Source organism: Oncorhynchus tshawytscha, unplaced genomic scaffold, assembly GCF_018296145.1.
Source record: "Oncorhynchus tshawytscha isolate Ot180627B unplaced genomic scaffold, Otsh_v2.0 Un_scaffold_7322_pilon_pilon, whole genome shotgun sequence".
In the NCBI taxonomy this organism is placed as follows: domain Eukaryota; kingdom Metazoa; phylum Chordata; class Actinopteri; order Salmoniformes; family Salmonidae; genus Oncorhynchus; species Oncorhynchus tshawytscha.
The window spans coordinates 78,807-222,985 of NW_024609773.1; the positions used below are offsets into that span (position 1 = coordinate 78,807).

At 45.6% G+C, this 144,179-nt stretch overlaps 1 protein-coding gene across 1 annotated transcript; it reads left to right on the top strand.

Moving 5' to 3' along the window:
• Positions 1–5,912: 5,912 nt before the first annotated feature.
• Positions 5,913–84,712, top strand: uacab (uveal autoantigen with coiled-coil domains and ankyrin repeats b). The gene is given in 20 exon segments (XM_042317867.1): positions 5,913–6,120; positions 43,775–43,905; positions 51,817–51,905; positions 55,414–55,478; positions 58,666–58,723; positions 61,321–61,391; positions 61,534–61,640; positions 69,161–69,342; positions 71,174–71,211; positions 72,636–72,677; positions 73,749–73,856; positions 74,083–74,115; positions 74,356–74,448; positions 74,596–74,626; positions 74,736–74,785; positions 75,239–77,989; positions 78,498–78,653; positions 81,054–81,119; positions 82,571–82,601; positions 82,604–84,712. Coding segments are annotated over 20 exon segments (4,338 nt in total). The 5' UTR covers positions 5,913–6,072; the 3' UTR covers positions 82,792–84,712.
• The last annotated feature ends 59,467 nt before the right edge of the window (positions 84,713–144,179 follow it).

A 144,179-nucleotide genomic window follows, 5' to 3' on the forward strand; every position in this document is an offset into this window, starting at 1 on the left:
CACTCCAATCACTCCTATCACTCCTATCACTCCAACACTCCTATCACTCCTATCACTCCAACACTCCTATCATCCAACACTCCTATCACTCCAACACTCCTATCACTCCAACACTCCTATCACTCCTATCACTCCTATCACTCCAACACTCCTATCACTACATCACTCCTATCACTCCAACACTCCAATCACTCCAACACTCCTATCACTCCTATCACTCCAACACTCCTATCACTCCTATCACTCCCATCACTCCTATCACTCCAACACCCCAATCACTCCTATCACTCCTATCACTCCAACACTCCTATCACTCCTATCACTCCAACACTCCTATCACTCCAACACTCCTATCACTCCTATCACTCCAACACTCCTATCACTCCTATCACTCCAACACTCCTATCCTACATCACTCCTATCACTCCAACACTCCTATCACTCCAACACTCCTATCATTCCTATCACTCCAACACTCCTATCACTCCTATAACTCCAACACTCCTATCACTCCAACACTCCTATCACTCCAGCACTCCTATCACTCCAACACTCCAACACTCAACACTATCACTCCAACACTCCTATCACTCCAACACTCCTATCACTCCAACACTCCTATCACTCCATCACTCCTATCACTCCAACACTCCTATCACTCCAACACTCCTATCACTCCTATCACTCCAACACTCCTATCACTCCTATCACTCCAACACTCCTATCACTCCAGCACTCCTATCACTCCAACACTCCAACACTCCTATCACTCCAACACTCCTATCACTCCTATCACTCCAACACTCCTATCACTCCAACACTCCTATCACTCCAACACTCCAACACTCCTATCACTCCTATCACTCCAACACTCCAACACTCAGACATAATTTACAAACAAAGCATTTGTGTTTAGTGAGTCCGCCAGATCAGAGGCAGTAGGAATGACCAGGGATGTTCTCTTGATAAGTGTGTGAATTGGAGTACTTTTGGGTGTCAGGGAAAATGTATGGAGTAAAAACTACATTATTTTATTTAGGAATGTAGTGAAGTAAAAGTAAAAGTTGTCAAAAATATAAATAGTAGATACCCCAAAAAACAACTTAAGTAGTACTTTAAAATATTTTTTACTTAAGTACTTTACACCACTGCATAACTACATAGGTCACAAAAGAAATGTATGAGCATACCAGCTAACAACTAGTTTTTTAAATCATGAACCACTGATGAGGCGTTTGTTAGCAACAGTAACTGGAACTTTTTGAAGGCATCCAATCACCTCTCTCATGCTGTTGACCAATGACTCAGATTTATGGTATTGGAATACGCCCCTAAGATAAACGGGGCGTGGTTTCGGCTAACCTCATTTACATCAGACATTTACTTGTGAATAACAGCATTAGCACATGTGAGCAAGCTTAAATTGCTATAATTTGAGTAGCAGTATATGTTGGAGTCATAAAGGGCTATAATATTTAATTATGTGTAAAAAACGATGAGAGTTTAAGTTTAAAAAGCTAGACCCAGGCTGATCAGAGGATATAATGAGCTCAATTAATAAAAAATAAAAAATTACATGATGGTTATCTTTACTCTTCAGACTAGGAGGCAGAATTTCTGGAAGAATATTAAAGCGTTAGACTAAATCACCCCCCAAAATGAAATATGTTAAAGACACTAAATGACTAGCACAAAATATTTGCCTGGCTACCCACACTCCTTTCTCTGGCCAAATCTCCACCACGCCCAAGGACATTAGTTTCTTCTCTGCACCCTTCCCAGAACGTGAACACATTCAGGGCCGTCTGAGACAGAATTAGAACACACCTGGGTAAAGCAGCTGTTTAAAAATGTGTCCTTGGCTTTGATATTCTGACTGGTTAGAGACGATCCAATCGCGGATTACTTCCTTTTGTATAACGCCCTTCCTGCCCTCGTCACCGCAAACTACTTCAGTGATAGCAGTCTCAGATCAAATATAAACGCAACATGCAACAATTTCAAAGTTCATATAAGAAAATCAGTCAATTGAAATACATTCATTAGGCCCTAATCTATGGTTTTCACATGACTGGGAATACAAAAAGTAGGGGCGTGAATCAGAAAACAAGACAGTATCATGTGTGACCATCATTCACCTCATGCAGCGCGATACATCTCCTTCACATAGAGTTGATCAGGCTGTTGATTGTGGAATGTTGTCCCGCTCCTTTTCAATGGCTGTGCGATGTTTTGGATATTGGCGAGAACTGGAACACGCTGGTGTACACATCTCTCCAGAGCATCCCAAACATGCTCAATGCGTGACATGTCATGTGAGTATGCAGGCCATGGAAGAACTGGGACACTTTCAGCTTCAGTGAATTGTGTACAGATCCTTGTGACATGGGGCTAAGCATTTTCATGCTGAAACATGAGGTGATGGAAGCGGATGAATGGCACGACAATGGGCCTCAGGACCTCGTCACAGTATCTCTGTGCATTCAAATGGTCATCGATAAAATGCAATTGTGTTTTTTCCTATAGCTTATGCCTGCCCCATACCATAAACCCACCTCCACCATGAAGCACTCTGTTCACAACGTTGACATCAGATAACCGCTCGCCCACACGATGCCTGTTATCTGCCCGGCACAGTTGAAATCGGGATTAATCCGTGAAGAGTACACTTTTCCCGAGTGCCAGTGGCCATCGAAGGTGAGCATTTGTCCACTGAAGTCTGGTACGACGCAAAACTGCAGTCAGGTCAAGACCCTGGTGAGGATGACAAGCATGCAGATTAGATTTCCTGAGACGGTTTCTGACAGTTTGTGTAGAACTTCTTTGGTTGTGCAAACCCACAGTTTCAACTGTCTGGATGGCTGATCTCAGACCATCCTGCACGTGAAGAAGCCATATGTGAAGGTCCTGGGCTGGCATGGTTACACATGGTCTGTGGTTGTGAGGCTGGTTCGGCGTACTGTCAAATTCTCTAAAACGACTTTGGAGGTGGTTTATGGTAGAGAAATGAATGTTCAGTTGTCTGGCAACAGCTCTGGTGGACATTCCTGCAGTCAGCATTCCAATTGCTTGCTCCCTAATAACTTGAGACATCTGTGGCATTGTGTTGTGTGACAAAACTTCACATTTTAGATGGACCTTTTTATTGTCCCCAGCACAAGGTGCACCTGTGTAATTATCATGCTGTTTAATCAGCTTCTTGATATGTCACACCTGTCAGGTGGATGGATTATCTTGGCAAAGGAGAAATGCCCACTAACAGGGATATAAACAAATTTGTGCACAACATTTGAGAGAAATAAGCTTTTTGTGTGTATGGAAAATTTCTGGGATCTTTTATTTCAGCTCACTGCCAGCAATGCAGTACTACGGGGAATCCATGGCAACGCTGTTGCTATGGAGACTTTGAGAGCTATAGTAAAAAAAAAAAACATCCAGTCGACATACCACAGGAGGTTGGTGGCACCTTAATTGGCAAGGACGATCTCGTGGTAATGGCTGGAGTGCAATAAGTGGAATGATATCAAATATATCAAACCCAGGTGTTTGACGTCATTCCATTCGCTCCGTTCCAGCCATTATAATGAGCCGTCCTCCCCTCAGCAGCCTCCAATGCAACATACTGTACATACACTCTGAGCCGACCTGTAGAATTTCACTTGAATGAAAGACAGCATATTGAACCTGTGTATAAGACAGAACTGTGCCCTTTATGTTCAGTGTATTGACGTCTCGGAGCTAGACATTCTTTGGGAGGTAGTTCAAGGTAGGAGGTGGGAGGTGGGAGGTAGGAGGTAGGAGGTAGGAAGTGGGAGGTAGGAGGTGGGAGGTGGGAGGTGGGAGGTAGTTCAAGGTAGGAGGTGGGAGGTGGGAGGTGGGAGGTAGGAGGTGGGAGGTGGGAGGTAGGAGGTAGGAGGTGGGAGGTGGGAGGTAGGAGGTAGGAGGTGGGAGGTGGGAGGTAGGAGGTAGGAGGTAGGAGGTGGGAGGCTAGGCCTTTAAAAGTTGTATTTATTATTCCAACAAAAAATATGAATCTCATTCTGAAAATGATTAATAAACTATGCGCTTTTTCATGTTTCCATGAAACATGTGACAATTTCCTCTTCTTGAGCAAAAAGTAAACAAGCAAGTGTTCAATTACAGCGCAGATTTGAATTATGTTATGTCTTATGTTGTTATCAATAACCAAGCAATTATTTTACATTGGGAAAATAATTGCCCAGAAGGGGGCAATCTTTCTCTTTTTCGACTTGGTTGAGTTGAGCCGTCCCACAGAAAGTAATTGTCTGCTTAATTGATTCCACATTGACAGTGTACATTACAAGGCAACGTATATTTTATTAGAACAATTTTGATGAGACTTTGTGTAGTATTTCCCCCCTCCTGCCCAACCAGTTCAGTGTTCAAATCTACAACTGTTTAGTAAATTCCTCTCCTAACATACATTAACCCTGAAAATATGCATTAGCCTATTTACACTGAGTACACCAAATGTTAGGAAGACTTTCGTAATATTGTGTAATATTGTGTTGGACATGGATTCTGCAAGGCGTCGAAAGCGTTCCACGGGGATGCTGGCCGATGTTGACTCCAATGCTTCCCACAGTTGTGTCAAGTTGGCTGGATGGCCTTTGGATGGTGAACCATTTTTGATACACGGGAAACTGTTGGGTGTGAAAAACCCAGCAGCGTTGCAGTTCTTGACACACTCAAACTGGTGGACCTGGCACCTACTACCATACCCTGTTCAAAGGCACTTAAATATTTTGTTTTGGCCATTCACCCTCTGAATGGCACACATACACAATCCATGTCTCATTGTCTCAAGGCTTTAACATGTCTCCTCCCCTTCATCTACACTGATTGAAGTGGATTTAACAAGTGACATCAATAAGGGATCATAGATTTCACCTGGTCAGTTTATGTCATGGAAAGAGTTCCTAATGTTTTGTACACTCAGTGTATATTGTGTATAATCCATGAGTACTCAAACCCCGGTCCAGTGACTGTCAAGTCAACACCGTAACAAAAACGAGAGGTTGGAACCCCTTGACGAGGTCGCTAGGTGTTGGGTTAAGGTTGCTACATCACCCCTTCCTTCGGGAGAGATAAAATGTCCCCACGCTTCTCTACACAGTCCTTCACATGTACACACCTATTCCATGGCCACATTGGTGCCATCCCACTTATGACACCAATGCATCAAACCCGGGGGGTAGACTTAAACCCTGGTCCAGCGACTGTCAAGCGAACACCTTAACCGTTACGCCCAGAGGTCCGAACCTCTTGACCAGGTTGCTAGGTGTTGGCTTAAGGTCTGTACAATATTAAGGACAAAACAATTAAAGGGGGATGCCTAGTCAGTTGCACAACTTAATGCATTATATTATTTATAGTATATTTATAAATGAGCTCATCGTTTCTCATGGTGTCTAATGCAGTTCCATGAGCACAACACTTGTTTGGTATGAATTCATTCATGTATTCAGTCTTGTATTAAGTAATGTTTAAAAACAGAGCCCCTAGTCATTATTTTGTCATTTTCATATTTGTAACATTCCAGTATTACAAAAAATAAGTAGACCTAGGAATGTTTTGGGGAATTAATATGTGTGTGTGGGATATATGAGCTCTAGTGTGGATCATAAATCTAATAATCTATTTATGAATTGCTGTAGGCAAGCCAGGTTCGGAAAAGCCCGTACTGTATGTCCCGCCATTTCCCTCTTTCAGCCAGGTAAACCTGACGTCACATCACCACAGAAACTTAGGTTGTCCGGTGGGTTTTCCCATCAACTCCAAAAGTACGGCTGCCCAAGCTAACTAGGAAGTCCCTCCTTCAGTTACGACTTATTGGTTACAACCCAAAGGGTACGGGACACATTGTATTCTCATTGGTTTATTTGGTTGTCAATTTAGCAGCTCTAGTTGGTTTGCGTCAGGTGAAAGTCGTACGGTACTCAGCCGAGAAAAAGTTGTTTCGTTTAGAAATGAAACGTTTGTCAACATCTTAAATTATAAATGTTGACTAATAAGATTTACAACTTCAACATCACCAGGTAAACAGCAGCAATGAAGAGTCTCAAGTACCGACTGAAAAAGCATGAAGTTACGCTCACAGTAAGTTGAATCAGAACTTTTTGTGAATTACACATTGATTTTTAGTAATGTACAGTGTAGTCTGATATATCGGACTCAAATGATATCAACCAAGTTTTCCTGTTACAAAGTTTCGAGCTTCCCAAACAAAAGCCTACCAACCCAAGCTAATCGGGGTTTGGCTACATCAAGCCCGTTTGTCATGATCTTGTTGTTAATCATTGTCTTATTGACAAATGCTTAAAACAAAAGTTTCACATTTGAAGCATGCTCGTTTATCCAACTGTGTTCGTGGGCAGAGGAGTGGGGTTTTTGAGAAAGGATGTTGGAACATACACCCACGACCCGAGCGTCCAATAGCGCCAAATGTTCTCCCTATGGAGGGCATCGTGTCGTGTGTAAATCTGTGCAACAAAGTTAGCATTGTTTAAAATCTCTATCAGTCGGCACTTCAGGGCCATTGAGCCTCAGCAATATCGATCAATGACCTCTCTAACAGCATTTATTGTTTTATTGCGTCATATTTTGTCGCTGGCTTGTAGGCGCCTATAAAAGACAGGCAATTTGAGACAACTGATGCAGATGTCACCGACTGTACAGACTGCGAGAACCTTTCATAGGCAACATTACAATATCTGTCAGGGGACTGTCGTGCCTTTACATGTTCCAGGGCTGCGCAATTCCACACGGATGTTATGTCATATGGATGCACTCTAAAATACACTCTAAAATATATGTGTATGTATATATACCGTGTATGATATATATATATATATATATATACACACACTTTATATGCTATATCGTAGCCTAATGTTGACTCTATACCAATAATATTTAGTTGTTGTACAGGTTAGGCCAGTAGGCCCACTATTTATTTCTGGAAGTGACCTGTATTATTATGTTAAGGGCATGAGTGAGTATCCCTTAGGCTATTCCTGCTATATCCCATACAGCCTGCAGGGTAGTAGTATTATGATTCTACTCAGTTCAGCAGGAGTTGTGTGGATGTTTGGCAGCGACAGCCCCTTCTCCCCACAGTAGGCTAATTAACATGAGAAAGGCACAAAGCCAAGAGCTGTTTATTGTCCAAGTTTGTGGCCCAGTCCCTAGAAAAGGAATTCAGGAATTCCATTCAATTTAAATCACAGTGGACCTGTCTCACACGTTTGCAGAGGCGAGAAACGCACAGGTCATGGTGATGAGCTGCAGGCCAATGTTTAGCCTAGTAAAAAAAACAAAATAATGAACATAACTTGAGAAAAGCATTAATTTCCCCTGTGGGCGATGGAGGTGCACGCTGATTTAAAAGGCAGCAGGTGGTCATGTCTAGAAAACAGGATTCCTGTTATTCTTATTTTGAAACCTCCAGACCTGTAACAGACACTATTGGATATCAAGAACCTTCAAATGGTGCAGACGGCCACCCATCGTTTCTAGAAAACACGATTGACATTTGACTGATCATTTCATATTGGCCTTGTTTCATACCGTTGTGCTTGGAGGGGCTGAAGGGACCTAGAATTGAGATGGGGGGGGTAGTAGCACGTTGCAGGATGAACCAGTGCAAATGCCTGGAGTTACAAAATGTGCCCCAAGAAATTGTCTGTGAAGAGAGAAGTATTTACACATTGCAGATCACCATTATCTGTCCCAACTCCAAGGCCCTGGGCCCTACTTCTAGACCCCTCATGTTGACCTGAGCTTCCTGATTGATTCATTTGATATCATGGTTACCCTTAATCAACCCCTTTAGACCTACACACGTTCATGGGGACAGGAGGTCGATTTGGAATTGATTGATATTTATGAGATCATACAGAAAAGATACCAAAAGATTATTCGTTGTGATCTTTCATACCAAAAGAAAATTCGTTTTGAACTCTATGATTGTAAGTAAGCATGTATTTCACTGTAAGGTTGTATTCGGCGCACGTGACAAAAAAAAACATTGATTTGTCTGTGTGACACGAGGTGATACTGCCTGTAACCTAAAAAACGTTGATTTGTCTGTGTGACACGAGGTGATACTGCCTGTAACCTAAAAAACGTTGATTTGTCTGTGTGACACGAGGTGATACTGCCTGTAACCTAAAAAACGTTGATTTGTCTGTGTGACACGAGGTGATACTGCCTGTAACCTAAAAACGTTGATTTGTCGAGGTGATACTGTGTAACCTAAAAACGTTGATTTGTCTGTGTGACACGAGGTGATACTGCCTGTAACCTAAAAAACGTTGATTTGTCTGTGTGACACGAGGTGATACTGCCTGTAACCTAAAAAACGTTGATTTGTCTGTGTGACACGAGGTGATACTGCCTGTAACCTAAAAAACGTTGATTTGTCTGTGTGACACGAGGTGATACTGCCTGTAACCTAAAAAATGTTGATTTGTCTGTGTGACACGAGGTGATACTGCCTGTAACCTAAAAAACGTTGATTTGTCTGTGTGACACGAGGTGATACTGCCTGTAACCTAAAAAACGTTGATTTGTCTGTGTGACACGAGGTGATACTGCCTGTAACCTAAAAAACAGACTAGCATGTCCCTACTGAACTGACAGCATTAGTCTTGTGAGCCAGCTTCTCCATGGGTGTAACAGGGAACTCTTCCCACACCCTCATCATATTGCACTGTTATTATGAGAACTACAGTAACTTACTACAGAACACAAAATGAAGCACACCCTACAGTCCAGCAGAGCCTACACACTTATATACAGCTGTGTTTGTAATGGCTGCTTACTCCAAAACCCATGAGGATGATTGTGCTGTTTCAAGTGGTCCAACAGCTGTGTGAGAGTGAGTCAGCATGAGGCCTTTTGGAACGGGAACAATAGCTGAATCTAATCCAGACCACGGCCACTTGTGGAAATCCTCCACTAAGTTTTGCAATGTATTTTTTTCTACACATTCCTTTGTTTTTTCTGTCTTCCGAATGAGATCCTGGGGATTAGTTTCAGGTCTGTAGGACAAAGGTAGCCAATAGTAAGCTCTTCTTTTACGCTCCGTTTGACAGAAATGATCTTGTATTTAGAGAGATTGTTCCTGAGTGCTGAGCTGTACTTTCTGTTGAGGCTGCCAGACTGATTCGACCCTTATCAAACTCAACCTACAGAAAGCTACTTACTGTCAACAATCTGCACTCAATCCCTCCCCTCCCCCTCCCCTCCCCTTTTCTACATTGCTGCTACTAGCGGTTTATTATCTATGCATAGTCTGGATGCTGGGCCTATTGTGTGCCGCCCTATGGGCCTCACAATCACGGCCGGTGATACAGCCTGAAATCGAACCAGGGTGTCTGTAGTGACGCCTCTAGCACTGAGATGCAGTGCCTTAGACCGCTGTGCCACTCGGGAGCCATCCATTTCCACATTCCACACCTTGCTGTTTTGAGTTTGAGGTAGTAAGCTGAGGTAGTAAGCTGAGGTAGTAAGCTGAGGTAGTAAGCTGAGGTAGTAAGCTGAGGTAGTAAGCTGAGGTAGTAAGCTGAGGTAGTAAGCTGAGGTAGTAAGCTGAGGTAGTAAGCTGAGGTAGTAAGCTGAGGTAGTAAGCTGAGGTAGTAAGCTGAGGTAGTAAGCTGAGGTAGTAAGCTGAGGTAGTAAGCTGAGGTAGTAAGCTGAGGTAGTAAGCTGAGGTAGTAAGCTGAGGTAGTAAGCTGAGGTAGTAAGCTGAGGTAGTAAGCTGAGGTAGGTCACACTTTCTCTTCAGGCTCAGAAAGCATTTGAAAGGACTTTTTTTTTTACCAAACATTTAGCCTCTGATAAAGTTTGACACTTTATTTTTAGATAGTTTTGACAGTCCATCCCTCCGAGGCCTTTTAGCAACATTGTTCCTCTTGAATGAGAACAAGTTGTTTGCTCGTTTCGATTCACTCATATTGATTTGGGCTTTGTGAATGCTTTGGTGCCTGAATCTTTTCCACTGCGTTTGGGTCTGTCAAGTCTCATCAACTCATGCAGATGTGGAGCCCTGGCATATTAGTTTGTTCACAGCTCTTCACAAATCACAGAGAATAACGGTGACAGGTCTGAGGTTAGGAAAGTTTTCCAGACAGCTGTTGGTGTTCTGTTTTTTCGGTTGAGTGAGGTGATAGACAGGCCCGTGTTTGTGTTGACAAATGACTAAATGAAGGAGGGTGTGTTCAATACCACACCTTAGACATGCTGGCTTTTAATCATTAGGAGCAGGTCTAAAACTATCTTTGGCACTGACCCCACAAGTAACCTTCAATGTCAAATTGCCCACAAAATCTTCCCCCTGCTGCGGTAAATTGGCAGGGGTATAGGGGTGTAACAGAAGGAAGAACAGTATTGGCTCTGGAACAGCATGAGTACACGCTAGGACAACAGGCCTGCCTGCTCTGCTCAGAGAAGATGAGGGAGGAGCAGACGGGCCAAGAACAGAGAGGAGAAAAAACACAAGAAAATCAAGATAACTCATCCAAAGGACTTTGACTTCTCAAACACAGCAGAAAGCTAACACAATATGATGCCCTGTCACCTTAAGTCAGCAACTTACTTAGATAACTAGCGAGTTATCTCCTTCTGTTGCACTTCTCCACTAGGATGAGAACTCAAACAGGCATTCTATCAACAGACAGCGCTCTGACTGATGTGTAGCTACTTTTCTCCAGTACTCTTTTCAGTGTAGCCAGCCTACTTTTCTCCAGTACTCTTTTCAGTGTAGCCAGCCCTACTTTTCTCCAGTAAAATGCAAGTGTAACTTTAAGCAAAACATTATGAAATGTAGCTATCTTAGGGCTGTCCCCGACATAAAGAAATATCTTGGTCGACTGAAAGTCGTCTGATCGAAATGTTTATTTTTACAAATAGATGTGTATACAGACCCTATGTGTTATAATAAAATCAACTATTGCACTTGTCTGATGTTTTAAGCGCTCTGTTTGATGAAATAAGACACAAATGACTCGAGGGAGCCAGAGATTCGCAAATTCTGCCATTACTCTCCTGAGGTTGCCTGTAATAAGCTACACGAGGAGTCGGTCAGCTTTTTCATGTGGAACGCCAATTTAACTTTCCATTTACCGATCAGCATGCCAGTTATGGTTTTTGAATTTCCGTGGAACAGTTTCATTTAATTTATAATAATGTTTTCGTATCGCAAAATAATTGTCATGTGGTTAATCAAAATTCTATCCAAATCTAAATTAAAATGATACTAACCTCAAAAGTAACTACTATTGCCAACTATATGAAACTAGCCTAGGTAAAAACATTGCAGCATGCAGGTAGAACATATCCTCATACTCACTCACTCACTCACTCACTCACTCACTCACTCACTCACTCACACTCACTCACTCACTCACTCACTCACTCACTCTCACTCTCTCTCTCACACTCACACTCACACTCACTCTCACTCTCACTCTCTCACTCTCACACACACACTCTCACTCTCTCTCTCTCTCTCACACTCACTCTCACTCTCTCACTCTCACTCTCACTCTCACACTCACTCTCACTCTCTCTCTCTCACTCTCACACACACACTCTCACTCTCTCTCTCACTCTCACACACACACTCTCACTCTCTCTCTCTCTCTCACTCTCTCACTCGCTCACACACACACTCTCACTCTCTCTCTCTCACTCTCACTCTCACTCTCTCTCACTCTCTCTCTCTCACTCTCACACTCACACACACTCTCACTCTCTCACTCTCTCGATCACACTCACACACACACTCTCTCTCTCTCACTCTCTCGATCACACTCACACACACTCTCTCTCTCTCTCACTCTCTCGATCACACTCACACACACACTCTCTCTCTCTCTCACTCTCTCGATCACACTCACACACTCTCTCTCTCTCTCACTCTCTCGATCACACTCACACACACACTCTCTCACTCTCTCGATCACACTCACACACACACTCTCTCTCTCTCCCTCTCTCGATCACACTCACACACACACTCTCTCTCTCTCTCTCTCTCTCGATCACACTCACACACACACACTCTCTCTCTCTCTCCCTCTCTCGATCACACTCACACTCACACACTCTCTCTCTCTCTCCCTCTCTCGATCACACTCACACACACACACTCTCTCTCTCTCTCCCTCTCTCGATCACACTCACACTCACACACACTCTCTCTCTCTCTCTCTCCCTCTCTCGATCACACTCACACACACACTCTCTCTCTCTCTCGATCTCACTCACTCACATGAGCAAACCTTTCTTTACAAAACATTTACTTTCTATTACTTTGCTTTGAGCTGTTGAGGAGAGGAGGACTAGTTGGTTGGTTTTGTAGAGTCATGTTGATATTCTGAGGTAATGTTTACCCATCTCGTTTGATTTACCATCAATGCCTATTATAAATGGACTGTTTCATATTAATTCCAGATCCATGTGAGTGGCAGCAGAAGTTGACATGTCGGCTATAGTGGAATGTTGAGGTTATTCATGTTCACAGCTTTCCAGGAGCTACATGTACGTTGCATGTACAGATCAGCTGAACAGATCCCAGATATAATAGATAGGATAGATGACTCGTCTGAAGGTCACCTCGTTCTCAGAAATACACCCTTGCATTAAAATGAACTCATGTGGATCAAGTGTTTATGAACTAAATGCCTATCTAGGACAGATGTTCCACACACAGGGACACACAGTGAATGAGTCACTGTCACATCCATAACATATCAACATTTATTTGTGATTCATCAGAAGCCTGTCCTCTGAATGACTCTGACAACCAGCACAATGACAACCCTAGTAGACAGACTGTCATCTCAACAGAGAAACAGACCATAAAGAGCACAAACTATAGAGAGAGGGTTATTTTGAAGTGTGGAAGAGAGTCTAGACATCCTTTCCCAGAACAGAACCAATTCCTGCCGTATCGATTGATGGGTTCCTGTGGATGTATGGAGCTGGGCTGGCCTCACCCCAGTGGAAAATGGGATGTTTTTCTGAAAGCCCTGTGTGTGTGTATGTAGGTCCCAGAGTGCTGCTGCTGGGCGAGAAGGAAACAATGGGGTTTGAAGTTTATCCTAGCATGAGTAAAAGCCCCAGGATTACAGGGGAAAGAGAGAATGTGCATAGCAGCATGAAAAGCTCTCTGACCTCTGGTCTCCGCTGCAGTGTGGGAGGTTAGAACAGTGTGGTCAGTCAGTCAGACAACGCTGTCGCTGGATGCCAGTAGTGCTCTGACAATACTATTGATTCATAGTGGTTTATCAATGCCTGGAAATTTTAAAGTTAACATTTGCCCTTTTTGAAAGCTGCAATGTGTACCTTTTTTGGGTGACCTGATCAAATTCACATAGAAATGTTAGTTATAGATCTGTCATTCTCATTGAAAGCAAGTCTAAGAAGCGGAAGATCTGTTCTATGTGTGCTATTTCTATGCTTCCCGTTCTTAAGTTTAGTTTTTAGTTTTTGTGTCTTTTGCTTTCGGTTTTGTACACCAGCTTCAAACAGCTGAAAATACAATATTTTTGGTTATGGAAAATATATTTCACAGCAGTTTAGATGGTACAAGGATTCTCAACACTTGCTTGTTTTGTCACATAAACTGAAGTTAGGCAAAATATTAGAATTTTAACCAGGAAATGGCGTTGCGATTTCTGCATATTGCACCTTTTTTAAAATCGATTACTGTACATTCTCCTCTCTTGAAATGTCCCTTACCCAGCCATCAGTGTCTCTTAGAGGAAGTAGCAAAGTTATTTGTAAGGTGTTCTCAGGGGAAGCATGAGGAAAGTCATGTGATGTACCACGTGGATGAGCAGCATAGTACTGGACTGATGCTAGAGAAACCCCTGTTCCAGTCGACTGGTAGATTGTTTGGTTGATAGACTGTTGGTTGAACAATATATTTTTTAGTTGAGCAGTTGCAAATAGATATATTTTTTTCATGGCACACCTGTCACCTGTCTGATTTGCACCTGTCTCAGTGGACTAATCCATTGAGGAAGGGTTCCCACAGTCCAAGAAGAAGGAGTGTGAATAAGATGCACAAGGCACGTCTCTCCAGAACGCGCGCTCTCTCTCCATTTTGTGCTCCTTCATTGTTTCATAATGTCGTTGTTTGAATTGTTTGCCCTTTGATTGTTAGTGTCTATCAATTCCCCATTACATAAATGACCAGTAGTAGTACCAGTAAATGACCAGTAGTAGTACCAGTAAATGACCAGTAGTAGTACCAGTAAATGACCGGTAGTAGTACCAGTAAATGACCGGTAGTAGTACCAGTAAATGACCGGTAGTAGTGCCAGTAAATGACCGGTAGTAGTGCCAGTAAATGACCGGTAGTAGTGCCAGTAAATGACCGGTAGTAGTGCCAGTAAATGACCGGTAGTAGTGCCAGTAAATGACCGGTAGTAGTGCCAGTAAATGACCGGTAGTAGTGCCAGTAAATGACTGGTAGTAGTGCCAGTAAATGACTGGTAGTAGTGCCAGTAAATGACTGGTAGTAGTGCCAGTAAATGACCGGTAGTAGTGCCAGTAAATGACCGGTAGTAGTGCCAGTAAATGACCGGTAGTAGGGTTAACGCACCACCAGTAAGAATCTGGTGGTCGCACCACCAGTAAGAGCTTCTCAAAGTAATGTTTTCCTCACTTCAAACAGCAAGCAAACAAAATAGTTCCTCAATGTATCAATTCCATAATCCAGGGTTTCCCAAACTTGGTCCTCAGGAACACAAGGGGTGCATGTTTTGGTTTTTACCCTAGCACTACTTGGCTGATTCAACTAATCATCAAGCTTTGATCATTTGAGTCAGCTGTGTACTGTTAGGGCGAAAAACTAAACGTGCACCCCTTGGGTTCCCGAGGACCGAATGTGGGAAACACTGCTATAACCACTCAGCATCAAAGTGAAAAATGTATTGCTCTGATCCAGTGGGAGCGTCATACCAGATTACTTCTTACAAGATGGTCTGGAACAGTTTTTCTCCTTCTGGATAGGCTATCTGAAGGTTACATTTGACTAGTTAAATAAAAATAAAATAAAAATATATTTTTAAATCTTGATCTCCGGCTCCCTCTTGAGTCATTTGTCTTAATTATTTAATCAAACAGCATGCTTAAAGCATCAGACAAGCTCAGTACATATAGTTGGTTTATTAAAACACAGGGTGTGTCTAATATATGGAAAAATACAAATTTTAAAGACGAATCTCCTCAGCCAAGATGTATTTTTCGGCGAGAGCCCTAATTGAAAGCATTGCGGTTTGTGGGTTTCCATTGGAGGATTTGTGCTGTATGATGCTCCATCAGGATTGACACTTTCAAAGGTTACTATACAGTTGATGAACAGTCGGCCCACCTTCTCCCTGAAAACCCTGCTATGACATGTTTCTGGTCTGTGAAAAGGGAATCAATCTGGAACAGGTCTAATCTTGTTGCTGTGAATATAGCACTAAGTTATTCTATGAATTTCAACGGTAGTTGGCAATGGACTAGCTTAGACTAGTACACTATGTGTGTGAATCCGTATGTATGAACCAAAACCATCAATGAACCGTTGGTGCCTGTAATGAGGAATGTTATGCTAAATTAATTTGTCAGCAATTGGATCACCATCCAACAATCAGGAGACCTAATGTTTTGACATAAACCAAAGCAGCACATTTGAGTTAAACCCGCCCATAGTCTCTCAGAAGATGCTGATTGGATACTTATTAGCCACTCCAAGTGCCTCTCCATTGGAGTAGGTCCTGATTTGAATCAGTGAAGATTCTTTATTAGTAATAATGAATTCATTTCTAGTCAGTGGGCTCTAGCATTTGAATACTACATCTTACAAATGCATGCAGTGGCAGGGCACTTAGTTCTGAAATTAGCCATGGCATATTAAAGAGATGAGCAAGAGAGCAATCAGACTCATTTCAAGCCCTTGAACGACTCTCTCCACTGTGTGGGAAAGGCAGCCCCCTGCACCTCTCTGATTCAGAGGGGAGGGGTTAATTGCGGAAGACACATTTCAGTTGAATGCATTCAGTTGTACAACTGACTATGTTTCCCCCTGGACTGAAACATGGTGTTTTGACAGCCTGTATCTTTTAAAATGATTAACCCTCTTCGGAGGACACACACTTATTTTAATTTGGATTTATTTTACAGCTTTTCTGATATATATGCATATATTTCACATACATACACATTTTACTTACATGGTACTTTTATATTATTCTACCTTTATTTCAACATGGAAAACAGACCAAGGGTCTCTCTTACAGCTGGGCCTTACGTATACATGTTTACACATACCGTTTAGGTACAATGATTAAGAAACTACACAAGACAAACAAAACGATCACAGATAACACAAACAAATATAGCAGCAGATTATTACATTTACACACAGGTTATTCCCCTAACAGGTTATTCTACCAACAGGTTATTCCACCAACAGGTTATTCCACCAACAGGTTATTCCACCAACAGGTTATTCCACCAACAGGTTATTCCACCAACAGGTCCATTAAAACATTTATTTTATTTTTTTACCTTTATTTTACTAGGCAAGTCAGTTAAGAACAAATTCTTATTTTCAATGACTGCCTAGGAACAGTGGGTTAACTGCCAGGGGCAGAACGACAGATTTGTACCTTGTCAGCTCGGGGGTTTGATCTTGCAACCTTCCGGTTACTAGTCCAACGCTCTAACCACTAGGCTACCCTGCCGCCCCACATTACCAAACATTAAAACATGACCAAACACGAACTCTTTAATCCCACCCCTCAGCCACTCTCAGCCCATCCCACCTATCACCATAGACCACCCCTCAGCCACTCTCAGCCCATCCCACCTATCACCATAGACCAACCCTCAGACACTCTCAGCCCATCCCACCTATCACCATAGACCAACCCTCAGACACTCTCAGCCCATCCCACCTATCACCATAGACCAACCCTCAGACACTGCCAGCCCATCCCACCTATCATCATAGACCAACCCTCAGCCACTCTCAGTCCATCCCACCTATCATCATAGACCAACCCTCAGCCACTCTCAGTCCATCCCACCTATCACCATAGACCAACCCTCAGCCACTCTCAGCCCATCCCACCTATCACCATAGACCAACCCTCAGCCACTGTCAGCCCATCCCACCTATCACCATAGATCATCCCTCAGCCACTCTCAGTCCATCCCACCTATCACCATAGACCAACCCTCAGACACTCTCAGCCCATCCCACCTATCACCATAGACCAACCCTCAGCCACTGTCAGCCCATCCCACCTATCACCATAGACCAACCCTCAGCCACTCTCAGCCCATCCCACCTATCACCATAGACCAACCCTCAGACACTGCCAGCCCATCCCACCTATCATCATAGACCAACCCTCAGCCACTCTCAGTCCATCCCACCTATCACCATAGACCAACCCTCAGCCACTCTCAGCCCATCCGACCTATCACCATAGACCAACCCTCAGCCACTCTCAGCCCATCCCACCTATCACCATAGACCAACCCTCAGACACCCTCTCTCAGCCCATCCCACCTATCACCATAGACCAACCCTCAGCCACTCTCAGCCCATCCGACCTATCACCATAGACCAACCCTCAGCCACTCTCAGCCCATCAAATCAAATCAAATTTATTTATATAGCCCTTCGTACATCAGCTGATATCTCAAAGTGCTGTGCAGAAACCCAGCCTAAAACCCCAAACAGCAAGCAATGCAGGTGTAGAAGCACGGTGGCTAGGAAAAACTCCCTAGAAAGGCCAAAACCAGGCTATGTGGGGTGGCCAGTCCTCTTCTGGCTGTGCCGGGTGGAGATTATAACAGAACATGGCCAAGATGTTCAAATGTTCATAAATGACCAGCATGGTCGAATAATAATAAGGCAGAACAGTTGAAACTAGAGCAGCAGCATGGCCAGGTGGACTGGGGACAGCAAGGAGTCATCATGTCAGGTAGTCCTGGAGCTCAGGTCCTAGGGCTCAGGTCCTCCGAGAGAGAAAGAAAGAGAGAAGGAGAGAATTAGAGAACGCACACTTAGATTCACACAGGACACCGAATAGGACAGGAGAAGTACTCCAGATATAACAAACTGACCCCAGCCCCCCGACACATAAACTACTGCAGCATAAATACTAGAGGCTGAGACAGGAGGGGTCAGGAGACACTGTGGCCCCATCCGAGGTCACCCCCGGACAGGGCCAAACAGGAAAGATATAACCCCACCCACTTTGCCAAAGCACAGCCCCCACACCAGCCCATCCCACCTATCACCATAGATCATCCCTCAGCCACTCTCAGCCCATCCCACCTATCACCATAGATCATCCCTCAGCCACTCTCAGCCCATCCCACCTATCACCATAGACCAACCCTCAGACACTCTCAGCCCATCCCACCTATCACCATAGACCAACCCTCACACTCTCAGCCCATCCCACCTATCACCATAGACCAACCCTCAGACACCCTCAGTCCACCCCATCTATCACCATAGACCATCCTCGTTTGGTTTCCATGTGCCATATATTTTTCAATTGTGCTGTGATGTTTTACATACATGTTGAACCTTTCTAATTGTATCCACAGATGGTGAACTAAAGATGAAAACCTTTCCTACCAGTATTATATTATTATTTGTTGACTTCCAGATCGCCCAACACTGCTATTTGTAAGGTTCATTTTAAGTGAATGTTGTGATTTTTTAAACATTTTTTAACCATTCCTGAATCTGTGACCAGAAACAAGCTACATAGGGGCAATACCAGAATAAATGATTTAGTGATTCTGTCTCTTCACAGCTAAATCTACAGAGCTGAAATTGTTGTACGCCCCATGTGTTTGTGTGTGTGTGTTGGTGGCAAGAACTTTGTATAATAATTTACATTGGAAAAACTCTGTTTTGAATCAAGTGTTTGTTGTACCAGTTCATAAACCATGTGCCATGGAATCGGTACATCACAAATCTCTTCCCATTTATTTTTGCAACATGTATGGCACAGCTGTCAACATTTTTGTCCTCAGATGAAACTGGTATGTTTTTCTATTTATGCCAGTCCTTTTCAGCCAATTAGTATCATTAATATATGGCAGAAAAAATAAGTTCCCTGCCTTCTCCCTTTTCCACTTGCCTCCTGCAGTGTTGTGGTAGTGCTGTAATCAGTTGATTATAAGTTTGGATTGAGCAGATAGCTGCATATGTGACATAACTCCTCCATTTCTATTCATAATGTCTCTAATAAATATAATACCCCATAATACCATTTTTCCCTTGAAGAATGTTATTTATTAATCAGTATATTTAACTTTAACCGTACTATTTGTTGTCTTTTCTGGAGGATAAGACTGAAATTGTAACCAGCTTTGTGTGGCTTGTTTAAGAAAGGGCGATACTTTAAACAACAATTATTTTTCAATCAGTCATAAATTACAAGTTGTAATCTGTATAAAGGCCATTTTTGAACAAAGGATGTGTCTTTCTTAATAATCTACTGGAGAATCATTTTGGGTTTAATTATAACTTATGTATGAGTGAAGCTTTTAGTGAGAGGTTTAACGCTTTAATATGTCATAATATTAGCCCCCCCCCCAAACTCATTCATTATTTAAATATGCATGTTTAATTATGTCTGGCTTAGCATTCCAAATAAAATGAAATATTTTTGTGCTAGTGAGTTTGGGCTGGTGGAGGGGTAGGATGGTGAGTTTGGGCTGGTGGAGGGGTAGGATGGTGAGTTTGGGCTGGTGGAGGGGTAGGATGGTGAGTTTGGGCTGGTGGAGGGGTAGGAGTTTGGGCTGGTGGAGGGGTAGGTGAGTTTGGGCTGGTGGAGGGGTAGGATGGTGAGTTTGGGCTGGTGGAGGGGTAGGATGGTGAGTTTGGGCTGGTGGAGGGGTAGGATGGTGAGTTTGGGCTGGTGGAGGGGTAGGATGGTGAGTTTGGGCTGGTGGAGGGGTAGGATGGTGAGTTTGGGCTGGTGGAGGGGTAGGATGGTGAGTTTGGGCTGGTGTAGGGGTAGGATGGTGAGTTTGGGCTGGTGGAGGGGTAGGATGGTGAGTTTGGGCTGGTGGAGCGGTAGGATGGTGGGTTTGGGCTGGTGGAGGGGTAGGATGGTGGGTTTGGGGTAGTGGAGGGGTAGGACGGTGAGTTTGGGCTGGTGGAGGGTAGGACGGTGAGTTTGGGCTGGTGGAGGGGTAGGACGGTGGGTTTGGGCTGGTGGAGGGGTAGGATGGTGGAGGGGTAGGATGGGGTGGTGGAGGGGTAGGAGGGTGAGTTTGTGCTGGTGGAGGGGTAAGATGGTGAGTTTGGGCTGGTGGAGGGGTAGGACGGTGAGTTTGGTCTGGTGGAGGGGTAGGATGGGGTGGTGGAGGGGTAGGATGGTGAGTTTGTGCTAGTGAGTTTGGGCTGGTGGAGGGGTAGGATGGTGAGTTTGGGCTGGTGGAGGGGTAGGATGGTGAGTTTGGGCTGGTGGAGGGGTAGGATGGTGAGTTTGGGCTGGTGGAGGGGTAGGACGGTGAGTTTGGGCTGGTGGAGGGGTAGGACGGTGAGTTTGGGCTGGTGGAGGGGTAGGATGGTGAGTTTGGGCTGGTGGAGGGGTAGGATGGGGTGGTGGAGGGGTAAGATGGTGAGTTTGGGCTGGTGAGAGGGGTAGGATGGTGGGTTTGGGCTGGTGAGAGAGGAACAGGTCTCGGTAGTGCTTTGTTTGGAAGGAGAAAGCTCTGATTTGAAGGTTGTTTGGGAACAACCGGGAGAGTCATGAGTACGGCAATACAAGTGAGAAGATACCCTGTAACATCTGGACTTAATGCTGTGTACCTTACCTCTTCATGAACCAAAACAGTCCGTCCTCAGACAGAAACTCTTACCCTAAAGGTATGATCAAATAGATTTGCAGGTTGAGGAAATTCGATTTTACAAGCGTTTGGTCAACTTCCCTATTGAGGTGATGAGCCGCTAAAGGAAACCTGCTGCTCTCCTGAACATGTTTATATGTGCAGTGGAATGTTTTGTCTAGTGGGCCAGCATTGACTCACTATAACAGCAGACATCATTCTGTAGAATTACTCTGAAGAGGTTTATCTGGTCCCCAATGACCTGTCCACCTTTTTGATTGGCCCACATGGTGTAACCTCACAAGCACAGCAGTGCCTGGCTCACTCCACTTCCCCTCTCATTCTCCTCCTCTGCCCAGATTCTCTGTCTCCACTCCCTCTGGAATCAATGAAAAGAGGCCTGGAGTGCTGTGGAAGACTTCTCTGTCTGGCTGCTCAGGGCCTGAAAGCACTGTCACTAAGGGGTTATTATGTGTGTGTGTGAAAAGGAGAGACTTTAATACACCCCACTTATGGCTGTGTGTGAGAGGGAGAACGCAAGAGAGGCTGAATACACTCCCACTCAGAGGCTCGTCCAAAGAGAGAGGAGAGCCTCTGTTCACATCAGAGGCCACCATGGCACGGCGCCCTGTGGCGCCCTCCTTTTTGGAATTGCCCTGGCTCCTCCCCTTTTTGTCTTCATGAAACGACAAGGAACCTACTGTATTAATCCAGAAACCTTCTCTTTCACTGTGCCAGTGTGGAACCAGTCCTACTCAAGACTGCAGAGTGCCTCGCAGCAGATGTTCTCATGTTTTAGAAATGCTTTTAGGAGTGAATCAATACTTTGTTGCCCAAAAATAGTGAGAGATACTTTGTCCTCTGCCTGAGGAAGGGCCTCTCTGTCCTCTGCCTGAGGAAGGGCCCCCTCTGTCCTCTGCCTGAGGAAGGGCCCCCTCTGTCCTCTGCCTGAGGAAGGGCCCCCTCTGTCCTCTGCCTGAGGAAGGGCCCCCTTTGTCCTCTGCCCGAGGAAGGGCCCCCTCTGTCCTCTGCCTGAGGAAGGGCCCCCTTTGTCCTCTGCCTGAGGAAGGGCCCCCTTTGTCCTCTGCCTGAGGAAGGGCCCCCTTTGTCCTCTGCCTGAGGAAGGGCCCCCTTTGTCCTCTGCCTGAGGAAGGGCCCCTCTGTCCTCTGCCTGAGGAAGGGCCCCCTCTGTCCTCTGCCTGAGGAAGGGCCCCCCCTCTGTGAGGAAGGGCCCCCTCTGTCCTCCTGAGGAAGGGCCCCTCTGTCCTCTGCCCGAGGAAGGGCCCCCTCTGTCCTCTGCCCGAGGAAGGGCCCCCTCTGTCCTCTGCCCGAGGAAGGGCCCCCTCTGTCCTCTGCCCGAGGAAGGGCCCCCTCTGTCCTCTGCCCGAGGAAGGGCCCCCTCTGTCCTCTGCCCGAGGAAGGGCCCCCTCTGTCCTCTGCCCGAGGAAGGGCCCCCTCTGCCCGAGGAAGGGCCCCCTCTGCCCGAGGAAGGGCCCCCTCTGCCCGAGGAAGGGCCCCCTCTGCCCGAGGAAGGGGCCCCTCTGCCCGAGGAAGGGCCCCCTCTGTCCGAGGAAGGGCCCCCTCTGTCCTCTGCCAGAGGAAGGGCCCCCTCTGTCCTCTGCCAGAGGAAGGACCGGGAGGCTAATAGAGAAAAGTCTCAGCAGAGGAATGCCAACTACAATAAATGGGGCTATGGAAGGGAAAGAAACTTGTTTGTGAAAAGTTAAACAAAAGCACTGAGCTTTGTGTGAACTTTGCGGTTCAAAGGCTGAGTCATATTTTTACTATGTACCGTTATTGGTGTTTTTAACAGTGAAGAGAATAAAGAGATTTCTTCTGAGTCAGATCACAGAGCCGATAACATGAGGAAAACATTGGAGAATTACGATGGGACTGTTTATCTGAGACTTGACTCCATTTGATCACAGAATATTTTTTTTTTACAAATCTTCCTGACTGTTTTGGTTTGAACGGAAGGCCAAGTAGCCTATTCTCAACAAATGTTATTAACGCGTCAGATGTAGAATAGATTGAGGGCTATTCAGAAATTATACCAATGTGGATATCAAACTAAAGTATCAGAACACTTGTTTGCAAAACTCTGAGTTAGTTTACGAGAGCCTCTTCAGATGTCTTTTTTGACTCTCTTCACATCCATCTTCAAACACTTGATGTGGCAATAGGTTGTGCGTTAGTTTCCCTTAGATCAGGGGTCACCAACCTTTTCTGAGTCCAGATCGCTTTCTAATTCAAAATGTAGGCCCGAGATCTACCGCTCAGATTTGTATTTTAATTACTTAAAAAGCGTAAGCATATGCAACATTAACTAATTTAGTATTGCCATTGTAACAGTATAGCTTCCGTCCCTCTCCTCGCCCCTACCTGGGCCCGAACCAGGAACACATCGACAACAGCCACCCTCGAAGCAGCGTTACCCATGCAGAGCAAGGGGAACAACCACTCCAAGTCTCAGAGCGAGTGATGTTTGAAACGTTATTAGTGCGCACCCCGCTAACTAGCTAGCCATTTCACATCGGTTACATCAGCCTAATCTCGGGAGTTACTTGAAGTCATAAACAGCGCAATGCTTGAAGCATTGCGAAGAGCTGCTGGCAATTCGCACGAAAGTGCTGTTTGAATGAATGCTTACGAGCCTGCTGGTGCCTACCACCGCTCAGTCAGACTGCTCTATCAAATATCAAATCATAGACTTAGTTATAACATAATAACAGAGAAATACGAGCCTTAGCTCATTAATATGGTCGAATCCGGAAACTATCATCTCGAAAACAAGACGTTTATTCTTTAAATGAAATACGTAACCGTTCCGTATTTTATCTAACGGGTGGCATCCATAAGTCTAAATATTCCTGTTACATTGCACAACCTTCAATGTTATGTCATAATTACGTAAAATTCTGGCAAATGAGGTCGGCCCAAACTGTTGCATATACACTGACTCTGCGTGCAATGAACGCAAGAGAAGTGGCACAATTTCACCTGGTTAATATTGCCTGCTAACCTGGATATCTTTTAGCTAAATATGCAGGTTTAAAAATATATACTTCTGTGTTTTGATTTTAAGAAAAGCATTGATGTTTATGGTTAGGTACACATTGGAGCAACGGCAGTCCTTTTTCTCGAATATGCACCACATCGATTATATGCAACGCAGGACATGCTAGATAAACTAGTAATATCAACCACCATGTGTAGTTAACTAGTGATTATGATTGATTGTTTTTTATAAGAGGAGTTTAATGCTAGCTAGCAACTTACCTTGGCTTCTACTGCATTCGCGTAGCCGGCAGGCTCCTCGTGGAGTGCAATATAATCAGGTGGTTAGAGCGTTGGACTAGTTAACTGTAAGGTTGCAAGATTGAATCTCCGAGCTGACAAGGTAAAAAAAATCTGTCGTTCTGCCACTGAACAAGGCAGTTAACCCACTGTTCCCAGGCCATCATTGAAAATAAGAATGTGTTCTTAAACTGACTTGCCTCGTTAAATAAAGATTAAATAAAGGTGTCCAAAATGTTTTTTAAAATTATTATTATTTTTTGAAATCGGCCAAATCTGTGTCCAAAAATACCAATTTCCGATTGTTATGAAAACTTGAAATCGGCCCTAATTAATCGGCCATTCCGATTAATCGTTCGATCTCTAGTGTGGAGAGTTCTTGGTACTATAGCACCTGCCTCTGATGCTGGCACTTGGCAGTGGTCCTGGTACCTCATACCAAAAATGTGCCAAATAATATATTTCCATACAAATGTATGTATTACAAATACATTTTAATATTGTTTATTTTTCACATAAAATATATTTTATGGATGCATTTTATATATATATATATATATATTGGAATGGGACAGTCCAGTCCTGTTACAGTGCTCAGCCTGTTGGTGCATTAGGCTGACAGTAAAAGCCTAAGTTAGGCCCAGTTGGAGGTTACATGTTTTGCATTCTGATAACTAAGGAATGGTATGATTTATCTTGTGATGGACACCATGACAATTAGATCATGGAATGATTTCCTGCTTTACAGAGGTTGCCACTTGTCATAAATCATATTTGTGTTTTATTACTGTAGCCCAACTGTAGCTCGGTTACATGCATTTGGGCTCATGAACACAGCTGCCTGGTAAAGAAGGACAGATGACTGGGAAGGAGAAGACCCAAAGCGGCGTATGGCATTTCTCAGAAACTGTATTAAATTAATACAGTTGGCTTTGGGGATGACCAGTGAAATATACCTGCTGGAGCGTGTGCTACGGGTGGTGACCAGTGAAATATACCTGCTGGAGCGCGTGCTACGGGTGGTGACCAGTGAAATATACCTGCTGGAGCGTGTGCTACGGGTGGTGACCAGTGAAATATACCTGCTGGAGCTGCTGGGTGGTGACCAGTGAAATATACCTGCTGGACGTGCTACGGGTGGTGACCAGTGAAATATACCTGCTGGAGCGTGTGCTATGGGTGGTGACCAGTGAAATATACCTGCTGGAGCGCGTGCTACGGGTGGTGACCAGTGAAATATACCTGCTGGAGCGCGTGCTACGGGTGGTGACCAGTGACCTGAGATAAGGCGGGGCTTTACCTAGCAAAGACTTATAGATGACCTGGAGCCAGTGGGTTTGGTGACAAATATGAAGTAAGGGCCAGCCAACAGGAGCATACAGTTCGCAGTGGTGGGTAGTATATGGGGCCTTGGTGACAAAACGGATGGCACTGTGATAGACTACATCCAATTTGCTGAGTAGAGTGTTGGAGGCTATTTTGTAAATGACATCACCGAAGTCAAGGATCGGTAGGATAGTCAGTTTTACGAGGGTATGTTTAGCAGCATACGTGGAGGCTTTGTTGCGGAATAGGAAGCCAATTTTAGATTTAATTTTGGATTGGAGATGCTTAATGTGAGTCTGGAAGGAGAGTTTACAGTCTAACCACATACCTAGCTATTTGTAGTTGTCCACATATTCTAAGTCAGAGCCGTCCAGAGTGGTGATGCTGGACGGGCGAGCAGGTGCGGGCAGTGATCAATTGAAGAGCATGCATTAGTTTTACTTGCATTTAAGAGCAGTTGGAGGCCACAGAAGGAGTGTTGTATGGCATTGAAGCTCGTCTGGAGGTTTGTTAACACAGTGTCCAAAGAAGGACCGAAAGTATAAAGAATGGTGTCGTCTGCGTTGAGGTGGCTCAGAGAATCAAGAGCGACATCATTGATGTATACAGAGAAAAGAGTCGGCCCGAGAATTGAACCCAGTGGCACCCCTTTAGAGACACCAGGCCCTCCCATTTGACACACTGAACTGTATCTGAGAAGTAGTTGGTGAACCAGGCGAGGCAGTCATTTGAGAAACCAAGGCTGTTGAGTCTGCCGATAAGAATGCGGTGATTGACAGAGTCGAAGGCCTTGGCCAGGTCGATGAAGACGGCTGCACAGCACTGCCGGCAGGTAGTTGGGGAGTGGTGGAGCTGCAGAGCTCCAGTCTGGAGGCCCTGTGCACTGCAGTGCCCCGTGGGATGCCGTGTTAGCCAGGGAAGGCTCCCTGATCACAGATCATATTCATTTCCAAATGGCTTCTTTCAGACAGCAGAGCCACTCGTGATTGGATGATGCACCCAGTATGTGACCCTGATCATCATGCGTTTGTAAAGATTCAAATTGACAAACTACTGACTGGATGAAGTTGATGGTGAGCGTATATGGAATGGTTTGAATAATGAAACCCACAAGTAACAAAATCACACATTTAAAAATGAACATGAGTTTGATTGGTACGTTCTGAGCAGGAAGACAGTGTATGGATCCAAGTTGGAAGAGTGCAGCATCTGCATTGTATAGTAAGGGGCCTGACACGCACACACACGTTCACACTCACTGTCATTAATAAATTGCTGTGGGATTTATTTTAGGGTAGTAAGAAACCCTTTGGAGAGCTGCCTTAAGCATGTGAAATATTTTGCAATACAGAAATCTATATTTAATTCGGAAAGCCATATTCGTAGTGTGTTTCATGGCGTCTATAAAGCTATGGGTTGGGACTCGGCTCAATACAGAGGAAATGAAATGTTTCCTTGTTGATTTATATATCAAGACTTCCGCCCGGCCCCCAACATTACCTTGTTATGGAACTTACAGGCAGGCTCAGCCCCCAACATGACCTTGTTATGGAAGTTACAGCCAGGCTCGGCCCCCAACATGACCTTGTTATGGAACTTACAGCCAGGCTCAGCCCCCAACATTACCTTGTTATGGAAGTTACAGCCAGGCTCAGCCCCCAACATTACCTTGTTATGGAAGTTACAGCCAGGCTCAGCCCCCAACATTACCTTGTTATGGAAGTTACAGCCAGGCTCAGCCCCAACATGACCTTGTTATGGAAGTTACAGCCAGGCTCAGCCCCCCATGACCTTCTTATGGAAGTTACACAGGCTGACATGACCTTGTTATGGAAGTTACAGCCAGGCTCAGCCCCCAACATGACCTTGTTATGGAAGTTACAGCCAGGCCAGGACCTTCAGCTCAGCCCCCAACATTACCTTGTTATGGAAGTTACAGCCAGGCTCAGCCCCCAACATGACCTTGTTATGGAAGTTACAGCCAGGCTCAGTTAGTTGGACAGCCAGGCATGACCAGCCCCCAACATGACCTTGTTATGGAAGTTACAGCCAGGCTCAGCCCCAACATGACCTTCTTATGGAAGTTACAGCCAGGCTCAGCCTCCAACATTACCTTGTTATGGAGCCAGGCTCAGCCCCCAACATTACCTTCTTATGGAAGTTACAGCCAGGCTCAGCCCCCAACATTACCTTCTTATGGAAGTTACAGCCAGGCTCAGCCCCCAACATGACCTTGTTATGGAAGTTACAGCCAGGCTCAGCCCCCAACATGACCTTCTTATGGAAGTTACAGCCAGGCTCAGCCCCCAACATGACCTTGTTATGGAAGTTACAGCCAGGCTCAGCCCCCAACATGACCTTGTTATGGAAGTTACAGCCAGAAGCAGGCCCCCAGACATGACCAGTTATGGAAGTTACAGCCAGGCTCAGCCCCCAACATGACCTTGTTATGGAAGTTACAGCCAGGCTCAGCCCCCAACATGACCTTCTTATGGACAGCCAGGCTCAGCCCCAACATGACCTTGTTATGGAAGTTACAGCCAGGCTCAGCCCCCAACATGACCTTCTTATGGAAGTTACAGCCAGGCTCAGCCCCCAACATGACCTTTATGGAAGTTTATGGAAGTTACAGCCAGGCTCAGCCCCAACAACATGACCTTACAGCCAGGCTCAGCCCCCAACATGACCTTATGGAAGTTACAGCCAGGCTCAGCCCCCAACATGACCTTGTTATGGAAGTTACAGCCAGGCTCAGCCCCCAACATTACCTTCTTATGGAAGTTACAGCCAGGCTCAGCCCCAACATTACCTTCTTATGGAAGTTACAGCCAGGCTCAGCCCCCAACATGACCTTGTTATGGAAGTTACAGCCAGGGCCCCAACATGACCTTGTTTATGGAAGTTACAGCCAGGCTCAGCTCCCCCAACATGACCTTGTTATGGAAGTTACAGCCAGGCTCAGCCCCCCCAGCCAGGCAACATGACCTTGTTATGGAAGTTACAGCCAGGCTCAGCCCCCAACATGACCTTGTTATGGAAGTTACAGCCAGGCTCAGCCCCCAACATGACCTTGTTATGGAAGTTACAGCCAGGCTCAGCCCCCAACATGACCTTGTTATGGAAGTTACAGCCAGGCTCAGCCCCCAACATTACCTTCTTATGGAAGTTACAGCCAGGCTCAGCCCCCAACATTACCTTCTTATGGAAGTTACAGCCAGGCTCAGCCTCCAACATTACCTTCTTATGGAAGTTACAGCCAGGCTCAGCCTCCAACATTACCTTCTTATGGAAGTTACAGCCAGGCTCAGCCTCCAACATTACCTTCTTTGGAAGTTACAGGGCTCAGCCCCCAACATTACCTTGTTATGGAAGTTACAGCCAGGCTCAGCCCCCAACATTACCTTGTTATGGAAGTTACAGCCAGGCTCAGCCCCCAACATGACCTTCTTATATGGAAGTTACAGCCAGGCAGCCAGCCCCCAACATGACCTTCTTATGGAAGTTACAGCCAGGCTCAGCCCCCAACATGACCTTGTTATGGAAGTTACAGCCAGGCTCAGCCCCCAACATTACCTTGTTATGGAAGTTACAGCCAGGCTCAGCCCCCAACATGACCTTGTTATGGAAGTTACAGCCAGGCTCAGCCCCCAACATGACCTTCTTATGGAGCCCCCAACATGACCTTCTTGGAAGTTACAGCCAGGCTCAGCCCCCAACATTACCTTGTTATGGAAGTTACAGCCAGGCTCAGCCCCCAACATTACCTTGTTATGGAAGTTACAGCCAGGCTCAGCCCCCAACATGACCTTGTTATGGAAGTTACAGCCAGGCTCAGCCCCCAACATGACCTTGTTATGGAAGTTACAGCCAGGCTCAGCCCCCAACATGACCTTGTTATGGAAGTTACAGCCAGGCTCAGCCCCCAACATGACCTTGTTATGGAAGTTACAGCCAGGCTCAGCCCCCAACATGACCTTGTTATGGAAGTTACAGCCAGGCTCAGCCCCCAACATGACCTTGTTATGGAAGTTACAGCCAGGCTCAGCCCCCAACATGACCTTGTTATGGAAGTTACAGCCAGGCTCAGTCAGCTGTATGGAGGTTTTATTCATTATGAAATATTGTGTCAGCTAAATGTTGCCCCTATTTATACAAGACAAATCCCGTGTAGAATTTAAATAAGCATTGAAGAATATAACATGTTTTATTTAAATGAGCTGTGATGTCGAAAGCAAACATGGCCTAGATAAAAATCAGTAGACATTTTGTTTTATCTGTTACACTTAACTTGAGTCCACAGTAGCATACAGGGCTTTTCACCTACATCAGGGTGGCTGGTACACCCCAATGGGTTTTTAGGATTAAAGTCTGGCTCCATGTGCTGACCATGAGGTCATCCTGGCAGTACTAGTCTGCTGTGTAGGGCCCTTACATCATAGTCCCTCAGTAGGAGAGTGAGGAGCAAAGATGAGGGGGGCGTGTGTGTTGGGGGGGTTTGCGCTGAGGGATTTCGCAGAGTCAGGGAGAACCATGGCTGAGGGCTTATCTCCCCTCTCCACACACACACACACACACACACACAGACTGAGCCACAGGAACACAAACCCTATTCTGCTGATGAGACAGACGCTATGGAGAGGGCCCAGACAGACGCTATGGAGAGGGCCCAGACAGACGCTATGGAGAGGGCCCAGACAGACGCTATGGAGAGGGCCCAGACAGACGCTATCTAGAGGGCCCAGACAGACGCTATGGAGAGGGGCCAGACAGACGCTATGGAGAGGGCCCAGACAGACGCTATGGAGAGGGCCCAGACAGACGCTATGGAGAGGGCCCAGACAGACGCTATGGAGAGGGCCCAGACAGACGCTATGGAGAGGGCCCAGGCAGACGCTATGGAGAGGGCCCAGGCAGACGCTATGGAGAGGGCCCAGGCAGACGCGACAGTGGAGAGGGCCCAGACTGGCGCGACAGTGGAGAGGGCCCAGACTGGCGCGACAGTGGAGAGGGCCCAGACTGGCGCGACAGTGGAGAGGGCCCAGACTGGCGCGACAGTGGAGAGGGCCCAGACTGGCGCGACAGTGGAGTCTGGTGGGGAGAAAGGGAAACGTTCACTCTCCCTGCCTAGTTAAGGCAGGTTTCACTCTCCCTGCCTAGTTAAGGCAGGTTTCACTCTACCTGCCTAGTTAAGGCAGGTTTCACTCTACCTGCCTAGTTAAGGCAGGTTTCACTCTCCCTGCCTAGTTAAGGCAGGTTTCACTCTCCCTGCCTAGTTGAGGGAGGGTTTCACTCTCCCTGCCTAGTTGAGGGAGGGTTTCACTCTCCCTGCCTAGTTGAGGGAGGGTTTCACTCTCCCTGCCTAGTTGAGGGAGGGTTTCACTCTCCCTGCCTAGTTGAGGGAGGGTTTCACTCTCCCTGCCTAGTTGAGGGACCGGGGGAGACCTAGTCAGTTGTACAACTGACTGTAATTCAACTGAAATGTGTCTTCCGCATTTAACCCAGCCGGGGGCTGCCTTAATCGACATCCACGTCTTCGGTGAGGTTTCACTCTCCCTGCCTAGTTGAGGGAGGGTTTCACTCCAGCATGGATTTAAAGTGGATTCTTGTGTTCCTGCAGTTTCATCATGTGGGAATCCATTTTGGTGGTGTTGATATGCTTGCAAATTCACCCAATGCTGCCCTCTGTTGGTCAGATATGGAGTATTGAATTGTCATTGGTTGAAACCATGTACTGGAGCTCTACGTTGCTCAAACTAGAGGAACTTCACAACTATAAAAAAAAAAAGTTTTCCCAAATTCATCTTGATGTCATTACGCCCCCATTAAATAAACAAAAGATCTCTGAAACAAACATTTGAGGGCCAGGGACAATGGGTTCACAGAGAAGAGTGTGGAGTTTTGAGGGGTTTTCCTAGTGGGGCCTATTGACTGAACTGGTCATATAACCGGTACAGAAAGAGTGGAGTGCTGATTACAGACAAGTCCACACCCGCAAGCTGAGCCTCTTCCCAGATTGGAATGTTGCTCTGCCAAAACGGGCATTTTCCTCACGTAGACGAACTGTCCACTACAGACGTTTATCTAGCTGTGACATTTACCATAATGGATGGCTTTTTATGGGACTCTTATCAACAATGGTCCCTGACAGTAATGTCTATGTGAACAGTGTTACTCCATATTTGTCATAAAGCATCCAGTGTATTGCATAAGTCATTCCAGTAAATTGCTGCTTCTGTTGGCACTGTAAGATGAGAGATCATTGTTTTATCAACTTTTAATTGCAACATATTATGTCTTATGCAACTTTGTCTTGACAGAATACAAAGGGGCTTTAAAGAAACAGTATTCTGTGTCAGCATGTTTCTTCCAGATTCTTCTATTGAGCCTCATGCCTTGCCCTCTGTATACTGTGTGTGTGTGCTGTGACTTGTAGCTACTGGTGGTGTTAGCCACCTTCACCACCGGGTTACTTTCAGGGAGTCACTGCTGTTGTTTAGTTTCAATTCACCTCTATTCATTTTGTACATTTATTTCATCACTCTGACTAACTGGACTGATCTCTCCAGTGAGTGTGGTGTCACGCTGCCCTCAGCCTCATATGGACTGATCCCTCCAGTGAGTGTGGTGTCACGCTGCCCTCAGCCTCATATGGACTGATCTCTCCAGTGAGTGTGGTGTCACGCTGCCCTCAGCCTCATATGGACTGATCCCTCCAGTGATGGTGTGGTGTCACGCTGCCCTCAGCCTCATATGGACTGATCTCTCCAGTGAGTGTGGTGTCACGCTGCCCTCAGCCACGCTCTCAGCCTCATATGGACTGATCTCTCCAGTGAGTGTGGTGTCACTCTGCCCTCAGCCTCATATGGACTGATCTCTCCAGTGAGTGTGGTGGTGCCCTCAGCCACGCTGCCCTCAGCCTCATATGGACTGATCTCTCCAGTGAGTATGGTGTCATGCTGCTCTCAGCCTCATATGGACTGATCCCTCCAGTGAGTGTGGTGTCACGCTGCCCTCAGCCACGCTGCCCTCAGCCTCATATGGACTGATCTCTCCAGTGAGTGTGGTGTCATGCTGCTCTCAGCCTCATATGGACTGATCTCTCCAGTGAGTGTGGTGTCACGCTGCTCTCAGCCTCATATGGACTGATCTCTCCAGTGAGTGTGGTGCCACGCTGCCCTCAGCCTCATATGGACTGATCCCTCCAGTGAGTGTGGTGTCACACTGCCCTCAGCCACGCTGCCCTCAGCCTCATATGGACTGATCTCTCCAGTGAGTGTGGTGCCACGCTGCCCTCAGCCTCATATGGACTGATCTCTCCAGTGAGTGTGGTGTCACACTGCCCTGCTGCCCTCAGCCTCATATGGACTGATCTCTCCAGTGAGTGTGGTGCCACGCTGCCTCAGCCTCATATGGACTGATCTCTCCAGTGAGTGTGGTGCCACGCTGCCTCTCAGCCTCATATGGACTGATCTCTCCAGTGAGTGTGGTGCCACGCTGCTCTCAGCCTCATATGGACTGATCTCTCCAGTGAGTGTGGTGTCATGCTGCTCTCAGCCTCATATGGACTGATCCCTCCAGTGAGTGTGGTGCCACGCTGCTCTCAGCCTCATATGGACTGATCTCTCCAGTGAGTGTGGTGTCATGCTGCTCTCAGCCTCATATGGACTGATCCCTCCAGTGAGTGTGGTGCCACGCTGCCCTCAGCCTCATATGGACTGATCCCTCCAGTGAGTGTGGTGTCACGCTGCCCTCAGCCACGCTGCCCTCAGCCTCATATGGACTGATCTCTCCAGTGAGTGTGGTGCCACGCTGCCCTCAGCCTCATATGGACTGATCTCTCCAGTGAGTGTGGTGTCATGCTGCCCTCAGCCTCATATGGACTGATCTCTCCAGTGAGTGTGGTGCCACGCTGCTCTCAGCCTCATATGGACTGATCCCTCCAGTGAGTGTGGTGTCACGCTGCCCTCAGCCACGCTGCCCTCAGCCTCATATGGACTGATCTCTCCAGTGAGTGTGGTGTCATGCTGCTCTCAGCCTCATATGGACTGATCCCTCCAGTGAGTGTGGTGTCACGCTGCTCTCAGCCTCATATGGACATAGGACCTAACAATACAGTACAATGTTTATGTTACTAGGACCTAACACTCCAGGACAATGTTTATGTTACTAGGACCTAACAATACAGTACAATGTTTATGTTACTAGGACCTAACACTCCAGGACAATGTTTATGTTACTAGGACCTAGCAATCCAGGACAATGTTTATGTTTCTATGGGACCTCCAACAATCCAGTACAATGTTTATGTTACTAGGACCTAACAATACAGTACAATGTTTATGTTACTAGGACCTAACACTCCAGGACAATGTTTATGTTACTAGGACCTAACAATACAGTACAATGTTTATGTTACTAGGACCTAACACTCCAGGACAATGTTTATGTTACTAGGACCTAGCAATCCAGGACAATGTTTATGTTTCTAGGACCTAACAATCCAGTACAATGTTTATGTTACTAGGACCTAACAATACAGGACAATGTTTGTTACTAGGACCTAACAATACAGTACAATGTTTATGTTACTAGGACCTAACACTCCAGTACAATGTTTATGTTACTAGGACCTAACAATCCAGGACAATGTTTATGTTACTAGGACCTAACACTACAGGACAATGTTTATGTTACTAGGACCTAACACTCCAGGACAATGTTTATGTTACTAGGACCTAACAACGCTCCAGGACAATGTTTATGTTACTAGGACCTAACAATCCAGTACAATGTTTATGTTACTAGGACCTAACACTCCAGGACAATGTTTATGTTACTAGGACCTAACAATCCAGTACAATGTTTATGTTACTAGGACCTAACACTACAGTACAATGTTTATGTTACTAGGACCTCACAATCCAGAACAATGTTTATGTTACTAATAATAATAAAAACATGTCTGCTGAGTCAGTGACCACTGTTCCACATTTATAGCAGCCAAATCAGCAACCAGGCAGCAGCAGAGCGAGTCTAAACGCCCTCTATCTCCATGTCATCAGGCCCAGCTGGGACAATACAGCCCCACGGGCCCCCGCCAGCCAATACCAATAAGCCAGACAGTTTTTTAATACCTCCGCCAGGGACCCTGTTATTGCAGCGAATAGAATTGCAATGTGCGAGTGATGTCGCTGTCAGGCGCTGCTGTTATTTTTTCCTCCCCTTTTCAGGTCCATATGAAGGAAAAAGAGAACAAGCCGAGGTCACCGCAATGCTTTCTCAAACATCCCAGGAATTTCGACAACCGGAATTGTTTTGAAATGGGAGATTTTATTTGGCACTACTTTCTGCCCCCCGTGTCTGCCGGTTTTAGATTTGGGAGTAAGGGGAGAGTTTAGCCTCTGTTGTCCAGATACTGCCATATGTCTTTAGTGTCTATCAGACAGATTGACCAGGAGGAGGACAGAGTGATAGTTCCATGTTCTTGTCTGTTATGACCCAATGTCTCAGGAGGACAGAGTGATAGTTCCATGTTCTTGTCTGTTATGACCTAATGTCTCAGGAGGACAGAGTGATAGTTCCATGTTCTTGTCTCTGTTATGACCCAATGTCTCAGGAGGACAGAGTGATAGTTCCATGTTCTTGTCTCTGTTATGACCCAATGTCTCAGGAGGACAGAGTGATAGTTCCATGTTCTTGTCTCTGTTATGACCCAATGTCTCAGGAGGACAGAGTGATAGTTCCATGTTCTTGTCTCTGTTATGACCCAATGTCTCAGGAGGACAGTGATAGTTCCATGTTCTTGTCTGTTATGACCCAAATCACTTTCTCTCTTTTTATTCTGGATTCTAATTGGAATTTGCCTTTCTGCTTACTGTTATCTTACTAAATTGCCACTAGTCATTTATCTGTTAAATTAAATAGAGTTTTTGCAGTTAGATGAAACAACAGATATTTATCCAAATTTATCTGTATAATTTTCCCCGTCTTATCAACTGTCATCGTCCATCAGTGTTTTGGTGAAAACATCCTCAGCTCCCAGAATCAGTACAATCCTTAGAGACCCAGTATCAGTACACGTCCTTAGAGACCCAGTATCAGTACACGTCCTTAGAGACCCAGTATCAGTACACGTCCTTAGAGACCCAGTATCAGTACACGTCCTTAGAGACCCAGTATCAGTACACGTCCTTAGAGACCCAGTATCAGTACACGTCCTTAGAGACCCAGTATCAGTACACGTCCTTAGAGATGTGTTCAACATTTGGATGTAGGCTAATCTCTGGTTGTTGAAGAGGTTAAGGTGCTTGGATGTAGGCTAATCTCTGGTTGTTGAAGGGGTTAAACTGCTTGGATGTAGGCTAATCTCTGGTTGTTGAAGGGGTTAAACTGCTTGGATGTAGGCTAATCTCTGGTTGTTGAAGGGGTTAAACTGCTTGGATGTAGGCTAATCTCTGGTTGTTGAAGGGGTTAAACTGCTTGGATGTAGGCTAATCTCTGGTTGTTGAAGAGGTTAAGGTGCTTGGATGTAGGCTAATCTCTGGTTGTTGAAGGGGTTAAACTGCTTGGATGTAGGCTAATCTCTGGTTGTTGAAGGGGTTAAACTGCTTGGATGTAGGCTAATCTCTGGTTGTTGAAGGGGTTAAACTGCTTGGATGTAGGCTAATCTCTGGTTGTTGAAGGGGTTAAGCTGCTTGGATGTAGGCTAATCTCTGGTTGTTGAAGGGGTTAAACTGCTTGGATGTAGGCTAATCTCTGGTTGTTGAAGGGGTTAAACTGCTTGGATGTAGGCTAATCTCTGGTTGTTGAAGAGGTTAAGCTGCTTGTGTCATCCTGCAACATCCCAACCATAACTATGACCTTTGTTTTAGTGACTTTTGTTTTAGTGATAGTGAAGAGGACACAGTGTACACCTGACCCGTCTGACCCCCCTCCCTTATGTTACGGGGTGAGAGTAGGGCAGAATGGGGAGGGTTGGGCCTCTTCAGCTGTCACTCACCACAGGGGGGTGTTTCCTGTCTGTCTGAGACGGTCACCTCTCTGCCCAGCGAGTGTCATGTCTGAGAACACAAACACTCACATCTTTCATAGCGAGCTATCGAGGGACTGAGCGGAGGGACACAATATAGGTAGGTTGGCCACCAGGCAGACAGTCAGAATAGTGCGCTAGCCCTATCTATCAGCAATCTAATGCTGTATCCCACCTAGACATGACCAGGCAGGTTGGCCACCAGGCAGACAGTCAGAATAGTGCACTAGTCCTATCTATCAGCAATCTAATGCTGTATCCCACCTAGACATGACCAGGCAGGTTGGCCACCAGGCAGGTTGGCCACCAGGCAGACAGTCAGAATAGTGCACTAGTCCTATCTATCAGCAATCTAATGCTGTATCCCACCTAGACATGACCAGGCAGGTTGGCCACCAGGCAGGTTGGCCACCAGGCAGACAGTCAGAATAGTGCACTAGTCCTATCTATCAGCAATCTAATGCTGTATCCCACCTAGACATGACCAGGCAGGTTGGCCACCAGGCAGGTTGGCCACCAGGCAGACAGTCAGAATAGTGCACTAGTCCTATCTATCAGCAATCTAATGCTGTATCCCACCTAGACATGACCAGGCAGGTTGGCCACCAGGCAGGTTGGCCTCTATCTATCAGCAATCTAATGCTGTATCCCACCTAGACATGACCAGGCAGGTTGGCCACCAGGCAGGTTGGCCACCAGGCAGACAGTCAGAATAGTGCACTAGTTCTATCTATCAGCAATCTAATGCTGTATCCCACCTAGACATGACCAGGCAGGTTGGCCACCAGGCAGACAGTCAGAATAGTGCACTAGTCCTATCTATCAGCAATCTAATGCTGTATCCCACCTAGACATGACCAGGCAGGTTGGCCACCAGGCAGACAGTCAGAATAGTGCACTAGTCCTATCTATCAGCAATCTAATGCTGTATCCCACCTATGACATGACCAGGCAGGTTGGCCACCAGGCAGACAGTCAGAATAGTGCACTAGTCCTATCTATCAGCAATCTAATGCTGTATCCCACCTAGACATGACCACATGACCAGGCAGGTTGGCTAGACATGACCAGGCAGGTTGGCCACCAGGCAGACAGTCAGAATAGTGCACTAGTTCTATCTATCAGCAATCTAATGCTGTATCCCACCTAGACATGACCAGGCAGGTTGGCCACCAGGCAGACAGTCAGAATAGTGCACTAGTTCTATCTATCAGCAATCTAATGCTGTATCCCACCTAGACATGACCAGGCAGGTTGGCCACCAGGCAGACAGTCAGAATAGTGCACTAGTTCTATCTATCAGCAATCTAATGCTGTATCCCACCTAGACATGACCAGGCAGGTTGGCCACCAGGCAGGTTGGCCACCAGGCAGACAGTCAGAATAGTGCACTAGTCCTATCTATCAGCAATCTAATGCTGTATCCCACCTAGACATGACCAGGCAGGTTGGCCACCAGGCAGACAGTCAGAATAGTGCACTAGTCCTATCTATCAGCAATCTAATGCTGTATCCCACCTAGACATGACCAGGCAGGTTGGCCACCAGGCAGACAGTCAGACTAGTGCACTAGTCCTATCTATCAGCAATCTAATGCTGTATCCCACCTAGACATGACCAGGCAGGTTGGCCACCAGGCAGACAGTCAGAATAGTGCACTAGTCCTATCTATCAGCAATCTAATGCTGTATCCCACCTAGACAAGACCAGGCAGGTTGGCCACCAGGCAGACAGTCAGAATAGTGCACTAGTTCTATCTATCAGCAATCTAATGCTGTATCCCACCTAGACATGACCAGGCAGGTTGGCCACCAGGCAGACAGTCAGAATAGTGCACTAGTTCTATCTATCAGCAATCTAATGCTGTATCTCACCAATTTCTTGGCTTGCAATGTGTCACAACTTCAGTAAAGAAAGAACTATCAATGAATAGGCTAGGATATTGAGATAAGGGAGATTTAACACTTGTCTTTCACACAGTCACACACAGTATCTTGCCATGTGTATGGGTTGGCTTCATGCTGGTCACAGTGGTAACCAGGGCACCAACAGTTGAGTCACTTCAAAGCTCCTAGTTGTTACTTTTTGCATCTACGTAAAAAATAAACCGTTTTACAGTTCAATTTCGTTAACTTTTTAACGTGCACACCCCCTACTTTTAGCTCAGTTCGTCAGTGGTACATCATCCTTGCTAATTAAAGCATCAATTTGCCGTAACGACAGACACCTAATATTCCCCTCTGACCTTTCTGTTTTCCTCCCTTTCTCTCTGTCCCTCCCCATGGTGTCACTCAGCCTGTAAATAATCTGACCATTACACCATTGCCCAGCTCCCCCCTAATCACCAGTCAGTCAGTCTGCCCTGTGTCTCTAAAATATAATGGCTGTTCACCGCGTTAATGGCTAACACTGACGACCCCACAATGGTGAGGAAGGGGGTTAAGAGGCCACAGCTGCTACTGCTAACAGAGGCTCTACGTTTCTCTCCCTCAGGCCCCCGGATTAACCATGTGTGTGTTCGTGTGCACTTTCCAAGAACTCAACAATGTCTCTCCTTGAATCAACAACATCAGTTTTTCAATCAGTGGTTGTCAGTCAGTTTATGGCAGCCATTTTTAATTTACACCATTCTGACCTGAGTGTTTCTGTTTCAGAGCTATGTGACCGAGCAGAATGCTTTTTGATGTCCACTCATTAACAGGATATCCTTCCACCACTGGCTCGGACTGTGATTGTTTTCTTGGGCACCCTCACGACCTGGGTAAACAGTCTGGTTGGCAAAGTGGCTGGCACTTAGTTTTGTTCAGTGTTAGTCTTAGTTTCCTCCCTGAGTCCCCGTCTCTCTCGTCCACTACAGCATGAGTCAGTCTCTCTGCCTGTATTGCACTGTAGCTAGGAGCTCTAACTGCTATCTGAGCTTGTTTTCAGTAAATTAGGACTATCACCAGCTCTCCTAGCTGTAGTCTGGGGCTTCTTCTGTCAGTGGATACTGCCTCACTGTATTAGCCCTGGTGAGACATTCAGATGGCATGTAGGTTCTGTTTGTGTCTGTAATGATGAATGGAATATCTATAAGACACTGGGAGGTAACAGGATGGTGTCTGTTACCATGGTGCCTGTTTTCATTTCTATGTTGAGGGATATTGGTCGGTACTAGGTGTCAGGACCTTGGATCTCTCCTTATCTCTCCCTCTTACGCTCCGTCACCCTCGCTTTATCTCTGTTTCTCTCCCTCTCCCTCCTGTCTCGTTAAAGATGTCTGTTATCCCATCACTGCCAGGGGGTGCTGTGGCTTTAGTGTTGTCAACCTGTCTGTGGCTTGACCCGAGGACACCCAGCTGTAAAGTCCTGGCTCCACTTCATTGCCTGACGCCCTGACCTCCTCCTCTTGGCTCCTCTCACTCACGCATGGTGACAGGGGGAGGGAGGGGGAGAAAGGCTGGGTATTTACTGCTGGCCATTTCATCTGACAGGGCATCACAGGCCATTAGCTAAGAGGAACATGGATATGATGAGGGTGTTGGGATGAGCTACGGCCTGCCGATACGGACAGTCCAGGACCTCGGGAAGATGTGATGGAGAATCACAGTGGAGCCTGCACACAGCTTAATAGTGCCTCAAGTTGGTGCATGTTCTGAGATTAATTAACATTAACACTCCATTTAATTAAAAAACAATTTAAATCCATCAATCAATGATCAACATTTACTTGAAAATTGCATTGATATTTTACAATTCACTCCCTAAAGCATAAATATGATTCTCCAGCTCTTGTCTTACAGGCACTATATTGAGAGCAGATTTATTCACTACCCCATGAAGTCATGTTCAACACTATACGTGGTGTTCTAAACCCGACTCATGTATCCAGTCCAAACAAAACAACCCAGACACACCCATATAGATATTTAGGTGTGAGGGCCACTGCACTCAGTTTGTCAACCCAGGTTCCATTTTGGTGCCTTTGTCTCCATGCAGGCCCCAGCAGTTTTAGAAAGACGACACCCGGTCCTTCATATGACGTGTCATGCGGACGGGCCTTTTCGCATGTTTGCGGAATATCACGGCCACTCTGCTAACGCCAGTCTGGCAGCGGGTCGTAACCCGAGCCCCCGCCGAGCTGACGCAGTGTGTGTAAATTAAACGTGTCCCCCTCCTTTCTCTCTCTCTCTCTCTCTTCTGACCTCTCGTTCTTTTTCACCTCGCAAATAATACAAGTTGACGTATTCCATTGTTAATAGACGGCCCAGTGCGATGTTTACCACCAAGGTAGTAATGACAGTTGGGGTGGAGGGTTTAAGGGGAGCCTGCAATCCCAGACAGCTGATTTGTAAAAGACTGTGACACCTAATCCTGCTACCGTGTGGTGGGATCAGCACCTCTGCGCACACAGACACACATACAGAATGAGTATATAGACTGTTTAACAAGGTCCCTGAACGTCGGGGAACCTCATGGGTCCGTGCCAGGACCAGCTCCAATGTGCAACAATAATCCCCTTCTCCACATCATAGGTTAATATTTGGGGATGTGGGATAACGGTGGGGCATCAGCAAGGCTCCTCCTTGGCTGGCCTTGTTTCAGTCGGGGTGCTGCTGTGTAGGATGGACAGGACACCGACGGTATTGCTCTCAGAGCAGGCATGCTCAGAATGTATTCTTAGCCCCTGTCTTCCTATCAGTCATTGGAGAAAGGTTGGAGGGTAACAAATAAAGAGGTAACCTGTCTGCTGGTGCTGTCTGCACTAGCCGCTGTTTACCACAGGAGCCGGGGATACTTTTAGAACCAGAGAGAGAGAGCGAGAGAGAGAGATCCCATATTTACACCTTGGGGGCTGGCTGACCTTGCTATTAACTGGGTAGAAGACGCTGTACACCCCAGACTGAAAGAGAGACCAAGAGAGGAACTCCTACTGCACAAAAACTAGATGACAGTCTACTAAGAGAAGACTGTATAGAAAGGGAGAGGAGACTGGACGGGAGAGGAGACTGGACGGGAGAGGAGACTGGACGGGAGAGGAGACTGGACAGGAGAGGAGACTGGACAGGAGGAGAGGAGACTGGACGGGAGAGAAGACTGGATGGGAGAGGAGAGGAGACAAGAACAACTAAGAGAGAGAAGCAGAATACAAAGTGAAAGAGAGTAGTTAAAGAGAGATTGAAGAGATCCAGGCTGTAGCCGAGAGGCTGTTCACCAGAGGAGGAGCTGCAGTAGCTGGCCGGGGCTGGTCCCAGGGCTGGCAGGGCTGGTCCTACTGCTCCTCCACACCTCCTCCTCCATCCCCACCCCCTTTTTCTATTTCTTCTCCTCCTACCCTGTGCTGTGCACAGTGGGGTGATGAACTCACAGACAGAGCCTGGGAGTGCCAGAAAAACTTTTAGGAACTTCTCCGTAACGCTTCGAGACCGAGAGGCTCTGGCAGCAACAGCAGGCGACGTCGCTGGAGAGCTCTGAAAGACGACCCACCAAGCTGCAACGGGACGCTCCGTCTGTCCGCTCACTCAACTCACACGGGCTGGCAGAGTGCCTTAACAGCACTTCCCAGAAGGGGAAAACTTTTGTTTTTGTTTGTTTGTCGTTCTACCGGAACAGTGGCGGCGTTTGCAGCAGCACTCTGCAAGGACCAGTCCCCCTCTCTCAACATGAGTCGCTGGCTGAAATGCACCTCCATGTACTTTGTAGGTATTCTTGTTCTTTTAGAGAGTAAGGGCATTTCTAATGACACTTGTTAAAAGTATCCTGAGGCCATTGGGACCTAACTACTGTGGTTGGGTTAGGACCTAACTACTGTGGTTGGGTTAGGACCTAACTACTGTGGTTGGGTTAGGACCTAACTACTGTGGTTGGGTTAGGACCTAACTACTGTGGTTGGGTTAGGACCTAGCTACTGTGGATGGGTTAGGACCTAACTACTGTGGTTGGGTTAGGACCTAGCTACTGTGGATGGGTTAGGACCTAACTACTGTGGATGGGTTGACCTAACTACTGTGGATGGGTTAGGACCTAACTACTGTGGATGGGTTAGGACCTAGCTACTGTGGATGGGTTAGGACCTAGCTACTGTGGATGGGTTAGGACCTAGCTATTGTGGTTGGGTTAGGACCTAGCTACTGTGGTTGGGTTAGGACCTAGCTACTGTGGTTGGGTTAGGACCTAGCTACTGGGGTTGGGTTAGGACCTAGCTACTGGCGTTGGGGGGACCTAGCTACTGGCGTTGGGTTAGGACCTAGCTACTGGGGTTGGGTTAGGACCTAGCTACTGGCGTTGGGTTAGGACCTAGCTACTGGGGTTGGGTTAGGACCTAGCTACTGGCGTTGGGTTAGGACCTAGCTACTGCCGTTGGGTTAGGACCTAGCTACTGCCGTTGGGTTAGGACCTAGCTACTGTGGTTCCTGAATACTGAGTATGCATGGTGTTGAAACAGCAGGAAGGAGTGAGCTGTGACTTACAGCTTCTTCTTCTCTCACTAACCTGAAGGAACTCTGTGAATCTGCCCTACATTCCCCAGGAGAATTCTTTCATCAACCCAGAGGCACAGTGGCCTGTTTTAACTCGTTATCAAGTTCCATTCTTTACGTTTTTAGTTTTGAACTTGCATTCTGATTAAAACTAATATGTATTAGGTACATGTTGACGCTTAATGTTGGCGGGAGACAAATTGCATGCAAAATAGGCCTATCATCTATGTGCAATGTATATATCTTTGCCAGCCAGTGTGAGTTGAGTGAGCGGACAGACACAGCGTCCTGTTGCAGTTTGGTGGGTTTATTTATTTATTTATTTTTACAAATGCCTTTGTGACGCGTGTTTACGTGTTGTTGTATCCAGGAACAGGCAGAGAACTGTCCTTTCTCGGTCTCTATGCAGGCTTTAGCCACAGCTTTCTGTTTTCTTGGATCCCTCTACTCCAGTGCCTGTGTTCTGTCCAAGAGGGGTCCTTTCTTGCAGAAGAACTAGCCGTTCCCATGCTCTGTGTCCAGGCACTCTCAGAAATGCTTTGCTTCAGAATGGAACCGCACTGTCTTGGCATAAATCATTGAGGCTAACCTCAATCCAGTCTATAGTCCCTCTGAGAATTCTAAAAGTTATGTATGAAATGTTGATCTGTCCAGACTCCTTGAATTATGACAAAGTGATGACCGTGGTGAGAATGAGTTTCCCTGACCCGTATGTTGTAAAGGCGAGGTATCTGTGTTGTGTTGACGTTGTGCCCTCTCTCTCTCCCAGAACACAGACTGGAACAAGTATGACGACCGGCTGATGAAGGCGGTGGAACGGGGTGAGGTGGACAAGGTGGCGGCCGTGCTCAGCAAGAAGGGCATCATCCCCACTAAGCTGGACATGGAGGGACGATCCGCGTGAGTAACGTGTGCTCACACAAACACTGCATCCATGCATGAACACATGCATACACGTGTATACAGAAGTCTACAGACACACACAGTCCCACAGGAACATATGGACCAGTAAGCACTACACTATCCCACACAATAAGTCTCAACCAATAGCGCGAAATGTCTGGCAATGCAAACGGTCTCTCATTCCAAGCATAGTAAATAGCACTAGTCTCCTTCAAACTGCTAGGAATGCCAACATACTTGTCTGGTTCAATTATTAACTTCTAACAGTTGAAAACAGAGCTGAGAACTGTTGTAGTACTAGATAATGTTATTCAGCATATGGTCAGATGCTGGCCTCTCTCCTCTCGCCTCTCCCCTCTTTCCTCTCGCCTCTCTCCGCTCCCCTCTCACCGCTCGCAGCTCACCTCTCCCCTCTCGCAGCTCGCCTCCCCACCCCCCCTCTCTCACGTCTCCTTTCTCACCCCTCTCCCACCCTGTTCTGAGATCATAGATATCAGTTGTCCTCCATGCCAGTCCCCATGTTGGAGAGGCTTGTGAAGCCACATTCAAACACCAAGTCTCCCCTCTGTATAGCTAGATACACACACTGCCAGTAGAGAGTTCAGAGAACTCTGTGGTAAACTGTATGTCACACACTGCTTGATCTTACTGGCCTGGAGCGGCTGTCACTCTGGCCAGGAAGTGACTCAGACCAAACAGATTTGAGCCACAGTTGATGTTTATGAAACACAATGACAGTTGGGGAACATGCTGTAATTCAAGGGTCAGGTTGTCAAGAGTAAACTAGTATTTTATCTAGAATGGTGGGTGGATGAAGTCGGGATGGCCAGTATTTTAGGATTTAAAACGCTGGGACCTTTTTTAGAATAGTTCTTTTTGGATGGCCTACCACCGGCAATATTGGATCGGTTATGTGTCCTCTAAGAATGTCACCCATCCACCACTGGAAGGTCTATATAAAAGCTGTTAAGTCAGAATTGTTTTCCTGCCTGACATAAATGTAACCAGATTCCAACGCTGGTGTTTTAGGTAGCTAGTCCCCCTCGGCTTAATTCCAGCTATGTGAAGTAGTCGCCTGTCTCTGATCCATGCTTCAGGTTCGTTTTGAGCCCCGGCTTTGTTGCGACCTCGATGGAGAGAACTGGACATTTCAGAAGCTGTGGGGCTGAGTATTTTCAGTAGTGTATGAAATTCTCCCACACCAGTGTCTGTGACACACTCGTGCACACATACACACTCGTGCGCGCACACACACTTGCACACGTAGACACATTCACTTGCGCACGCGCACACACCAAGGAGAGAAGGGCTTGTCTCATAATAAGGTGCTGGAATTTCTCAGGGCTAAATCAAGTGCGTCTGGCTGGCGTGGAAGACGCCACCCTGCATTACAGCGAGGAACTGGAGCTTGTTGTACTAAGCACTGTCCTGACACACGATGCTCACTGGTCACCTTCAATGTTGTTGGCTTAAAGACAACCGTGGCGAGAACAGAACCAGTTCTGTGTCAAACTGCGTCCATCACATAAACTGGAGAATAAGGAAACCCCAGCTCACTGGTCACAACCATCTGTTGATTCAGCTTAGCCTTAGTTCTAATGTATAACCTGGGCCATACATAGCATCCTAATGTATAACCTGGGCCATACATAGCATCCTAATATATAACCTGGGCCATACATAACATCCTAATATATAACCTGGGCCATACATAACATCCTAATATATAACCTGGGCCATACATAACATCCTAATGTATAACCTGGGCCATACATAACATCCTAATGTATAACCTGGGCCATACATAACATCCTAATGTATAACCTGGGCCATACATAGCATCCTAATGTATAACCTGGGCCATACATAGCATCCTAATATATAACCTGGGCCATACATAGCATCCTAATATATAACCTGGGCCATACATAACATCCTAATGTATAACCTGGGCCATACATAGCATCCTAATGTATAACCTGGGGCCTAATATATAACCTGGGCCATACATAGCATCCTAATATATAACCTGGGCCATACATAGCATCCTAATGTATAACCTGGGCCATACATAGCATCCTAATGTATAACCTGGGCCATACATAGCATCCTAATATATAACCTGGGCCATACATAGCATCCTAATATATAACCTGGGCATACATATCCTAATATATAACCTGGGCCATACATACATCCTAATATATAACCTGGGCCATACATAGCATCCTAATGTATAATGTATAACCTGGGCCATACATAGCATCCTAATGTATAACCTGGGCCTAATGTATAACCTGGGCATCCTAATATATAACCTGGGCCATACATAGCATCCTAATATATAACCTGGGCCATACATAACCTGGGCCATACATAACATCCTAATGTATAACCTGGGCCATACATAACATCCTAATGTATAACCTGGGCCATACATAACATCCTAATGTATAACCTGGGCCATACATAACATCCTAATGTATAACCTGGGCCATACATAAGCATAACATCCTAATATATAACCTGGGCTAATATATAACCTGGGCCATGCATCCTAATGTATAACCTGGGCCATACATAACATCTAATATATAACCTGGGCCATACATAACATCTAATATATAACCTGGGCCATACATAATCCTAATATATAACCATAGCATCCTAATATATAACCTGGGCCACATGCATCCTAATATATAGCATCCTAATATATAACCTGGGCCATACATAGCATCCTAATATATAACCTGGGCCATACATAACATCCTAATGTATAACCTGGGCCATACATAACATCCTAATATATAACCTGGGCCATACATAACATCCTAATATATAACCTGGGCCATACATAACATCCTAATATATAACCTGGGCCATACATAACATCCTAATATATAACCTGGGCCATACATAACATCCTAATATATAACCTGGGCCTAATATATAACCTGGGCCATGCATAGCATCCTAATATATAACCTGGGCCATACATAGCATCCTAATATATAACCTGGGCCATACATAGCATCCTAATATATAACCTGGGCCATACATAGCATCCTAATATATAACCTGGGCCATACATAACATCCTAATGTATAACCTGGGCCATGCATAACATCCTAATATATAACCTGGGCCATACATAGCATCCTAATATATAACCTGGGCCATACATAACATCCTAATGTATAACCTGGCCCATACATAGCATCCTAATGTATAACCTGGCCCATACATAGCATCCTAATGTATAACCTGGCCCATACATAACATCCTAATGGCCCATTCATAACATTTACATTTTAGTCATTTAACAGACGCTCTTAGTCAGCTCGGGGGTTCGAACCTGCAACCTTTCGGTTACTGGCCCAACACTCTTAACCCTAATAACGTCATAATATATGACCAGGGCCACACAACATACCATCCTCGTGTGTGGTCACTTCTGTCTCCAGACAGACCTCAAAGCCACTGGAGGACGATGATGGACAGTAATCATGGTCTGCCTGTTCTGCCCCATGGGGAGGTTTAATTCCTGGGTATAATCCTTATCTTTAATTTAGTGTGTTTTTATAATCCCTGATGTGTAATTTAGTTTCCTGGATTAGGCTCCCCAGTGTTGATCTAATGATATCACCTCTAACGAGTGCAGAGATCCACAGCTGAACAAATAGTGTGGCTGTATCTCCACATTGCACACGCTCATGATGTAGGCTAGCCTAGCCTTAACTACTGCCCCTGATGAAGTGGGCTAGCCTAGAGTTAACTACTACCCCTGATGAGGTGGGCTAGCCTAGCGTTAACTACTGCCCCTGATGAGGCGGGCTAGCCTAGCGTTAACTACTGCCCCTGATGAGGCGGGCTAGCCTAGCGTTAACTACTGCCCCTGATGAGGCGGGCTAGCCTAGCGTTAACTACTGCCCCTGATGAGGCGGGCTAGCCAAGCGTTAACTACTGCCCCTGATGAGGCGGGCTAGCCTAGCGTTAACTACTGCTCCCAGTCATTTGCACTTGTGATAGCTGATTAAGTGTTAGCGCAGAGGGAAGGGCCTCAGCTCCAGCTGGAGTTCAGTGAGTGGTGGTTCCTTGATTGTATGGAGCTGGGGATATTGATTTCCGTAGTTTTATATACCACTGGGCAGTGTTTCTCAATCCATTCCTGAACGGTCTCATGGTGTGTGCGTTTGTTCTAGCCCAGCGCTAACACAACTGATTTCAACTAGTCACCTAATCACCTACACCTTGATTAGGCCTCATTAAATCAGCTGGGCTAAAACTAAAATGTGCAAGAATGGATATAGAAACAGGTCCTATACCAACCCACATGATCCTCTCTACTCTGTCCGTCTCGGGATAAACACAGCCTCCATATCCTGTGTAGACTGAACGGACGGAGCTGAAAGACACTTAAGGAGCCATCTGGTGCCAAGATGAAATGACATGTCTGTGCTCTCGTTAATGACCCAGTGTCTGGTGTCTCACACGGAGTTAATGTCCCCCCCCCCACACACACACATACACACACACAGAGACGGGCCGTTTTCTCTCAGATCAAATCTAAATCCGCGTAATTACTCTGGACAAAGGGATAGTGAAAGAGCGAGAGAGGGACAGCTTAAAGGAGCGGTAGAAAGAGAGCGAGACCTGTCATTCTATCAATCCAAACAAAAAGCTATCCGCACCTTGTGATGTCACATTTCCACCGCAGGTCAAATTAAAGCTCAGAGCCTCCATTAAAACGACATCTTCTTCTTCTGTGCTTTTGTGAGTTTCTATTATTTGATTTCCTGTGCCATTTCTCCCATCAGACTGGTTTGGCACTTGGCACCTTTCATGTCATTATGTTTAAGTCTGCAGTTATCTTCGTCTTGACCCCCCTTCACCCTCCTCCTCCAGTCCACATACAGAAAATGTCAGCCTGTCAGTTATACTTTGAACAATCCCAGGATCCCAGATGGGTTTGAATAGGTCATTCTACTCACTGCTTAATGTGAGGAGGATTGATACAATTGAAGCCCTGTTTTACTTGAGCAGCACTCAGAGGAGAGTTCTAGAAGGTCAGTTACACAAGCAGTGGTCCTGCAAGTCAGTGTATACAGTAGGCAATAGAGGCTATGACCATGTGGAACTGTTACAGCCATTCTATCATCTACTTTTGCAAGTTCAGACGAGTATAAAGTTTAAACAAAGTTATTTTTGGCATTTATCACATCTCACACATCCACCTAATGCAAAACCACTATACAGTACATACTGAAACCTCTTCTCACCATACAGTACATACTGAAACCTCTTCTCACCATGCAGTACATACTGAAACCTCTTCTCACCATGCAGTACATACTGAAACCTCTTCTCACCATACAGTACACTGAAACCTCTTCTCACCATGCAGTACATACTGAAACCTCTTCTCACCATGCAGTACATACTGAAACCTCTTCTCACCATGCAGTACATACTGAAGCTTCTGATTCTCAAAGAACAAAACGCCGCCCTCCCAAAGCATCCCTTCTAGATCCCAATAGCATTGTTGTGACATGGCAACAGTTTAGTTATTCAAACAGATTCCTGAATCCATTTGTCCAACAAGACTAATGTTGTGCTTAGTTGGCGTGTCACCGGTTATCCACAGCGCTGCAGGTGTATATATGGCTTACAGGCCCCAGGGTCAAGGTCTCCGGCTGCAGACTGAGTTTCTCAAGCGCCATCAACGCAGCTTTTAATAACGGCGCCTGAGACGAGGTGTCAGGACGCCTGTCTCCTTGGAGGATCCTTCAAGGTTAATGCATAAACAAGTTGCGGGCTGTGAGGCATATTGGTTTACAAACAGATGTTTTTCCCGTATGTGTGGGGCCGGGGCATGGCTGGGGAAACTGACGGATGTGGGTCAGGAAGAGGGACACGGTCGATGTGTTAAGAGTGGCTAACAAGTGACCAACTAATCCAGGGTTTAGGTTGTTCAAACAAACCCAGGGATGTTAAGGGGGATATTTGTTGAAGATTTAAGTGACAAAGATGGAGGACCGTAAAAGGGAGGGGAAACGGGAGAATAGAGGATCAGGGATTAAACGGGAGAATAGAGGGTCAGGGATTAAACGGGAGGAAGTGGGCCAGGGATTAAACGGGAGAAAGTGGGCCAGGGATTAAACGGGAGAAAGAGGGTCAGGGATTAAACGGGAGGAAAGAGGGTCAGGGATTAAACGGGAGAAAGAGGGCCAGGGATTAAACGGGAGAAAAGAGGGCCAGGGATTAAACGGGAGGAAAGAGGGTCAGGGATTAAACGGGAGGAAGTGGGCCAGGGATTAAACGGGAGAAAAGAGGGTCAGGGATTAAACAGGGAGGAAAAGAGGGTCAGGGATTAAACGGGAGGAAGTGGGTCAGGGATTAAACGGGGAAAAGAGGGTCAGGGGGAGAAAAGAGGGTCAGGGATTAAACGGGAGAAAGAGGGTCAGGGATTAAACGGGAGAATAGGGTCAGGGAGAAAAGAGGGTCAGTGATTAAACGGGAGAAAAGAGGATCAGGGAGAAAAGAGGATCAGGGAGAAAAGAGGGTCAGGGATTAAACGGGAGAATAGAGGGTCAGGGATTAAACGGGAGAATAGAGGGTCAGGGAGAAAAGAGGGTCAGTGATTAAACGGGAGAATAGAGGGTCAGTGATTAAACAGGAGAAAAGAGGGTCAGTGATTAAACTGGAGAAAGAGGGCCAGGGATTAAACGGGAGAATAGAGGGTCAGGGATTAAACGGGAGGAAGTGGGCCAGGGATTAAACTGGAGAAAAGAGGATCAGGGAGAAAAGAGGGTCAGGGATTAAACGGGAGAAAAGAGGGTCAGTGATTAAACGGGAGAAAAGAGGGTCAGGGATTAAACGGGAGAATAGAGGGTCAGGGATTAAACGGGAGAATAGAGGGCCAGGGATTAAACGGGAAAATAGAGGGTCAGGGAGAAAAGAGGGTCAGGCATGAAACTGGAGAAAGCGGGCCAGGGATTAAACGGGAGAATAGAGGGCCAGGGATTAAACGGGAGAATAGAGGGCCAGGGATTAAACGGGAGAATAGAGGATCAGGGATTAAACGGGAGGAAGTGGGCCAGGGATTAAACGGGAGAAAAGAGGGTCAGGGAGAAAAGAGGGTCAGGGATTAAACGGGAGAATAGAGGGCCAGGGATTAAACGGGAGAAAGAGGGTCAGGGAGAAAAGAGGGCCAGGGATTAAACAGGAGAAAAGAGGGCCAGGGATTAAACGGGAGAATAGAGGGTCAGGGAGAAAAGAGGGCCAGGGATTAAACAGGAGAATAGAGGGCCAGGGATTAAACAGGAGAATAGAGGGCCAGGGATTAAACGGGAGAATAGAGGGCCAGGGCATAAACGGGAGAATAGAGGGCCAGGGATTATCCGGGAAAATAGAGGGCCAGGGATTAAACGGGAGAATAGAGGGTCAGGGAGAAAAGAGGGTCAGGGATTAAACGGGAGAAAAGCGGGTCAGGGAGTAAACGGGAGAAAAGCGGGTCAGGGAGTAAACGGTAAACAGTGTTTGTCATGTTTGCAATAGTGTAGATATTATCCTTTTCACGATGATGATCATGACAGGTATTTGATAGCTTCGCTGCCTTAACAGTCCCTTATGGGTTGTTGGATCCCATAATATGTCCCAATGTGAAAATGCTCTTCAAGAACTTGTCGTCCTGCTGCCTCAGAGTTTTTACGGCTCTAAGGTTTCTGCACCCAGAATGCTGATCTAGCCGATAGGGTTAGCCAGCATCAATTTACAGAGTTCTTTTCTCTGGCTCCATAATACACTCTTTCACTTCACCCTTCTCCAAGCCTCTCCAAACCTGCTCGTACTCCGACCTACTGCGCTTTCCCTCCCTTCACACGCTCTCTCCATCTCTCAACGCAGGTTCCACCTCTCTGCAACCAGGGGCCACCTGGACTGTCTCAATCTCATCCTGGGCCACAGCGTTGACCTCACAGCCACCGATGCCACCGGTGAGAGAAAGACAGATGAAGTTCATGGTTATACATTTACATGTTAGTCATTTAGCAGACACTCTTATCCAGAGAGACTTACATGTTAGTCATTTAGCAGACACTCTTATCCAGAGAGACTTACATGTTAGTCATTTAGCAGACGCTCTTATCCAGAGAGACTTACATGTTAGTCATTTAGCAGACGCTCTTATCCAGAGAGACTTACATGTTAGTCATTTAGCAGACACTCTTATCCAGAGAGACTTACATGTTAGTCATTTAGCAGACACTCTTATCCAGAGAGACTTACATGTTAGTCATTTAGCAGACGCTCTTATCCAGAGAGACTTACATGTTAGTCATTTAGCAGACGCTCTTATCCAGAGACTTACATGTTAGTCATTTAGCAGACACTCTTATCCAGAGAGACTTACATGTTAGTCATTTAGACTCTTATCAGACATACATGTTAGTCATTTAGCAGACACTCTTATCCAGAGAGACTTACATGTTAGTCATTTAGCAGATGCTCTTATCCAGAGAGACATACATGTTAGTCATTTAGCAGATAGCTCTTATCCAGAGAGACTACATGTTAGTCATGATACATGTTTCATTTAGCAGACACTCTTATCCAGAGAGACATACATGTTAGTCATTTAGCAGATGCTCTTATCCAGAGAGACTTACATGTTAGTCATTTAGCAGACACTCTCCAGAGAGACATGTTAGTCATTTAGCAGACGCTCTTATCCAGAGAGACTTACATGTTAGTCATTTAGCAGATGCTCTTATCCAGAGAGACTTACATGTTAGTCATTTGACACTCTTATCCAGAGAGACTTACATGTTAGTCATTTAGCAGACTCTCTTATCCAGAGACTCACATGTTAGTCATTTAGCAGACGCTCTTATCCAGAGAGACTTACATGTTAGTCATTTAGCAGACGCTCTTATCCAGAGACTCACATGTTAGTCATTTAGCAGACGCTCTTATCCAGAGACTCACATGTTAGTCATTTAGCAAAAGCTCTTATCAAGAGAGACTCACATGTTAGTCATTTAGCAGACGCTCTTATCCAGAGAGACTCACATGTTAGTCATTTAGCAGACTCTCTTATCCAGAGACTCACATGTTAGTCATTTAGCAGATGCTCTTATCCAGAGAGACTTACATGTTAGTCATTTAGCAGACTCTCTTATCCAGAGACTCACATGTTAGTCATTTAGCAGATGCTCTTATCCAGAGAGACTCACATGTTAGTCATTTAGCAGACTCTCTTATCCAGAGACTCACATGTTAGTCATTTAGCAGATGCTCTTATCCAGAGAGACATACATGTTAGTCATTTAGCAGATGCTCTTATCCAGAGAGACATACATGTTAGTCATTTAGCAGATGCTCTTATCCAGAGAGACATACATGTTAGTCATTTAGCAGATGCTCTTATCCAGAGAGACATACATGTTAGTCATTTAGCAGACAGCTCTTATCCAGAGAGACATACATGTTAGTCATTTAGCAGATGCTCTTATCCAGAGACTTACAGTCATTTGTTAGCTCTTATCCAGAGAGACTTACATGTTAGCAGACGCTCTTATCCAGAGAGACTTACATGTTAGTCATTTAGCAGACACTCTTATCCAGAGAGACTTACATGTTAGTCATTTAGCAGACACTCTTATCCAGAGAGACTTACATGTTAGTCATTTAGCAGACACTCTTATCCAGAGAGACTTACATGTTAGTCATTTAGCAGACGCTCTTATCCAGAGAGACTTACATGTTAGTCATTTAGCAGACGCTCTTATCCAGAGAGACTTACATGTTAGTCATTTAGCAGACGCTCTTATCCAGAGAGACTTACATGTTAGTCATTTAGCAGACACTCTTATCCAGAGAGACTTACATGTTAGTCATTTAGCAGACGCTCTTATCCAGAGACTTACATGTTAGTCATTTAGTTTAAATAAAGATGCTCTTATCCAGAGAGACTTACATGTTAGTCATAGCAGACGCTCTTTCCAGAGACTCACATGTTAGTCATTTAGCAGACGCTCTTATCCAGAGAGACTTACATGTTAGTCATTTAGCAGATGCTCTTATCCAGAGAGACTCCAGAGACTACATGTTAGTCATTTAGCAGATGCTCTTATCCAGAGAGACTTACATGTTAGTCATTTAGCAGACACTCTTATCCAGAGAGACTTACATGTTAGTCATTTAGCAGACTCTTATCCAGAGACTTACATGTTAGTCATTTAGCAGACACTCTTATCCAGAGAGACTTACATGTTAGTCATTTAGCAGATGCTCTTATCCAGAGAGACTTACATGTTAGTCCAGACACTCTTATCCAGAGAGACTTACATGTTAGTCATTTAGCAGACGCTCTTATCCAGAGAGACTTACATGTTAGTCATTTAGCAGATACTCTTATCCAGAGAGACTTACATGTTAGTCATTTAGCAGACACTCTTATCCAGAGAGACTTACATGTTAGTCATTTAGCAGATGCTCTTATCCAGAGAGACTTACAGTAGTGAGTGAATACATTTTTGTACTGGTCCCCCATAACCCTGGCATTGCAAGCACCTATGCATGGTGCGCTACAGAACAGTCCATAGGATAGCGTTTCCACCAAGCCCATCTTTGGTGAAATCTTTCTAAGGGTGTCGATTTAAGACAGCCTCTTCCAGAACACAAATATACTGAACAAAAATATAAAGGCAACAATTTCATTGATTTTACTGAGTTACAGTTCATATGAGGAAATCAGTCAATTTAAATAAATAAATTAGGCTCTAATCTATGGATTTCACTTGACTGTTAGTGACAGATATCTGACAATAGAATGGGCCTCAGGATCTCATCATGGTATTTTTGTCCTTTCAAATTGCCATCGATACAATGCAATTGTGTTCATTGTCTGTAGTTTAATGCCTGTCCATACCATAACCCCACTGCCATCATGGGGCACTCTGTTCACAATGTTGATATAAGCAAACCGCTGGCCCACACAATGCCATACACGTGGTCTGCGGTTGTGAGGCCGGTTGGACATACTGCATATTTATCTAAAACGATGTCAATTATCTGGCAACTGTTCTGGTGGACATTCCTGCAGTCAGCATGCTAATTGTACACTCCCTCAAAACATGAGACATCTGTGGCATTGTGTGACACAACTGCACATGTTAGTGGCCCTTTATTGTCCCCAGCACAAGGTACACCTGTGTAATGATCATGCTGTTTAATCAGCTTCTTGATATGCCACATCTGCCAGGTGGCTGGATTATCTTGGCAAAGGAGAAATGATCACTAAGAGGGATGTAAACAGATTTGTGCAAATCATTTGAGAGAAATAAGATTTTTGTGCGTATGGAACATTTCTGGGATGTTTTATTTCAGCTCATGAAACATGGGACCAACACATGACATGTTGCGTTTATATTTTAGTTCAGTGTAGATTATGGAAGATATTGATTTTGTGTATTTCTGATCTCCTGAGTTGTTTTCTTGCAGGTAAAAACGCCCTTCATCTAGCTTCCAGAAATGGCCAGTCGCTTTGTGTGCAGAAGCTATTGCAGGTACAGTCACTTAAAACAACGGCCTCCATTCACATTAACTTACCTGTGTTATCTGTGCATCATGAAACGGATATCTGACCGAAATGTGCCGCAACGTACTTTTGGGGCTTAGTTGCCAGGTGTCAGGGGTGGTTTCAGATTAAATAATTAATTTTAAGCACCAACTGTCAGAGCAGCTCACAGATTACTGCACCTGTACATAGCCCACCTATTATTTAGCCCAAACAACTACCTCTTTCCCTACTGTATTTAATTTATTTATTTATTTTGCTCCTTTGCACCCCATTATTTTTATTTCTACTATGCACATTCTTCCATTGCAAAACTACCATTCCAGTGTTTTACTTGCTATATTGTATTTACTTTGCCACCATGGCCTTTTTTTGCCTTTACCTCCCTTCTCACCTCATTTGCTCACATCGTATATAGACTTGTTTATACTGTATTATTGACTGTATGTTTGTTTTACTCCATGTGTAACTCTGTGTCGTTGTATGTGTCGAACTGCTTTGCTTTATCTTGGCCAGGTCACAATTGTAAATGAGAACTTGTTCTCAACTAGCCTACCTGGTTAAATAAAGGTGTTCTCAACTAGCCTACCTGGTTAAATAAAGGTGTTCTCAACTAGCCTACCTGGTTAAATAAAGGTGTTCTCAACTAGCCTACCTGGTTAAATAAAGGTGTTCTCAACTAGCCTACCTGGTTAAATAAAGGTGTTCTCAACTAGCCTACCTGGTTAAATAAAGGTGTTCTCAACTAGCCTACCTGGTTAAATAAAGGTGTTCTCAACTAGCCTACCTGGTTAAATAAAGGTGTTCTCAACTAGCCTACCTGCTTAAATAAAGGTGGAATAAATAAATAAAAAATATAGTCCGGGACTAAAATACCAAAATTACCAAAAGTATGTGGACACCCTTTCAAACAAATGAGTGGATTCAGCTATTTCGGCCACACCGTTGCTGACAGGTGTATAAAATAGAGTGCGTAGTCATGCAATCTCCATAGACAAACATTGGCAATAAAGTTTCCCGTATTCGAAGAGCTCTTTGAGCTGTTTGAATTTCATCGTGGTTTCGTCATAGGATGCCACCTTTCCACAAGTTAGTTTATCATATTTCTGCTTTGCTAGAGCTGCCTTGGTCAACTGTAACTGCTGTTATTGTGAAGTGGAAAAATCTAAGATCAACAACAGCTCAGCTGCGAAGTGGTAGGCAACACAAGCTCACAGAAGGACTGTCGAGTGCTGAAGCACACATCGCCTAAAAATCACCTGTCCTCGGACTCCCTACCAAGTTCCAAGCTGCCTCTGGAAGCAATGTCGGCACAATAACTGTTTTTCGGGAACTTCATGAAATGGGTTTCCATGGCCGAGCAGCCGCACACAAGCCTAAGATCACCACGCGCAATGCCAAGCGTCAGCTGGGGTGGTGTAAAGCTCGCCGCCATTGGACTCTGGAGCAGTGGAAACACGTTCTCTGGAGTGATGAATCACGCTTCACCATCTGTCAGTCCGGCGGACATAATCTAGGTTTGGTGGATGCCAAGAGAGAACGCTACCTGCCTGAATGCATAGTGACAACTGGTGGAGAGGGTGGAGGATAAATAATGTTCTGGGACTGTTATTCATGGTTTGGGCTAGTCCCCTTAGTTCCAGTGAAGGGAAATCTTAACGCTACAGCATACAAAGACATTCTAGATAACTCTGTGCTTCCAACTCTGTGCTTCCAACTTTGTGGCAACATTTTGGGAAGTTTCAGCATGATAATGCCCCTGTGTACAAGTAAGGTCCATACAGAAATGTTTACTCGATCGGTGTGGAATAACTTTACTGGCCTGCACAGAGCCCTGACCTCAACCCCATCAAACACCTTTGGGATGAATTGGAATGCTGACTGTGAGCCAGTCCTAATCGCCCAAAATCTGTGCCCGACCTCACTAATGCTATTGTGGCTGAATGGAACCGATGCCCACAGCAATGTTCCAACATCTAGTGGAAAGCCTTCCCAGAAGAGTGGAGGCTGTTAGCGCAGCAAAACACCATATTAATGCCCATGATTTTGGAATGAGATGTTTGATGAGCAGGTGTCCACATACTTTTGGCCATGTGGTGAACTGTCCATGTCTTGGAAACCGGTCCATAATGTTCAAGGTGCATTACCAATACTTCACTCTCAGTTCTTTGAGGAATAACATTTTGTTGGTTTTACTCGCCAGACATCAGCTGCAGTGATATTGAAACATGTTTGAAATATATTTGATCTGTTTACAGTGACTAAATTGTGCGATTGTAGGCTGAATGGTTGTTGAAGAACGCTGTTTTTGTTTGGCATAGCCCCTGATATGGCAACAGTAGCCCCTGATAGGGCAACAGTAGCAGTCTGTTGAGTTGCTATTAATTTATGTGTTTACAATAAGGCCCCGTGTTCAAACAAGCCACCGGTCACATTAAGTGCCGCCCCCCCTGAAAGGAATGGCAGCTTACCAGCGAGGGTGTTGGTCGTGTTGACAAGGCTGCCCTCTCGCAAACCATGCCGTCATCGCGCTTGACATAGCAACCCAACTCCCGGGCCGAGGGGAAAATCCTACTTGCCCCCCGACCCCCACTAGAGGTGTAGAATTCCATGCCCCCAACCCCTCCCGTAGCTGTTATCTGACCTGGCTACTCGTTTTGGGACCTTGTTGCTAGAGAGAGCAGGGTTTTTCTAGTGGGCCCTGAGAAGGCCTGAGCTAGGAGACCTTAAAGGCCTGCTGTTGGCATTGAGCCTTAAACAGCTCTCTTGGCTGTCAATGCTACAGCATTATTATCAGCCTCTGTCTGACTGACTGTCTCTGTCTGTGTGAGATGATATCACAGTGAACACTATGTTGATAGCCTTACGTGACCCTGCTGCAGAGACCCATCCAATTGGAGATGCAGATGCCAGGAAGATTCTGTCACTTTGATGCCATCCTCAAAGTCGGGACTCGGACGGGATTGAAACGACTCGTTGTATAGCAAAGCTATACCAAAACATTTCTCCCCTGAATGTTGCCATCCTGTTGTATATTAATAGACCTAATGGATTGCTCCCACAGAGTGTTCTTTTGAGAGATGCAAGCAGAAATGTAAGAAGAGTTTTGTCAGGGTGAGTGGCTCAGGTTTTTAAGAGGCGTATTACATTTGAGGATTATTTGTGTGGTTTTGCAGCACAACTGTCCTGTGGGGAATGTGGACTTGCAGGGAAGGACCGCTCTACACGACGCTGGTGAGAAACCGTTTGGATCCTCCTCTCCTCTGTCATTACAGTAGATGCCTTTTACTTCTCTACTTTCTCTAATCTGGTGTAATGAGCTGCCCAAGAGATCCTAATGAACACTGGCTGACAGATGTACACACCAGAGTCGGTACATAGATGTGCTTCGAATTGACGATTGATGACCCAATGCAGTATTACACAGTATTACACATTCACTTCACATACTATTATGACAGATTCTTGATAGATTGATAGGTTCCTGATAGATTGATAGGAATATGATAGATTGATAGAATGATAGGAACATGGTAGAATGATAGGAACATAATGGAATGATGGGAACATGGTGGAATGATGGGAACATGGTGGAATGATGGGAACATGGTGGAATGATGGGAACATGGTGGAATGATGGGAACATGGTGGAATGATGGGAACATGGTGGAATGATGGGAACATGGTGGAATGATAGGAGCATGATGGAATGATAGGAGCATGATGGAATGATAGGAGCATGATGGAATGATAGGAGCATGATGGAATGATAGGAACATGATGGAATGATAGGAACATGCTGGAATGATGGGAACATGGTGGAATGATAGGAACATGATGGAATGATAGGAACATGGTGGAATGATAGGAACATGGTGGAATGATAGGAACATGGTGGAATGATAGGAACATGGTGGAATGATAGGAACATGATAGGAAAATGATATTTTGATAGGAAAATGATAGAATGATAGTATCCTGATAGAACGATAGGAACATGATGGAATGATAGGAGCATGATAGGATTCTGATATATTGATAGGAAAATGATAGAATGATAGGAACATTGTAGAATGATAGGAACATGATGGAATGATAGGAACATGATGGAATGATAGGACCATGATAGGATTCTGATATATTGATAGGAACATGATAGAATGATAGGAACATTGTAGAATGATAGGAACATTGATAGAATGATAGGAACATGATGGAGTGATATCATCCTGATAGATTGATAGGAACATGATAGAATGATATAATCCCGATAGGTTGATAGGAACATGATGGAATGATATCATCCTGATAGATTGATAGGATCTTGATAGGTTGATAGGAACTGATAGATTGATAGGATCTGATAGGTTGATAGGAACCTGATGGGATCATGATGATGCAGATTAACCTGATCGGATGGTCATGGATTGTAAATAAATAAAACAGTATGGGGATGATATGTTGATAGGAACACGGTAGATTGATAGGACCATGATAGGACCATGATAGGTTCATGATAGATTGATAGGAGCATGGTAGATTGATAGGAACACGATAGGTTTCTGATAGATTGATAGGTTCCTGATAGATTGATAGGAGCATGGTAGATTGATAGGAACATGATAGGTTTCTGATAGATTGATAGGAGCATGGTAGATTGATAGGAATATGATAGGTTTCTGATAGATTGGTAGGAGCATGGTAGATTGATAGGAACATGATAGGAGCATGGTAGATTGATAGGAACATGATAGGTTCCTGATAGATTGATAGGAGCATGGTAGATTGATAGGAACATGATAGGTTCCTGATAGATTGATAGGAGCATGGTAGATTGATAGGAACATGATAGGTTCCTGATAGATTGATAGGAGCATGGTAGATTGATAGGAGCATGGTAGATTGATAGGAGCATGATAGGTTCCTGGTAGATTGATAGGAACATGATATGTTCCTGATAGATTGATAGGAGCATGGTAGATTGATAGGAACACGATAGATTAACACGTCTGCTCTTCAGTAATATGATCAGATTTTCTTGAATGTTCTCCACTTCCGATGCTTGAAGAGATTATTTACTCTGATAGAAGTGACCTGTCAATACTACAGGAGCTCAATATGAGCTGAGCAAAGTCATTTAAGGCAAATATGAACACCAACACCCCATTCTGTCTCTTTGTAGTGCTGTACAACAACAACCTCCAGTACATTGGAATCACATATAGATTCACCTGTTGCACACATGTTTATCCTTACCGTACCTCTGCATGCGAGATGTAAACGTGCCAGGGTGAATGCCTGCTGCACAGGATTCATTTCTCATTACTATACCTGTCCCGTACTGAGCTCTGTGCTCATTACTATACCTGTCCCGTACTGAGCTCTGTGCTCATTACTATACCAGTCCCGTACTGAGCTCTGTGTTCATTACTATACCTGTCCCGTACTGAGCTCTGTGTTCATTACTATACCAGTCCCGTACTGAGCTCTGTGCTCATCACTATACCAGTCCCGTACTGAGCTCTGTGCTCATTACTATACCAGTCCCGTACTGAGCTCTGTGTTCATTACTATACCAGTCCCGTACTGAGCTCTGTGTTCATTACTATACCAGTCCCGTACTGAGCTCTGTGCTCATTACTATACCAGTCCCGTACTGAGCTCTGTGCTCATTACTATACCAGTCCCGTACTGAGCTCTGTGCTCATTACTATACCAGTCCCGTACTGAGCTCTGTGTTCATCATTTTAATGGCAAGAACCTGGAATGATGAAGGCACTGCTGTCCGTTTGCTTGATGACGTGAAATAATGGTTTATTTGTGTGTCCAAGTGATGGCAGGCTGCTCTTCTAGCGTCAAACTACTGTGTGACAGCGGGGCCTCTGTAAACGCAAGTGATTTTGTGAGTATTGTTGTCCAATTCATTCACACCTATGCTGCTCTACATTTATCCTTAACGGACTACTGTAGTAATGAGATAATCATCACAGCCGTGAATCACTAGCTCTGTTCTCTGTCTGTCTGTGTGTGTGTGTGTACTGCAGGATGGGCGGACTCCTCTGGTGCTGGCTACCCAGATGTGCCATCCACACATCTGCCGGCTGCTGTTGGAGCGAGGGGCCGACATCGCCATCCGTGACAAACAGAACAAGTAAGCTGGTCCACCCAGGGTCCACAAAGCATCACAGCTAGCTACTAAATGAAATGTATTCAAAGCTTCACTTGTTATTCACGTACAGTGTGTATTGATGGGGTTCACTTACAGTGTGTATTGATGGGGTTCACTTACAGTGTGTATTGATGGGGTTCACTTACAGTGTGTATTGATGGGGTTCACTTACAGTGTGTATTGATGGGGTTCAGTTACAGTGTATTGATGGGGTTCACTTAGTGTGTATTGATGGGGTTCAGTTAGTGTGTATTGATGGGGTTCAGTTAGTGTGTGTATTGATGGGGTTCAGTTACAGTGTGTATTGATGGGGTTCACTTACAGTGTGTATTGATGGGGTTCACTTACAGTGTGTATTGATGGGGTTCACTTACAGTATGTATTGATGGGGTTCACTTACAGTGTGTATTGATGGGGTTCAGTGTGTGTATTACAGTGTGTATTGATGGGGTTCACAGTGTGTATTGAGTGTGTATTGATGGGGTTCACTTACAGTGTGTATTGATGGGGTTCACAGTGTGTATTGATGGGGTTCACTTACAGTGTGTATTGATGGGGTTCACTTACAGTGTGTATTGATGGGGTTCACTTACAGTGTGTATTGATGGGGTTCACTTACAGTGTGTATTGATGGGGTTCACTTACAGTGTGTATTGATGGGGTTCACTTACAGTGTGTATTGATGGGGTTCACTTACAGTGTGTATTGATGGGGTTCACTTACAGTGTGTATTGATGGGGTTCACTTACAGTGTGTATTGATGGGGTTCACTTACAGTGTGTATTGATGGGGTTCACTTACAGTGTGTATTGATGGGGTTCACTTACAGTGTGTATTGATGGGGTTCACTTACAGTGTGTATTGATGGGGTTCACTTACAGTGTGTATTGATGGGGTTCACTTACAGTATGTATTGATGGGGTTCACTTACAGTGTGTATTGATGTATTGATGGGGTTCACTTACAGTGTGTATTGATGGGGTTCACTTAGTGTGTATTGTGGGGTGTATTGATGGGGTTCACTTACAGTGTGTATTGATGGGGTTCACTTACATGGGGTGTGTATTGATGGGGTTCACTTACAGTGTGTATTGATGGGGTTCACTTACAGTGTGTATTGATGGGGTTCACTTAGTGTGTAGTGTGTATTGATGGGGTTCAGTTACAGTGTGTATTGATGGGGTTCAGTTAGTGTGTATTGATGGGGTTCATTGAGTGTGTATTGATGGGGTTCAGTTAGTGTGTATTGATGGGGTTCAGTTAGTGTGTATTGATGGGGTTCAGTTAGTGTGTGTATTGATGGGGTTCAGTTAGTGTGTGTATTGATGGGGTTCAGTTACAGTGTGTATTGATGGGGTTCAGTTAGTGTGTATTGATGGGGTTCAGTTAGTGTGTATTGATGGGGTTCTTAGTGTTATTGATGGGGTAGTGTATTGATGGGGTTCAGTGTTATTGATGGGGTGTGTATTGATGGGGTTCAGTTAGTGTGTGTATTGATGGGGTTCAGTTATTGATGGGGTAGTGTGTATTGATGGGGTTCAGTTAGTGTGTATTGATGGGGTTGTGTGTATTGATGGGGTTCAGTTAGTGTGTGTATTGATGGGGTTCATGGGGTTAGTGTGTGTATTGATGGGGTTCAGTTACAGTGTGTATTGATGGGGTTCACTTACAGTGTGTATTGATGGGGTTCACTTACAGTGTGTATTGATGGGGTTCACTTACAGTGTGTATTGATGGGGTTCACTTAGTGTTCATTGATGGGGTTCACTTAGTGTTCATTGATGGGGTTCACTTAGTGTGTATTGATGGGGTTCACTTAGTGTGTATTGATGGGGTTCACTTAGTGTGTATTGATGGGGTTCACTTAGTGTGTATTGATGGGTTCACTTAGTGTGTATTGATGGGGTTCAGTTACAGTGTGTGTGTATTGATGGGGTTCAGTTGATGGGGTTCAGTGTGTATTGATGGGGTTCAGTGTGTATTACAGTGTGTATTGATGGGGTTCACTTACAGTGTGTATTGTGTATTGATGGGGTTCACTTACAGTGTGTATTGATGGGGTTCACTTACAGTGTGTATTGATGGGGTTCAGTGTGTATTGATGGGGTTCAGTGTGTATTGATGGGGTTCACTTACAGTGTGTATTGATGGGGTTCACTTACAGTGTGTATTGATGGGGTTCACTTACAGTGTGTATTGATGGGGTTCACTTAGTGTGTATTGATGGGGTTCACTTGTATGTATTGATGGGGTTCACTTACAGTGTGTATTGATGGGGTTCACTTACAGTGTGTATTGATGGGGTTCACTTACAGTGTGTATTGATGGGGTTCAGTGTGTATTGATGGGGTTCACTTACAGTGTGTATTGATGGGGTTCAGTTACAGTGTGTATTGATGGGGTTCACTTAGTGTATACAGTGTATTGATGGGGTTCACTTAGTGTGTATTGATGGGGTTCAGATGGGGTTCAGTTAGTGTGTATTGATGGGGTGTGTATTGATGGGGTTCACTAGTGTAGTGTGTATTGATGGGGTTCAGTGTGTATTGATGGGGTTCACAGTGTGTATTGATGGGGTTCATGGGGTTCACAGTGTGTATTGATGGGGTTGAGTGTGTATTGATGGGGTTCACTTACAGTGTGTATTGATGGGGTTCAGTTACAGTGTGTATTGATGGGGTTCACTTACAGTGTGTATTGATGGGGTTCACTTACAGTGTGTATTGATGGGGTTCAGTGTGTATTGATGGGGTTCACTTACAGTGTGTATTGATGGGGTTTCACAGTGTGTATTGTGTGTATTGATGGGGTTCACAGTGTGTATTGATGGGGTTCACTTAGTGTGTATTGATGGGGTTCACTTACAGTGTGTATTGATGGGGTTCACTTACAGTGTGTATTGATGGGGTTCACTTACAGTGTGTATTGATGGGGTTCACTTACAGTGTGTATTGATGGGGTTCAGTTACAGTGTGTATTGATGGGGTTGAGTGTGTATTGGGGTTCACTTACAGTGTGTATTGATGGGGTTCACTTACAGTGTGTATTGATGGGGTTCAGTGTGTATTGATGGGGTTACAGTGTGTATTGATGGGGTTCACTTAGTGTGTATTGATGGGGTTCACTTAGTGTGTATTGATGGGGTTCAGTGTGTATTGATGGGGTTCAGTTGTGTGTGTATTGATGGGGTTCAGTTACAGTGTGTATTGATGGGGTTCAGTTACAGTGTGTATTGATGGGGTTCAGTGTGTATTGATGGGGTGTGTATTGATGGGGTTCACTTACAGTGTGTATTGATGGGGTTCACTTACAGTGTGTATTGATGGGGGTTCAGTGTGTATTGATGGGGTTCACTTGTGTGTATTGATGGGGTTCACTTAGTGTGTATTGATGGGGTTCACTTAGTGTGTATTGATGGGGTTCACTTAGTGTGTATTGATGGGGTTCACTTACAGTGTATTGATGGGGTTCATACAGTGTGTATTGATGGGGTTCACTTAGTGTGTATTGATGGGGTTCACTTAGTGTGTATTGATGGGGGTTAGTGTGTATTGATGGGGTTCAGTTACAGTGTGTATTGATGGGGGTTCAGTGTGTATTGATGGGGTTACAGTGTGTATTGATGGGGTTCAGTTACAGTGTGTATTGATGGGGTATTGTATTGATGGGGTTCAGTTACAGTGTGTATTGATGGGGTTCAGTTACAGTGTGTATTGATGGGGCAGTGTGTATTGATGGGGTTCAGTGTGTATTGATGGGGTTCACTTACATGTAGTGTATTGTGTGTATTGATGGGGTTCAGTTACAGTGTGTATTGATGGGGTTCACTTACAGTGTGTATTGATGGGGTTTCACAGTGTGTATTGATGGGGTTCACTTGTGTATTGATGGGGTTCACTTAGTGTGTATTGATGGGGTTCACTTAGTGTGTATTGATGGGGTTCAGTTACAGTGTGTATTGATGGGGTTCAGTTACAGTGTGTATTGATGGGGTTCACAGTGTGTATTGATGGGGTTCAGTTACAGTGTGTATTGATGGGGTTCATGGGGTTCACAGTGTGTATTGATGGGGTTCACTTACAGTGTGTATTGATGGGGTTATTGTATTGGGGTTCACTTAGTGTGTATTGTGGGGTTCAGTTGTATTGATGGGGTTCAGTTACAGTGTGTATTGATGGGGTTCACTTACAGTGTGTATTGATGGGGTTCACTTACAGTGTGTATTGATGGGGTTCAGTTACAGTGTGTATTGATGGGGTTCAGTTACAGTGTGTATTGATGGGGTTCAGTTACAGTGTGTATTGATGGGGTTCACTTACAGTGTGTATTGATGGGGTTCACTTACAGTGTGTATTGATGGGGTTCACTTACAGTGTGTATTGATGGGGTTCACTTACAGTGTGTATTGATGGGGTTCACTTACAGTGTGTATTGATGGGGTTCACTTAGTGTGTATTGATGGGGTTCACTTAGTGTGTATTGATGGGGTTCAGTTACAGTGTGTATTGATGGGGTTCAGTGTTAGTGTGTATTGATGGGGTTCAGTTACAGTGTGTATTGATGGGGTTCAGTTACAGTGTGTATTGATGGGGTTCACAGTGTGTATTACAGTGTGTATTGATGGGGTTCACTTACAGTGTGTTAGTGTGTATTGATGGGGGTTGTATTGATGGGGTTCACAGTGTGTATTGATGGGGTTCAGTTACAGTGTGTATTGATGGGGTTCATTGATGGGGTTCACAGTGTGTATTGATGGGGTTCACAGTGTGTATTGATGGGGTTCACTTAGTGTGTATTGATGGGGTTCACTTACAGTGTGTATTGATGGGGTTCACAGTGTGTATTGATGGGGTTCACTTACAGTGTGTATTGATGGGGTTCACTTACAGTGTGTATTGATGGGGTTCACTTGTATTGATGGGGTTCAGTAGTGTGTATTGATGGGGTTTACAGTGTGTATTGATGGGGTTCAGTTACAGTGTGTATTGATGGGGTTCAGTTAGTGTGTATTGATGGGGTTCACTTACAGTGTGTATTGATGGGGTTCACTTACAGTGTGTATTGATGGGGTTCAGTTACAGTGTGTATTGATGGGGTTCACTTACAGTGTGTATTGATGGGGTTCACTTACAGTGTGTATTGATGGGGTTCAGTTACAGTGTGTATTGATGGGGTTCAGTTACAGTGTGTATTGATGGGGTTCAGTTACAGTGTGTATTGATGGGGTTCACTTAGTGTGTATTGTGTATTGATGTATTGGGGTTCACAGTGTGTATTGTGGGGTTGTATTGATGGGGTTCAGTTACAGTGTGTATTGATGGGGTTCAGTTACAGTGTGTATTGATGGGGTTCACAGTGTGTATTGATGGGGTTCACTTACAGTGTGTATTGATGGGGTTCTTACGTGCAGTGTGTATTGATGGGGTTCACTTACAGTGTGTGATGTATTGATGGGGTTCACTTACAGTGTGTATTGATGGGGTTCACTTACAGTGTGTATTGAGTGTGTATTGATGGGGTTCAGTTACAGTGTGTATTGATGGGGTTCAGTTACAGTGTGTATTGATGGGGTTCACTTACAGTGTGTATTGATGGGGTTCACTTACAGTGTGTATTGATGGGGTTCACTTACAGTGTGTATTGATGGGGTTCAGTTACAGTGTGTATTGATGGGGTTCAGTTACAGTGTGTATTGATGGGGTCAGTTACAGTTATTGAGTGTGTATTGATGGGGTTCACTTACAGTGTGTATTGATGGGGTTCACTTAGTGTGTATTGATGGGGTTCACTCAGTGTGTATTGATGGGGTTCACTTACAGTGTGTATTGATGGGGTTCACTTACAGTGTGTATTGATGGGGTTCAGTTAGTGTGTATTGATGGGGTTCAGTTAGTGTGTATTGATGGGGTTCAGTTACAGTGTATTGATGGGGTTCACTTACAGTGTGTATTGATGGGGTTCAGTTACAGTGTGTATTGATGGGGTTCACTTACAGTGTGTATTGATGGGGTTCACTTACAGTGTGTATTGATGGGGGGTTCAGTTCAGTTCAGTGTGTATTGATGGGGTTCACTTACAGTGTGTATTGATGGGGTTCACTTACAGTGTGTATTGATGGGGTTATTACAGTGTGTATTGATGGGGATGGTATTGATGGGGTTCACTTACAGTGTGTATTGATGGGGTTCACTTACAGTGTGTATTGATGGGGTTCAGTTACAGTGTATTGATGGGGTTATTGTATTGATGGGGTTCACTTACAGTGTTACAGTGTGTATTGAGTGTGTATTGATGGGGTTCACTTACAGTGTGTATTGATGGGGTTCAGTTACAGTGTGTATTGATGGGGTTCACTTACAGTGTGTATTGATGGGGTTCACTTACAGTGTGTATTGATGGGGTTCACTTACAGTGTGTATTGATGGGGTTCACTTACAGTGTGTATTGATGGGGTTCACTTACAGTGTGTATTGATGGGGTTCACTTACAGTGTGTATTGATGGGGTTCACTTACAGTGTGTATTGATGGGGTTCACTTAGTGTGTATTGATGGGGTTCAGTTACAGTGTGTATTGATGGGGTTCACTTACAGTGTGTATTGATGGGGTTCACTTACAGTGTGTATTGATGGGGGGTTGTGTATTGATGGGGTTCACTTACAGTGTGTATTGATGGGGTTCACTTACAGTGTGTATTGATGGGGTTCACTTACAGTGTGTATTGATGGGGGTTCAGTGTGTATTGATGGGGTTCACTTACAGTGTGTATTGATGGGGTTCAGTTAGTGTGTATTGATGGGGTTCAGTTACAGTGTGTATTGATGGGGTTCAGTTACAGTGTGTATTGATGGGGTTCACTTACAGTGTGTATTGATGGGGTTCACTTACAGTGTGTATTGATGGGGTTCAGTTAGTGTGTATTGATGGGGTTCAGTTAGTGTGTATTGATGGGGTTCACTTAGTGTGTATTGATGGGGTTCACTTAGTGTGTATTGATGGGGTTCACTTAGTGTGTATTGATGGGGTTCACTTACAGTGTGTATTGATGGGGTTCACTTACAGTGTGTATTGATGGGGTTCACTTGATGGGGTTCACTTACAGTGTGTATTGATGGGGTTCACTTAGTGTGTATTGATGGGGTTCATTTAGTGTGTATTGATGGGGTTCAGTGTGTATTGATGGGGTTCACTTACAGTGTGTATTGATGGGGTTCACTTACAGTGTGTATTGATGGGGTTCACTTACAGTGTGTATTGATGGGGTTCACTTACGGTGTGTATTGATGGGGTTCACTTACGGTGTGTATTGATGGGGTTCACTTACAGTGTGTATTGATGGGGTTCACTTACGGTGTGTATTGATGGGGTTCACTTACGGTGTGTATTGATGTGTCAGTGATGCATCTGTCTGGCCTCTATAGACTTTGCTTTGTAGCCTACTCTTCAATACATTTCATTATGGAGGCAATTGAATTATTCATATCTCTGTGTGTGTGTGTCCAGGACCGCTCTGACCCTGGGCTGTGAGTATGGCTGTAAGGACGCGGTGGAGGTCCTTCTGAAGAGCGGCGCCGACGTGACGGCCGTGGACAGCTTTGGCCACGACTGTTTCCACTACGCCCGCCTCAGCAAGAACCAGGAGCTGGTCAGCCTTTTCAAGACCTACCTCGACAACGTCACCAAAGGTCAGAGCACGGCTGTGTCCCAATTTGACCTATGCCCTAGGTACTCCTGTAGATGTGTTGTTCACCCTGTGTGAGGGCTGCCCTGTGGACAAAAGGCCATGTGTTGTTCACCCTGTGTGAGGGCTGCCCTAGGTACTCCTGTAGATGTGTTGTTCACCCTGTGTGAGGGCTGCCCTAGGTACTCCTGTAGATGTGTTGTTCACCCTGTGTGAGGGCTGCCCTGTGGACAAAAGGCCATGTGTTGTTCACCCTGTGTGAGGGCTGCCCTGTGGACAAAAGGCCACATTTCATTTTCCTGTTTAAACCTTCAGCGATGTTCAAAACTGTGAAATGAGTTTCATCGACTTCAAATACTATAATCATCGTCCATGCCTGGCAGGGAGAGGGAGGTTTTGATGTTTTTCTGTGTCTTTCAAATGAGAACTTGATGTTTTCTTAGCCTCAGTAGGGGGGAGACAGGAGCAGCTAGCCCAGAATGAAGAGGTTCTGAGATGTTTCTATCTGCAGTGTAAGCTGTAACTCTGCCGGTGCCTCAGAAATACAGAAACCACAGGAGACTGCTGAAAACACCCATTCAACCAGAAGATCAAAATGAGAGCAAGGAAAAAGTAAAAATAACATGTCTATTGAAAACACTGGGTTAAAAAGTCACGCTGCAGAGAAAGTCAAGTTATTAACAGAATTAAATGGACTGGGGGAAATTTGCAGCAAAGGTGAAAAAAAGGATTGTGCTTTTAAGGAAGGTAACCTGAGTTCAAGTGTGTCAGCTTCTCTCAGAGGGAATTTAAGGTTGTTCATTCAGCGCGGCATGTGGCTTTGCAGAGTGTTTTAATGTGGGTTTTTATCAAGGCTATGTGAAATAGAGTACATAAAATGTCCCCAACAGATCCCCTTCATGTGAACTTTGTGTATAGAGCCATGCATTTATCAAAGGCCCACTCAACTAGAACCCTAGGTAAAGGGCCCACTCAACTAGAACCCTAGGTAAAGGGCCCACTCAACTAGAACCCTAGGTAAAGGGGCCCACTCAACTAGAACCCTAGGTAAAGGGGCCCCACTCAACTAGAACCCTAGGTAAAGGGGCCCCACTCAACTAGAACCCTAGGTAAAGGGGCCCCACTCAACTAGAACCCTAGGTAAAGGGGCCCCACTCAACTAGAACCCTAGGTAAAGGGGCCCCACTCAACTAGAACCCTAGGTAAAGGGGCCCCACTCAACTAGAACCCTAGGTAAAGGGGCCCCACTCAACTAGAACCCTAGGTAAAGGGGCCCCACTCAACTAGAACCCTAGGTAAAGGGGCCCCACTCAACTAGAACCCTAGGTAAAGGGGCCCCACTCCACTAGAACCCTAGGTAAATTGCATCTAATCAAATTCCACTCTTTAGTCTACATTTGTCAGAAACTAGAATTGCCTTTTCTCCTAGTATCTGGTGCACCATCAGTCATTTACCCTACTTAACAATTATCTTGTTGTGGCAAATTGATGTCCTTGGTTTGTGGGAAGCGGCTTTAGATGGCTTCATCGGATTTCTCCCACATCTGTTGTTTGTTTTCACACTCAGTGCTCATTTGAGATTGGTTTCTCATCAAGCCTTTAATCATCATTACTGTGGCATAATTTTCTTAGTTTTTTTTTTGTTGCATAAAGTCTTTGTGCCTGTGTGAAAGTACTGTCCTTGTATCACCTCATTTCAACTTCTCTCTTCAGTCTCCTGAAGACTTGGTGATGACAAAACACATTGTATAGATTTAAATCAGAAACGACATGAGGGACGGGCGGCTCTGACGTGTGTAAACAAACCCTTTAATTGTTTCTCATTGTATCCACAGCAAAAGAAGCTGCCAAGATGGAGCAGAAAAAGCGACAGGTAACATCGCATTGCTCACTTTAATTGCCAACCTTCATACTGATTTCTGTGCACGGAGATGCACTATCAGATTTAAAACAACACACATCCCCACAGACAATATCTCCTAGATCCTAGGGCAATGCCTCTCCTGCTATGTTGCCCTCTGAGCTGTTGATTAGACTGTAGTTGTTATTGTTGAGCTGTATAGTAATCACTTGACATTTCTACTGTTATTTCCTCTGGGTGAATCCATTGTTGAAAAGGTGAGCCGGCTCATAGGCTTACCAAAGGTTTGACGTGAGCCCCATCAAGCAAATAGGATGGGTTTTTATTATCGATTCTGTTAACGCTTCCTCGTCAAGGCACTTCCTGGGTCATGTGTTCTGTATACAAACATGGAGCGATAGACGGTATCTGTGAGGTCTGAACAAGCCGATCCCAACAATACCACTTAAGTTCAGTTTCTGCTCTATTGAATCTGACCACATTCTCACCACTCATTGATTTAATATTAAATCTGACCACATTCGCCACTCATTGATTTAATATTGAATCTGACCACATTCACCACTCATTGATTTAATATTGAATCTGACCACATTCACCACTCATTGATTTAATATTGAATCTGACCACATTCACCACTCATTGAATTAATATTGAATCTGACCACATTCACCACTCATTGATTTAATATTGAATCTGACCACATTCACCACTCATTGAATTAATATTGAATCTGACCACATTCACCACTCATTGAATTAATATTGAATCTGACCACATTCACCACTCATTGAATTAATATTGAATCTGACCACATTCGCCACTCATTGAATTAATATTGAATCTCATTGAATTAATATTGAATCTGACCACATTCACCACTCATTGAATTAATATTGAATCTGACCACATTCACCACTCATTGAATTAATATTGAATCTGACCACATTCACCACTCATTGAATTAATATTGAATCTGACCACATTCGCCACTCATTGAATTAATATTGAATCTGACCACATTCGCCACTCATTGAATTAATATTGAATCTGACCACATTCACCACTCATTGATTTAATATTGAATCTGACCACATTCACCACTCATTGATTTAATATTGAATAGAGACGGTCACAAGTGTTTTTACAAAATCACTGTTGTGTTGAAGCTGTTTGCTTAATGGTGTATTACCATGCGGTAAACAGTGAGTTGTCATGTTTTACACTGTTTCCTGTGGAGGCCAAGTGACTCACACTCTGACATTCAGTTGGACATTACTGCCACCTAGTGACGAGATGGATAATCGCAGTTCATTCATTAATGTCACTGCCACCAGAGAAACTGTATATAAGGAAATCTCTTACCCTGCTACCACTAGCCATCAGCCCCCCCCTCCCGGTCAATCATGGCTAAATGATAACCTGTGTGTCCACAGCACTCAGTGGAGATGACTGAACAGGCCGAAGCCAACGTGAGGGTGAGTACAATTGTTCTTCTCTGCATACGTTCATATTGAATTTGATAGGCCAGCTACATTGAGTTTGACCTCGTAGTCCTTTGTGATGGACAGGGATGTAATTACCCGGTCTGAATGTATGAGGACATTAAGCAAGATGTACCCAGCAGTATATAGGGGAATATATAGGCTGGCCTGAGCATCAGCGTGACATGATTCTACAATGTCCAGGATAATTGAAGGTACTAGTGAATTTATATTTACTGTTGGATCTAATTAAACAGATCTATAGATGTTTTCAACTCAGCAGTTACTGTCCGCCCTGAGATTGGAATGTTGGGGGTTTAATCCCGGGTCAAGTCATACCAAAGACTCTAAAAAGGGACCTGATGCCGCTGTGCTTGGCACTCAGCATTAAGAAGATGGTTTGGGGGTAAAGGCGTCCGTATGCTTCCCAACTGAAACAATTTGGGAAGAATTTGTGCATATGTTATATTTTGACTTTCGGTGAGGGATTTTTTGGCTGTTCGTGCACACAATGTTTTCTAGAGGCAAGCCAAGTTCGGAGCCAAGGTCTACGCCCCTTCGTCGGTGATTGGTCAACAGTAGGGGTTCTTCAATGAGAGACGATTCGTTTTCATGCCCAATATTTCATTGAGAAATATTGCACCAAACATCTTAGTTAGATGTTACATTTCCACGACTATGATCTTCTCGGCAAAAACGTCAAAATTAATATCTTCAGGTAGTGTATTCTGGCTACGGCATCTCAAAATGAACAAACAGTACTATTGCTGCGTTTTTGTCATTTTTAAAGCGAATGTCTTTTAAGGGAGTATGCAAGCAACTCTCGTTGGGTTGGGGTTGCCGAGTTCAGCTAGGAGCCAGCCGAACAGAGGGATGCTGACGCGTTAAGGCCCTGTGACAGACTAGCATCCTGCCCAGGGGATGTACATGTACTTCAAGCTGACTCATGCGACAGAAACATTTGATAGGATCCTGTCCTATGGGCTGCTCTGGCTTGGAGAAGGGTTACTTAGAGATTTGTGTGATTTGACTTGGAAATGGATTGTGACTTCTAATGTTTGTCAGGACCTGGAGAGACAGAACGAGAGCCAGCAGGAGACTCTGAGGAAGTTTCACCTGGAGCAGAGGACTCTGATGGACAAGGTCAAACTACTGCAGCAGCAGCTCAGCCAGGTACACACACACACACACACACACACACACACACACACACACACACACACACAAAGGTGTGTAGACAACTTCTTGACTCACATGGAAAGTCACTGAGAGGGGAATCAAACACAGTGTGCTTCAAGAGAAACATAAGAACTTGGACGGTGACAGGCACTATATATGGTAATGAGTTGTTTGTCAAACCCTCTGATACTTAACTTGTAATCCTCTATATCCTATGCAGGAAAAACATACAGTGGAATGCATCCATAAAGAGGTAAGGACAGCCACATAACTCAATTGTTTGGGGTGGGAAGAAAAAATGGAACATTTTACCTATAGATTAGAGAGTTGAATTAGCATGCCTGTTTGTTTGTGTTTGTGAGAATGTGGAAAGATTTGATTGGATACCAGGCCATAGCTGTATTCATCTGAAAGTTACTGTCCTCAAATGCAACTAAAGTTGCTAGGCTGTTGATCTGCTCTAAAGCTCCACGTTGTGTTTGTGCTGAATTAGAGGGAACAGCTGAAGCTCTTACTGAGTGCCAAAGACAGGGAGGAGGGGGCTCGGGCCCCAGAGACTGTCAAGGTTCAGCTCAGGAGCCACATGGTGAGGGACCACAGCCAAATGCCAACCCTGCTACAGCATATGAAATCATCATGGGGTTTTACATAATAATAATACTAAGAGCTCTTGCTTAGGTTGTCTAAGGTTATGCTTGAATGTGAACATACTGTATGTTCTATGTGTTTTCAGGGGGACTACTCTGGCCAGTCTGTTATCAAAGGTGAGTGAGCTCTCTTTAAATGTGAGATATCGGAGAATAAGAGATCCAATCAGAGGATCTGAATTTAAAAAAGACCTCTCCTGAATCATCTCCGTATTTGTTCTGGCAGGAAAAGACAATGTCCTCATCAGACAATCTCACAGCCTGGATTCAGCGCAGGTAAACCTGACATCTTTGTTTTCCTAGAGCATTATGGACCGCAATGACAAGGAGACTGTCATGAAGTATGAAAAACACGCAGACCATATCTGCTGTGTATTCTAGTCCAGTCAGCAACCATGAGCTTATCAGCTCTCTGACAGCCAAATTAAACGGCTGAATTCTCATTTCGTCCTGTCAGCTGTTTGCCCCCCAGCAAATGAGAGATTTATTCTCTTAAACCACTGCAGGTATTTTTTAGATTTTGTGCTCAACTTTTAAATTGATATTTTTTTATCCTATTGTAGCCTTCACATCTTCTCAGTATTCTCGTGTCGCTATAGTGGAACTGACTAAGTCAGCTCTCATTGCAAAACCAATATTGGACTGACACTGCTGTGAGTGAGAAATAGGTGTGCGAAGTGTAAATTGCACAATCATTCCACACACATGAAACTTTTGTTCCTGCTGTAGGTACTGCAGTCGTCCGGTCTTTCACACTCACTGTCCCGTCCCCTGGAGCTTGCGGGACGTCCTGGCGTGGGCTGGGACCCAGTCGAGGAGGTGGAGGCCCTGCGGCGCGAGCTGGAGACTGTGAGGAGGCGGCAGCAGACTGCAGAGGAAGAGGCTCTTCGCCTGCAGGCGGCACTGGCCCGCAAAAGCCAGGAGTGCCAAGAGCTGGTCCAGACCCGGGAGACCATCCAACGGCAGGCAGACCGGCAGGTCCAGGAGCTGGAGGAGGCACTGGGGGACGTCCAGAAGAGGATGCTGGACTCTGAAGCCAAGGTCAAGCAGCTCCAGGCCCACGTGGTGGCGGTCAAGGAGCACCTAGGAGGCCAGGCGGCCGACGATCTCCGTGCCCAGCTCCACGATGTCAAGGCCAAGTACGAGGGCGCCTCGGCCGAGGTGGGGCGCGTGCGTAACCACCTGAAGCAGAGTGAGAAGGCCCTGGAGGAGTACAAGAGCAGTGAGGGCCAGCTGGCGGTGGAGGCAGAGCGGCTGGGCCTGGAGCTGACCGCCTTGCGGGAGGAGCGGGATGAGCTGGCAGAGGCTGTGCTGGACATGGAGGCCCTCATTAAGGAGACCCGGGCACGGCAGGGAGAGAAGGTTGTGCCGGCAGAGAAGTTCGACAACATGAAGAACCTGCTGAGCAATGCGGTCGATGAGAAGGAGCGTCAGCTGGCAGAGCTGCGGGAGGACTATGACCGTGTGCTGGAGGAGGTGGCTGAGCTACACAGGGAAATGGACAGCCAGCAAACCCAGGCCGGGACAGGGGCGGTCCCCCTGCAGGAGCATGAGAGGATGAGGACGACCCTGGAGGAACAGAGTTCCTCCATGAAGAGGAGGCTGGCGGACATAACTGCCAAGAGCCAGGCACTGATCCGCCAGGTAGAGGAGAGCGAGGAGGAGCGGGAGATGCTCCAGGAGCAGCTGGAGGAGCTCAACAGCAGGGTGGAGGCCAACTTCATCCCCCTCAAGGCCCATGAAGAGGCCAAGAGCACCCTGGAGAGAGCTGTGGAGGAGCTAGAGGAGAGGCTGGTGGAGGCCGCAGAAAGGAACGGCCAGGCCGAGGTGCAGATCCAGAGGCTACAAACGGAGAGGGTCACCTTGTGTGAGAGCGTCACCAGCCTACAGAGCGCTACCGTGCCCTCTGAGAAGTTCCGGAGCGAAGTGGGTGCCCTGAATGCTCGCAACGCTGAACTGGTGAAGGAACTGGAAGTGCTCCAGAAGAGGTTTGAAGAGAGAGAGAAGGAGCTGGCCCAGGTCACTGCCAAGAACCAGTCTCTGAAACAGAGCCTAAATGGAGAGTACGTGTCCAGAGAGAAACATGAGCAAGTGAATTCGGAGCTGAGTGCTGCTTTGGAGAAGGCCAAGGCTGAGCTCTCCAAAGTGGAGAAGGAGAGCAAAGAAAGTGAGGAAGAGTTGCAGAAGGTGAAAGAGGGTAGTGCAGAGTTGAAAGAGAAGCTGGAGAATGTTCAGGTGATGATAGAAAATGACTATGTGTGCCTTATAGACCATGAAGCTGTAAGGGTTAAGTTGAGCACTGCTGTTGTTGAGGCGGAGCATCGTGCCAAAGAGGCTTTGGCAAGCTACCAGTCTGCCCAAGATGGGACAGTAAAGCTTCACCAAGAAATGGAGGCGCAGAAGAAAGAACTAGACACCATCCAGGAAGCTATCCAGGCCAAGTTTGTTCCGTTGACTGCCATAGAGGAGAGGGAGAACTCCTACAACACCAAGCTGAAAGACTTGACAGGAAAGCTCTCGGAGATGCAAGAGAAGTACAACCAGGAGAAGTTGGAGGGGGAACGTCACAAGCAGGAGAAAGAGAAACTGAAAGTGCAGATGGAGTCTGTGCAGCAGAGAATGGAGACAGGCTTTGTCACCAGTGAAAAGCACAAGGAGGTGGAAGATGAGTACAGGGGTAAAATGGAGGAGCTGGCGCTGAGGTTGGTAGACCTGGAGCAGCAGTACAAAGATGTGACTGTGCAGAGGGCCGAGCTGGAGGAGCAGAACGCCCTGTGTAACACTGACATCCAGAGCCTGCAGCAGCGCCTGGAATCCGAGTCGGCCCGGCTGGAACACTATGAGGCCGAGCACCAAGCCCTGAGGGGCACCATCCACCAAGCCCAGGACGAGTGCCAGAAAGCCAGGGAGGCCCAGCGTGGGGAGGCCCAGAGAGCCTGCGCCTTGGAGAAGGAGCTCCAGGGATGCTCCGGGGACCAGGCCGTCCTCCTGCAGCAGCATGCTCAGGCCAAGGAGGCCCTGGAGGGGCAGGTGGCCCAGCTACTCGCTTCCCTTCGCCAGGAGCAGGAGACCAGCGCCCAGAGGGCCCAGAACGTGGCAGCCCTGCAGTCAGAGCTGCTCCGGGCCACCCAGGCCCTGGACGAACTCGGAGGAAGAGAGGACCAGTTGAGCCAGCTGAAGGCCGAGAAGCAGCGTCTGCAGGAAGAGACGGCGGCGTTGGGGGAGAGGCTATCTGGGCTGGCGGAGCAGTGCGAGGTGCTCCACCATGAGGTGGCCCAGGCCAGGGAGGACGAGTGCAGGGCCAGAGAGGACAAGTCCAGGGCCAGGGTGGAAACTGAGGCCCTGCAGGAGAAGAGCAACACCATGGATAAGGAGATCCGGGAGCTGAAGGAGAGGTACGAGGAGTCGCTCAGCACCATCGGGGAGTTTCAGAGGAGGATCCAGATGTCGGCGGAGCAGACCGAGGTCAAAGACAAAAAGGTAGGAGAAATATTCTGCATTGAATTGTCAGCCATTTTTAATATGAATAAAATCAACATAAATGTGCAGTTCCAGCCAAAAGTTGACACACCTACTCATTCAAGGGTTTTCTTTATTTGTACAATTTTCTACATTGAAAAAAAGCGGTCATCAAGGTAAAGGGTGGCTACTTTGAAAAATCTCAAATACATTTGGATTTGTTTAACACTTTTTTGGTTATGACATGATTCCATATGTGATATTTCATAGTTTTGATGTCTTCACTATTATTCTACAATAGTAAAAAATAAGAACTCTGGAATGAGTTGGTGTCTCAACTTTTGACTGGTACTATATATGGTAAAGGTACGGTAGTATTTACATTTGGTAAGATCCCAATTTCTCAGTTTTTAGTTCTGTTAAGAAGTTTGGCAGTTTTTCTGGCAATACTTTGGTCCGTTGATATGAGGTTTTCTAAATATGTAGATGGTTATGTATGTTCTGGTGGTAACAGCTTTGTGTGTTTCAGATCAGCGAGCTGCTGACGGACGTGGAGAGACTGAAACAGGCCCTCAATGGTCTGTCCCAGCTGGCGTACGCTGGCAACGCTGCACCCAATAAGAGACAGATGCAGCACATAGACACACTCCAGGCCCAGATCAAGAGCCTGCAGCAGCAGCTGGCTGTGAGTGTGTATATATATATATATGCATGCATACACACACACACACACACACTGCAGATGTAGTGGATGGCAGCCAGTTGTAGCTAACCTAGCATTTCTGTGACATTGCCCCTCTTTGACAGTTTAAAAGAATACACACACACAGAACATACCTGTAGATTGTAAAACTTGTCAGGGATGACACAAAGTAAATGACTTTATGTTGTGGTCCCTTACATTGTGTGAAGCTGTAACAATTGACTTGCCTACATAGTGTACATACTTGATTGTATTGACATTTTATACTCATGACAGACGATGACCTATAACATGGTGTTATGTCAATACGCTGCACTAACACCATAATCAGTCACTCAGTACTCTCTGACTCCAAACATAATGAGCCTCGTTAGTAGGGACGAATGCATTTTTTTCAGTCCAGCGTTAGTTACTGATAATGGGATGTTATTATCTTCGTTAATTACCTTGATGACATAGAGGTTTGGTCCAGACATGATTGATCCTCCTCCCACAGTGAGTTAGTGGAAATGAACGGTTTCCCTGTGGATATATCAGTACATCAGAAAGAACATCTATGTCAGTGTTCTTACAGTGCAAACCAAAGACTATTCGTCTGTCGTATAATTACAGTAACACTCTCGCTGTGTGGGTATTACAGCCGATTTACCGCTGAGCTGGAAACGATGTGAGACTCAACAAAACATTCGTCTGTCGTATAATTACAGTAACACTCTCGCTGTGTGGGTATTACAGCCGATTTACCGCTGAGCTGGAAACGATGTGAGACTCCACAAAACATTTGTCTGTCGTATAATTACAGTAACACTCTTCGCTGTGTGGGTATTACTGAGCTGGAAACGATTTGAGACCAAAACTGAGCTGGAAACGATGTGAGACTCAACAAAACATTTGTCTGTCGTATAATTACAGTAACACTCTCGCTGTGTGGGTATTACAGCCGATTTACCACTGAGCTGGAAACGATGTGAGACTCAACAAAACATTCGTCTGTCGTATAATTACAGTAACACTCTCGCTGTGTGGGTATTACAGCCGATTTACCGCTGAGCTGGAAACGATGTGAGACTCAACAAAACATTCGTCTGTCGTATAATTACAGTAACACTCTTCGCTGTGTGGGTATTACAGCCGATTTACCGCTGAGCTGGAAACGATGTGAGACTCAACAAAACATTTGTCTGTCGTATAATTACAGTAACACTCTCGCTGTGTGGGTATTACAGCCGATTTACCGCTGAGCTGGAAACGATGTGAGACTCAACAAAACATTCGTCTGTCGTATAATTACAGTAACACTCTCGCTGTGTGGGTATTACCGCTGAGCTGGAAACGATGTGAGACTCAACAAAACATTTGTCTGTCGTATAATTACAGTAACACTCTTCGCTGTGTGGGTATTACAGCCGATTTACCACTGAGCTGGAAACGATGTGAGACTCAACAAAACATTCGTCTGTCGTATAATTACAGTAACACTCTCGCTGTGTGGGTATTACAGCCGATTTACCGCTGAGCTGGAAACGATGTGAGACTCAACAAAACATTTGTCTGTCGTATAATTACAGTAACACTCTTCGCTGTGTGGGTATTACCGCTGAGCTGGAAACGATGTGAGACTCAACAAAACATTCGTCTGTCGTATAATTACAGTAACACTCTTCGCTGTGTGGGTATTACCGCTGAGCTGGAAACGATGTGAGACTCAACAAAACATTCGTCTGTGCACCTGATTTTCAAGGACGACCTCTGCCTTCCTCTCTGTCAGCTCACTCGGAGCCTTTGAAATGATGGAGGCAGAGAATGAACTGGTGTACTTTTTTTTTGAAGTCGGGTCTATAGCGGCTAGCCAGAACCCAGATGAAAAGAAAATGAGGTCCATATTAGAATCCTGAGAACGTCATTACTCATGCTCTGATGTGAACCCATGGTCGGGGCCACGTTATGATTTGGAGTTCGCTCTCTTGGCTCGTTCGATGTTGGCAGTCTTCAGGAATATATGGATGCCATCTATTTTGCTGTGAAAGACGGGCGTGTTTCAGAGGTGCATGGTAAGGTGGAGCCAGGCAGGCGGAGTCCCTTTGTAATGTCTGCCAGGTCAGCCCATAGTGGGCCTGTACTCATCACATCTCTCCCTCTCTTTCTCTCTTTCTCTCTCTCTCTCTCTCTCTCTCCCTCTCTCTCTCTCTCTCTCTCTCTACCTCTCTCTCTACCATCCCCCTCTCTTTCTACCCCCTCTCCCCCCTCTCTCTCTCTCACTCTCTCTCTCTCTACCCCTCTCTCTCTCTCTACCATCCCCCTCTCTCTTTCTACCCCTCTCCCCCCTCTCTCTCTCTTCCCCTCTCCCTCCTCTCTCCTCTCTCTCCCCCTCTCTCTTCACAGGATGCTGAGAGTCAACACAGAGAGGTGGTTTCAATTTATAGAACTCATCTCCTCAGTGCAGCACAGGTCAGTGTGTGTTTCTTTTAGTTAGTGATTTTTTCTAGTTAAAGTAAAATATAACACTCAAGCCTCCCTGGCATCTCTTGCATTTTTGTTGCCCAGCAAATTCCTGAAGACAAATAATATATCTGAAAATATATGTGATTGTTAATACGATGGTGTCCTAAATATCAGAGGCTGACGACACCAGTAGACTGGCCCATAGCCCACACAGCTGACGACCCCAGTAAGACTGTCCCTTAGCCCACACTGCTGACGACACCAGTAAGACTGGCCCATAGCCCACACTGCTGACGACACCAGTAAGACTGGCCCTTAGCCCACACTGCTGACGACACCAGTAAGACTGTCCCTTAGCCCACACTGCTGACGACACCAGTAAGACTGGCCCATAGCCCACACTGCTGACGACACCAGTAAGACTGGCCCATAGCCCACACTGCTGACGACACCAGTAAGACTGTCCCATAGCCCACACTGCTGACGACACCAGTAAGACTGTCCCATAGCCAACACTGCTGACGACACCAGTAAGACTGGCCCATAGCCCACACTGCTGACGACACCAGTAAGACTGGCCCATAGCCCACACTGCTGACGACACCAGTAAGACTGGCCCATAGCCCACACTGCTGACGACACCAGTAAGACTGGCCCATAGCCCACACTGCTGACGACACCAGTTAGACTGGCCCATAGCCCACACTGCTGACGAAACCATTAAGACTGGCCCATAGCCCACACTGCTGACGAAACCAGTAAGACTGTCCCATAGCCAACACTGCTGACGACCCCAGTAAGACTGTCCCTTAGCCCACACTGCTGACGACCCCAGTAAGACTGGCCCATAGCCCACACTGCTGACGACACCAGTAAGACTGGCCCATAGCCCACACTGCTGACGACACCAGTAAGACTGGCCCATAGCCCACACTGCTGACGACACCAGTAAGACTGGCCCATAGCCCACACTGCTGACGACACCAGTAAGACTGGCCCATAGCCCACACTGCTGACGACACCAGTAAGACTGGCCCATAGCCCACACTGCTGACGACACCAGTAAGACTGGCCCATAGCCCACACTGCTGACGACACCAGTAAGACTGGCCCATAGCCCACACTGCTGACGACACCAGTAAGACTGGCCCATAGCCCACACTGCTGACGACACCAGTAAGACTGGCCCATAGCCCACACTGCTGACGACACCAGTAAGACTAAGGCTGGCCAATAGCCCACACTGCTGACGACACCAGTAAGACTAGCCCTTAGCCAACACTGCTGACGACACCAGTAGACTGACCCATAGCCCACACTGCTGACGACACCAGTAAGACTAGCCCTTAGCCAACACTGCTGACGACACCAGTAGACTGACCCATAGCCCACACTGCTGACATAACTGTGAAATAGGGGACCAGTGGATGATCTCAAACCGTTGTTGTTTCTCCCAGGGCCACATGGATGAGGACGTCCAAGCCGCCCTGCTGCAGATCATCCGCATGAGACAGGAGTTTGTCTGCTAAAAGTCCATTCAGCAACAACAGAACACAACCCGCTGACTCAAATCCACTGTTCACACAGCCCCAGCTACAGAGCACCCCCCCGCTGTGGCCCCTGTGGGCGCCTGGCGTGTGAGAGTGTGTGTGTCTGTGTGGGAAGAGATCCATGTTAGTAGTCAAACATAATCCTCCCTATATGTCTCGATTGCTTTGTGTGTTTCAACAGAACTAAGACCAAGTGTTGTGGATGGACATAGATATACGGTAGATAGAGAGGGTAAGGGTAGACGATGGGTTGTACCTTAGCTAGGTGGATAAACCTCAACATAGGTGATGACTCAGTGGGATACTGTAGCTGCTGACCAATAGAATGTACTAATGTCCTTTGAAAACATGAGCATGATGAACTGCCTATGCAGGCCTTTCTCTTCTCCTGACTACTCTGTTAAGGCTCCATGAAACAGGATATTCAATGCCTAGCTGGCAAGTCTCTGAAAGGAAGCTCCTCTTAGATGGAATGTATGTAAATCTCCTCTAGGACTGTATGGGTTTAGCATGATGTTGGGTCTTGTGTGGTGGGGTGATTGGCCTCTGCTTAGATTATCCTCCTGACGTCGCAGCAGTGAAACGGATCTGAAAACACAAGCAGCAAAGTCCGCTGTTAACTCACATTCCCCCGTGGCGATCGACTCCCTCCCGTCTTTCGTCTTCATCTTTTGAGGTTCTACGGTGAATTCTAGAACCGTGCCCTGGTCATTTCAAACAGGAATCCCCTGAAGTTACCTACTCATTCAGTTTGGGAGCAGGACTCCTCCATTTTGGGGCATTGGCCACAGCGACTGTTTCCCTAAAGGTCCAAACTTTATCTTGATTCTTTTCACTGAATCGTAAACTCCTCAAGCAGTCTCTTTAAGCCATTGACCCCACACAAACAATGTGAATGTGAGGCTCTGCACATTCTGGATTTGACTCGAGGAGTGTTTGCAAACAACACTGTAGCCCAATCTTAAGACGAACCCCTACCATGAACCTTAACCCCTACCATTATGGTGGTCACAGATCTGAAGGAACAGGATAGGTTTAAGACAGTGACTCTATCAGGGCAGCCTACATGTTGATGACTTGGAGCAATCTGCATATTGCTTACACCTATCCAGTCCCCCTTCATATCGGCAAAAACACACCAGAGTGTTAGAGGCTGGGAGTTTTGGACAGGGGTTCTGGAAAAGGGCCTTGGCTGTGTCCTAGTGTTTGCGGTGCAGCGTCTCCTGTTGCTGGAGCGAGAGTGCCCTCTAGTGGGGAGACTTGGCAGGCCAAGTTGACTGATGTATTCATTTGACTAGTGTTTTTTTGTTGTCTTGTCGTGGTTCATTTTAGTGGTCTCTGAGAGTGGAGCAAGTCTCTTGTGCCTTTAAACTGATATCTTTTTCATGGCTTTGTACTACTTTGATTAATAAACAACGTTGGTGTAACAATGAAATTCAGCAGGTCTGGAGTAGAAATACAGGACACCCTTTAGGGGAACAGTTAGGATGTCATTCTGTAGGGATACTACGAATCCCTCTATTTATATGGATTGAGAAGTCTAAGGTTGCGTCTGAAATGGCACGTTATTCACTATATAGTGCACTGCTTTTGACCAGGAGGTCTAAAGTAGTCCACTGTGTAGTAGGGAATAGGGTTCCGTTTGGAACACACGTGTTGCTAAGCGTAACAATATGAAGAAGCTCAGTGATGCTTTTGTCTTTTGTCTAACATGCTTTGCAAAGCATATAGAAATGTATATTAATCAATTTCATACTAAATCCTCTATATACTACTGCTGTAACACAATGATCTAAAATGTGATTTCTGAAATGTCATTTTGAAATTAACATAAAACAGATTAATTTAATTAGGTTATTTTTTAAATGTTTTAATTCAAGGATCATGAAATACATCTGTCTCCAATAACAGAATTTACAAGTTGAATACAGTTATTTTAAATCTAGACCAATATGTTGAAATTGGTTGTTGTTCTTTTTTCTTCTTGCAAGGATGTCTTTTTGTTTGTGAATTAGTGTTAAAAACATAAATAAAAGTCCCTAACTTAGAGAGATGTCTCGTTGTTTTCCTTCCTGCACACAATATGAAGACGCAATACGATGCTTCAATATACCTGGTGCACAGTACGGTTTGGGTCGGTCCTATAGTGGGAATCAAAAGTGAGTAAGACATTTAAACGTGTTAACCCTCGCAAGGCTGCAGGCCCAGACGGCATCCCCAGCCGCGCCCTCAGAGCATGCGCAGACCAGCTGGCCGGTGTGTTTACGGACATATTCAACCAATCCCTATACCAGTCTGCTGTTCCCACATGCTTCAAGAGGGCCACCATTGTTCCTGTCAGACAGCTAAGGTTTGAGGACTACCGCCCGTAGCACTCACATCCGTCATCATGAAGTGCTTTGAGAGACTAGTCAAGGACCATATCACCTCCACCCTACCTGACACCCTTGACCCACTCCGGTTTGCTTACCGCCCAAATAGGTCCACAGACGATGCAATCTCAACCACACTGCACACTGCCCTAACCCATCTGGACAAGAGGAATACCTATGTGAGAATGCTGTTCAGCTACAGCTACGGCATTCAACACCATAGTACCCTCCAAGCTGGTCATCAGCTCAGACCCTGGGTCTCGACCCCGCCCTGTGCAACTGGGTACTGGACTTCCAGTCCGCCCCAGGTGGTGAGGGTAGGCAACAACATCTCCTGCTGATCCTCAACACTGGGGCCCCACAAGGGTGCGTTCTGAGCCCCCTCCTGGACTCCCTGTTCACACAGTACTGCGTGGCCATGCACGCCTCCAACTCAATCATCAAGCGGAGACACAACAGTGGTAGGCTTGATTACCAACAACGTGGAGACGGCCTACAGGGAGTAGGTGAGGGCCCTCGGAGTGTGGTGTCAGGAAAATAACCTCACACTCAACGGCAACAAAACTAAGGAGATGATTGTGGACTTCAGGAAACAGCAGAGGGAACACCCCCATCCACATCGATGGAACAGTAGTGGTTTGGGTAGCAAGTTTTAAGTTCCTCGGCATACACATCACAGACAAACTGAATTGGTCCCTCACACAGACAGCATCAGTCAGCACAGCAGCGCCTCTTCAACCTCAGGAGGCTGATAGTGGGGCTTGTCACCAAAAGCACTCACAAACTTCTACAGATGTCGAGCATCCTGGCGGGCTGTATCACCGCCTGGTATGGCAGTGCACCGCCCTCAACGGTAAGGCTCTCCAGTGGGTAGTGAGGTCTGCACAAGCATCACCGGGGGCAAACTACCTGCCCTCCAGGACACCTACACCACCCGATGCTACAGGAAGGCCATAAAGATCATCAAGGACATCAACCACCCGAGCCACTGCCTGTTCACCCCGCTGTCATCCAGAAGGCGAGGTCAGTACAGGTGCATCAAAGCTGGGACCGAGAGACTGAAAAACAGCTTCTATCTCAAGGCCATCAGCACAGACTGTTAAACAGCCACCACTAACATTAGTGGGACATCAATGACACTGACTCACAGCCACTTTAATCATGGGTTTGGGTAAATATATCACTAGCCACTTTAAACAATGCTACCTTATATAATGTTACTTACCCTACATTGTTCATCTCATATGCATACGTTGATACTGTACTCTATATCATCGACTGCATCCTTATGTAATACATGTATCACTAGTGCCACTTGGTTTACATACTTATCTCATATGTATATACTGTACCGATATCATCTACTGTATCTTGCCTATGCTGCTCTGTACCATCACTCATTCATATATCCTTATGTACATATTCTTTATCCCCTTACACTGTGTATAAGACAGTCGTTTTTTTTTTGGAATTGTTAGTTAGATTACTTGCTCGTTATTACTGCATTGTCGGAACTAGAAGCACAAGCATTTCGCTACACTCGCATTAACATCTGCTAACCATGTGTATGTGACAAATAAAATTTGATTTGATTTGATTTGAATCAGTCAGCACAGTACGGTTTGGGTCGGTCCTATAGTGGGAATCAGTCAGCACAGTACGGTTTGGGTCGGTCCTATAGTGGGAATCAGCCAGTCAGCACAGTACGGTTTGGGTCGGCCCTACAGTGGGAATCAGTCAGCACAGTACGGTTTGGGTCGGTCCTATAGTGGGAATCAGCCAGTCAGCACAGTACGGTTTGGGTCGGTCCTATAGTGGGAATCAGTCAGCACAGTACGGTTTGGGTCGGTCCTATAGTGGGAATCAGCCAGTCAGCACAGTACGGTTTGGGTCGGCCCTATAGTGGGAATCAGTCAGTCAGCACAGTACGGTTTGGGTCGGTCCTATAGTGGGAATCAGTCAGCACAGTACGGTTTGGGTCGGCCCTATAGTGGGAATCAGTCAGCACAGTACGGTTTGGGTCGGCCCTATAGTGGGAATCAGTCAGCACAGTACGGTTTGGGTCGGTCCTATAGTGGGAATCAGTCAGCACAGTACGGTTTGGGTCGGTCCTATAGTGGGAATCAGTCAGCACAGTACGGTTTGGGTCAGTCCTATAGTGGGAATCAGTCAGCACAGTACGGTTTGGGTCGGCCCTATAGTGGGAATCAGTCAGCACAGTACGGTTTGGGTCGGTCCTATAGTGGGAATCAGCCAGTCAGCACAGTACGGTTTGGGTCGGCCCTATAGTGGGAATCAGCCAGTCAGCACAGTACGGTTTGGGTCGGCCCTATAGTGGGAATCAGTCAGCACAGTACGGTTTGGGTCGGCCCATAGTGGGAATCAGTCAGCACAGTACGGTTTGGGTCGGTCCTATAGTGGGAATCAGTCAGCACAGTACGGTTTGGGTCGGTCCTATAGTGGGAATCAGCCAGCACAGTACGGTTTGGGTCGGCCCTATAGTGGGAATCAGTCAGCACAGTACGGTTTGGGTCGGTCCTATAGTGGGAATCAGTCAGCACAGTACGGTTTGGGTCGGTCCTATAGTGGGAATCAGTCAGCACAGTACGGTTTGGGTCGGCCCTATAGTGGGAATCAGTCAGCACAGTACGGTTTGGGTCGGCCCTATAGTGGGAATCAGTCAGCACAGTACGGTTTGGGTCGGCCCTATAGTGGGAATCAGTCAGCACAGTACGGTTTGGGTCGGTCCTATAGTGGGAATCAGTCAGCACAGTACGGTTTGGGTCGGTCCTATAGTGGGAATCAGTCAGCACAGTACGGTTTGGGTCGGCCCTATAGTGGGAATCAGTCAGCACAGTACGGTTTGGGTCGGCCCTATAGTGGGAATCAGTCAGCACAGTACGGTTTGGGTCGGTCCTATAGTGGGAATCAGTCAGCACAGTACGGTTTGGGTCGGCCCTATAGTGGGAATCAGTCAGCACAGTACGGTTTGGGTCGGCCCTATAGTGGGAATCAGTCAGCACAGTACGGTTTGGGTCGGCCCTATAGTGGGAATCAGTCAGCACAGTACGGTTTGGGTCGGCCCTATAGTGGGAATCAGTCAGCACAGTACGGTTTGGGTCGGCCCTATAGTGGGAATCAGTCAGCACAGTACGGTTTGGGTCGGCCCTATAGTGGGAATCAGTCAGTCAGCACAGTACGGTTTGGGTCGGTCCTATAGTGGGAATCAGCCAGTCAGCACAGTACGGTTTGGGTCGGCCCTATAGTGGGAATCAGTCAGCACAGTACGGTTTGGGTCGGCCCTATAGTGGGAATCAGTCAGCACAGTACGGTTTGGGTCGGCCCTATAGTGGGAATCAGTCAGCACAGTACGGTTTGGGTCGGTCCTATAGTGGGAATCAGTCAGCACAGTACGGTTTGGGTCGGTCCTATAGTGGGAATCAGTCAGCACAGTACGGTTTGGGTCGGCCCTATAGTGGGAATCAGTCAGTCAGCACAGTACGGTTTGGGTCGGCCCTATAGTGGGAATCAGTCAGCACAGTACGGTTTGGGTCGGCCCTATAGTGGGAATCAGCACCAGTCAGCACAGTACGGTTTGGGTCGGCCCTATAGTGGGAATCAGTCAGCACAGTACGGTTTGGGTCGGCCCTATAGTGGGAATCAGTCAGCACAGTACGGTTTGGGTCGGCCCTATAGTGGGAATCAGTCAGCACAGTACGGTTTGGGTCGGCCCTATAGTGGGAATCAGTCAGCACAGTACGGTTTGGGTCGGCCCTATAGTGGGAATCAGTCAGCACAGTACGGTTTGGGTCGGCCCTATAGTGGGAATCAGTCAGCACAGTACGGTTTGGGTCGGCCCTATAGTGGGAATCAGTCAGCACAGTACGGTTTGGGTCGGCCCTATAGTGGGAATCAGTCAGCACAGTACGGTTTGGGTCGGCCCTATAGTGGGAATCAGCCAGCACAGTACGGTTTGGGTCGGCCCTATAGTGGGAATCAGTCAGCACAGTACGGTTTGGGTCGGCCCTATAGTGGGAATCAGTCAGCACAGTACGGTTTGGGTCGGCCCTATAGTGGGAATCAGTCAGCACAGTACGGTTTGGGTCGGCCCTATAGTGGGAATCAGTCAGCACAGTACGGTTTGGGTCGGCCCTATAGTGGGAATCAGTCAGCACAGTACGGTTTGGGTCGGCCCAGTGGGAATCAGTCAGCACAGTACGGTTTGGGTCGGCCCTATAGTGGGAATCAGTCAGCACAGTACGGTTTGGGTCGGTCCTATAGTGGGAATCAGTCAGCACAGTACGGTTTGGGTCGGCCCTATAGTGGGAATCAGTCAGCACAGTACGGTTTGGGTCGGCCCTATAGTGGGAATCAGTCAGCACAGTACGGTTTGGGTAGTTCAGTCAGCACAGTCGGTCCTATAGTGGGAATCAGTCAGCACAGTACGGTTTGGCTCGGCCCTATAGTGGGAATCAGTCAGCCAGCACAGTACAGGTTTGGCTCGGCCCTATAGTGGGAATCAGTCAGCACAGTACGGGTTTGGCTCGGTCCTATAGTGGGAATCAGTCAGCCAGCACAGTACGGGTTTGGGTCGGCCCTATAGTGGGAATCAGTCAGCCAGCACAGTACGGGTTTGGGTCGGCCCTATAGTAGGAATCAGTCAGCCAGCACAGGACGGTTTGGGTCGGCCCTATAGTGGGAATCAGCCAGCCAGCACAGTATGGGTTTGGGTCGGCCCTATAGTGGGAATCAGTCAGCCAGCACAGTACGGGTGGGAATCAGTCAGCCAGCACAGGGTTTCGGCCCTATAGTGGGAATCAGTCAGCCAGCACAGTACGGTTTGGGTCGGCCCTATAGTGGGAATCAGCCAGCCAGCACAGTACGGTTTGGCTCGGCCCTATAGTGGGAATCAGCCAGCCAGCACAGTACAGTTTGGCTCGGCCCTATAGTGTATTCGGAAAGTATTCAGCCCCCTTGACTTTTCACACATTTTGTTACGTTACAGCCTTATTCTAAAATGTATTAAATATGTTTTTTTCCCTCATCAATCCACACAAAATACCCCATGATGACAAAGCAAAAACAGGTTTTTAGAATTGTTTGTAAATATATTAAAAATAAAACATATCACATTTACGTAAGTAATCAGACCCTTTTCTCAGTGTTGAAGCACCTTTGGCAGCGATTTCAGCCTAGTCTTCTTGAGTATGACCCTACAAGCTTGGGACACCTGTATTTGGGGAGTTTCTCCTATTCTTCTCTATAGATCCTCTCAAGCTCTGTCAGGTTGGATGGGGAGCGTCGCTGCACAGCTATTTTCAGGTCCCTCCAGAGATGTTTGATCAGTTTCAAGTCCGGGCTCTGGCTGGGCCACTCAAGGACATTCAGAGACTTGTCCCGAAGCCACTCCTGCGTTGTCTTTGCTGTGTGCTTAGGGTCGTTGTCCTGTTGGAAGGTGAACCTTCGCCCCAGTCTGAGGCCCTGAGAGCTCTGGAGCAGGTTTTCATCAAGGATCTCTACTTTTCTCCATTAATCTTTCCCTCAATCCTGACTAGTCTCCCCGTCTCTGCCGCTGAAAAACCTCCCCACAGCATGATGCTGTCACCACCATGCTTCACCGTAGGGATAATGCCAGGTTTCCTCCAGATGTGACACTTGGCATTCAGGCCAAAGAGTTCAATCTTGGTTTCATCAGACCTGAGAATCTTGTTTCTCATGGTCTGAGAGTCCTTTGGCAAACTCCAAGCGGGCTGTTATGTGCCTTTTACTGAGGATTGGCTTCCATCTGGCCACTCTACCATAAAGGCCTGATTGATGAAGTGCTGCAGAGATAGTTGTCCTTCTGGAAGTTTCTCCCATCTCCACAGAGGGTCTCTAGAACTCTGTCAGAGTGACCATCTGATTCTTGGTCACCTCCCTGATCAAGGCCCTTCTCCCCCAATTGCTCAGACACAATCCTGTCTCTGAGCTCTATGGACGATTCCTTCGACCTCATAGCTTGGTTTTTGCTCTGACATGCACTGTAAACCGTGGGACCTTATAATAGACAGGTGTGTGCCTTTCCAAATCATGTCCAATCAATTTTATTTACCACAGGTGTGGACTCGAATCAAGTTGTAGAAACATAAAGGACGATCAATGGAAACAGGATGCACCTGAGCTCAGTTTAATAATAATAAATGATCATACATTTCTATAAATCTGTTTTTTGCTTTGTCATTATGGGGTATTGTGTGTAGATTGATGAGGGGAAAACTGATTGAAATAATTTTAGAATAAGGCCTAAACATAACAAAAATGCTTCATTGGCATGATGTAACAATGTACATATTGCCGAAGCTTACTTTGGATATTTACAATATGAAAATAATAAGAATCCAAATTGTCAACGGGACAACAATAACAACAATAACCAAGGGTCAAAATAACCATACAATGAACAATAAGCATCGAGGACATGTGCAGGTTGGTTGGTCTGTCAGACACTGTCCCTCATCTTACGGCAGACAACAATGTAGTGCGCTGCCAACCCACAGCTCTCTGCGTCCTCCCCCTCCCTCTGTGTCCTCCCCCGGGCAGCCTATTCTCATCAGAGAGGTCTTAGAAACCTTCAATAAGGGTTTCAAAATTGGGGAAATGACACTCTAATTGTTTTTGGGTTTTGAAATTTTGTCAGGAAATGCAGCTCCGTCTCAGGTTCTGCTGTTGTTCAGTGGTTGCACAGCCTTTCCTCTACAGGGAGCCAGGTTTTCCTGTGTCTACCCTTCTCAAAGGCAAGGCTGTGCTCACTGAGCCTGTACTTTGTCAAGGTTTTTCTAAGGTCTTGATCAGTAACCATGGTCAAATAGTTAGCCACTTGTGTACTGTCGATTTAGGGCCATTTTGCTTGTTTCCCAATAAGCAATGTAGTTTTGTTTTGACTGTTTTGTAATTTGGTTTATTCTGATTGATTGGATGTTCTGGTCCTGAGGCTTCAGTGTGTTAGTAGAACAGGTTTGTGAACTCAGCCCCAGGACCAGCTGGATGAGGGGACTGAGGCTTCAGTGTGTTAGTAGAACAGGTTTGTGAACTCAGCCCCAGGACCAGCTGGATGAGGGGACTGAGGCTTCAGTGTGTTAGTAGAACAGGTTTGTGAACTCAGCCCCAGGACCAGCTGGATGAGGGGACTGAGGCTTCAGTGTGTTAGTAGAACAGGTTTGTGAACTCAGCCCCAGGACCAGCTGGATGAGGGGACTGAGGCTTCAGTGTGTTAGTAGAACAGGTTTGTGAACTCAGCCCCAGGACCAGCTGGATGAGGGGACTGAGGCTTCAGTGTGTTAGTAGAACAGGTTTGTGAACTCAGCCCCAGGACCAGCTGGATGAGGGGACTGAGGCTTCAGTGTGTTAGTAGAACAGGTTTGTGAACTCAGCCCCAGGACCAGCTGGATGAGGGGACTGAGGCTTCAGTGTGTTAGTAGAACAGGTTTGTGAACTCAGCCCCAGGACCAGCTGGATGAGGGGACTGAGGCTTCAGTGTGTTAGTAGAACAGGTTTGTGAACTCAGCCCCAGGACCAGCTGGATGAGGGGACTGAGGCTTCAGTGTGTTAGTAGAACAGGTTTGTGAACTCAGCCCCAGGACCAGCTGGATGAGGGGACTGAGGCTTCAGTGTGTTAGTAGAACAGGTTTGTGAACTCAGCCCCAGGAACAGCTTTGCTGTGAGGGAACTCTTTTCTTTGCTCAGCTCTTGGCATTGGCTGGATGAGGGGACTATTTTCTCAGCTGTTGGCATGGCAGGGCAATGCCAAGAGCTGAGCAAAGAAAATAGTCCCCTCATCTAGCTGGTCCTGGCGCAGAGTTCACAAACCTGTTGAGATGGGGTCAGTTTCCAAAACTTAATTGCTCTTTTTTGAGATTTTATTATTTGTGGATATTGGCCGAATTCTGCCCTGCATGCGTTGTTTGTAGTTTTCCTCTGAAGAATCATACAAAACTCTGCATGCAGGGTTTCAATGGGGTGTTTTCCTCTGGACATGTAGGAGAATCATACAGAACTCTGCATGCAGGGTTTCAATGGGGTGTTTGTAGTTTTCCTCTGGACATGTAGGAGAATCTTACAGAACTCTGCATGCAGGGTTTCAATGGGGTGTTTGTCCCATTTGATGAAGTCTTGTTTTGCAAGTGGACCCCACACCTCACTGCCATGAAGTGCAACTGGTTCAATGTCATATTGACTTTAGTTTAAGACACATTTTAATAGGTATTTCAATTTGACTTGGCTTTTTAATGGCTTAGAATGCCCTGCGTGCTTTCTCTCTCAGCTCATTCACTGCCTCATTAAGGTGTCCAGTTGAGCTTATTTTTAAACCTAAGTAATTGTAGTGTGTGCAGTACTCTATATATTTTGTACCAATTGAAAACTTTGGTCTAATTCTCTGAGATCTGGATCTTCTCTGGAAAATCATTATTTTAGTATTTTTGGGGTTTACTGCCAGGGCCCAGGTCTGGCAGTACTGCACTAGCAAGTGCAGGTTCTGCTGTAGGCCATGTGCTGTGGGTGACAGCAAGCATAGGTCATCTGCGAAGAGCAGCCATTTAACCTGAATTGTGGAGACACCAGGAGTTGAGGATTTTTCTATATATTTTTTTCTCTCTCATCTTCTCTCGCTCTCTCTCTCTCTCATCCTCTCTCTCTCTCATCCTCTCTCTCGCTCTCATCCTCCCCCTCTCTCTCTCATCCCCTCTCATCCTCCCTCTCACTCTCAACCTCCCTCTCTTTCTCATCCTCCCTCTCTTTCTCATCCTCCCTCTCTTTCTCTCTCTCATCCTCCCCCTCTCTCTCTCTTTCTCAACCTCCCTCTCTTTCTCATCCTCCCTCATCCTCTCTCTCTCTCTTTCTCTCTCATCCTCCCTCTCTCTTGCTCTCTCTCTCATCCCCTCTCTCATTCTCTCCTCTCTCCTCTCATTCTTGCTCTCTCTTTCTCCTCTTCCCTCTCTGAGTGGGAGCAGTACAGTTCATGTGGTTTCACTTTAAACACAATCAACCCTGGAATGAGAGAAAGAGCCTCATACAGCTCTGACTTTTATCTTGTAGCTCTTAGACTGATTGATTCTCTTCTTTACCACGTTGAGTTTTTCTTCAAAGTGAAGAGATACAGTACATCTCACAAGAGAATAACCTTCCAATTTTGAAACAGGTTCTCTGGGTTGCAGGTCTCGGTTCTCTGGGATCCTAATTGAAGCCTTGGGTTGGTCCAGTACAATATGGATGACTTGGTTTAGAAGTTGTATGTCTGAATATAGTCAGATCTAACGGCTCCAGTATAAAATGGCCTGATGTTTACATTAGTCTTCCAGCAGTATAATACACACTGTAGAATGTCTTCCAAATGAGAGGAGCCTTTTGATTAAAACCTTATACATCTTTACCCTGCCACACACACACGCACCTTATAACCGATACAAGACTTGAGGCTTGATTGCTGTAAGAGCCAAGGCAGACTGGTTTCACATGGCAGACCCCTCTCCCCCCGTGGTTTTAAGACTCTTTTATTTGTGGTCTGCTCTGAATAAGCTGTTCTCAGCAATTATGGCAAATACAATTCAATCTGTTTGGAGATTTCCCTTTAATCTCATTTCCAGGGTCCTAACCAGAACCAGCTGCCCCCCCCCACCCCCTCCTTTCCCCCTCTAAACATTCATCATCCCAGTAAAGATCACAGTGCTGTGATGTCGTTTAACCCCCCCTTTCTTACCCTTCTCCTCCCCTCCTGTCCCTTGTTCAAACTGAACCCTTGTAAAGGGAGGCTGACACACCCCCTCCACTGGGCTTTGCTGTGGTTTGTTACCTCACGCAGTAGTTGCCACCCCACTAACTGTCCCGCCATGATTCAGAGCGGAGCACTTTATTACACACTGACCGTGGCTGTAAGGGCCATCCACATGTCATACAAATAGTTTCCCTTGCTTTTGGCTGCGTTCCTTCTTCCCTGGTCTCTCGCTCGCTCTCGCTCTCACCCAACCTCCACCTCTCTCTACATCAATCTACCTTTCACGCCATCTCCCACCCTCCTTATTCCTCTTGTCACTCCCCCTCTTCCTCTCTCCTAACCCCTGTGGTCAGGTCAGAGGTTGCTGCGGCCATCTCTGTTTCCTCTCTGGGATTGCTGACCACATCTCTGTCAGTAATAGGCCATTAGCCTGTCAGTCTGCAGCGCTGCAGTGGGGGCCACTGTACACGCACCCAGGGCCCACTCCCCCCCCCTTCTCATTGATCCCCTGAGGGGCCCCTGCACTCTTCTCCTCCCAGGCCTCAGTCCTTGGCCAAGCCCTCTGTTTTTGCAGAGTTCCAAAACACTTTGTTGCCTCAATAATGTTCATTTATGGGATAATATTGCTCTGGAGGGACACATGGTGCTGATTTGACTTGGACGGCGCTTCGCCATGGCCCTCGTTCCTCGTTCCCACTCTCTCCCTTTTCTCTTCTCTTCATTCTTTGGTTCTTTCTCTTCCTGCGGTACGAGTCTCTGATCCTGTGTTGACCCGGGATTTACACACCAGGGAGTTGTACGAGAGAGGGGACTGGAGGCCTCTCATTTCACAGGATTTACACCAGGGCTGGTTGGGGGCGGGGTGTAGCTAGGTTTTGTGTGGGGGGGCTAGGGATGTGTGTGTGTGGGGGGGGCTAGGGATGTGTGTGTGTGTGTGTGTGTGGGGGGGGCTAGGGATGTGGGGGGGCTAGGGATGGATGGGGGGCTAGGGATGTGTGTGGGGGGTAGGTATGCTGGGGGAGGGATGGATGGATGGGGGGGGCTAGGGATGTGGGGGGTATGCGGGGGAGGGATGGATGGGGGGCTAGGGATGTGTGGGGGGTAGGTATGCTGGGGGAGGGATGGATGGGATCAGAGGAGTCCCAGTCCCAAACCTCGGCAGGAGGATCCTTTATCTTTTTTCACGTGACAAAACTAAAGGAGGCTGGGGTCAAGTCCATGTCCCAGAATAATGTGCTGTGTCAAAAGGGGTGTGGATGGACATGTTGTCAATACATCCTTAAGAACATCCAGACTTTTAACGTGGAGTCCATTTACAAAGGCAGAAACGTACACACACTGATCAGAAACTGGCCCCCCTACTACCCCCCTTTTGGTTTGCATTAACCCCCTTGTGTAATTACCATCGTCATCTTTCCTTGAAACGCAATGAGGACACAGAATACGGCCGTACACTAAACAGCTTCATCTGAGCTCAATCTTTATATTTTTCCCTCATTAGCTCTTGGTTAACCGCTAGCTAATGCTTAGTGTGTCCTCTCCTCTTCCCCCTCGTAACCTTACCCAGAACCAGATGCCTCCTCCCTCCCCGCCACTCTTCTAACCAATGACTTAATAATCCCGCCTCTCAAACAGAAAAACCCTTTTCATCTCTGCTCGGGCCTCGACACTGTGGCCGTGTATGTAGTTTAACAGGGATAAGACTGTGGCCTGGCTGGCTGACTGACTGGTTGGCTGGCTGGCTGGTTGGCCAGTTGGGCTGGTGTTTGGAAACATGGGCGTGAGGTTAAGAGTAGCACTGGGCTTTCTTCCCAGTTCTTAAAGACATGGGGCTGTACGCCTGGGGGGGAGGGAGTCCGTCACCATAGACTTGTTAGCATGGTTAGAATAGGAGTCCATCACCATAGGCTTGTTAGCATGGTTAGAATAGGAGTCCGTTAGCATGGTTAGAATAGGAGTCCATCACCATAGGCTTGTTAGCATGGTTAGAATAGGAGTCTGTTAGCATGGTTAGAATAGGAGTCCATCACCAAAGGCTTGTTAGCATGGTTAGAATAGGAGTCCGTCACCATAGGCTTGTTAGAATGGTTAGAATAGGAGTCTGTCACCATAGGCTTGTTAGCATGGTTAGAATAGGAGTCCATCACTATAGGCTTGTTAGCGTGGTTAGAATAGGAGTCCGTCACCATAGGCTTGTTAGCATGGTTAGAATAGGAGTCCATCACCATAGGCTTGTTTGCATGGTTAGAATAGGAATCCGTCACCATAGGCTTGTTAGCATGGTTAGAATAGGAGTCCGTCACCATAAGCTTGTTAGCGTGGTTAGAATAGGAGTCCGTCACCATAGGCTTGTTAGCGTGGTTAGAATAGGAGTCCGTCACCATAGGCTTGTTAGCGTGGTTAGAATAGGAGTCCGTCACCATAGGTTTGTTAGCGTGGTTAGAATAGGAGTCCGTCACCATAGGCTTGTTAGCGTGGTTAGAATAGGAGTCCGTCACCATAGGTTTGTTAGTCTGTTAGCGGTTAGAATAGGAGTCCGTCACCATAGGTTTGTTAGCGTGGTTAGAATAGGAGTCCGTCACCATAAGCTTGTTAGCGTGGTTAGAATAGGAGTCCGTCACCATAGGCTTGTTAGCGTGGTTAGAATAGGAGTCCGTCACCATAGGCTTGTTAGCGTGGTTAGAATAGGAGTCCGTCACCATAGGTTTGTTAGCGTGGTTAGAATAGGAGTCCGTCACCATAGGCTTATTAGCGTGGTTAGAATAGGAGTCCGTCACCATAGGCTTGTTAGCGTGGTTAGAATAGGAGTCCGTCACCATAGGTTTGTTAGCGTGGTTAGAATAGGAGTCCGTCACCATAGGCTTGTTAGCGTGGTTAGAATAGGAGTCCGTCACCATAGGCTTGTTAGCGTGGTTAGAATAGGAGTCCGTCACCATAGGTTTGTTAGCGCGGTTAGAATAGGAGTCCGTCACCATAGGCTTATTAGCGTGGTTAGAATAGGAGTCCGTCACCATAGGCTTGTTAGCGTGGTTAGAATAGGAGTCCGTCACCATAGGTTTGTTAGCGTGGTTAGAATAGGAGTCCGTCACCATAGGCTTGTTAGCGTGGTTAGAATAGGAGTCCGTCACCATAGGCTTGTTAGCGTGGTTAGAATAGGAGTCCGTCACCATAGGCTTGTTAGCATGGTTAGAATAGGAGTCCGTCACCATAGGCTTGTTAGCATGGTTAGAATAGGAGTCCGTCACCATAGGCTTGTTAGCATGGTTAGAATAGGAGTTCATCACCATAGGCTTGTTAGCATGGTTAGAATAGGAGTCCGTCACCATAGGCTTGTTAGCATGGTTAGAATAGGAGTTCGTCACCATAGGCTTGTTAGTGTGGTTAGAATAGGCTGAGGACGTTGTCAACATGGGAACTGGATGAACAGTTTGTAGTTTAGGAGACCGTGGCGTGTCAAGTTGGTGCTGGCTTGGCTTGGGGTTAGTTGCTCTCCTCTCGACTGTAGTGGTGATGGATGACAGGTTGCGATGTAATAAAATGTTTAGGCTTGGTTGTATATAACCGACATAAGGGATGGAGCAGTCGACACTAATTCAATACACATTCAAATACTCTTGCTGACACGTTTATTTTTGCATGGGCTGCATCACAATCTGCCAATGTCTGCCTTCCTCTGTCTAACTTTCCTCTGTCTGCCTTCCTCATCGGTTTGTCAGACCAGGAGACGTCACAAAAATCTGTCGTCTTACTAAAACGTCTGCAGGGCCTGAACTGTTTAGGCTACAAAACTGAATAAAAAATATAAAACACAACACGTAATAATTTCAAAGATTTTACTGTGTTACAGTTCATGTAAGGAAATCAGTATTTTAAATGAATGAATTAGGCCCTAATCTATGGATTTCACATGACTGGGAATACAGATATTCATCTGTTGATCAGATAATTAAAAACAAAATGTTTTTAAGTAAAGGCGTGGATCAGAAAACCAGTCAGTATCTGGTGTGACCATTTTCCTCATGCGCGACATCTCCTTCACATAGAGTTGATCAGGCTGTTGATAGTGGCCTGTGGAATGTTGTCCCACTCTTCAATGGCTGTACAAAGTTGCTGGATATTGTCGGGAACTGGAACACACTGTCATACGTCAATCCAGAGCAACCCAAACATGCTCAATGGGTGACATGTGTAGTGATTTTGCAGGCTATGGAAGAACTGGGACATTTTCAGCTTCCAGGAATTGTGTACAGATCTATCCGACAGGGCCGTGCATTATCATGCTGAAACATGAGGTGATGGCAGCAGATGAATGGCAGGACAATGGGCCTCAGCATCTCATCACAGTATATCTGTGCATTCAAAATTGCCATCGATAAAATGCAATTGTGTTCGTTGTCTGTAGCTCATGCCTGCCAAATACCATAACCCCACTGCCATCATGGGGAACTCTGTTCAAAATGTTGTCATCAGCAAACAGCTCGCCCACACGACGCCTGCCATCTGCTTGGTACAGTTGAAACCGGGACTCGGCCATTTCTCCAGTGTGCCAGTGGACATCGAAGGTGAGTATTTGCCCACTGAAGTTGGTTACGATGCCGAACTGCAGTCAGATCCTGGTGAGAATGACAAGCAAGCAGATGAACTTCCCTGAGAATGTTTCTGACAGTTAGTGCAGAAATCCTTCGGTTGTGCAAACCCACAGTTTCATCAGCTGTCCAGGTGGCTGGTCTCAGACGATCCCGCACTGCCACGTTCTCTAAAATTACATTGAAGGCGGTTTATGGTAGAGAAATTAACATTCAATTTTCTGGTGGACATTCCTCATTCTTGCATACCAGCTGCACACAAAACTTGAGACATCTGTGGCATTGTGTTGTGTGAAAAAACAACACGTTAGTGGTCTTTTGTGCCCAGCACAAGTTGCACCTGTGTAATGATCATGCTTCTTGATATGCCACACCTGTCAGGTGGATGGATTATCTTGGCAAAAGATAATTTCTCACTAACAGGGATGGAAACACATTTGTACACAAAATGTTAGAGAAAATAGCTTTTTGTGTGTATGGAACATTTCTGGTATATTTTATTTCAGCGCATGAAACATGGAACTAATACTACTTTGGAAAGCATCAAGACTTGTGTGAAGGTAACACAGCACCTGTTAAAAACATGTTTTAGTAGTTTTGTGCCCCAAAAACGGGCTTAAATATGGGTAAAAAACAAACAAATCATAAGCTTCTTTAATATCTCAGAAATACGACAGACACTCAAAACAGATACTTCTGTTTTATTTATTTTTTAACTGTTTTGTCATGTATGAATATGGTATTCAATGCATTTCTATGCAAGTTCATTACTATTGTTGCTGACACAGGAAAGTTGAACCATATGGTGTGATTATTATGTTCCTCATAAACCCTAATTAGGGTCTAATTAGTCACACACACACAGTTCACATCAGGACAACAAACATTTCAACTCGAGAAATTACATGGCCACTTGACACTTCTCTATAAAAGGCACAATGAAATGGCTTGTTTTGTTAAATAACCTATAATGAACGGTGTATTAAAGCGTTTACTACTGTGTTGTTTTCTTGTAGCTTTGCTTCTCCATAACCTCTCTTCTCTCTAACTTGTTTACACTTAGTGTTATTGATGTTTTACCTCAGCATTGAAATTGACATGCTACACAGTTTACCAGACAGTACGTCATTTCAGAGTAGGCTAGTCCTCAAGGGACATGTTATGAATTACCTAGTGCGTGTCTGCCTGTTCTTTAGTGATGTCCTCAAATCTACCCCAAGTCTGTCATTTGCATTAACATCAGTCTGTTACTGGGCAGAACAAAGATAAGAGGAGTTTCCGCTAAATGATGAACTATAACTTCTTTGCTCTCTGTCCACTTCCTGCTAATGATTTCTCTGAGAAGCCATCTGGACATCACGATGGATGTGAACAAAGGTCAAGAGGTCAAACCCCTGGACCCGTTCCCCTTTGGAGTAAATTAGAGGGAAGTGTGCTTGACTTATCTTCCAGTTGGCGTTAAGCCTAGGTTCCCAGGTACCTTCAGAGCATAGAGTGGTGAGGCGGAGGAGCTCAGTGGACCCTTCATGCCCACAAGTCATTCATTGCGATCTGTATAGTTGGTGTTTTCCTGTGTCAATTAACTTGTGACATTCCTAGATTACTCATACTAATAAGGTCCGACTTAAACAACAATTACGATAGTCAGTTTAAAAAAAGTTAAGGGTACAAGACTGTGTACATATCTGGCAGTGTTGGCAAAAACACTACTTATCCCATGGAGCCAAGAGGTGAGCAGCTGCCCGCTGTCACATTTCCAAGACCTGTCCTCCAGCTAACCCAACTCCAATGAGACTGGTTGATCTGAACTTGGATCTGCGTTAAGACAATGGCGACAAAGGATATCATTGCTACTTACGACACGACCAGGGTGGCAAAATATGGAGAACTTTCAATAAATTCCCTGGTTTTCCCGATGTCCCAGTTGGAAGATTCCTTGAATCAGGAAAACCAGAATCCTCCACAGTATTTCAGGAAAACCAGAATCCTCCGCAGTATTTCTGGAAAACCAGAATCCTCCACAGTATTTCTGGAAAACCAGAATCCTCCGCAGTATTTCAGGAAAACCAGAATCCTCCGCAGTATTTCTGGAAAACCAGAATCCTCCGCAGTATTTCTGGAAAACCAGAATCCTCCGCAGTATTTCAGGAAAACCAGAATCCTCCGCAGTATTTCTGGAAAACCAGAATCCTCCACAGTATTTCTGGAAAACCAGAATCCTCCACAGTATTTCTGGAAAACCAGAATCCTCCACAGTATTTCTGGAAAACCAGAATCCTCCACAGTATTTCTGGAAAACCAGACTCCTCCACAGTATTTCTGGAAAACCAGGGAATTTATTGAATGTTCCTGGAATTTTGCAACCCTAGACATGACATATCTCGAATGAGTCATGACTATTTAACAAAACAAATATCTTAGATACATGTTTGTATAACTAGCAAAGGAGTTTAAGTTAAGGGTGCAGTATTTCTGAAGTTTGGTAACGAGGATGAAAACGAGTATAGTTCAGCTAGCTAGTTTAGCCAGGGAAAAGCGGAAGAAGAAAAACATCTCAGGACAGGATAGAGCTGGGTGCACGTGCACTAGGCTAATTCAGGACACACATTGTAGTTTTTATGCCCTGATATCAGGAGCTGGCGATGAAACGTTTGAATAAACAATTCAGATACTGAAACGAATACATCAGATGACAAATATTTGAGAGCTAATTGATATACATCTGAAATCTGATGGAACTGTCAATAGTAAGACGATGTTTGAGTGAATCCAGAAAATGAACAGTATGTATTTTATTTATTTAACTAGGCAAGTCAGTTAAGAACAAATTCTTATTTCAAATGACGGCCTAGGAACAGTGGGTTAACTGATTTTTACCTTGTCAACTCAGAGATTTGATCTAGCAACCTTTCGGTACAACACTCTAACCACTAGGCTACCTGCCGCCCCCACACTGTGTGTGTTTGTGTATGGTGAAATCTCTTCCAGACACGGTAGACTCCTCCTCGTTACCACTCTATAGGCACTGTTGGTCATTAGCATTGGAAAAAATACATTTATTATACAAGGCTGTAGTCACACAATCCAATTAAACACATGAAAGCAAACTCTCCTCTTGGGCAGGAAGACATAAACAGGCTGTAAAATGGAGAACTACATCTGTGTTCGTTTCTCTACCTTGAAAGACTGCCACATTTGGTAAGCTTTAACAAACACCTTCAAATAATCAAGAGCACTTTAGGGGGAAAAAAGCACCACATTAATGCTCTACCCATCTGCTTTCAATGTTGGAAAGGAGTCGTTTTGGGATGATGAAATGCTTTGTATTGCATGTGGCACGTTCTGTTCACATGGGCATGAATGTAACATGTTAGCCTAAGCATTAGGGCTGGGAATTGCCAGGGACCTCACCTTAGGATGTTATCACAATACTTAGGTGCCAATACGATATGTATTGCTATTCTCACGAGTCTATATGTACTGCAATTCCACACTGTGATTTGATTGTGATTTCGATGTTAAACATATTGCTCTCCATATGTCTGCCGCAGAGGGACAGGGGAGAACCACGAGAACATGAGTTTTTGACCAGTCGTGGAAATAAGAGCCGAAAAACAAATTGCCTCCCTATTTAAAAAGCTTGAGAACGAACTCTAAAGGAAAAATACTGGAGTTTTGGTGCAGGTACAGCCAACTACCTCAAAAATAATATTGCAATATTGTCGATAGACACGATATATAGTGAAATAATATCCAGATACGCCACTTGACTCCCTCCACTAATAAGCATGCACACATACTCCTCTTCTCACCCCCTCGTGCATCGTTAGATGTCGGCCTACCACGCAAGTTGTAACAATGAAGTCCTCTTTCAGTGGAACAGGACTCTTGGATCAACTGATATTTAGCCTGATATATGCGTTATCAGAAAGATCTTTGCTGTACACCTTCATGATGTAAAGTAAGTAGCTTTGTGTGAGTGTTTGCTCGTGCCAGACGGAACTCTTGCCACCTTTGTGATGGTAAGGGTTGAAACTCTTTCTGGCAAAGAGCTCATCTTCAATTAACACCCTCCCTGCCATCGTTAAACGTCCCATATGAAACATCAAATTATTATCAGAAACAATGCATCGCTGCATACACAGTAGGCGGTAACATACTGTATGTTAGCCTCGCTAATGCCCTATAATTAGTGTCTATAACGTGAGCATTAGAACTGTGAGATATCCTCTAATTTCACCTATTGAGGTTTGTAAATAAATAGCATCCTGCTTTCATCCGGAGCAGGGCCTTTCGATGTATAGAAAGGGCCTCTCGGATGCCTGTGTAGAATCCTAATTAAATTACCTCATTAGTCGAGGCTCAGCGTTAACACCTAATGTTGCCTTAAAACTGTCGAAAATGTCCCCTTTCATCTCTACCTTTTCCAGGCGTTTGCGTCGCTCTGATCTCGGGTCTGTGATTGCACCTTTTTGTGTCTTGAATTTCCATGTAAATTCTCCTCTGATGAGCGCTTTCCCGCTGACTGCCTCCCGCTCCGGGGGAAGAAGTAAATACTAATCCTGTGGGAAATGCTCTGGTGGGAAGTGAGCCCCACTCACCTGATCTAATTGGTTTTGTCTTGATGAACTGCAGACGTGTGCGCGCGTGCGAGAGAGAGCTTCTAAGAGAGAGAGAGTGAGTGAGTGTGTGTGTTGGGCTAGAGACTCTGGCTTTCATGTCTCCACTTCAGAGGGCTGGTTTAGACCTTTCATACCTTGCTATCTGCCAGACCAAAGGGAAATATTTATAAATCATCTGCACAACAAATATTGGATCTGGCCTCAGGTGTCGGGGTCTGTAGATGGACTCTCTAGTGACTGATGTGGTAATGCACCTCATCCTACTGTGGATTGGATCTTGGAGGTTCTGGCTTTGACTGGCTCTCTCAAGTCTCATTTCCTGAATTGTATATCATCAACACATTTAACACATGATTCATAATTCCTAACTAAATTGGCATTTAATGCAAGGATTTAGGATTTAAAATGCATGTTTCCCTATGCTGGAATCAGTTGGATGTATCTCCCTAGTTCAATACCTGCCATTCCTCTCCAGTTTCATTGTCACTATTTCATTTCATCGGGTTGTTTTTCAGATTGTCCTTCCCTTTTATGTTAGGCGGCGACGGCATGGCATCACTCACTATAGATGTTATACCCTGCGTTCCTCTTCAGCAGTGCAGTAAATGAGTAAAATGCACAGGTCTTAATACCGCTAACCTCGCTGCTTCCTTCCTAGCCACCCAAGGTAATTACCATAGCAGCACACTCCATTACATATTCACCAAGTGATGCCTCATTAGCTTTTGCAATCTAAGTGTTTAAAATATGTGAGTAGTATAGGCCTAAACTCTAGGCAGCTACAGACACAACACTGAATTACTGCCTGGGGCTACACTGTCTAAACTAGTCTGACTTGCCTATTGGAAATGTTAATGGTTATTTGTGTGTGTGTGCGTGTGCCCCTGTGAGAGAAGGGAAATGTTTGTGTTTTCTGAACAGTTCCCTCAGCGGGGCTGCAGTTCCACCCCCATCCTCCAGAGGGCAGACTTGTATCACCAAAGGCTTGCCAGTCCCTGTACTGTAGCTGGGAAGTTTGGGTTTGACAAGCAACTGCAGTGAAGAAACAGACGGCAAAGTGCTGGTACAACTCCCCACAGAATGGAGAGTGTTTTGTGATGTGGGTGGTGAAAGACTAGGGAAATCTAGTCTAGCAGCGCTGCTGTAGGCCCCAAAATCTGGCCTTTTACTCATTTTGTCATTGTTGCATAACCCACAACACTGATTAATTTTATGAACAATGTTTTCAATTAGGTCCCGATCCGTTTGTGTTGTTCAAGATATCTCTTCCCACTAGCAAGTATTTCTGCTTAGGCTTTTTTGTGCATATTGCCCGAACACAGCCTCACAAGACAATGACACACAAAATGATTGACAGGCCTATCTTCAGATGTCTGCAGGCCTTATTTTCAGACAGATACACCCTTCAAAAGATCCCCTATTGAGTTCACCATTTGAGCAGGAAAGGGAGTGAGAGAGGAGAGTGAGTTGGCAGTTTTGCAGCGTGCCCTCTCACACTAGCCTTGTTGTTCCAGCCGGCCCAGGCTGTCAGTGGGCCTGTCTGACCTCTGACCCCAGCATGAGGAAGTGGTTAGGCAGCCCAATAACAAGGCCTGGTGGAGAGACTGAAACCAGAGCTGAAGTACTTGCTGCCCCTGCTCCCTTTATTCCAGTTTGTCTTCAGGGCTCCATTCCAATCCAAATATGTCCTCCTTTCCCTCTACTCTTGTTGACTGCCTGTCTGTCACAGATCTAAAAGGCCTGGATAGGGTGAAGAATTGTGGCAGCAACTCTACTGGGAAATCAGAGGGTAAGCTAGACTCATCCAAGCCTTTCAGATCTGTGTCAAGGAGTCAACAAGGGTAGAGACAAGGGAGTACGTTTTTGGCCTTAAACCAGTGAGGAGTGACCTAATATACTGACCCCTGTGACCTCTTGGGTTTGGCCAAGCATGTCACATGAGAGAGATGGGAGAGAACCCAAAGGTTGTTCCACAGTGTGAGGCAGCTTAGATGATGTGTATGGTGTTTTCATCCTGTAAACAGAGTCAAGGCTCAGTGAGAACACGCTCATCATCAACTAACTTGCCTTCCTCGGCTTATTGTTGCAAATGCTCTCTAACACCTGGCCCGTGTCTCTCTCTCTCTAACTCTATCTCTCTCTGTCTCTCTCTCTCACGCACTCTCACTCACACACTCTCTCTCTAACTCTCTCTCTCTCTCTCTCTCTCTCTATCTCTCTGTCTCTCTCTCTCTCTCTCTCTCTCTCTCTCTCACTCACTCTCACTCACACACTCTCTCTCGCTCTCTCTCTCTCTCTCTCTCTCTCTCATTTACACACAGGAGGGGCTTAGCCAGATGTCAGCCTCCCATCTTAGGGAGCAATTAAAGGTGGTGTTATGATTAAGGAATTATTCTGCCAATGTTTCCCCATATGTGAAAATAATTGAGTGATTGAATGTCATCGCGATTAAATGATCTCTCTTTCTCTTGCTGTCTCTCATTCCCCCCTCCCTCCCGCTCTCTGCCTCTATCCAGCTACTTAACTCCTTCAGGGGGCACAATAAACCATACTCTCTTTGTAATAACTAGAGAGGACTTGGATTGATGCTAGTTAATCACACTGCACTTCACTGAACTGAGTGGACCTATACTTTTATATAAGGACATAAGAAAAAAGTTAGAGGCATTCTCCAACATAGGCCTCTTCATGTGTTGCTATAGTGATGAGCTACTGGAAACCCAACCATGAAAACCTTGGCTCCGTTCAACTGTTGACTCTGAAGAAAGAGAATATGATCAAATATTTGCGGGATTTAGTGCTTGGCTTTGATTGGCTGCCTGGCTCGCAGGTGACCGATGGTTGGCCAGTCTGGCATGATGTCAGCGCAGGCAATAGGAAAATGGAAGGTGGTAAAATCACTCAGTAGGGCCTTTAGGAATATTTGCTCAGCCGCCTGCCCCGCAACATCTGCTCAAATGATTGCGGAAAATCCTCGGCACCGAGCCTGGTGGATCTGAGCACCCAGATGTCAGCCATGATGGAAGTCAACAGTGTTTATGTGATTATGGTGGTTCTGTGTGGGGGTGCCATAGGAACAGAGATGCCATCACTCCCAACACACAAAATATTACAAGCCATAACACCGGCTGTGATTTTATACTTAAACGTGTTCGGCAATTTTTATGTATTTCCCCAGCCCTAACTTTAATCTAAAACCTAAATGTAACTAATTCCTTACTTTGACTGTAAATGAGTCGTGACGTTTTGGCCACAAAATGAGGAAACAATGAAACTCAATTGAGTGGGGATGAACTGTAGAAAGCCAATCGGAGCTCAAGAATCGTATTACGTTGAGGCCCCACACCATGGCCTGTGATATAACTGACTATCATGTCACAGGGTTCATCTAGCAAAACAACTGCTCTGTGAATTACAGACACGGGATACAAGCTTGTTTCCTTCCTCTACTGTGTGTTACAACATCAACTCACCACCTGCCTACAGGCAGCTCTTCTCTGTACTTTATTTTCTACAGTACCAAGGAAAGATTCGTCTGGGCTTTCTTCTTCGTGGTGATTCAGTAATGAGGTAAAGTGTATAAACGATTTAACCACGGGCTGTTAGTGAAGACGCCGTGAATGCTAATCATATCTGCTGCTATACCTTGGTGCTGCAACAGCAGGCCTGATTGATACCTTGGTGCTGCAACAGCAGGCCTGATTGATACCTTGGTGCTGCAACAGCAGGCCTGATTGATACCTTGGTGCTGCAACAGCAGGACTGATTGATACCTTGGTGCTGCAACAGAAGGACTGATTAATACCTTGGTGCTGCAACAGAAGGACTGATTGATACCTTGGTGCTGCAACAACAGGACTGATTGATACCTTGGTGCTGCAACAGCATGCCTGATTGATACCATGGTGCTGCAACAGCAGGACTGATTGATACCTTGGTGCTGCAACAGCAGGCCTGATTGATACCTTGGTGCTGCAACAGCAGGCCTGATTGATACCTTGGTGCTGCAACAGCAGGCCTGTTTGATACCTTGGTGCTGCAACAGCAGGCCTGATTGATACCTTGGTGCTGCAACAGCAGGCCTGATTGATACCTTGGTGCTGCAACAGAAGGACTGATTGATACCTTGGTGCTGCAACAGCAGGACTGATTGATACCTTGGTGCTGCAACAGCAGGCCTGATTGATACCATGGTGCTGCAACAGCAGGACTGATTGATACCTTGGTGCTGCAACAGCAGGCCTGATTGATACCTTGGTGCTGCAACAGCAGGACTGATTGATACCTTGGTGCTGCAACAGCAGGCCTGATTGATACCTTGGTGCTGCATCAGCAGGCCTGATTGATACCTTGGTGCTGCATCAGCAGGCCTGATTGATACCTTGGTGCTGCAACAGCAGGCCTGATTGATACCTTGGTGCTGCATCAGCAGGCCTGATTGATACCTTGGTGCTGCATCAGCAGGCCTGATTGATACCTTGGTGCTGCAACAGCAGGCCTGATTGATACCTTGGTGCTGCAACAGCAGGCCTGATTGATACCTTGGTGCTGCAACAGCAGGACTCATTCATACCTTCATTTTTATGGAATGGTCTGCCTAACCATGTGAAAGACGCAGACTTGGTCTCAACCTTTAAGTCTTTATTGAAAACTCATCTCTTCAGTAGGTCCTATGATTGAGTGTAGTCTGGCCCAGGAGTGTTGAGGTGAACGAAAAGGCACTGGAGCAACGAACCACCCTTGCTGTCTCTGCCTGGCCGGTTCCCCTCTCTCCACTGGGATTCTCTGCCTCTAACCCTATTACAGGGGCCGAGTCACTGGCTTACTGGTGCTCTTCCATGCCGTCCCTAGGAGGGGTGCGTCACTGACGTGATCTTCCTGTCCGGGTTGGCGCCCCCCCAGGTTTGTGACATGGGGAGATCTTCGTGGGCTATACTCAGCCTTATCTCGGGATAGTAAGTTGGTGGTTGACGATATCCCTCTAGTGGTGTGGGGGCTGTGCTTTGGCAAAGTGGGTGGGTTTATATCCTGCCTGTTTGGCCCTGTCTGGGGGTATCGTCTGATGGGGCCACAGTGTCTCCCAATCCCTCCTGTCTCAGCCTCCAGTATTTATGCTGCAATAGTTTGTGTCGGGGGGCTAGGATCAGTCTGTTTTATCTGGAGTATTTCTCCGGTCTTATCCGGTGTCCTGTGTGAATTTAAGTATGCTCTCTCTAATTCTCTCTCTCTTCTCTCGCCCTCGTTTTTTTCTCTCTCTCTCTCTCTCGCTCTCTCTCACTCTCTCTGGACCTGAGCCCTCAGACCATGCCTCAAGACTACCTGGCATGATGACTCCTTGCTGTACCCAGTCCACCTGGTCGTGCTGCTGCTCCAGTTTCAACTGTTCTGCCTGACCTGTTCACCGGACGTGCTACCTTGTTCCATACCTGCTGTTTTCAACTCTCTAGAGACATCAGGGGCGGTAGAGATACTCTGAATGGTCGGCTATGAAAAGCCAACTGATGTTTACTGCTGAGGTGCTGACCTGTTGCACCCTCGACAACCACTGTGATTATTATTATTTGACCCTGCTGGTCATCTTTGAACATTTCAACATCTTAGCCATGTTCTGTTATAATCTCTACCCGGCACAGCCAGAAGAGGACTGGCCACCCCTCATAGCCTGATTCTTCTCTAGGTTTCTTCCTAAGTTCCGGCCTTTCTAGGGAGCCACCGTGCTTCTACACCTGCATTGCTTGCTGTTTGGGGTTTTAGGCTGCATTACTCTACAGCACTTTGTGACATCAGCTGATGTAAGAAGGGCTTTATAAATACATTTGATTGATACCTTGGTGCTGCAACAGCAGGACTGATTGATACCTTGGTGCTGCAACAGCAGGCCTGATTGATACCTTGGTGCTGCAACAGCAGGCCTGATTGATACCTTGGTGCTGCAACAGCAGGACTGATTGATACCTTGGTGCTGCAACAGCAGGACTGATTGATACCTTGGTGCTGCAACAGCAGGACTGATTGATACCTTGGTGCTGCAACAGCAGGACTGATTGAGCCGTGTTTCAAATAACATTCCTTTCATGTCTGTTTATCAATGTCTAACAAACTTACCTGCACTCCAGACATCACAGTTTTGGAAAGTGAAGGAAGGTCAATGGAGCTGTATGGTACATAGACAGGCATGGTTGACTTGGGCTGGGTTGGTGAATGGACCATAGACAGGCATGGTTGACTTGGGCTGGGTTGGTGAATGGTACAGACCAGCTTGGTTGACTTGGGCTGGGTTGGTGAATGGTACAGACCAGCTTGGTTGACTTGGGCTGGGTTGGTGAATGGTACAGACTAGGGCTGGGTTGGTGAATGGTACATAGATGGGCTTGGTTGACTTGGGCTGGGTTGGTGAATGGTGCAGATCAGCTTGGTTGACTAGGGCTGGGTTGGTGAATGGTGCAGACCAGCTTGGTTGACTTGGGCTGGGTTGGTGAATGGTGCAGACCAGCTTGGTTGACTTGGGCTGGGTTGGTGAATGGTGCAGACCAGCTTGGTTGACTAGGGCTGTGTTGGTGTATGGTGCAGACCAGCTTGGTTGACTAGGGCTGTGTTGGTGTATGGTGCAGACCAGCTTGGTTGACTAGGGCTGGGTTGGTGTATGGTGCAGACCAGCTTGGTTGACTTGGTCTGTGTTGGTGTATGGTGCAGACCAGCTTGGTTGACTTGGTCTGGGTTGGTGTATGGTGCAGACCAGCTTGGTTGACTTGGGCTGTGTTGGTGAATGGTGCAGACCAGCTTGGTTGACTAGGGCTGGGTTGGTGTATGGTGCAGACCAGCTTGGTTGACTAGGGCTGGGTTGGTGTATGGTGCAGACCAGCTTGGTTGACTAGGGCTGGGTTGGTGTATGGTGCAGACCAGCTTGGTTGACTTGGTCTGGGTTGGTGTATGGTGCATAGATGGGCTTGGTTGACTTGGGCTGGGTTGGTGTATGGTGCATAGATGGACTTGGTTGACTTGGGCTGGGTTGGTGTATGGTGCATAGATGGACTTGGTTGACTTGGGCTGGGTTGGTGTATGGTGCATAGATGGACTTGGTTGACTTGGGCTGGGTTGGTGTATGGTGCATAGATGGACTTGGTTGACTTGGGCTGGGTTGGGGCATATAATTTGCGGTCATCATATTTGTACTTAAAATTGGGGCAATAGAGCTCGATTCAATCCGTAGTGCAGAAGTTCTGCGTTGTAACGCGGTTGACTTTTTAAAGGTAACTTCTGATTGAGCCGACATATGCAGTGTTTACTGTGAACACAGTCTCTGCACATGCGGTAACATTGACTTTAATGTCAGTCGTGCTACACCGCAGCCCACTTGGGCACACACTGGTTGAATCAATGCTGTATCCACGTCATTTAAAAAAAAATGACATGAAACCAACGTGTAATAGACGTTCAATTGACATCTGTGCCCAGTGGGAGATCTTCCTCACTACAGGTTGATCAAGCCCTTTGTGTTTACTTTGGTGGAGAGGCGTGCTGGGACTTTCCAGGTAATGTGGTCTGTGTTGAGGAAGCCTATCTGCTTCATTGCGGGTACAGTTTTGGGGTGAAAGGGGATGCCAACTTCACTCACTAGCTAGTGGGTACAGTTCTATGGAAGGGGGCAATAGGGACTAATCCTAGATGGGAGGAAAAAAATATATTTAAAAAACCTTTTGAACATCTACTCAGCCCCCTCCCCCCCTCTGCTGGAAATAGGGCATACATTATTAGGGCTGGCAGTTGTTCATAGATTCAAATATACATGAATTAGTGCAGTTGGCAGCGTTTCTCCCACAACTTATTAGTGTTCATGATGGGTGCAGGAGCAGTTGTTATTCTGGCTGTTCTACAGAGATCATAAATCTGGCCTGTCATCATCCCAACCACTTTGGTGGAGATTATTTCACTCCAGTAATAAAGGAACCCTGGTGCAGCATTACAAATGCCTCGAGGTTAACAACCTTGGCAGCCGTCTCATCTCACCACCGCCGACACTCGCAGACTTCAGAGGCCCGGAGCAAAGGAACGTGAAGGAAACTGAACAATTGTGTATGCTGAACTTTACGGTCCCCGCTGCCTCGTAGATCAAGTCTCCCCCTGACATGGCAGATGTACACTAGGTACAGAAGAGTGGGTCATTGTTAGACCTGAGTATTTGAGTTTCACAAAATGGCAACTTTTGGGATTTTTCTTTTATTTATTTACATAAATATTTTTCCCCCAACCCCCCCCTTTTTCTCCCCAATTTCAATCTTGTCTTATCGCTGCATCTCCCAAATGGGCTCGTGAGAGGCGAAGGTGGAGTCATGTGTCCTCCAAAACATGACCCGCTTAACCACGCTCCTTAACATCTGCCAGCTCAACCCAGAAACCAGCCGCACAAATGTGTCGACACAACGTCTCGCTAGAGCGCGATGAGCAAAGTAAAACCCTCCCCTAACCTGGACGACACTGGGCCAATTGCGCGCCGTCTTTTGGTACTCCCGGCCAGGCCAGTTGTGGCACAGCCCGTAAATTAACCTAGGTCTGTAGTAAAGCCTCTAGCATTTAGACTGCTGCTCCATTCTTGAGGCCCAATTATATATTTTTTCCATTCTCTCCCTAAGAGTTATCAAAAATTTCCAAAGGACTGATCATTTTTGCTTGGTGTTTATTCGTTTTTTCTAGTTTGTATGCTTCATGGATTTTCTAAAGTACTGATCATTTTCGCTTGGTGTTTATTAGTTTTTTCTAGTTTGTATGCTTCATGGATTTTCTAAAGTACTGATCATTTTCGCTTGGTGTTTATTCGTTTTTTCTAGTTTGTATGCTTCATGGATTTTCTAAAGTACTGATCATTTTCGCTTGGTGTTTATTCGTTTTTTCTAGTTTGTATGCTTCATGGATTTTCTCAAGGCTTGATATTTCTCGGCGTCACGGCTCTACTTTTTAAATTGTTGCTACTTGTGATTTGAGTCATGGGTCATTTTCAGCACTGCCAGATCCCAGATCACTGCGCCACAGAGCTTGCGATGGGTAATAAAATGCTGCATGCTCTATGAACTTTCATGGCAGTGTTATGAGGTAATTGGCACTTTGGCCAAGAGCTGAAAGATGGCACAACTCTGCGGCTGTGGATGGATTCATTGGTGGAAAAAAACACATGCTTAGCCAAGCACTTCTTTATAATTGCCCAACAGTTATTAGCAAACTGCTTTGTTGATGCACACAACACTCTGCTTTCTCAATCGGCTTTGACCACAAACTCCTCAAAATGGAGTCCATGGAAAAGATGCGTCCCCCCCCCATCATCATATATTTTTCTAATCCTCACCAGGAATTTGTGAGACTCAATATTACCGTTAGAAATATCAACATCCAGTTGAGGAAATTGGGTGTGAACCTTAAATGATTATATATATTTTTTTTTTTGTGTATCCAGTTTCTGATTGACAGGGCATTCCTAACACTGCAGCCTGTGATTAGCTTGAAAAAACCAATAGGATCCATAGGCGGGATCCCCCCTCCCCCCAATCCAAAGCAAATAAACCCAGGGCTCCCGCCTAGTCAGACTAGTATAATACATCCACTAACTCCAGGGGGAAATTACTTCAACTCTCTTTCTTTTTGGCAGACTTCCATAACTGGTGTTTTACCCCAGAGGGCTTTTACACATGAAGCACAGAAAAAGGGGAATTGCCGATATTAAAAATGGTAAATGTGAGTAATTACAAGACTGGGAGGCGGTGAGAGACTTTTAAAGGCCTACCGTTGAGTGTTTCAGCATTTCATCTGGGTCACAGCTCTTTAACAGCTCGGCAATTTACCAGTCTTGGACAGTAGCACTGCTAGAACCACTTCATCTACTGTCGGTCGATGTGTTAATGTCCATCTATACTGGACTAGATGTGTTAATGTCCATCTATACAGGACTAGATGTGTTAATGTCCATCTATACGGGACTAGATGTGTTAATGTCCATCTATACTGGACTAGATGTGTTAATGTCCATCTATACGGGACTAGATGTGGTAATGTCCATCTATACTGGACTAGATGTGTTAATGTCCATCTATACTGGACTAGATGTGTTAATGTCCATCTTAATGTCCATCTATACTGGACTAGATGTGTTAATGTCCATCTATACTGGACTAGATGTGTTAATGTCCATCTATACTGGACTAGATGTGTTAATGTCCATCTATACTGGACTAGATGTGTTAATGTCCATCTATACTGGACTAGATGTGTTAATGTCCATCTATACGGGACTAGATGTGGTCCATCTATACTGGACTAGATGTGTTAATGTCCATCTATACGGGACTAGATGTGTTAATGTAATGTCCATCTATACTGGACTAGATGTGGTAATGTCCATCTATACTGGACTAGATGTGTTAATGTCCATCTATACGGGACTAGATGTGTTAATGTCCATCTATACTGGACTAGATGTGTTAATGTCCATCTATACTGGACTAGATGTGTTAATGTCCATCTATACGGGACTAGATGTGTTAATGTCCATCTACTGGACTAGATGTGGTAATGTCCATCTATACTGGACTAGATGTCTTAATGTCCATCTATACTGGACTAGATGTGTCCATCTATACTGGACTAATGTCCATCTATACTGGACTAGATGTGGTAATGTCCATCTATACTGGACTAGATGTGGTAATGTCCATCTATACTGGACTAGATGTGTTAATGTCCATCTATACTGGACTAGATGTGTTAATGTCCATCTATACTGGACTAGAGTAATGTCCATCTATACTGGACTAGATGTGGTAATGTCCATCTATACTGGACTAGATGTGTTAATGTCCATCTATACTGGACTAGATGTGGTAATGTCCATCTATACTGGACTAGATGTGTTAATGTCCATCTATACGGGACTAGATGTGTTAATGTCCATCTATACTGGACTAGATGTGTTAATGTCCATCTATACTGGACTAGATGTGGTAATGTCCATCTATACTGGACTAGATGTGTTAATGTCCATCTATACTGGACTAGATGTGTTAATGTCCATCTATACTGGACTAGATGTGTTAATGTCCATCTATACTGGACTAGATGTGTTAATGTCCATCTATACTGGACTAGATGTGGTAATGTCCATCTATACTGGACTAGATGTGTTAATGTCCATCTATACTGGACTAGATGTGTTAATGTCCATCTATACTGGACTAGATGTGGTAATGTCCATCTATACGGGACTAGATGTGTTAATGTCCATCTATACGGGACTAGATGTGTTAATGTCCATCTATACTGGACTAGATGTGGTAATGTCCATCTATACTGGACTAGATGTGTTAATGTCCATCTATACTGGACTAGATGTGTTAATGTCCATCTATACTGGACTAGATGTGTTAATGTCCATCTATACTGGACTAGATGTGTTAATGTCCATCTATACTGGACTAGATGTGTTAATGTCCATCTATACTGGACTAGATGTGTTAATGTCCATCTATACTGGACTAGATGTGTTAATGTCCATCTATACTGGACTAGATGTGTTAATGTCCATCTATACTGGACTAGATGTGGTAATGTCCATCTATACTGGACTAGATGTGTTAATGTCCATCTATACAGGACTAGATGTGTTAATGTCCATCTATACTGGACTAGATGTGGTAATGTCCATCTATACTGGACTAGATGTGGTAATGTCCATCTATACTGGACTAGATGTGGTAATGTCCATCTATACTGGACTAGATGTGGTAATGTCCATCTATACTGGACTAGATGTGGTAATGTCCATCTATACTGGACTAGATGTGGTAATGTCCATCTATACTGGACTAGATGTGTTAATATCCCTTTATACTCACTGCATAGAGCGCTATACAGTTTTGGAATGCACTTTTCCTGGTTTTGACATTGATTGCTGCTAGGCACTTGTACTTCCTGCAATGGTTCTGGAAGTCACCCAAAGCCTCTTGTATCCTTAAGGGCATCCCATTAAGAACAGATGATGAAGATGTGGCCAGAATATTATTTTTTTCTGTGAGTTTTTGTTTTTTAACATTCTTTGAGTAAGACGATTTTGGAGCCCGGTAGGAATGAAAACGCTTAGGTCCGGTACCGTCCATGCTGGTCTAACCAGAGAGCAGCTGCAAGGTCACAATGTCGTTATTCTAAGTATTTGTATCACCATCTCTGCCACGTTTCTCTTTTCCGTGGGCGGCCATTTTGTTTTAGGCCAGAACCGACTAGAGCCCAGCCCAGCAGACCACCAGGCCTGTGTGGAAGCACTCCCTTCACCATGAGAGCTGTAGATTACAGGGCTTGGAGCTGCTCCAGAGGAGTTTTAGTGGTACGTCGAGCCCCAGACAGAAAACAGTACTCAGGGGAACCACAGGCATCCATAAATATTCAATCCCAAAGAGGTTTATAGAGTTTGTCGTTAAGGATTTATAGCAGGCTGCAGAAGTGGTCCAGCATGGTAGGGGGGCTCCGGGCCTTGTTTCAGGGGGAACTTCCACAGGTTGGGAGGAGGGGTGCTCGAGGCCCCTCCAAAACCCCCCTCCCAGCCCTGCGGTGGGGAAACGGAAATATGCATAAAAATCCACAGATGCAAACATCACACCCCACCAGCGAGGATGTAATTAAGATGGATGTGGTTTGGAGGGTTTCATGTTGCCGTCAAGTTGTTGAGCTGTACTGTAGTATCGGGCTTGTTTTCACCGCTGTATCGCGTTCTCTTGGGAGCAACACAGGGTTGTGTAACATCTGTCTAGTAGTTTAAGGTTTTGGGTGAAAACCCCCATGACAAAAGGCTGTCATATGACGTGTCATCCCGGGCTAGATAAATTGTATTGATGGAGTTGGCTTAGAGGTTCAACCCGATCTCTCATGCATCAGTGTAACATGAGTAATGATATGATTCACTGGTTTCCGATAGCCAAGGTTTACATTTTAACAGAGAAAATCAGAATGTTGTTTTTGTTTACGGGTTTAAGATAGATGTATGAAAAGTGCTTGATAGACAATGTTATTATTATAACACATGTTTTCATGGGAAGTTAATAAGACGAACTTGAACAAAAGGTGTGTGTTTGCTAAACTTGTGCACTCTGCTTTCACGTGTGTGTGTGTGTGTGTGTGTGTGTGTGTGTGTGTGGGTGTGTGTGTGTGTGTGAGAGAGAGTGTGTCAACTGTTGGCCCGGCGTTTCGGGTCTTTCACAACCTGACCACAGCCAAGCGTCAGAGACCCACTCCTATGGACTCACCCTGACCACAAACAATACACCCAGCTCTACTAACTTCATCCTCCAGGCTACAGCCTTCTCTCCTCAAACCCCCTTCTCTCTCACACCTTCTTTCTTTTTTTTACTCTCTTATGCTCTTCTGTCTCTCTTTCTCTCTCTCTCTCTCTCTCTCTCTCAATCTCTCAATCTCTCAATCTCTCTCTGTGTCTGAACCCTCAACATTGTTGGAAGCGACTCCGAAAACCCCAGCTTCCCTTTCTCTCCCTGCTGTGTGTCGTTTTGGTGTGAGACGAGGCCACAACAACCGCCCTCGTTGCAACAACTCCATTTCCTCTTTACAAACCCACAAGGCCTTTTTGAAATCTCAAGACACTCAGTTAATAGCATCTCTAACTAAAGGTTAATACTCGTCAAAGTCTTCCTGGAAACAATGTGCCCTCAAATAATCATCTTGCCAAGGCTGAATGTGTGGTATATGCTACAATAGCGCTGTGGGCAGTGTTAGGCCCAGGCAGGCTGTAGTGTGGTGTGTTAGTGGCACTAGCGCCTATGTAAATGATGAGTGAGTCCATTAAAAGGTGAACCCCCTCCAAGGATTGCGAGTGCAGATTTAATATGCTGGTTTCTGTGGCTTGTTTGCCTCAGGCCGGTCTGAGAGAAGATCGCTCTGACCTTCTTTCTCCCAAGACGCCTCCCCGGAGGATACGGTAACTGGAAGTGTGTGTGTGTATGCTTGTGAGAGTTCCATCTGATGAAACCTCCAGAGGGCTAGGGTTTATGTGAAAGATATCCCTTGTAACATCCTCTTCCCAACAAGCCACAGCCAGCGTCATGTGATCCGACCCGCAGAAGAATAAAAAACAGGAAGGCTCAAGTCCCTCATTTCCCATCTCGCCAGCAAATTGTTCCTCCATCCTCCTCCAACCCCCTTCTCTTCTTCCTGTGGATTTGAATTGAAATAAAACAAGACGTTACGGGCCAAGATAATGTTGCAAGAAAATAAACAGGGACGCCACGAGGCGAATCCAGCTGCGATACTGCAATATAGTCAGGGAAATGATGATGTTTATCTCCTTGTCAGCCCCAGACGGTGGCACAATAACAGTGGGACCAATGGCGGGGAGGGAGCGGCCGCCTTTTGATGTCAGGCAGGATGAATGATCAAGAAAGTATTCGTCCCCATCGGAGAAGGATGAGGCTGGAGATTACATCATGATCCTATCTGCCCCAGACATCGTTTAATGAAAGAGATTTGTCAGTTTAATAAGTGTGGATATCTGACAATATTGAGAGAGAAAGCTCCCCTATGTCTCTCTGGGGAGGAGCTAGATTGTTAAAGAGCTTCTCTACATTATTGTCAGATCTGCAGTTCATCTATAGCCAAGCCCCTCCCCTCCCCCAGACTCTGGCAGTGCTATGCATTAGTTAGCTGCATTGATTTGGCTCTCTTTTTAAAATCTTAATACGTGAGCAGGTTTATTCAAAACTATTCAATACACTTGCATCTGTGGTTGTATTGGTTTAGTAAGGCCATAGCAAATATTCCAGGATTCCTTACAACAGAGAGTGAAACTCGTACAATGTTTACAGGGATTGGCACTCCCATAATGGGTAGCATTATGCATAGCAAAAAGGCCCCTTAGCTCCCGAACTAAAGGGATGGCGGATTGCTGTGTGAAAGGGTCTCAAAGTTCATTATTAGTAAAAGCTAATGAGAGTGGCAAGAAGCTCTTCTCATCTGCGTCATTAGTTCCCCCTCACACAAGGCTTTTATCTGTAGGCTCTAGAGTTAAAAAGAGGCCCTTCCTGTTTTTCATTCCATTTCTTTCATAGGCAGTGAGAGCGTAAATAAGATAGGCAGTGTGGTTCTGCAGTCTATCACTTTCTCTCCTGAAGACACACACGGCTGGCGAGAGAGAGAGAGGGAGGAGGAGGAAATCAACCAAACAGGCCTCATGAATTCTTATTACAGTGAGATTATTGCAGAGGCAGGCTATGCTTTAGATGTCAATCATCCTGTTTTATGCCACTGGCTGTAAAAATAAAAAATAAAAACATTTTCCATCCATGGGTCCAATTACTGCAAGGTCCAATTATTCCTGCAGTTTACAACACATCCAGTTGATCTCCAGGTGCTCGGAGTAACTGCACGACAGCGTTTGGACCATTCATCAAAATGTGTTTTGATACGTCAATTAGTGTTTGCTGAACTTTGACAGATGACTGGTAATGATAGAGCTGTGTCTCTCTGGGCTAATGATGAGGTGGGACTGGTATTCCTCATAATGATAGAGCTGTGTCTCTCTGGGCTAATGATGAGGTGGGACTGGTATTCCTCGTAATGATAGAGCTGTGTCTCTCTGGGCTAATGATGAGGTGGGACTGGTATTCCTCGTAATGATAGAGCTGTGTCTCTCTGGGCTAATGATGAGGTGGGACTGGTATTCCTCGTAATGATAGAGCTGTGTCTCTCTGGGCTAACGATGAGGTGGGACTGGTATTCCTCGTAATGATAGAGCTGTGTCTCTCTGGGCTAACGATGAGGTGGGACTGGTATTCCTCGTAATGATAGAGCTGTGTCTCTCTGGGCTAATGATGAGGTGGGACTGGTATTCCTCGTAATGATAGGGCTGTGTCTCTCTGGGCTAATGATGAGGTGGGACTGGTATTCCTCGTAATGATAGGGCTGTGTCTCTCTGGGCTAATGATGAGATGGGACTGGTATTCCTCGTAATGATAGAGCTGTGTCTCTCTGGGATAACGATGAGGTGGGACTGGTATTCCTCGTAATGATAGAGCTGTGTATCTCTGGGCTAACGATAAAGTGGAACTGGTATTCCTCGTAATGATAGAGCTGTGTCTCTCTGGGCTAATGATGAGGTGGGACTGGTATTCCTCGTAATGATAGAGCTGTGTCTCTCTGGGCTAATGATGAGGTGGGACTGGTATTCCTCGTAATGATAGAGCTGTGTCTCTCTGGGCTAATGATGAGGTGGGACTGGTATTCCTCGTAATGATAGAGCTGTGTCTCTCTGGGATAACAATGAGGTGGGACTGGTATTCCTCGTAATGATAGAGCTGTGTCTCTCTGGGCTAACGATGAGGTGGGACTGGTATTCCTCGTAATGATAGAGCTGTGTCTCTCTGGGCTAATGATAAAGTGGGACTGGTATTCCTCGTAATGATAGAGCTGTGTCTCTCTGGGCTAATGATGAGGTGGGACTGGTATTCCTCATAATGATAGAGCTGTGTCTCTGGGCTAATGATAAAGTGGGACTGGTATTCCTCGTAATGATAGAGCTGTGTCTCTCTGGGCTAATGATGAGGTGGGACTGGTATTCCTCGTAATGATAGGGCTGTGTCTCTCTGGGCTAATGATAAAGTGGGACTGGTATTCCTCGTAATGATAGAGCTGTGTCTCTCTGGGCTAATGATGAGGTGGGACTGGTATTCCTCGTAATGATAGAGCTGTGTCTCTCTGGGATAACAATGAGGTGGGACTGGTATTCCTCGTAATGATAGAGCTGTGTCTCTCTGGGCTAACGATGAGGTGGGACTGGTATTCCTCGTAATGATAGAGCTGTGTCTCTCTGGGCTAATGATAAAGTGGGACTGGTATTCCTCGTAATGATAGAGCTGTGTCTCTCTGGGCTAATGATGAGGTGGGACTGGTATTCCTCGTAATGATAGAGCTGTGTCTCTGGGCTAATGATAAAGTGGGACTGGTATTCCTCGTAATGATAGAGCTGTGTCTCTCTGGGCTAATGATGAGGTGGGACTGGTATTCCTCGTAATGATAGGGCTGTGTCTCTCTGGGCTAATGATAAAGTGGGACTGGTATTCCTCGTAATGATAGGGCTGTGTCTCTCTGGGCTAATGATGAGGTGGGACTGATGAGGTGGGACTGGTATTCCTCGTAATGATAGGGCTGTGTCTCTCTGGGCTAATGATGAGGTGGGACTGGTATTCCTCGTAATGATAGGGCTGTGTCTCTCTGGGCTAACTGGGCTAATGATGAGGTGGGACTGGTATTCCTCGTAATGATAGAGCTGTGTCTCTCTGGGCTAATGATGAGGTGGGACTGGTATTCCTCGTAATGATAGAGCTGTGTCTCTCTGGGCTAATGATGAGGTGGGACTGGTATTCCTCATAATGATAGAGCTGTGTATCTCTGGGTTAATGATGAAGTGGGACTGGTATTCCTCGTAATGACAAGGCTGTGTCTCTCTGGGCTAATGATAAAGTGGGACTGGTATTCCTCGTAATGATAGAGCTGTGTCTCTCTGGGCTAACGATGAGGTGGGACTGGTATTCCTCGTAATGATAGAGCTGTGTCTCTCTGGGCTAATGATGAGGTGGGACTGGTATTCCTCGTAATGATAGAGCTGTGTCTCTCTGGGCTAATGATAAAGTGGGATAAGATATGTGATGAGGATTGAAATGTTTGAAATATCCCTAAAATGTGCAGGATACACCTACCAATTAGGATGCGCACTGCGGAGAACACCAGAAGAAGAATGATATTTTAATTACCAGAACTAAAAGAACAAAGGTTACGTAAAGGTTCGGAGAACTAAAAGGACAAAGGTTACGTAAAGGTTTGGGGAACAAACGTCAAAGGTTACGTAAAGGTTCGGAGAACTAAAAGGACAAAGGTTACGTAAAGGTTTGGGGAACAAACGGCAAAGGTTACGTAAAGGTTCAGAGAACTAAAAGGACAAAGGTTAGGTGACTTGGGTCAACTTTAGAATAAGATTTAGGGGAATGGTTAGCTACAATGCTACAGCTGTCCCCGATGCGACTCAAACACGCGACCTTTAGATTGCTAGACGGACGCAGATCATGCCCACCCATCCTGCCTGACCAACCTCCCTACTTTTGTTTCTTTCTAAAGTAACTCAACCATTTTTAGGTATCATACGTCTTGGATGCGCGCAGTAATAAGTATGTCTCTGAGGCCAGGCTGGACTTATGGGGACAAACAAAGAACCTGTTCTGTCTTTTGATGCCCTTGTATTCAACCCTGTTTGTGTCTGGTACCTGCCTGTCTTTTGATGCCTTTGTATTCAACCCTGTTTGTGTCTGGTACCTGCCTGTCTTTTGATGCCTTTGTAATCAACCCTGTTTGTGTCTGGTACCTGCCTGTCTTTTGATGCCTTTGTATTCAACTCTGTTTGTGTCTGGTACCTGCCTGTCTTTTGATGCCTTTGTATTCAACTCTGTTTGTGTCTGGTACCTGCCTGTCTTTTGATGCCTTTGTATTCAACCCTGTTTGTGTCTGGTACCTGCCTGTCTTTTGATGCCCTTGTATTCAACCCTGTTTGTGTCTGGTACCTGCCTGTCTTTTGATGCCTTTGTATTCAACCCTGTTTGTGTCTGGTACCTGCCTGTCTTTTGCTGTCTGGTACCTGCCTGTCTTTTGCTGTCTGGTACATGCCAGTCTGTTGGTGTTTGTTCCATGCCAGTCTGTTGGTGTTTGTGCCATGCCAGTCTGTTGGTGTTTGTTCCATGCCAGTCTGTTGGTGTTTGTTCCATGCCAGTCTGTTGGTGTTTGTTCCATGCCAGTCTGTTGGTGTTTGTTCCATGCCAGTCTGTTGGTGTTTGTTCCATGCCAGTCTGTTGGTGTTTGTTACATGCCAGTCTGTTGGTGTTTGTTCCATGCCAGTCTGTTGGTGTTTGTTCCATGCCAGTCTGTTGGTGTTTGTTCCATGCCAGTCTGTTGGTGTTTGTTCCATGCCAGTCTGTTGGTGTTTGTTCCATGCCAGTCTGTTGGTGTTTGTTCCATGCCAGTCTGTTGGTGTTTGTTCCATGCCAGTCTGTTGGTGTTTGTTCCATGCCAGTCTGTTGGTGTTTGTTCCATGCCAGTCTGTTGGTGTTTGTTCCATGCCAGTCTGTTGGTGTTTGTTCCATGCCAGTCTGTTGGTGTTTGTTCCATGCCAGTCTGTTGGTGTTTGTTCCATGCCAGTCTGTTGGTGTTTGTTCCATGCCAGTCTGTTGGTGTTTGTTCCATGCCAGTCTGTTGGTGTTTGTTCCATGCCAGTCTGTTGGTGTTTGTTCCATGCCAGTCTGTTGGTGTTTGTTCCATGCCAGTCTGTTGGTGTTTGTTCCATGCCAGTCTGTTGGTGTTTGTTCCATGCCAGTCTGTTGGTGTTTGTTCCATGCCAGTCTGTTGGTGTTTGTTCCATGCCAGTCTGTTGGTGTTTGTTCCATGCCAGTCTGTTGGTGTTTGTTCCATGCCAGTCTGTTGGTGTTTGTTCCATGCACCGAATACAACAGGTACCGTGAAATGCTTACTTACAAGCCCTTAACCAACAATGCAGAGTTTAAAAAAAAAAGAAGCATGGACACATTTTCATTTATTTTTTAATAGTAATAAAAGTAACACAATAAAATAACAATGAAGCTATATACAGGGGGTACCGGTACTGCGTCTGTACAGGGCTACAGGTTAGTCGAGGGAATTGAGGTAATATGTTCATGTAGGCAGGGGTAAAGTGACTATGCATAGGTAATAAACATCGAGTAGTATACAAATAAAGGGTTAATTCAAATAGCCCTGGTAGCCATTTGATGAACTGTTTAGCAGTCAAAAAAACAGGAATGACTTTTACTGTGTAAAATGTCCAAATGACATCAGTTTGACCGGTTGTAAGGAAAATGAAAGCTGTGAAAATTACCCTAAGTGTTTAAGATAAGATTTCAGCTCGGCTTCAATGCATATTTTCATGATGATTCTATGATGAAGACAGAACCTCTACAGATCGTATCTAACTGAGCATTGGATTCTCTCAAGATGCAGGAAGAAATCATATCTCCATTCCTTACTGAGAGAAATGCTTCATTCGGACAGAGTTATTATTAAGGCCCTATTTACACGGGACTTGTTGGTTATTTATTACCCTAGAATGTCCGTTATTCCAGAGGACGATTCAGAAGGGATACGTGTTTTCCAAACTGCCCCCTGTCATTTCCTTTTTATATATATATAAATGGACAGTTATGACGGAAGCCTGGAGGGGTTTTTCTAGGTGTGAAGATATTTCAACATGTCCAGGCGATAACAGGCTTTTAACTCCAGCTCGGTTCCCAAGTTTCGAAACCATCTTTGGTATCTGTCGCCATAATATTTGAATTGAGGAAGTGTGATTATAATCATTAGGATATTTTAGCTATCCGCAGTAGAAGCCCGGCCTAAATGCCCCCCAGCCTTCAGATTTGAGCTAAATGGCTAACTTGCACTTGGTATGTGTTTTTAGACTATGGGTAAGATAGTGAACTTGTTCCAAACATTTAGCTCAGTTGTATGCTGCGTTGTGATCTATTATCTGCAAGGGTTTGCATTAAAACAGCAAAATATTTTGTTCATGATGCATTTGGTGTTGTTCAATTCACTCCCTTCTCTTTATTTTCAACTCTCCTTTTGCAGATTTTGTCTTATTGAATTAAACTTCGACGACGTCCATTTTGCCTCTCTGGATTGATGTGAACTTTTTCTGGCGGTTCCCAAAAGCATTATTTGTTGATGGGCTGTGAAGGCGATTTGGCGGTTGTACAGTTAAGCCCTGAACCTTAGGTTCATGCACTAATACCAGACAGTTTCAAATAGTGAAAGAAACACCTCAATGTAGACTATATAAATTGCACAATAATTATACATCTATGAATTTTTGAAGGTATTGATTCTCTATAACCCACCCGCCACCCACCTGCCCTTCAGCCACACTATTTAATGACCCTAAAGCCATCGCCCTGTGGATATTATCGCGGGGACTGATGGTTACGAGTCAACCTGCGCATCACTAGCCTGTAGTAACCTATTGACGCCTGTAGGAACCTCTTGACGCCTGTAGTAGCCCCTTGATGCCAGTAGTAGTCTCTTGATGCTGTAGTAGTCTCTTGATGCTGTAGTAGTCTTTTGATGCTGTAGTAGTCTCTTGACACCTGTAGTAGTCTCTTGAGGCCTGATGTAGTCTCTTGAGGCCTGTAGTAGTCTCTTTATTTATTTATTTTATTTTTATTTTACCTTTATTTAACCAGGTAGGCAAGTTGAGAACAAGTTCTCATTTACAATTGCGACCTGGCCAAGATAAAGCAAAGCAGTTCGACAGATACAACGACACAGAGTTACACATGGAGTAAAACAAACATACAGTCAATAATACAGTATAAACAAGTCTATATACAATGTGAGCAAACGAGGTGAGAAGGGAGGTAAAGGCAAAAAGGCCATGGTGGCAAAGTAAATACAACATAGCAAGTAAAACACTGGAATGGTAGTTTTGCAATGGAAGAATGTGCAAAGGAGAAATAAAAATAATGGGGTGCAAAGGAGCAAAATAAATAAATAAATAAAATACAGTTGGGAAAGAGGTAGTTGTTTGGGCTAAATTATAGGTGGGCTATGTACAGGTGCAGTAATCTGTGAGCTGCTCTGACAGTTGGTGCTTAAAGCTAGTGAGGGAGATAAGTGTTTCCAGTTTCAGAGATTTTTGTAGTTCGTTCCAGTCATTGGCAGCAGAGAACTGGAAGGAGAGGCGGCCAAAGAAAGAATTGGTTTTGGGGGTGACTAGAGAGATATACCTGCTGGAGTGTGTGCTACAGCTGGGAGATGCTATGGTGACCAGCGAGCTGAGATAAGGGGGGACTTTAACTAGCAGGGTCTTGTAGATGACATGGAGCCAGTGGGTTTGGCGACGAGTATGAAGCGAGGGCCAGCCAACGAGAGCGTACAGGTCGCAATGGTGGGTAGTATATGGGGCTTTGGTGACAAAACGGATTGCACTGTGATAGACTGCATCCAATTTGTTGAGTAGGGTATTGGAGGCTATTTTGTAAATGACATCGCCAAAGTCGAGGATCAGTAGGATGGTCAGTTTTACAATGGTATGTTTGGCAGCATGAGTGAAGGATGCTTTGTTGCGAAATAGGAAGCCAATTCTAGATTTAACTTTGGATTGGAGATGTTTGATATGGGTCTGGAAGGAGAGTTTACAGTCTAACCAGACACCTAAGTATTTGTAGTTGTCCACATATTCTAAGTCAGAGCCGTCCAGAGTAGTGATGTTGGACAGGCGGGTAGGTGCAGGTAGCGATCGGTTGAAGAGCATGCATTTAGTTTTACTTGTATTTAAGAGCAATTGGAGGCTACGGAAGGAGAGTTGTATGGCATTGAAGCTTGCCTGGAGGGTTGTTAACACAGTGTCCAAAGAAGGGCCGGAAGTATACAGAATGGTGTCGTCTGCGTGGAGGTGGATCAGAGACTCACCAGCAGCAAGAGCGACCTCATTGACACCTGTAGTAGTCTCTTGAGGCCTGTAGTAGTCTCTTGAGGCCTGTAGTAGTCTCTTGAGGCCTGTAGTAGTCTCTTGAGGCCTGTAGTAGTCTCTTGAGGCCTGTAGTAGTCTCTTGAGGCCTGTAGTAGTCTCTTGCCGCCTGTAGTAGTCTCTTGATGCTGTAATCGTCTCTTGATGCCTGTAGTAGCCTCTTGATGCTGTAATCGTCTCTTGACGCCTGTCGGAGTCTCTTGACGTCAGTAGTAGTCTCTTGACGCCTGTTGTAGTCTCTTGATGCTGTAATCGTCTCTTGACGCCAGTAGTAGTCTCTTGAGGCCTGTAGTAGTCTCTTGACGCCTGTAGTAGTCTCTTGACGCCTGTAGTAGTCTCTTGATGCTGTAGTAGCCTCTTGATGCTGTAGTAGTCTCTTGACGCCAGTAGTAGTCTCTTGACGCCAGTAGTAGTCTCTTGACGCCTGTAGTAGTCTCTTGACGTCTGTAGTAGTCTCTTGACGCCAGTAGTAGTCTCTTGACGCCTGTAGTAGTCTCTTGACGCCTGTAGTAGTCTCTTGACGCCTGTAGTAGTCTCTTGACGCCTGTAGTAGTCTCTTGACGCCTGTAGTAGTCTCTTGATGCATGTAGTAGTCTCTTGATGCCTGTAGTAGTCTCTTGACGCCTGTAGTAGTCTCTTGACGCCTGTAGTAGTCTCTTGACGCCTGTAGTAGTCTCTTGACGCCTGTAGTAGTCTCTTGACGCCTGTAGTAGTCTCTTGACGCCTGTAGTAGTCTCTTGACGTCTGTAGTAGCCTCTTGATGTCTGTAGTAGTCTCTTGACGCCTGTAGTAGTCTCTTGACGTCTGTAGTAGTCTCTTGACGCCTGTAGTAGTCTCTTGACGCCTGTAGTAGTCTCTTGACGCCTGTAGTAGTCTCTTGACGCCTGTAGTAGTCTCTTGACGCCTGTAGTAGTCTCTTGACGCCTGTAGTAGTCTCTTGAGGCCTGTAGTAGTCTCTTGATGCCTGTAGTAGCTTCTTGAGGCCTGTAGTAGCTTCTTGATGCATGTAGTAGTCTCTTGACGCCTGTAGTAGTCTCTTGAGGCCTGTAGTAGTCTCTTGAGGCCTGTAGTAGTCTCTTGACGCCTGTAGTAGCTTCTTGACGCCTGTAGTAGTCTCTTGACGCCTGTAGTAGTCTCTTGACGCCTGCAGTAGTCTCTTGACGCCTGCAGTAGCTTCTTGAGGCCTGTAGTAGTCTCTTGACGCCTGTAGTAGTCTCTTGACGCCTGTAGTAGTCTCTTGACGCCTGTAGTAGTCTCTTGATGCATGTAGTAGTCTCTTGACGCCTGTAGTAGTCTCTTGACGCCTGTAGTAGTCTCTTGACGCCTGTAGTAGTTCTTGACGCCTGTAGTAGTCTCTTGACGCCTGTAGTAGTCTCTTGATGCATGTAGTAGTCTCGACGCCTGTAGTAGTCTCGACGCCTGTAGTAGTCTCTGTAGTAGTCTCTTGACGCCTATAGTAGCTTCTTGAGGCCTGTAGTAGTCTCTTGACGCCTGTAGTAGCTTCTTGAGGCCTGTAGTAGTCTCTTGACAGTTGTTTATGGTGCTTTTTGCGGTTTCTGTTATTGTCTATGGATGTTGTGTGTTGTCTGGTATTACCATTAGTTATTTTTTGACATCTGGGATTGTCTGATGTTGTTGTAAGGATTTCTGTAGAGATCTGTGGCTCTATGTTGACGTCTGATGATTTTTGTCAATATTTACTCATCAAGGCAGAAAGGGACCTCTCTCGGCTTCTGAAGTTTCTGATGTTGACGGGGTAGGGTAGAGTTCAGCACTGTTTGTGAAGACCGTGACCAGGTCATTCCCAGACAGACACAGGATGTGACAGGGTGTGTTTGCCCAGGCCAGACAAGGCCCTGTGAGTCTCTCTCTCTCCTTCCATAGCTACCTCTCTCTCTCTTTTCAGTAGTAATGGCTGTGTAACTTGGTGTGTTTGCAAGTCTCCCCAAGATTACAATGTCCCACATAAAGGTTCAGCTGTAACATGGTAAATTTACTCATCACAGTACCCCCTGTATACGATCTCTAGAATATAATGAATGAGTGATGACACTTTAGTATCACTGACACAGTTCTCTCTGCTCAGTAATAATACTGTAGAATCACTGACACAGTTCTCTCTGCTCAGTAATAATGCTGTAGAATCACTGACACAGTTCTCTCTGCTCAGTAATGACACTGTGGAATAACTGACAGTTCTCTCTGCTCAGTAATGATACTGTAGAATCACTGACACAGTTCTCTCTGCTCAGTAATGACACTGTGGAATAACTGACACAGTTCTCTCTGCTAAGTAATGATACTGTAGAATCACTGACACAGTTCTCTCTGCTCAGTAATGATATTGTAGAATCACTGACGCAGTTCTCTCTGCTCAGTAATGATACTGTAGTATCACTGACACAGTTCTCTCTGCTCAGTAATGACACTGTAGTATCACTGACACAGTTCTCTCTGCTCAGTAATGACACTAGTAGTTCTCTGCTCAGTAATGACACTGTAGTAGACACAGTTTCTCTGCTCAGTAATGACACTGTGGAATAACTGACACAGTTCTCTCTGCTCAGTAATGATACTGTAGTATCACTGACACAGTTCTCTCTGCTCAGTAATGACACTGTAGTATCACTGACACAGTTCTCTCTGCTCAGTAATGACACTGTAGTATCACTGACACAGTTCTCTCTGCTCAGTAATGACACTGTGGAATAACTGACACAGTTCTCTCTGCTCAGTAATGATACAGTAGTATCACTGACACAGTTCTCTCTGCTCAGTAATGACACTGTAGTATCACTGACACAGTTCTCTCTGCTCAGTAATATGACACTAGTATTACTGACACAGTTCTCTGCTCAGTAATGACACTGTAGTATCACTGACACAGTTCTCTCTGCTCAGTAATGACACTGTAGAATAACTGACACAGTTCTCTCTGCTCAGTAATGACACTGTGGAATAACTGACACAGTTCTCTCTGCTCAGTAATGACACTGTGGAATAACTGACACAGTTCTCTCTGCTCAGTAATGACACTGTGGAATAACTGACACAGTTCTCTCTGCTCAGTAATGACACTGTGGAATAACTGACACAGTTCTCTCTGCTCAGTAATGACACTGTGGAATAACTGACACAGTTCTCTCTGCTCAGTAATGACACTGTAGAATCACTGACACAGTTCTCTCTGCTCAGTAATGACACTGTAGTATCACTGACACAGTTCTCTCTGCTCAGTAATGACACTGTAGTATCACTGACACAGTTCTCTCTGCTCAGTAATGACACTGTGGAATAACTGACACAGTTCTCTCTGCTCAGTAATGACACTGTAGTATCACTGACACAGTTCTCTCTGCTCAGTAATGACACTGTAGTATCACTGACACAGTTCTCTCTGCTCAGTAATGACACTGTGGAATAACTGACACAGTTCTCTCTGCTCAGTAATGACACTGTGGAATAACTGACACAGTTCTCTCTGCTCAGTAATGATACTGTAGTATCACTGACACAGTTCTCTCTGCTCAGTAATGACACTGTAGTATCACTGACACAGTTCTCTCTGCTCAGTAATGACACTAGTATCACTGACACAGTTCTCTGCTCAGTAATGACACTGTAGTATCACTGACACAGTTCTCTCTGCTCAGTAATGACACTGTGGAATAACTGACACAGTTCTCTCTGCTCAGTAATGATACTGTAGTATCACTGACACAGTTCTCTCTGCTCAGTAATGACACTGTAGTATCACTGACACAGTTCTCTCTGCTCAGTAATATGACACTAGTATCACTGACACAGTTCTCTGCTCAGTAATGACACTGTAGTATCACTGACACAGTTCTCTCTGCTCAGTAATGACACTGTAGAATAACTGACACAGTTCTCTCTGCTCAGTAATGACACTGTGGAATAACTGACACAGTTCTCTCTGCTCAGTAATGATACTGTAGTATCACTGACACAGTTCTCTCTGCTCAGTAATGACACTGTAGTATCACTGACACAGTTCTCTCTGCTCAGTAATGACACTGTAGTATCACTGACACAGTTCTCTCTGCTCAGTAATGACACTGTAGTATCACTGACACAGTTCTCTCTGCTCAGTAATGACACTGTGGAATAACTGACACAGTTCTCTCTGCTCAGTAATGATACAGTAGTATCACTGACACAGTTCTCTCTGCTCAGTAATGACACTGTAGTATCACTGACACAGTTCTCTCTGCTCAGTAATATGACACTAGTATTACTGACACAGTTCTCTGCTCAGTAATGACACTGTAGTATCACTGACACAGTTCTCTCTGCTCAGTAATGACACTGTAGAATAACTGACACAGTTCTCTCTGCTCAGTAATGACACTGTGGAATAACTGACACAGTTCTCTCTGCTCAGTAATGACACTGTGGACTGACACAGTTCTCTCTGCTCAGTAATGACACTGTGGAATAACTGACACAGTTCTCTCTGCTCAGTAATGACACTGTGGAATCTGACACAGTTCTCTCTGCTCAGTAATGACACTGGAATAACTGACACAGTTCTCTCTGCTCAGTAATGACACTGTAGAATCACTGACACAGTTCTCTCTGCTCAGTAATGACACTGTAGTATCACTGACACAGTTCTCTCTGCTCAGTAATGACACTGTAGTATCACTGACACAGTTCTCTCTGCTCAGTAATGACACTGTAGTATCACTGACACAGTTCTCTCTGCTCAGTAATGACACTAGTATTACTGACACAGTTCTCTCTGCTCAGTAATGACACTAGTATTACTGACACAGTTCTCTGCTCAGTAATGACACTGTAGTATCACTGACACAGTTCTCTCTGCTCAGTAATGACACTGTGGAATAACTGACACAGTTTCTCTGCTCAGTAATGACACTGTAGTATCACTGACACAGTCTCTCTGCTCAGTAATGACACTGTAGTATCACTGACACAGTTCTCTCTGCTCAGTAATGACACTGTGGAATAACTGACACAGTTCTCTCTGCTCAGTAATGACACTGTGGAATAACTGACACAGTTCTCTCTGCTCAGTAATGATACTGTAGTATCACTGACACAGTTCTCTCTGCTCAGTAATGACACTGTAGTATCACTGACACAGTTCTCTCTGCTCAGTAATGACACTGTAGAATCACTGACGCAGTTCTCTCTGCTCAGTAATGATACTGTAGTATCACTGACACAGTTCTCTCTGCTCAGTAATGACACTGTGGAATCACTGACACAGTTCTCTCTGCTCAGTAATGATACTGTAGTATCACTGACACAGTTCTCTCTGCTCAGTAATGACACTGTAGTATCACTGACACAGTTCTCTCTGCTCAGTAATGACACTAGTATCACTGACACAGTTCTCTGCTCAGTAATGACACTGTAGTATCACTGACACAGTTCTCTCTGCTCAGTAATGACACTGTGGAATAACTGACACAGTTCTCTCTGCTCAGTAATGACACTGTGGAATAACTGACACAGTTCTCTCTGCTCAGTAATGACACTGTAGTATCACTGACACAGTTCTCTCTGCTCAGTAATGACACTGTAGTATCACTGACACAGTTCTCTCTGCTCAGTAATGACACTGTAGTATCACTGACACAGTTCTCTCTGCTCAGTAATGACACTGTAGTATCACTGACACAGTTCTCTCTGCTCAGTAATGACATGACACTGACACAGTTTCTCTGCTCAGTAATGATCACTGACACAGTTCTCTCTGCTCAGTAATGACACTGTAGTATCACTGACACAGTTCTCTGCTCAGTAATATGACACTCAGTATTACTGACACAGTTCTCTGCTCAGTAATGACACTGTAGTATCACTGACACAGTTCTCTGCTCAGTAATGACACTGTAGAATAACTGACACAGTTCTCTCTGCTCAGTAATGACACTGTGGAATAACTGACACAGTTCTCTCTGCTCAGTAATGACACTGTGGAATAACTGACACAGTTCTCTCTGCTCAGTAATGACACTGTGGAATAACTGACACAGTTCTGCTCAGTAATGACACAGTGGAAATGACACTCAGTAATGACACTGGAATAACTGACACAGTTCTCTCTGCTCAGTAATGACACTGTAGAATCACTGACACAGTTCTCTCTGCTCAGTAATGACACTGTAGTATCACTGACACAGTTCTCTCTGCTCAGTAATGACACTGTAGTATCACTGACACAGTTCTCTCTGCTCAGTAATGACACTGTAGTATCACTGACACAGTTCTCTCTGCTCAGTAATGACACTAGTATTACTGACACAGTTCTCTCTGCTCAGTAATGACACTGTATCACTGACACAGTTCTCTCTGCTCAGTAATAACACTAGTATTACTGACACAGTTCTCTCTGCTCAGTAATGATATTCAGAATGTTATCGTACCTCACCATGACTTTTTCACAACTCCGCTCCCCTGGAATATGAGAACTTTCCAAAAGTTCAGCTTGTTGACAACCGAGGGGGCATCCGAGTCCACCAGAGATGCCATGGCGGTGTGAACGGCTGCCCTCACCCATCAGCCCGTGCCCCGACGCCCACCCGCTCAGCGCCAGGGGTCACCCCCCCGCCCCCAGAGCTGTGGTGGGGGCCCTGCGAAATCTCATTATCCTGTTAACTGGACATTTATCTGACAAGAGAGAAGGGAGGCAGCACCCCAACCATCGTTAAAGATGAACAGAAAGGCTTGGAATAATAAATAAAAAACAGGGAGAAGAAGAGCCTTAACCAGCGTCTCTCTTTAATGTGTGTGATAGGTCTGACAGGATTATTAATCAGGAACTAAAGGAAATGCAGACCTTTGCTCTCGGCTGCCTCACTTAGAGTCTTTAGTTACCGCCATTACATAGCAACCGAGGGTCGGGAGGTCTGCCACTAATTGGTTCTTCAGGGTTTTGAATAACAATGAGCCGGGCCCAATTATAAAATCACTGAGAGACACTGCGGAGAAGAGGGAGGGTGGAGGGAGGGAGGGAGGGGGGAACCTGCTGGACCAGTGGAGGGAGAAAGGGAGAGAGAGAAGTGAGGCTGTTTCATCACTTTTGCTTCTCCTCGGCTATTAATAAGATTTATAAATCAGTGGCGGCATTAATTTTAATAGAGGGCTGTGGAAAACAGTCAAGGTCCCTGAAGATAGCTTCACCTCATTTGAAATTCCATTTGCATAAAAGATTCACGTAACATAGGCAGATTTGAGGGGGAATTTTTTTATTTTTTTTATCATGTGTTCATTTATTAATAATGGACTCCTTTTTATATTCCTGACTCTGACACGAGTGATTTGAAATATAAATCAGTTTCTGTCCATATCAAGCATCTCCTTTTCGTTTTGTACGATAGCTCTCTGTATACACTATCTGGAGTGAGTGACTGAGTGAGGGAGTGTGCATTGGACAGTGAACAGTACACACTATCATTGGCCACCTGGTGGCTCTGTGCCTCCTGAGAACAAAGGAAAATGTCCCTTTCTAATGATCACCAGTTAGAGATGTAGTTTAGCCTAGTCAGGTGTAACAACAGCCTCTCTACTGCTAACACACAACACACCCGTTAGAGATGTAGCTTAGCCTGGTCAGGTGTAACAACAGCCTATCTACTGCTAACACACAACACACCCGTTAGAGATGTAGCTTAGCCTGGTCAGGTGTAACAACAGCCTCTCTGCTGCTAACACACAACACACCTGTTAGAGATGTAGCTTAGCCTGGTCAGGTGTAATAACAGCCTCTCTACTGCTAACACACAACACACCTGTTAGAGATGTAGCTTAGCCTGGTCAGGTGTAATAACAGCCTCTCTACTGCTAACACACAACACACCTGTTAGAGATGTAGCTTAGCCTGGTCAGGTGTAACAACAGCCTCTCTCTGCTGCTAACACACAACACACCTGTTAGAGATGTAGCTTAGCCTGGTCAGGTGTAATAACAGCCTCTCTACTGCTAACACACAACACACCTGTTAGAGATGTAGCTTAGCCTGGTCAGGTGTAACAACAGCCTCTCTCTGCTGCTAACACACAAACACACACACCATTGCGTCACTGACACACAACTACCCCGTCAATCATCCTTCGGATTGACTTACTGTTGCTATCTACGGAGCTTTTTGATTTCATGTGACGTCATCTCTTGGCTGACTGAACTGAGTATAATGTAGGCTGTATGATGTTTTGATGAAAGGGATGTTTGATAGGTCGTTCGACACATCCACATATCTTATTTACCCTCTCTTACCTCTCCTGTCCATCTAACACACCCGACATGTATATCCTGTTGGCTGAGGACAGCATACATGCACCCTGTGTGATCAAAGAGCTATGTTGGAAAAGACGAGATGCCTGCAGGTCTGTCTGTGTTCAGATTGTTTGTTGTGCCGTGTTGAAAGAGTAGCCATGTTTTGCTTCCCTGTTGATGTACATTGATTGTTAGAGGGAGACGCAGGCCTATAAGGACAATGATAAGACTCTCTCTTTAATAGATCTGACCTAAAGGTTACAACCTACTGTCACCCAGGCCTTTATCCATCTGTCTCTATTGGCAGTATTGACGCTGGTCTTTGAACACTAGTCCTACATGCACACACACACACACACACACTCAGGGCACAATCGTTGATCATGTCTCGATTTCCAACCATTCAGTCAGATTCGATCAGTGGACAGAAGTGTGTTTGCTGTTTGTCGGCGCGTCTCCAGAAAGGATTCAAACCCCTTTGACTTTTTCCACGTTTTTGTTTTGTTTACAGCCTGAATTAAAAAGGGATTCATTTGAGATGTTTTGTTTGTCACTGGCCTACACACAATACCCCATAATGTTAAAGTACACTGGCCTACACACAATACCCCATAATGTTAAAGTACACTGGCCTACACACAATACCCCATAATGTCAAAGTGCACTGGCCTACACACAATACCCCATAATGTCAAAGTACACTGGCCTACACACAATACCCCATAATGTCAAAGTACACTGGCCTACACACAATACCCCATAATGTCAAAGTACACTGGCCTACACACAATACCCCATAATGTCAAAGTACACTGGCCTACACACAATACCCCATAATGTCAAAGTACACTGGCCTACACACAATACCCCATAATGTCAAAGTACACTGGCCTACACACAATACCCCATAATGTCAAAGTACACTGGCCTACACACAATACCCCATATGTCAAAGTGCACTGGCCTACACACAATACCCCATAATGTCAAAGTACACTGGCCTACACACAATACCCCATAATGTCAAAGTACACTGGCCTACACACAATACCCCATAATGTCAAAGTGCACTGGCCTACACACAATACCCCATAATGTCAAAGTGCACTGGCCTACACACAATACCCCATAATGTCAAAGTGCACTGGCCTACACACAATACCCCATAATGTCAAAGTGCACTGGCCTACACACAATACCCCATAATGTCAAAGTACACTGGCCTACACACAATACCCCATAATGTCAAAGTGCACTGGCCTACACACAATACCCCATAATGTTAAAGTGCACTGGCCTACACACAATACCCCATAATGTCAAAGTGCACTGGCCTACACACAATACCCCATAATGTCAAAGTGCACTGGCCTACACACAATACCCCATAATGTCAAAGTGCACTGGCCTACACACAATACCCCATAATGTCAAAGTGCACTGGCCTACACACAATACCCCATAATGTCAAAGTGCACTGGCCTACACACAATACCCCATAATGTCAAAGTGCACTGGCCTACACACAATACCCCATAATGTTAAAGTGCACTGGCCTACACACAATACCCCATAATGTTAAAAAGTGCACTGGCCTACACACAATACCCCATAATGTCAAAGTGCACTGGCCTACACACAATACCCCATAATGTCAAAGTACACTGGCCTATACACAATACCCCATAATGTCAAAGTGCACTGGCCTACACACAATACCCCATAATGTCAAAGTGCACTGGCCTACACACAATACCCCATAATGTCAAAGTACACTGGCCTACACACAATACCCCATAATGTCAAAGTGCACTGGCCTACACACAATACCCCATAATGTCAAAGTGCACTGGCCTACACACAATACCCCATAATGTCAAAGTGCACTGGCCTACACACAATACCCCATAATGTCAAAGTGCACTGGCCTACACACAATACCCCATAATGTCAAAGTGCACTGGCCTACACACAATACCCCATAATGTCAAAGTGCACTGGCCTACACACAATACCCCCAAAGTAACTGGCCTACACACAATACCCCATAATGTCAAAGTGCACTGGCCTACACACACATAACAATACCCCATAATGTCAAAGTGCACTGGCCTATACACAATACCCCATAATGTTAAAGTGCACTGGCCTACACACAATACCCCATAATGTCAAAGTGCACTGGCCTACACACAATACCCCATAATGTCAAAGTGCACTGGCCTACACACAATACCCCATAATGTCAAAGTACACTGGCCTACACACAATACCCCATAATGTCAAAGTACACTGGCCTACACACAATACCCCATAATGTCAAAGTGCACTGGCCTACACACAATACCCCATAATGTCAAAGTACACTGGCCTACACACAATACCCCATAATGTCAAAGTGCACTGGCCTACACACAATACCCCATAATGTCAAAGTACACTGGCCTACACACAATACCCCATAATGTTAAAGTACACTGGCCTACACACAATACCCCATAATGTTAAAGTGCACTGGCCTACACACAATACCCCATAATGTTAAAGTGCACTGGCCTACACACAATACCCCATAATGTTAAAGTGCACTGGCCTACACACAATACCCCATAATGTTAAAGTGCACTGGCCTACACACAATACCCCATAATGTTAAAGTACACTGGCCTACACACAATACCCCATAATGTTAAAGTGCACTGGCCTACACACAATACCCCATAATGTTAAAGTACACTGGCCTACACACAATACCCCATAATGTTAAAGTACACTGGCCTACACACAATACCCCATAATGTTAAACACTGGCCTACACACAATACCCCATAATGTCAAAGTGCACTGGCCTACACACAATACCCCATAATGTTAAAGTACACTGGCCTACACACAATACCCCATAATGTTAAAGTACACTGGCCTACACACAATACCCCATAATGTTAAAGTGCACTGGCCTACACACAATACCCCATAATGTTAAAGTGCACTGGCCTACACACAATACCCCATAATGTTAAAGTGCACTGGCCTACACACAATACCCCATAATGTTAAAGTACACTGGCCTACACACAATACCCCATAATGTCAAAGTACACTGGCCTACACACAATACCCCATAATGTTAAAGTGCACTGGCCTACACACAATACCCCATAATGTTAAAGTGCACTGGCCTACACACAATACCCCATAATGTCAAAGTACACTGGCCTACACACAATACCCCATAATGTTAAAGTACACTGGCCTACACACAATACCCCATAATGTCAAAGTACACTGGCCTACACACAATACCCCATAATGTCAAAGTGCACTGGCCTACACACAATACCCCATAATGTCAAAGTACACTGGCCTACACACAATACCCCATAATGTTAAAGTACACTGGCCTACACACAATACCCCATAATGTCAAAGTACACTGGCCTACACACAATACCCCATAATGTCAAAGTACACTGGCCTACACACAATACCCCATAATGTTAAAGTACACTGGCCTACACACAATACCCCATAATGTTAAAGTGGAACTACGTTTTTCCAAAAAACAATCTAACGAATACAAAAAGGAAAAAGTGGTAAATGTCTTGAGTCAATAAGTATTCCAGCCCTTTGTTATGACATAAATAAGTTCAGGAGTCAAGATGTTCTTAACATGCTGCATGGACTCGGTCTGTGTGAAATTATAGTCTTTAACATTATTTTTGAATGACTACCTCATCTCTGTACCCCACTCATCAAATTATTTATAAGGTCCCTTAGTCGAGCAGTGAATTTCACACCCAGATTCAACCACAAAGACCCAGGGAGGTTTTCCAATGACTCACAAAGAAGGGCACCTATTTGTAGATGGGTAAAAAAAAAAAAAAATATTGAAGCAGACATTGATTATCCTTTTTGGGCATGGTGAAGTATCAATACACCCCAGTCATTACAAAGATACAGGCGTCCTTCCTAACCCAGTTGCCAGAGAGGAAGGAAACCGCTGAGGGATTTCACCATGAGGCCAATGGTGACTTTAAAACAGAGTTTAATGGCTGTGTTAGCAGGATCAGCAACCTTGTAGTTATTCCACAAAACTAACCTAATTCACAGAACAGAAATATTCCATAACATGTTTCCTGTTTGCAACAAGGCACTCAAGTAATACTGCAAAAAACATGTGGCAAAGCCATTCCTGAATATAAAGTGTTATGGTTGGGGCAAATCCAATAGAACACATTACTGAGTACCACTCTCCATATAGCCAAACAGTGGTGGCAGCATCATGTTATGGGTATGCTTGTAATCTTTAAGGACGGGGTAGGTTTTCAGGATAAAAAAATTAATGGAAGCACTGGAAAATCGTAGATGAAAACCTGGTTCATTCTGCTTTCAAACCAGACACTGGGAGATGAATTCACCTTCCAGCGGGACAATAACCTCAAACACAAGGCCAAATCTACACTGGAGTTGCTTACCAAGAAGATGGTGAATGTTCCTGAGTGGCCGAGATACAGTATTGACTTAAATCTACTTGTAAATCTATGGCAAGACCTGAAAATGGTTGTCGAACAATGATCAACAACCAATTTGACAGAAGTTTTTAAAGAATTATGGGCAAATGTTGCACAATCCAGGTGTGGAAAGCTCTTAGAGACTTACCCAGAAAGAATCACAGCTTTAATCGCTGCCAAAGGTGCTTCTACAACATATTGACCCAGGAGTGTGAATACATTGTGTAAATCAGATATTTATGTATTTCATTTGAATTTCCAAAAATGTCTAAAAACATGTTTTCACTTTAATCAAAATTGAATTCAGGTTGTAACACAATTTAACACGTAACAAGTCAAGGGGTATGAAGGCACTGTAGCTATATGTACAGAACCCTCATAAGAAGTAACCCTCATTTATTTGATTTTACCTTGGATTGAACCAGGTAGCTACAGTAGTTCCATTGGAGGTCAGAAGACCTCTTTCCAAAGGGAGACCTACAAGTCCTAAGTACAATACAGTGTAAGTGCAGTGTATCGATGAGTGATTTCAATACTGTAACATTGTACCTACATCAATTAATACACAGGAATAAGAACACTGTAACATGAACTAATAACGAATCCCTAACATTCTTAAACCCAGTGTTTTCAGATATATGATAACTAATGAGCTAATTTAGCTGAAGATGAATGAATCCTGATACATGTGTACAGTTAATGACTGTGACGGCTGTTTCCTGTTTGTGGATCATTTCCCCATTTATTTTGCCTCTATAATTGCCTAATTAATGAGTGCCATTTTGATTGTCGTGTTTACTGTTTACCTCTGAGCGAGCGGCATAATCCGGATCTATTTGTCTGTTTGAGGAAGGATACATCTTGTTGAATAATGCATGGCGCATCACGCCAGACAGACAGTGGTGCGGTATGAATTATAACGTGCTGGTGAGATGATAACTCCCTCTGACTAGCCCGAAGACGTGGCGAGGAGGTAGAAAAATGAATCCCTCCAAAGCTTTCACTACTTCACCTTTAATGAAAGAGAGAGGAGAGAGGATGTGCGGATGTCAGAAAGCTCTGTGTCTCGTTAAAACCTGGGAGATAGGGGGTGAAGAGACGGTGGGTTCTGTCTGCACGCCCCATTTGACTCAGAAATATGGCTTCATTGAGTATGGATTGGACTTTTCCCCCCTCTATGCTTTCTGTGTGTGTGTGTCTGTGGGTGTGTGTGTGTGTGTGTGTGTGTGTGCGTGCGTGTGCGTGCATGCGTGAGTGAGTGAAGCAACCCACTCTGTCAGGTTAAAGTGCTGAACAGCCTAAGGGGAGGGATGGAAGGTAGAGAGACAGAGAGAGAGGAAGGTGAGGGATGGAAGGTAGAGAGAGGAAGGTGAGGGATGGAAGGTAGAGAGAGGAAGGTGAGGGATGGAAGGTAGAGAGAGGAAGGTGAGGGATGGAAGGTAGAGACAGAGAGAGAGAGAAGAAGGGAGGGATGGAAGGTAGAGACAGAGAGAGAGGAAGGTGAGGGATGGAAGGTAGAGAGACAGAGAGAGAGGAAGGTGAGGGATGGAAGGTAGAGACAGAGAGAGAGGAAGGTGAGGGATGGAAGGTAGAGAGACAGAGAGAGGAAGGTGGGGGATGGAAGGTGGGGGATGGAAGAGAGAGGAAGGTGGGGATGGAAGGTGGAAGGTAGAGAGGAAGGTGAGGGATGGAAGGTAGAGAGAGGAAGGTGAGGGATGGAATGGAAGGTGGGGGATGGAAGGTAGAGACAGAGAGAGAGGAAGGTGAGGGATGGAAGGTAGAGAGACAGAGAGAGAGGAAGGTGAGGGATGGAAGGTAGAGAGACAGAGAGAGAGGAAGGTGAGGGATGGAAGGTAGAGACAGAGAGAGAGGAAGGTGAGGGATGGAAGGTAGAGAGACAGAGAGAGAGGAAGGTGGGGGATGGAAGGTAGAGAGAGGAAGGTGAGGGATGGAACATAGAGACAGAGAGAGGAAGGTGAGGGATAGAAGGTAGAGAGACAGAGAGAGAGGAAGGTGAGGGATGGAAGGTAGAGACAGAGAGAGGAAGGTGAGGGATAGAAGGTAGAGAGACAGAGAGAGGAAGGTGAGGGGTGGAAGGTAGAGAGGAAAAGGGAGGGGGGGGGTCGTAGACGAAGCCCATTTTGAGAGCTTGTTAAATATCGATCAGCGAGCTCTGTGTGCTCTTGTTCTTATCTAACCAGCCTTACACAGGGAGAGGACACGTAGAGGGAGGAAGGAATGGAGGGAGGGAAGAATGGAGGGAGGGAGGGAGGGAGAGAGAGGTGAGGAGAGTCTCGGGAGACTGCAGTCTGTTTGCCCAGTGTTTACTGCTCAGCTCCAAGGTTTAGAAACAGCCTCATCAGCTCTCATCTCTCTTTTTCTCTCATCTTTCTCTCCTTCTGAGGTGGCCTTTGATGGTTTATTTCTCTCTCCATCCCCCTCTCATCTCCATTGTTCTCTCTCCATCCCCCTCTCTCCATCCCCCTCTCTCTCCAGGGAGGAAGGAATCCATCCCCCTCTATCCATCCCCCTCTATCCATCCCCCTCTCTCCATCCCCCTCTTTCTCCATCCCCCTCTTCTCCATCCCCCTCTACTCTCCATCCCCCCTTTCTCCATCCCCCCTCTCTCCATCCCCCTCTCTCTCCATCCCCCTCTCTCTCCATCCCTCCTTCTCTCTCCATCCCCCTCTATCCATCCCCCTCTATCCATCCCCCTCTCTCCATCCCCCTCTTTCTCCATCCCCCCTCTCTCCATCCCCCTCTCTCTCCATCTCCCCTCTTTCTCCATCCCCCTCTCTCCATCCCCCTCTCTCCATCCCCCTCTCTCTCCATTCCCCCTATCTCTCCATCCCCCCTCTCTCCATCTCCCCTCTTCTCCATCCCCCCCTCTCTCCATCCCCCTCTCTCTCCATCCCCCTCTCTCTCCATCCCTCCTTCTCTCTCCATCCCCCTCTATCCATCCCCCCTCTATCCATCCCCCTCTCTCCATCCCCCATCCCTCTTTCTCCATCCCCCTCTCTCTCCATCCCTCCTCTTTCTCCATTCCCCTATCTCTCCATCCCCCTCTTTCTCCATCCCCCTCTCTATCATCCCCCTCCATCCCTCCTCCCTCTCCAGCCCCCTCCCTCTCCAGCCCCCTCCCTCTCCAGCCCCCTCCCCTCCAGCCCTCCTCCCTCTCCAGCCCTCCCTCCTCCCTCTCCATCCCCCTCCTCTCTCCAGCCCCCTCCCTGTCTGTGTTGTTTTTTCCCCCTTCAGTTCATTTATTGTGTGCTCAAGGCCTTCTGTTGTGAGTCCCAGATGTCCTGTATGTTTGTTCCTCAGATTTTCCTGCCTTGTCCAACAGTCCTCCTCTGTGGGTCCATCTAGACCAGGGTTCCCCAATAGGTGGCCCAAGTTTTCTGAGCAAAAAAATAAATAATTTTTGTACATTAAAATCACCAGAAAATCTGCTCAAAGTGATTTTAATTTAGGAAATCTGTTCCCAAGTATTCCCACGCATATGTAGAGAAGTAAATGTAACTATGTTTGATGTTTGAAATTATTATAGTATTTGTTTGGGATTCTTGATGTCAATTTGCAGTACAATTCTTTTGATTGTTACAGCCCGCCGACCATCCGCTCAAGAACAAAATCCCTGTTAGTGTGCATTTCTCCAAGATAATCCATCCACAAGCTGATCAAACAGCATGATCATTACACAGTTGCACCTTGTGCTGGGGACAATAAAAGGCCACCTTTGTTAAAAAAAATCTGGAGTGTGCAACCAGAATTTCTGTCTGTGATAAAGCCCTTTGTGGGGAAGAACACATTTTGATTGGCTGGGCCTACTTGGCAGCCAGTAATGGTTACCCAAACTGTCTGCACCCACCCTACAATATATACTGTACACACTCACTAGTCATGATATACTGACACCAGGGTTAACACCCCTACTCTTACAATAAGTGCCACGGGACCAGAGAGATTCAGGGCACCCATTTAACATCCCATTTGAAAGACGGATCCCTACACAGGGCAATGTCCCCAATCACTGCCCTGGGATATTATTTTTTTTTAGACCAGAGGAACGAGTGCCTCCTACTGGCCCTCTGACACCACTTCCAGCAGCATCTGGTCTCCCATCCAGGGACCAACCAGGACCAACCCTGCTTAGCTTCAGAAGCAAGCCAGCAGTGGGATGCAGGGTGGTACGCTGCTGGCCTGATTTGACCAGTAACACAGAAGCCAATATAGTGAACAGTAAGATGCAGTGCATCCAATGGATCAGGCTTGTTTTCCATGTTTTTAATCATCTACAGGTCTTATGAATACAGTAGAAGACATGCAGAGATGATACGTCTGTTAACCAATTTCACCGATGAAAGCCAATGCCAATTCCCCGTGCTTTAACTTCAGGACGTGTGAAAATAATGTAGCTGTTAATCTTTGACGAAGGGCTATATAAATAAATTTGATTTGATTTGATTTGGTGGGGTGTGAGGGGAGTGGTGGGGTGGGAGGAGGAGGTAGAGAGGGGTGGGTGGGAGGAGGAGGTAGAGGGGGTGGGAGGAGGAGGTAGAGAGGGTGGGGTGGAGGAAGTAGAGAGAGGGGGTGGGAGGAGGAGGTAGAGAGAGAGGGGGTGGGAGGAGGAGGTAGAGGGGGGGGTGGAGGAGGTAGAGAGGGGGGTGGAGGAGGTAGAGGGGGGGGGTTGGAGGAGGTAGAGAAGGGGGTGGAGGAGGTAGAGGGGGGTGGAGGAGGTAGAGAGGGGGGTGGAGGAGGTAGAGAGGGGGGGTGGAGGAGGTAGAGAGGGGGTGGAGGAGGTAGAGAGGGGGGTGGAGGAGGTAGAGA